At 46.8% G+C, this 143,297-nt stretch overlaps 2 protein-coding genes and 1 pseudogene across 3 annotated transcripts; 2 read left to right on the top strand and 1 right to left on the bottom strand.

Moving 5' to 3' along the window:
• The first annotated feature begins 1,376 nt into the window (after positions 1-1,376).
• Positions 1,377-31,285, top strand: Faxdc2 (fatty acid hydroxylase domain containing 2). Its single transcript, XM_052196923.1, has 9 exons — positions 1,377-1,656; positions 17,838-17,885; positions 18,327-18,427; positions 18,526-18,629; positions 22,199-22,320; positions 26,972-27,177; positions 27,559-27,664; positions 27,954-28,120; positions 29,937-31,285. The coding sequence occupies exons 1-9, from the start codon at positions 1,396-1,398 to the stop codon at positions 30,127-30,129; spliced, it is 1,308 nt and encodes a 435-aa protein (XP_052052883.1). The 5' UTR covers positions 1,377-1,395; the 3' UTR covers positions 30,130-31,285.
• LOC127693413 (14-3-3 protein theta-like) lies at positions 12,765-16,185 on the top strand (annotated as a pseudogene).
• A 3,025-nt stretch (positions 31,286-34,310) lies between the features above and the next one.
• Positions 34,311-82,138, bottom strand: Larp1 (La ribonucleoprotein 1, translational regulator). Of its 2 annotated transcripts, none has more exons than XM_052196921.1 (19): positions 81,475-82,138; positions 52,790-52,851; positions 52,513-52,578; positions 51,571-51,745; positions 50,927-51,022; positions 50,646-50,852; positions 50,384-50,546; positions 49,243-49,387; positions 45,758-45,932; positions 45,481-45,650; positions 43,469-43,861; positions 42,645-42,768; positions 42,342-42,547; positions 41,825-41,931; positions 40,619-40,770; positions 38,255-38,399; positions 36,664-36,773; positions 36,439-36,566; positions 34,311-35,235 (listed from the first exon to the last, which is right to left on the bottom strand). In XM_052196921.1, exons 1-19 carry the CDS (start codon positions 81,827-81,829, stop codon positions 35,029-35,031), a joined length of 3,186 nt encoding a protein of 1,061 aa, XP_052052881.1. In that variant the 5' UTR covers positions 81,830-82,138; the 3' UTR covers positions 34,311-35,028. The 2 variants fall into 2 exon arrangements, with proteins under 2 accessions (XP_052052881.1, XP_052052880.1); XM_052196920.1 differs by having other exon boundaries at positions 50,927-51,055.
• Between the last annotated feature and the right edge of the window lie 61,159 nt (positions 82,139-143,297).

Raw genomic sequence — 143,297 nt, forward strand, 5'->3', positions numbered from 1 at the left:
ACAGAGAGAGAGAGACACACGGTGTTTCTGAATATGTCATGACATTGTAGCACAGACCTTAAATCCCAGCCCTTGGGAGGCAGAGGCCAGAGGATCTCTGCAAGCCTTTGATCAGCCTGATCTACATAGCAAGTTCCAGACTAGCTAAGACTACAAGAGATGAGTGGGGGAGGGAGACCAGAGAAGCCTCAGGGCCCTTCCTCCAGCAATATAAGACTCATGAGTTTGTGGGAACTGAAGGGAAGTCCCAGAACACAGAATTTACTTCAACATAGAGCCTGTAACAAAGAGCATGGAATGGTCAGGTATTATAAATTGAGACTATGAAGTCACAGAACAGTCTCTCCCAGAGAGAGCTGAAGGGAGCCTTGATCCCTTCAGGCTGTGGGATCTGGCCTTTTAATGAGTGACCCTCCCGACCCCCATCCCACCCCACCCCCATCACAGAGTGGCAGGCATGTGTGACACATGCCAGTGATCCCAAAGTTCTCAGCCAGGTAGGAGGACCAGGAGTTCAAGGCCAGTTCTGACTTCTTTGTGAGTCTGAAGCCGGTACATGAGGCACTGTCTTAAGAAGAACACGCAAGGTGGCTGGGGAATCACTTAGGTTACAAGCATTTGCTGCTCTTGTACAAGACTCAATTCTGTTCCCAGCGTCCACATGGAGCAGCTCAAAACAACCTGTAAATCCAGTTCTGGGAATCAGATGCTCAGAATCTGTGGCCTCCTGAGGTAGCTGCAGTCAAGTGATGGACACACAGACACATAGACAGTAAATATAAAGAAAGTAGACATGGGCGCAGCAGCACCCACCTCTAATCCCAGCACTCAGGAGGCAGCGGGCAGGGTAGGTTCTGGGACAGCCTGGTCTACATTAGTTCCAAGACAGGCTGGTCTATACAGAGAGACCCTGTCTCAGATAACCCTAAAAATGGAAATTTAAAAATTTAAAGCCGGGCCGTGGTGGCGCACGCCTGTAATCCCAGCACTCTGGGAGGCAGAGGCAGGCGGATTTCTGAGTTCAAGGCCAGCCTGGTCTACAGAGTGAGTTCCAGGACAGCCAGGGCTACACAGAGAAACCCTATCTCGAAAAAACCAAATCCAAAAAAAAAAAAAAAAATTCATGCAGTATATTTAAAAAAAAAAAAAAAGAGAGAGTGTGAAGCGAGGGGAGAAGTGAAGGTAATCTGAGTCAGTCAGTCCTCTAGTCTTTTCATCAGCCTGAACTAACTGTGCCACTGGTTACCACCCACATCTTTTCTTCATCCAAGTTTCCTGTTTATTAACATTTTCTAAAATCAGAAAAGACAAAGGGAAAAAGAAAGTTCCAGGCCAGTGGAATCCGGACCCACACCCTGTTTCTCGGCTCTTGAGCTAACCTCTCTCACTCAGGACATGTCCTTCCAAAGGAAAGGCGTTCTGTTTCCAGCCCACACAGACCTAAACTTTTTCTCATCACGTGCCTGGTCAGAGCCAGTCGGCAGCCCTGTAATCCGATCACCAGCGCCAGCCTCCAGACCCACCCAAGCTGAGCCAGGTGACAACAGGGTTAACCTGCAGAGCTGTAGCTACGCAGCAGCCACAAAACCCAGAAACACCTTGGACTGGACCTGCGGCTTGGAGACAGGCACGCTTGGGAACAACCCCTCTGCAGAGGTGAGCAGGGCACTGTTGGGAGGGGCCTATTTAGGAAGGCCAGGATATATACAGAGAGGATATATACAGAAGTCCCCCTTGGCCACCAGCCTGTCCTAGCCCCTCCTCCACAGGTGAAGTGTGCCGGGACAGTTCCTACTTGTTCCTTAAGGAGCCAGCACCACCTGCCGGTGTCTGCACCTTCTGTCTCCTCCATAATGCTGCCTCTCTCCAAACTGATAGAGTTCTAATGAACTGGGTCCACTTCTAAAGCCCTTGGGCAGAACAGTTCCCAAAAGGAAAGTGAAACTGGGAGAGAGCGCTGAGAGGCAGCAGGCCCAGGACTGGGACGAACTGCTACTTTTCTGAGTCTCTCCTGGAAGGATGCAGAAGTGAGCTGTGACCTGGACAGTCAGATCAAAGCCCCTCAGGACAACATCCAGTGGCTTCAGGTGTCAGACCATCAGTGTGCCCAGTAGTCCTAGAAGGTCACCCACCAAAGCTAGCAGTGGAGAAGTGGTTTGCAGGGTAGCCCTAGAGGCCTTCAGTGCTTAAGCGGGCCAAGACAGGACACTGAGGCTTGTGAGCTGTCAGTTTTGCTCACAATTCCAGACAGATGTCTCTGGCTAGGGCAGCTAGATCAAGTCAATGTGATAAATAAATGCAAGAAGGGCGTGCTTCTGCCTTTACCAAGGGAGTCAATAGCAGGAAGGAAAGGCAGAGAAGTGTTCAGTCACAAGCTAGCTCTTGGAACATTCTGGAAGGAAAACAAAACACACAGTACTTATTTTCTTACTTTGGGACTCTGGATTTATTTATTAAGCAAATGCTTCCTGAATGTGGGCTACATGCCCAGCTTGTGTTTGGTGCTTTAATACCAACTGTAAACACAGCAGGTGTGCCCTGTGGATTTTTTTTTAAAAAATTGAACAAGTGATAGAACCCAGGGCCTTCCCTGTGCTAGGCCGCTAGGCCTGCACTTTCCTGTCAAGCTACACCCATCTGTCTTGTTTTAATTAACTTTTATTTTTTTAAGATTTACTTATTTATTACATATAAGTACACTGTAGCTGTATTCAGACACACCAGAAGAGGGCATCAGATCTCATTACAGATGGTTGTGAGCCACCATGTGGTTGTAGTGATTTGAACTCAGGACCTCTGGTAGAACAGTCAGTGCTCTTATCCACTGAGCCATCTCTTCAGCCCCTAACTTTCTTTCTTTACTTTCATCCTTTTCTTCCTTCCTTCCTTTCTTTGTTTCTTCTTTCCTTTGCTTTTCTTTCTTTTTCTTTCTTTTCTTTTCTTTTCTTTTCTTTTCTTTTCTTTTCTTTTCTTTTCTTTCTTATTTTGTCCAGACAGGTTTCTCTGTATAACCCTGGCTGTCCTAGAACTCACTTCATAGATAGACTGGCCTCAAACTTAGAAATCCCCCTGCCTCTGCCTCCCAAGTGCTGGGATTACAGGCATGTGCCACCACCGCCCGGCTCTGGCTCCGGCCCCTAACTTTAGGGCAAGCTTTTGCCAAGTTGTCCAAGAGGACTGTAAACTTGCGATCGTTCTGCTTTCAGCATCCAAAGTAGCTGGATTTCCAAAGGGCACAGCTACACCCAGCTGCCAGAGGCTCTTGAAGGATTGCAGCACTCTGAGGAAAGGTCCCTACCACCATGGGGAGTCTCACCTCCTGGGGCGCCCTCCATCTCATCCAGGATCAGTGTGAGCCACCATTCCATCAGCCTCTTCTCAAACCAGGGCCACCAATGCTCTTGTGAGCCTTCTGCAGAAGTACTCATCAGGGCTGCTGCTCCCGAGGCTGGCCACTGGTGGGCTCTTCTCCTAGGATACAAACAGCCTGTGCAGAGGCTAGGGCTGGGCAGAGTGTCGTGACAGTGGCTGACCCTCATTTCCCCGCTTGATTGAGGGCCAGGCCCGCAGAGTGACCACCAGACTTCATACAGTTGCCCCTAAATACAAAAGGCCTCTAAGCTTTTGAAAGCTGCCATGGTAGGAGATAGGTCACTTATTTTGTCTCGTAGGTGGTCACAGCCTAGAAGAATAGGACCTTGGGATATGATATGCATTTCTTTATCTGTGAGAAACCTGGCTTCTCACCCTTATATTCTGTCACCCATGAAAAGGGAACAGCGATGTGACTCTTGGGATTATACACTTTTGCTCAAAGCCAAAGGAACTAATCACTTCCTCCCCCACCCAACAATGCCATCATAGCTTCAGGTAACATCACTCATAGCACAACAGAAATGTACAGTTTCACTAAGAGCTTGAAACAAAATGTTAAGAAACCTAGCTTCCGCCAGAGGCCTCATAGAGTTTAGAGTGAGTCATCTAAAAACATTATTTCTGTATCAATGTGTATTAGCATGTATAGGTGTAGATATGCATGCATGCCTGCGTGCAGGTCACTGGGCACCAGAAGAGGGCATCATATCCCATTACATATGGTTGTGAGCCACCACGTGGTTGCTGGGAATTGAACTCAGAACCTCTGGAAGAGCAGTCAGTGCTCTTAACCACTGACCCATCTCTCTAGCCCTCTGTCTTATTATTCCTTTAAGACAAAGTAGCTGCTCTAACTGGAAGCCAGTCTAGCTACTAGTAAGCTCATAAATACCCATGTTTCTGTCTGCCACAGCAAAAAGCTTATTGGCCATGCCTGGATTTTCATGTGACTTCTGGGGATTTGAACTCAGGTCCTCTTGGTTAAGCAACAGGTCCTCTTCCCCACTGAACAGTCTTCCCCACCCTGAAGCAAGTCACCCCTGCTATCTGGGTCTGTCTCTTGAGTTACAAAACAGGCAGAACCAGAGGACCATGAGGATCGTGTTTTAGATTTGGGTTTTTTTGTTTGATGTTGATTTTTTTGTTTGTTTCTCTGAGAGGGTTTTGTGTGGGCCACACTGGCTTAAATTCATTAGGGTAAGGCTAGCTCTGAATTCCTCACTCTTCCTACCTCTCCCTGGCAAGTGTTGAGATGACAGCCCTAACTTATCACACACATCTTGTTTTTGTTTTGTAAGACAAGATGCCAGACCTGCCTCATCTGCAACATGCTGTATAGCCCAGGCTAGCTAGAAACTCTTCTGGTTCTCCCACATCAGCCTCCTCGTGCTGGGACTCCAGGCATGAAGCAATAAATACCAGGAAGATGGTTGAGACTGTTTTGTTTTTTTTTTTGTCCTTAAGAGTAAGTGATTAGGCCAGGTGTGCTAGCCCACACCTGTGATCCCAGCTTTCAGGATGCAAAGACAGAGCAAGCTGAATGTGGTTCTACTCACCGATGGCCTGGCATTGTAAATGGAGGGCAGAGGGGTTAGTACAAACTAAGTCAGGAGCTGGAGAGAGCAGCTCAGTGGGTCAGAGTGCTCGCTGCACTTGCAGAGGATTGGAGCTTTAGAGCGCCAGACAGCTCACAGCTGCTTTTAATTCCAGCTTCAGGGAATCCAATACCCTCTCCTGGCCTCCACAAACACTGCATTTACATATAAAAACTATGCACCCATACACATACACATGCATAAATAACTAAAAACAAAACTAGGGCTGGGCGGTGGTGGCTGTACAGCCAGGGCTGTATAGCCAGGGCTATACAGAGAAACCCTGTCTTGGAAAAAAAAAAAAAGAAGTAAAACTTCAAAGCGGCTCAGTTAGTAATGGTACTTGTGATCAAGCCTGAGAGCCTGAGTTTCATCCCCAGAGTCTACACGGTAGAAGACAGACTTGTTGAGGTTGCCTTCTGAACCCCACATGCGTGCTATGACCTGCACCCACAAATAAGCTGATTAAAATATAATAAAACATCTTAATATAAATGATACCTATCATATATGGACAATACACATACATAAGCCACAGTGAGGATAGACTACCAAACTAGAGCACTCTGTGGGCAGAATGGAAGATGTCTTGGGGCTCAGACTCGGGCAGAGAGAAGAGCAAGTGGTCCTAAGGTAAGCAGCAGATTTTATATCAGCCAGTGGGGATCTGAGCTGATACAGGCTGTCAGGATCTAGATCCTTTACTGAGATAGGTGACCTTTGGGGTAAGGATAAGGGAAGTCCCTGAATAAGTATGAGTTGTTCCTAGCAAACAAGGACCCCTTAAGAATCCTGCTTTTCTAGGGAACTGAAGCCTCCCTTTAGGCTGGTTTACTCACTGACAGTCCTTCTGTTTATCCAGCCAGAGACCTTCTGTTTAGTTCGATGTACTCGGCACTCTCTTTTGGGGAGGTGGGGAGTTGCACCTGACAGGATATAAAATAGACAGACATCTTCTACACAGAACACCCAGGAGCCTCGAATCTGAAAGAAAATCTGGAAAAATTGGTCCACAGAGAACCTCAATATGATACTGTCTCCACTCCACCCACCCTCAGCCTGTTCCTCTAGTCTACATTTAGATTTGTGGTTTGTTTTGTTTTGTTTTTGAGACATGGTTTCTCTGTGTAGCCCTGACTGTCCTGGAACTCACTCTGTAGACTAGGCTGGCCTCGAACTCAGAAATCTGCCTGCCTCTGCCTCCCAAGTGCTGGGATTAAAGGTGTGCGCCACCACCGCCCAGTGAAAGCTTGGTTTTTAGTGCAGATTGTTACGCCTTGTTTTCTCTTTCCCAATGTGTCCCTGATCTTAAATGCAACTCACTCTTCTGAACACTGTATCCTCCAGAAAGTTTTTATAAGATATTATTTTGTAAGATAGGAATAAGGAATGTCTTTCTTTCTTTAAATTTGAAGGATCTTGTATGTTCCAGACTGGCCTCAAGCCTGATATGCAGCTGCTGCTAACCTTGAAGGTCTTTTTTTGTTTTTTAGATGTGTTTTGGGCATGTGTGTCAGAGTGCGGGTGTGCATGAGAACAGCCTCTGGTGTAGATCTCATCTTCTGCCTTATCCAACACAGGGTCTCTCTTGTCACTCACAACTCTGTATATACTCCAGGCTAGCCAGCTCATGAGCTTCTGGGGACCCCAGTCCCTGCTTCTGGGGTTACAGCTGTGCACAGATTTGGTCTGTTGTACCTGGCTTTTACCCAGGTCCTCCTGCCTCTGTTTCCTGAGTGCAGGAATGCAGATATTTGCTACCACACCCAATTTATGCAACACAAGGGGTGGAAACCAGAGCTTCTGGCGCTGGTCCCTGGAACTGCATCTCCAGCCCTCATTTGCAACATTGCTCAGACAATGCTGACTGTATCAGGGAAGCATGCTGTTTGCTGGGGTGGCACACGTTAGTGCGTGGTTCGCAGGGAGCAGGCTGACCTCCCTTGGACCATCCAGTCTGGGGCACAGTCCTGCCTTCATGCCATCCTGTACTTTGTCAGAGAATCTGAGCACCAGATTCAAGTTCTGCCACTAAATCTCTGTCAAACTTGGACCGTCCCAGGGCCTCCTATTCGACCCCTAAGTCCATGTGACCTCCATGAAAAGAATTCAGATGATACACACCGACCTACAGAAGACAAAATTAACAGTAAATCAAGACACTCTGGAGGACAGAGTAGACTTGAACACTTTAAAGATAGACAATAGACAATGCCAGAGAGAACACTGTGCCAGTGGACAGCTTTAGGGGATGCTTTTACTATTTCCTCTTTCTCTCTCTCTCTTTTTGAAATATTTATTTATTTATTTAATGTATAAGAGTGTTCTATCTGGAGCCGGGCAGTGGTGGTGCACGCCTATAATCCCAGAAGTCTGGGAGGCAGAGGCAGGCAGATTTCTGAATTCGAGGCCAGCCTGGTCTACAGAGTGAGTTCCAGGACAGCCAGGGCTACACAGAGAAACCCTGTCTCAGGTTTAAAAAGAAGAAAAAAAGGGTTTTATCTGCATGTATACCTGCAGGCCAGAATAATGCATCAGAACTCACTATATATAGACTCTTGTGAGTCACCATGTGGTTGCTGGGAAGTGAACTCGAGACCTCTGGAAAAGGAGCTGGTGCTCTTTACTGCTGGGCCATCTCTCCAGCCCCTTATTCTATTTCTTAAAGTCCTTAGACAGGGCTTCTTCCAGGTGATTGACAGATTGGATTAACTCTTAAAGGAGGGAACAAGAATATTTGTTCCTTCCCAGGAAGCTGCTGGCTAGATGATAATGTTAGGATCTTTCTCTTTTATTAATCCATTTATTTAGTGTGTGTATGAAGGGGTGTGTGTGTGTGTGTGTGTGGTCAGAATTGGTTCTCTCTGTTCAGCTTGTTTTGAGGCAAGCTCTCTCTTTTCTGTTACTCAACTTCCTGCTAAGCTCCCGGCTCTGCCTGCATCTTACCTCCAATGCTGAGATTAAAGACTGGAGCCATTGCCGAGGCTTTCATCAAACTCAGGTTTGATCCTGCCCAACAAAAGCTGACCCACAGAGCTGTCGCCGAGGCCTCGCCTCAGGAGCTCTTAGGCAAGATCAAAAGCCTCTTCTCCATGCAGGGGCAAAGGTCAGAATCCTGCTGTTTCAGTTGGAATCCTCCCTGCAGACCTGTGCGATGCTGCTCTCTTACCAGCTAACCCCCCCCCCCACACACACACACACACATACACTGTAGCTGTCTTCAGACACACCAGAAGAGGGCATCAGATCCCATTACAGATGGTTGTGAGCCACCATGTGGTTGCTGGGATTTGAACTCAGGACCTCTGGAAGAGCAGTCAGTGCTCTGTATCTGCTGAACCATCTCTCCATACTGAGTTTTGAGACAGTGCTTCCCTACATAGCCCCAGCTGGCCTGGAACTCAAGAAATACTCATATGCTGTGGCCTCCTGAGTGTTGTGATTAAAGGCATGCACCACTACACTTAGCCCAATTTAAAAAAAAAATTTTTTTTTCTGAGACAGGGTTTCTCTGTGTAGCCCTAGCTATTCTAAACCTCGCTCTGTAGACCAGGCTAGCTTCAAACTCAGAGATCCTCCTGCCTCTGCTTCCTGAGTGCTGGGATAAAAGATGTGTGCCACCACCGCCAGTAAAAAAAAAAAAAATATTAAAAGTAGAGAAAAATAATTTACCCTTCAAGGAGGAAAGAAAAGAATATTTTTGGTGGTGCACTCCTTTAATCCCAGCACTCAGAAAACAGAGGCAGGAGGATCTTTGTGACTTCCAGGCCAGACAGAACTACATGGTTAGATCCTTTCTTTAAAAAAAAAAAATGGGTATAGAACTATCGTTTTAAATTTGTAAGTGTTATTTAGTTACCCTTGTCAAAATTACTATTTTATACTGAATTATTGGTGAACAGTGCGAGGACCAGGCAGGGAGGAGCTCAAGAAGAAAAATGCTTGGTATAAATACCATTAACAACACCTCATCTTCGGGGATCCTGGTACCTAATGACCATCTCCATTGACAGCTCATGGGTGTGTTGGCATAACTCAAAAACAAACAGCACCTGAGGAAACCTCTGCAGCTCTCAGGAAACCACAGGTCAACAAGTACACTACTACTTACATAGGCCCCGGACTTTCCCACACCGGAGGAAAGCCATCCCTTTGGCCTACAAGTGTGTGTGGGGCAAAGCCCGGGCAAGTTCCTCATCCCTTGATTTAAACAGGTCCTGGCTCTCACAGCTCAGCTCTGCCTCTTAAACGGCCATGGCCGTGACAGGCCCAGGGTTGGGGTCTCAGAGATCAACAGTACCCCAGAGAGCCGGCGGCTCCTATCTAACTGTAACTTAAATGCTGTGAGAACCTCTCCCCTGCTCCCTCTCTTGGCCCTTCCCCATACTGAGAACCTCGAGTCCCTCAATGGATGGTTTCGACTTTGTTGGATTCAGCCCCTGAGACGCCCTGGAGCTGGTTTCTGTGTGGGCTTATGTCACCAAACACAATGGCCTCCAGTCCCATCCATCTTTAGGACGTTTCTTGTCATTCTTGTATGACCAAGTTCTGTTCTATTAGGTACCTCAGTTCTGATTTGTCCACTCACTGTTGGTAAATTGTTATTTAGCTGTCCTTTCCTCCCTCTCTTCCTTGTGAGTGCAATAATGAAGATTAAATTCAGGGCCTCCTGAGCAGGGGAAACGCTCTATATCATCAAAAAGAGGTAAGCAACACCGCACACATCTTTTTATTTAAAAAAAAAAGTTTTTTTTTTCTAGACCAAAATCATTTTAACTCACAAATAAAACATCATACAGCTGGCTCAAGGAAGCCAAATACTTGGACAGCCCAACTCTACAAATCTCAGTGGACCCCGCAGTGGACAAGGCCTTCTATGGCCATGTAAGCAATAGAGCTGTTAGGGACCAGAGGGTTAGTTTAGGTTTACACTTCCACTACTACTAATCAGGTTCAAGGACTTAGCTCATCAGAACTTACTTACTTTTCTTTCGTCTTCTTTTTTTTGGGGGGGGGGGGGGAGGAGGTGAGACAGGGTTTTTCTGTGTAGCCCTGGCTGTCCTGGAACTCACTGTGTAGACCAGGCTGGCCTCAAACTCAGAAATCCACCTGCCTCTGCCTCCCAAGTGCTGCGATTAAAGGCATGCGCCACCACTGCCCGGCTGTACTTTCCATTTCTTTAGTTTGAATTTTTTCGTCAGGTTAGCCCTGCATTTGAAAGCCTACCCTGCCTCAGCACCCAGCTGAAACTGCAGAGTGCCCCCAGTTCTGAGCAGACTCCAGAAACTGATTTAAAACACACGAGAGCTTGCAGACTGCCGCTCTGCTAGCCAGGCGTCCTGGTGGGGAATGTCAGGCTTTCTGGGTACTGCATTGCCATCCCCGTCCCTGCCGTGGGGCCCCACGATGAGCCCGCAGCCTTATGACCGCAATGGCTGCCATCAGGCCAGACTGTCAGGGGAACCACCTGCGAAGAGCTTTGTTTTCTGCGTGTCGCCCTGAGAGTTCATCTGCTCAGCATCTAAATATTCTAAACTATCTAAAAGATGTACTCTGTGTGTGTGTGTGCACGTGCACACACAACCCCCTCCCCCAGCATATACTTATACACAAGTGCAGGTGTGTGCATGTGTGCACCCCTCAGGGATCACAAGGCATCAGATCCCTTGGAGCTGGAGTGACAGGTCTTTGTGGGAAAACTGGCTCCTTAAACACTAGGGTTTGTGATTCTGCCTTAAGTACTCTAACCACTGGGCCACCTCTCCAGCCCCCCACCTTTTAACTATTGGTTCTTCATCTTAAGGCAAGGTGTTGCGGTGTTGCTAAGCTATCCAAGGGGGTTTTAGGTAGCTGGGATTGCAGGTATGCAGTACTATATTGGCATTCACTCCACTTCTCAGGAATTGTAAGCAGGGATTCAGTGGCGGTGAAATTATAGATACCCCAGGGTTCGGACATCATTAAATACACCCATTGGCCAACCGTGGATCACCTTCCTACCTCTGAATTCCGAATTCTGGGATTAAGGGAACAGTCTCCACACCTGGTTGGCAACTTCTTTTCCTCTTTTAAGAAGTTCCATTTTTATTTTTTATTTTAAAAAAAAGCTGGGCGGTAGTGGCGCACGCCTTTAATCCCAGCACTTGGGAGGCAGAGACAGGTGTATTTCTGAGTTCAAGGCCAGACTGGTCTACAGAGTAAGTTCCAGGACTGCCAGGACCACACAGAGAAACCCTGTCTCAAAAAACAAACAAACAAACAAACAAACAAAAAAAAACCCATAAAATTTGCTGGGGCTGGAGAGATGGCTCAGTGGTTAAGAGCACTAACTGTTCTTCCACAGGTCCTGAGTTCAAATCCCAGCAACCACATGGTGGCTCACAACCATCTGTAATAAGAACTGACACCCTCTTCTGGTGTGTCTGAAGACAGTGACAGTGTACTTATATACAATAATAAATAAATTAAAAAATAAATAAATAAAATAAAATTTGCTGTTGCTCATCCTTCCCCCCCCCCTTCTTTCTCTTGTACCCCACAGCCTCCTTTCTGCCTGTTGTGCTCCCAGCTTCCCGTCCCATGTTCTCCTCTCTGGTTCCAGAGCCTGTGTGCCCACTCTCACATCCACACACACACACACATACATACGAGCATTAAAAGTTATGAGTGGCAGCTGAGAGAGAACTTGCAATTTTTGTCTGAGACTAGATTACCTCACAGTATGATCCTTTTTGAATTCATCCATTTTTCTGCAAACTTCCTAATTTCATTTTTTTTTTCTTTAGGGCTGAACAAAATTCCATCATGTATAGGTACCACATGTTCACAATACCGGGTCCTATGTATTGTGAATAGAGCAGCCGTGGACATGTGAGCATCTTATGGCAGAGTTTGGTGGTCTGAATGAGAATGGTCCCTATGGGCTCCCATATTTGAAAGCTAGGTCAACCGGTTAGTGGAACTGTTTGGGAAGGATTAGGAGGAGTGACCTTGTTGGAGTCACATGTCACAGAGGAGGGAGGGGAGGGGAACACAACCTGCAGATCAGAAGTGAGTGCCCAGCTACTTCTAGCACCATCCCTGCCTACCTTCTGCCACAATCCCTCCCATGGTCATCCTGAATATACCCCTCTGAAACTGTGAGCAAGCCCCCAATTAAATATTTTATTTTAAAAGTCGCCTTGGTCATGGTGTCTCTTCCCAATAGCAGAATACTAGCTAAGATATAGCATCTAGAGCCCTGAGGGGATGTGTCCCCCACCCCCACCCCCCAGAGACCGGACTAGCTCGCAGGCTACTTCCAAGGCTTAGTTTTGTTTGTTTGGTGGGATTAAAGGTGTGCATCAGCTGTGGGGCAAGGCCCATATTTAATCCGAGACACCTTCTGCAGATTTCCGTGATGCCTGGGTTAGTCTCAATCCCTCTGGGATGTGCTGAGACCCCCTTCACCAAGGTCTTTGCCAGCACTTGTTATCTTTCAGATAAGACATGCTTGTTAGATGTGGTACACACCCAGTCCCAGCACAGGAAAGGTGGAGGCAGAAGAATTCGGACTTCAAGGTCATCCTCAGTCACCATGAGAGACCAGCTGAGACTCCATGAGACCAGGTCTCAAAGAAAAAAAAAGAAAAGGGGCCACTCTTATAACGTGAAGTAAAACACTATAATTTGTTTATTGGTTCCAGTTTGAACCAGTAAAAGAAGTGTATTTATTCTTTTACAATTCCATACAGTGTCTTGGTTATACCCATCCACTAGTCCTCCATTTATCTTTCTGTTGGCAGTAGAGGGCTTTCTGTTGTTTTAAAAGATTTTACTTAGGTGTATCTGCGTGGGGATATGCGCGCATGTGTGTGTGTGTGTGTGTGTGTGTGTGTGTGTGTGTGTGTGTGTGCCTGAGGCTGCCAGATCCTTTGGAGCTGGAGCTAACAGCAGTTATGAATGATCCCTTGCTCTGAGCACCAGGAACCGAACTAGTCCTCTGCACAAGCAGCCTTTGCTTTTAATCACTGGGCTGTCTATCTCACCTACCTCTTTTGATACTCTTAAATTACATTTTATTCATTTGCTTATTTGATGTGGGGGAATGGAGAGAGAGGGAGAATGTGTGAGAGCATGCCCTGGTAGAGTTCCGAGACCAACTTTCTTTTAAAAAGATCTATTGATTTATTTTATGTATGTGAGTACACTGTCACTCTCTTAGACACTCCAGAAGAGGGCACTGGATCCCATTAAGGATGGTTGTGAGCCACCATGTGGTTGCTGGGAATTGAACTCAGAATCTCTGGGAAAGCAGTCAGTGCTCTTAACTGCTGAGCCACCTCTCCAGTCCCCTCACAGTTGTTTTTTAAAGATTTGTTTTTATTCTTAATTATCTGTTTGTGCCGGGCAGTGGTGGCACATGCCTGTAATCCCCGCACTCTAGGAGGCAGAGGCAGACGGATTTCTGAGTTCGAGGCCAGCCTGGTTTACAAAGTGAGTTCCAGGAGCCAGGGCTATACAGAGAAACCCTGTCTCGAAAAAACCAAAATCCAAAAAACAAAAAACAAATGAAAGATATTATCTGTTTATATGTGGGTATGCATGCACACAGGTATAGGAAGGGTCTGAAGAAAGCATTGGATCCCCTGGAGCTGGAGTTCCAGGCCCCTGTGAGCTGTCCACAAACACTCGGAACAGCTCAGCCATGTCTCCAGCCCAGTTTTTACGTTTTGAGACAGGATCTTACTGCTTTCAGGATGGCATGGGATTCACCATGGAGACCAGACTTGATACTGACCCTCAAGTGTCGGAGTAATGGGAACTCATCACTAGACTTCTAGCTTGGTTCTTTTGAAGTTGATTTTGGAAAGTGTGGGCTTATATGCATGAACTGAAAGTTTTCCTTCAGGTTCCTACCTCCAGAGTTTGCCACAGCCCCCTGACAAGTGAGTTCTTCACCAAAGCCTCTGGAAGGCCAAGGGCCACTACTCACAGGTGCGGATTAGATAGTGAAGATGCTGTCAGAAGCCTTTGACTTGAAAGGACGTTCCCTGTGTGGCCTTGGAAGCTTAAAGAACCCTCCAAAAAAAAAAAAAAATCCTAGCCTCTTCCCCATCCTGACTGTGTTGGTCACCTCACACCTAACAGACCCGAGAGAAAACCGTGAACCAGAGCTATGCTGTCAACAACCAACCGTTTGGCAGACATGTAGTCAGACACCAGACATCACCCCAAACTCACACCCTCACCCAACCCTGCCAACCTGAAGTGTTTGCTTGACATCTGGACAGCTGACTCCTCCACACAAGACATCCCGAACCTCCTTGGGGCTCACCTGCCACACTTTTTCAGATCCCTGGACAGCAAGAGTCCTGGTGGTTTGTGAAGGAAATGTCTCTGACCTTAAGGATGTGGTCCAAACCAAGGTAGAGTCACAAGGACTTCTCAAGTGAACAAAGAATTAAGAAAACAAACAAGCAAGCAGTGATTTCAAAGAAAATGCTTGACTCTTGCCACTGCCGCGGAGAACAGAAGGAGGGCTCCGGCTCCGGTTCCTTGCTCGTCCTTGCTCACCATGGAGACCGAGCTGATCCAGAAGGCCACGCTGGCCCAGCAGGCTGAGTGCTACGACACAGTCACCTGCACAAAAGCCATGACGGAGCAGGTACCATGCTGTCCAACGAGGAGCACAACCTGCTGTCAGCGGCCTGCAAGAACATGGTCGAGGGCTGCAGGGCCACCGGGAGGGTCATCTCCGGCATTGAGCAGAAGACCGACACCTCCGACAAGAAGCTGCAGCTAGGCGAGACTATCGGGAGAAAGTGGAGTCCGAGCTGTGGTCCATCTGCACCACGGTCCTGGAATAATAAGTTAATAAATTAATAGCCAATGCAAGTAATCCCAGAGAGTAAGGTCTTCTATCTGAAAATGAAGGGAGATTATTTCCAGCATCTTGCTGAAGTAGCTTGTGGTGATGATCGAAAATGAACGATAGAAAATTCCCAAGGAGCCACCAAGAGGCATTTGATACAAGCAAGGAAGAGATGCAGCCTACACATCCAACCCACCGGGGCAGCTCAGTTTCTCTGTACAGCCCTGGCTGTCCTGGAACTCACTCTGTAGACCAGGCTGGCCTCGAACTCAGAAATCCGCCTGCCTCTGCCTCCCAAATGCTGGGATCACCACCGTCTGGCAAGAAAAGCTTTTTATATCTCCATTCCTTATTCCACTTGGATTTCCTCTAGCAAGGAAGCCCATTCTTGTGTGGGATCAACTGTTTGTAGTCTTTGCACACTGCAGCTTTGGGAAAACCCCGTCCCTCAGTTTGTGTTGTCTCAGCTTCCTGGTGTGCAGTTACTGCTGTAGAAAAGCATCAATAGCTTCATTTCATATAAACACGAGTAACTTCCAGACACTTGTGCAGAGGACTGACAGCACATTTGGTATTTAAGTAATCTGGCTGGGCAGTGGTGGCGCATGCCTGTAATCCCAGCACTCAGGAGGCAGAAGCAGGTGGATTTCTGAGTTCGAAGCCAGCCTGGTCTACAGAGTGAGTTCCAGGACAGCCAGGGCTACACAGAGAAACCCTGTCTTGAAAAAAAAACAAAAACAAAAACAAAATTTTTTTTAATTTAAAAAATTAAATAAATAAATAAATAAAAGAAAATGCCAAGGTTCTGGAGGCTGAGTGCTCTTTGAGCATGAAACCCTGGGTTTGACTCACAACACTGGGAGATGAAAGCAGGAGGATCAGAGGTCAAAGTCAAGTTAAAGCCGGCTTGGGCTACTAAAACTCTACCTCAAAAGACAATGCTCACACACCCTCTGTAAGCCACAGACCAAGTCCCCAGTTCTGGAGTGTTCGCTACAGAGAGTCCCAGAGGCTTCCTTCCTGGTGGTATAGCTGTGACTCTGCCAGGTCCTACAAGCAGCTCCTTCATCCCTGCCTGGCACCTTCTCTGAAGCACTTCTCATGGAAGGAGCAGGGGACAAGGAGACCCAGCAGCCGACCCCACCCCAAGCATCTTCTGCCCTAAGCTTCACCACCTGCAACCCCAGCAGCAGCTGGGATCCAGATGCCTTGGGCTCTGGCCTACTGTGGGCTCATTCACAGTGAGTGTCACCTGCTTCCAATACGAAATGGCAGGCGTGCTCTCCTCTCTGCAGTCTCAGTGATCTGCGCGTGGGACAGAGCAGCGGCTTCTCAGCATCCATCAGGAGCAAGAGAAACTAAGCGTGATGTCTGAAAGAATACAGAAAGGGAAAAATGTGCTGGAGATGACTCGGCGCTTAAGAGCACTGACTGCTCTTCCAGAGGTCCCGAGTTCAATTCCCAGCAACCACATGGTGGCTCACAACCATCTGTAATGGGATCCAATACCCTCTTCTGGTGTGTCTGATAACAGCTACAGTGTACTCATATACATAAAATAAATAAAATCTTTAAAAAAGAGAGAGAAAAGAAAGAAAGAAAGAAAGAAAGAAAGAAAGAAAGAAAGAAAGAAAGAAAGAAAGAAAGAAAGAAGGGAAAGAAAGGAAAAGAAAGGGAAGGAAAGGAAAAGAAAGAAAAGACAAGGAAAGGAAAGACAAGGAAAGACAAAGAAAGGAAAAATCTGTAACTTAGTAGCACAAAGTCTTGTTAGAAGTTGGAACCTGGTCCTAGCTCTCCACTGTCTATCCTAAGGAGGTGACAAAAGTCTCCCTTTGCCTGACTAAGGAGGTTACAAAAGTCTCCCTTTGTCTATGCTCCTTCTGTTTGTCCTACCCTGGGCTAGGAGACCTGAACAGGGTGGGCTCTGGGTTAATGGTGGGCTGGTCTGCAGGTCTTATAAATCAGGCCATGCTGAGAGTGCATACCAGAGACAAGGAAAGAGAATTAAGAGAATGACTACCTAGTATTCAGTTATAGTTTGTGTGTGTGTGTGTGTCTGTGTGTGTGTGTGTGTATGTTTGTCCACAGCTGTGTCTTCACCAATGACTCTTCACCTTATTATTATGTACCTTGGTTGCCTCCTAATGTTGTAATAAAATAAAAAACTGAAGGCAGGCACCGCCAGGCCAGATTATCCACCTTAATCTTTGAGACAGGATCTCTCACTGAACCTGGAGTTTCTGACTGGAGTTAGCTAGACTGGGCGGCTCCCAACGAGCCCTGGGCATCCTTCTGTCTCTACCTCAGGACTGAATAATGGCCGTGAACCAGCATACCCGAATCCAAATAAAAAGGATAGAGTTTCTTCCTCCAAACTCCTTGTCTTCCTGACTCCTGGGTGCCGGGGGGTTACAGGCATCTGGGGATGGACCCCAGAAGCCTCCAGTCACTAAGCCACACCCCCTGTCCCCAAGTTGTATTTTCACAGTATCTGCCTGACCAGGGTGAGGTGACAGGCTCACTGTCCCTTAGAGTCAGGTGAGGCTAAGTCTCTTTCCACAGGCCCATTTAAGGTCCATCATAAAACAGGGTATCCAGTGGGACAGCCTAGGTGAATCAGGAAAGGCCTTGCAGCCCTGAGGGCCTTGCAGCATGGCCTATTGTCCTAAGTTGACACCTCCCTGAGAACTGTAGCGCCAAAAGCCATCGGAGGCTCTTGGGAACTGAACCTCTGTCCTCTGCAAGAGCAACCGATGCTTGCAATTGCTGAGCCATCGCTCCATCCCCAAATCAGTTCTGTATGAAGATCCGCCTTCAGCGTTGGGAGACCTCACACTCCTCTCTGCCTCTTTCCTCACACTTCCTTTCAACATTTCCCTAGCTATTTACTGCTAATTTGTTTCCCCAATATAAATTTTAGGATCAGTTTGTCTGGTGACAGCCTTGACTTCCTCCACTGTCCCCTCTTCAGCTGCCTGTGGTAAAGACTCTGAAACCTGTATTTTATCTTCCAGATGACCGGAGACATGCAAAGTCCAAGGGGCCATGAGAAGTCCAACCAGGTAAGCAGCTGCCATCCTACTGTGCTGGTTAGGGGTCCTGGGGCTCCATATTCTCCTGTTCCCTTTTGTTCCTTGAGACATGGTCTGTCTACATGGCCTTAGCTGAACTGGGACTCACTATGTAGAGCAGGCTAGCCTTCAACTCATCCCTTTGTCAAGAGGTCCAATCACACACACACACACACACACACACACACACACACACACACACACACACACGACACAGCTGTTAAAAGCCTTTCCTAGCCAGATCTGGGGAGCAACATTGCTTAACAGTTTTGTTGTGGTTGGGACAACCCTCTTCCCGCCCCCAGCCTAGAGTCTGGTTTTCATAAGCACACCAGGATAGAGCCAAGAACCTTGGTACGAAAGTGCCTTCCACAGACAGGGAAGGTCAGCAGCCTGCTCCCAGCAGGAGCCTGACTGGCCTGACATTCTCAGCTCCTACAGGAGGGACACATCTGGGGCTCCATGAGGAAGACAGCTCTCATCCTGGGCTCTGGGTTGCTCCTGTCAGTGGCCTTCTGGAACTCAGTCACATGGTAAGTGTGCTCCCTCAAGGCCTGGGCTGAGAGGCACAGCACAAGGGTGCATGGCTTCCCGGCCTTCTCCCAGAATCTTGAATGACTTTCCTTCCAAGGCATCTTCAAAGATTTTGGGGAGCTTCCGGCTACTTTTGGCAGACCCAGTGGGAGAAACTGCTGTCTACATTTGAAGGCAATGAGTGGATCCTGTTCATTGCAGGTGAGGTTCCAGCCAGAGGGCTGTGGTGAGTACCACATCTGTATGTCTGTTCTTTTACCATACTACTCTATTATTATTGTTGTTGTTATGATTGTTATTGTTACTATTATATTTATTTCATGTGCATGTGAAGGAAGCGCATGAGCTTGCCACGGCATTCATGTGGTGGTCTGAGGACAACACACAGGAGTCAGTTCTCCTCTTCCACCATGTGATCCTGGGAATTGAACTCGGGCTGCCAGGCTTGGCTGCAAGCACCTTTACCCGCTGCTCTATGCTATAAGCCCAATTTGCTCGTTTGTAGTTTTGTTTTTTTTAGACAGGGTCTCATTTTGTAGCCCTGGCTGTCCTGGAACTCAGAGATCCTCCTGCCTCTGCTTCCTGAGTGTTAGGATTATAGCACGCACCACTACTTACTCAACCTGTTATTTTTTTTTTTAAAGATTTATTTATTATTATATCTAAGTACACTGTAGCTGTCTTCAGACACACCAGAAGAGGGCATCAGATCTCATTACAGGTGGTTGTGAGGATTTGAACCACCATGTGGTTGCTGGGATTTGAACTCAGGACCTCTGGAAGAGCAGTCAGTGCTCTTAATCTCTAAGCCATCTCACCAGCCCCCTGTTATTTTTTTTTTTAAACCCAGGTTTTCATTGAGAACATATAGCCATCTTGCCACACGAGCAAGGGTTTAATATTTCAGTTTGCCAGGTCTGTTCTGTCATATGAAAGACTCCCATCTCCTACTAACAGTTAGGCGTCTTTAAATGTTTAAAGAAAACATTTGTATTTTCTTGTATTAAAAAAAAAAAATACTCCCGAGCCAGACAGCTTCCCAAGCTCTACAATGTCGCCATTTTCGCCAGGAGGCTAGGCACAAGAATCATCCTTCTTTAGCTCCCGGGCCGATACAACATCGAGACCAAGATGAAGAAGCAGTTTAGCCGCATGGGCCCTGGACTTTGGGTAAACACCCTATATTTCCCGAGAAAGCCTATCCAGGCTTTTACAGATGTATGTGATGCTTAATTTGAGATGTTAACTTGACTGGACTTTGGGAGATACCCAAAAAATACATTCAGATTTCAAACCAAAAAAAAAAAAAAAAAAAAAAAAAAAAACCTCCCAGCACTCTGGGAGTCAGAGGCAGGCGGATTTCTGAGTTCGAGGCCAGCCTGGTCTACAGAGTGAGTTCCAGGATAGCCAGAGCTATACAGAGAAAACCCTGTCTCGGGAAAAAAAATACTATTACCAAAGAGGACACATGGAGGGACCCATGGCTCCAGCCACATATGTGGCAGAGGATGGCCTTGTTGGACATCAGAGGGAGGAGTGGACCTTGGGCCAGTGTAGGGGAATGCCAGGGCAGGAAGATGGGAGTGGGTTGAGGAGCACCCTCATAGAGGCAGGGGGAGGAGGGAGGGGATATGGAGTTTCCAAAGGGAAGACCTGGAAAGAAGAAAACATTTGAAATATAAGTAAAGAAAATATCCAATAAAAGAAAAAAAAAAGTACTATTGATATGCTTTATGTGAACGTGTGCCTGAGTGTATGTTTGTGCTGAGAGGTCAGAAGAGGGTAAAACAATTTTCCCTGGAACTAGAGTTACAAATGGTTGTGAACCTCCATGTGGGGACTGGAAATCAACCCCAGATCTCTGGGAGAACAGGCAATGTTCTTAACCGTTGAGTCCTCTCTCTCTCTCTCTCTCTAGCCCTTAGGTTTTCGTGTGTGTGTGTGTGTGTGTGTGTGTGTGTGTGTGTGTGTTGTATTTTTATTTATTTACTTGGAGGCAGGGTTTCTGTGTAGCCTTGGCTGTTCTGGAACTTGCTCTATAGTCTAGGCTGACCTCAGAGATTTGCCTGCCTGTCTCCCAAGTTTGAAAGATGCAGTGTCAGCATTTCTATGAACAAACCTATGTGTACTTGTTTTGTGTCTGCTATTTCATTTCGGAGTCTACCCAACTGTCCTGCAGAATGGATCTCCCAGTGTCTTCCCACACTGGCCAAGTCCTTCTTGTACACCCCCACTACCACCGGGTACCCCGACCACGGACACCCTGCTTGATGAGGCAGGAAAGGTCTAGAGGAAGGGGACTGGGACCGAGGTCAGTGAAACAGTGGCCTTGTTCCTCAGAATTTTCTTTTTTTTTTTTCTTTTCTTTTTCTTTTTTTGGTTTTTTGGATTTGGTTTTTTTTCGAGACAGGGTTTCTCTGTATAGCCCTGGCTGTCCTGGAACTCACTCTGTAGACCAGCCTGGCCTCGAACTCAGAAATCCGCCTGCCTCTGCCTCCCAGAGTGCTGGGATTACAGGTGTGCGCCAGCACTGCCTGGCTGAGAATTTTCAATCCAGTAAGAGGTCACTGTGCAGTTAGTTACCACCGCAGTGTCCTTGGACGACTGCCATTGGTCAGTCAAGGACATGAGAAGTGGGATGTGATACAGAGAGCCAGATGAAGTGTCTTAGTCAGTATTTTCTTTTTAGTTGTTATTTATTATTGTGTGTGGTGTGGCTGGGGACATGCATATACCACATTTTGTGTGTGAGGTCAGCAGATGACTCTGCAGTACCTGCCCTCTGCACTTTTACATATTTTGTGGGGTGGGGCCAGCTCCTCAGCTTTATTTAGCAAGACCTGTACCCTCTGGGCCACCCTGCATGCTCTATTTGTCTTCTTCTGGGCATAGGGCTTCACGTATCCCAGGATGTTCAAGAACAGGCAATGTGGCTGAGGGTGACCACTGAGCACCTCTGCTCAGTATTTTCTTTTTTTGTCTTTTTTTTTTTTTTTTTCAAGACAGGGTTTCTCTGTATAGCCCTGCCTGTCTGGAACTCACTCTGTAGACCAGGCTGGTCTTGAACTCAGAAATCTGCCTGCCTCTGCCTCCCAAGTGCTGGGATTATAGGTGTGTGCCACTACGCCCAGCTCTGCTCAGTATTTTCTAAGAGCACAGACACTGGCAAGTGATAGACGGGGTGGTCAGGTGCCGTCAGCAGCCAAGTAGGAACACTTGTAGGGGGAAAGGGAAGTGTCATCATTACTTCTGCTGAGAGGTTACAGCAGCAACCTGTTATCCCAGCAGGTAGCTGAGGCAGGAGGATTGCTATTGAGTTTGGGGTCTATCTGGACTATTCAGTGAGATTCAAACTGGCCTGGGAGAGAGTGAGACCCTGTCTGAAAACAAGTCAAAAACTACCCAAAACCTCAGGTCTGGTGGTGGTACATACCTTTAATCCCAGGATTTCAAGGCAGCCTGGTCTACATAGCCAGTCAGGACTATACAGAGATCCCTCTCTCTCTCTCTCTCTCTCTCTCTCTCTCTCTCTCTCTCTCTCTCTCTCTCACACACACACACACACACACAGTGGGTAGAAGTAGGACAGAGACAGACAGATAGACAAGACAGAGCAAATACAGACACTTAGTGACTTGTCCAGGTTCCATGGCTAAGACTTGAGCAGTGAGTCACCAGGCAGGAGACAGATCCGCACACCTGTTCATTCCTTCCCAGTGAGACACCATGGAGGCTGGGGCTGTTCTAAGTCCCTCTGCTCTCTGCCTCAGGTGTTGTCCTCGTGCCGGGGCTGTGCTTCTGGGGTTTCAACGGCCTTCTACTGCTGGTGGACACAACGGGAAAGCCCACCTTCATCTCCCGCTACCGCATCCAACTTGGCAAGAATGAGCCGGTAAGTGTCACTGCATCTCTTAGTGCTAGGGACCAACGTCAGGGCAAGACAAAGACTTAACACTGAAGTGACCTGAGGTGACCTGAATCCAGAAGGTAAGAGAAGGGAGCTAGGCATATACTTGGTTGGTAGAGAGCTTGTCTATCCCAAAAGAAGCCCTGGGTTCCATCTCTAATGCACATGTGGGGGTGTACAGCTATAATCCAAGCACTCTGGAAGTGGAGGCAGAAGGATTAGAAGTTCAAGGTTACCCTTGGCTACACAGGAAGTTTGAATGTAGCCTGGGCTACATGCGACCCTGTCTAAAAGAAGGGGCCAGTCACCTTTAATCCCAGCACTTGGGAGGCAGAGGCAGGTAGATTTCTGAATTCGAGGCCAGCCTGGTCTACAAAGTGAGTTCCAGGACAGCCAGGGCTACACAGAGAAACCCTGTCTCAAAAAACCAAACAACCAAACAAACAAAACCAAAAAAAAAAAAAAAAAAAAAAAAAAAAGAAGGGCCAAATATGGTGACCAAGTAAGGGCAATTGCAGCCAAGCCGGAAGACCTGAGTTTGATCCCCAGAACCCACACAGCAGAAGGAGAGAACTGTATTTACTCTGATCTCCAGATGCACACACCAGGATATAAAGGTTCCTTCATACACACACACACACACACACACACACACACACACACGGGCTGGAAGGGAGAGAATAAAAAATAAAAGAAAAAAGAAATTAAAAGGCTACTCTGCCAGTGGCCAGTCTAGAACAATGTACTGGTCTTCTGATTCCCACTCCAGACTTCCCTACGACATACCAGGAAGAGAAATGACTGCCTCAGCCTGGACCTGACTATGTCAGGGATGGCAGCATGTTATAGCACTGACACCATGGATCTGAAACCAGACATCCCCTGTCCCAAAGGAGGCACCCCAATAGTGCCAGTGGTGGTACAGACTCTGAATGTAGTTAATTTTAGCAGATCTTTCTCTCTTTCTCCCTCTCCCTCCAAAAGACAGGGGTTAGGCTTGCCTCTGAACTCACAGAGATCCACCTGCCTCTGCTGCCTGAGTGCTGAGGTTAAAGGAGAAAAACATCCTTAGTCATCCAATGCAACCAGTAATGTGAGCTGTCAAGAGAACCACAGTAACACAGAAACCGTGCTAGCTTCTGAGCAGCCTTGAGTGCTGACTGTAGGGATTAAATCACCACAATGCAGCCTGAACTTGCCTTCCTGGTGCTCTGACAACCTGCAGAGACAACCTTCCCTTACACAACAGGCCAGAGGCCCAGTCTGAAAACAAGCTATTCTTCAGCCCCACCCAAACCCTGCCCAGACAATCAGCTCCTAACCCGCCCCGTGCCTGCATGAGTCACCTCTGCTCTCAAGGCTGTCTGCTTAGCCTGGCACCAAAGGCAGGATGGAAAAAAAAAAGGTGTCCTGATGGGAGTCCTCCGAAATGGTCCTCTCCGGAGATGACAGCCTCCAGGCAGTTGGGAAGGCTTCCTCCTGCTCACCCTAAAGGAACACAGACTGGAGGCCTTTTATCAGTATTTGGCCTGAAAGACCTTTTCATCTGCAGGCCCGCTGTCTCCAGAGCAGCCACCATTGACTAAACACTTTCATCTTCAAGGTTACACACTGTGATGATTGTCATGGCTCACCATCAGATGAGACTTTGCCATGGTCCCGAAGATAGACTAGAGAGGAGATAGACTAGAACCTCTTCTTTCTTTTCTCTCACCCCAAACAGGGTCTCTTTTAGCCCAGGCTGGGCTCCAACTTCCTATGTAGCTAAGGATGACCTTGAACTCCCAATCTTCCTTCTGCCTCCCACTGGGTTGGGGATCATACCCTTAGCTCCAAGGACACCAAGAAGGCACTCTACCTATGGAGCTATGTCCCAGCCCCACCCTGGAGCTCTCCAGCTCCAGAATACCGACAAATCCTCACCAGGCCACAGCTCTGAATATCATGTGTGACCTAGAAACCTTTCAGTAACTACGGAGCAGTAGGCTGTGCTGGGGTCTCTCCCAGAAGACAAGGTCTAGAGGTGACTGACCAGGTCAAGTTTTAACTTTCCAGGCCACAGAGGCAGAGCTTAGCCCATGTAACTTCAAGGCCAGAAACCTGAGCTTCAGATTGAGGACACGGAAGGATCCTGGGACCATCTGGTCCCTGGCTAGCTGGAGGACCTGCTGACTTCAGAAGGATCCCACCATCCCACTACAGTGGATGCTGATGTACGCCGGCATTCTTTGGACCCTAGCTCCCCACACAGCCACTGTCCCATCTCCTTGTCTGTGCACACCTCTCCTCTCGCTACACCTCCTGTCTGACCTGGCCTCTGCCGCACCAAGGAAATGAAAGCGAGACTCAACCCCGGCTCTCAGCGCTCCAGGTCTCACGCTCTTTCGTTCCTTTAGGTCTGGGTCTGTGCCTGCCACCTCTCCTGGCTCCTGTCCTTCCTACTCCAGGAAAAGGCCTCAGCTTCTTCATTCTTCCCTCTTTCTTATATCCTCTGTCTCCCACAGTACAGCTTTTCTTTGCAATATCACACAAATGCTCTAATTGTTGCATTCCAAAAAAAAAAAAAAAAAAAAAAAAAAACCAAACCAAACCAAAACCCAAACCTTGGCTGGGTGTGCTGGCACACACCTGGAATCCCAGCATTTGAAAGGGAGGCAGGGGGATTGATCAAAAGAACTGCAAGAGACTGTTTCTTTAGATGGGTATTTTGCTTGCATGTATGTCTGTATACAGAATATATGTAGTGCCCACAGAGTCATGTTTTTTTTTTTTTAATTTTTTTTTTTATTTTGGATTTGGTTTTTCTCAAGACAGGGTTTCTCTGTGTAGCCCTGGCTGTCCTGGAACTCACTCTGTAGACCAGGCTGGCCTCGAAATCAGAAATCCGCCTGCCTCTGCCTCCCAGAGTGCTGGGATTACAGGCGTGTGCCACCACCGCCCGGCCAGAGTCATGTCAAGTTTACAGTTGTGAGCTGAGAATCAACCTGGGTTCCCTGGGAAAAGCCAGTGTTCTTTACCATGTAGTCATCTCTCCAGCCCCAACCAGCCCTTGGCCCCACTTAACAGAGATACACACTACCACCAGCCATTAAACTCCCTTTTAAGGCAAGGCTCTCTGACAGAGCCATCTATGTAGTCTCTCAGAGAGAGCTGTCTATACTGAAGGATTCAGGGTTACTTCTGGATGAAGGATTCAGCAGGATGATGAGGCTTAAAGGTGGGGGGGTATAGGGGTTAGGTGAGTGTGGCTAGGCGGCATGGGGGAAGGTGTCCAGGCGGGCCCTTGCCTGGGCACCTCTGCCCCTGAGGGACCACACACACACAGACATGGTATAGAATAGAGTTTATTCAGAATAGGGGATGGGAGTTAGTGGTAGAGAGAGAGAGAGGTAGAGAGAGAGAGGGAGAGAGAGAGAGAGTGGAGGCCGGCCATGACCATGTGGAGGTGGGGGAAGAGCCCCAGGGGCAGAGAGGTGAGAGTATGTGGGAGAGCCGTGAGCAAAGAGAGAGAGGAGGAGCAAGTAGCCCCTCTTATAGTGGGCCAGATCTCTGGGGCGGGGCATACCTGGCTATTGCCAGGTAGGTGTGGGGTGGAGCTTAGACAAAACCCCAACATATACTGTCTCAGAGCCATCTATGCAGCTTCTTAAAATAGCCTGCCCTTGTTCTCTGCTGTCTTTTGTTTGTTTGTTTTTGAGACAGGGTTTCTCTCTGTCCTGGAACTCACTCTATAGACCAGGCTGGCCTCAAACTCAGAAATCCACTGACTCTGCCTCCCGAGTGCTGGGATTACAGGCGTACGTCACCACTGCCCAGCACGGCAATCTTTTTTCCAGACATTTAATAGTAAAGAAGTTTTAAACATACAGACGGAAATGTAGGAGAAATATATGAGACTCATCTACATACCATTTTGGATTCATCCTTTTAAGTACGCTATAATCTGTAACTTTTTCCTGCACTGTTCCAAGTTTGAGACCCTGGAGAAGTACTGCTGTTTCTAAGTGCAGTTCCCATAAGGCAGTTGCTTCCTTTCTGTTTCTGTAGACCATATGGCCTAATTTTCAGGCCATATATTCCTGGCAGGTATCTTGTAGCCACAAGGACACTTGGTGGAGGCTGCCAGCCCAAAAGTTGACAATCCAAAGAGACTATTTAGCCTTTCCTCCTGTCACAAGTTTGTCATCTGTTCAGCCTCACTGGATGGGCCCCAGTAGAGGAGCTGACGGAGGTGGAGGCTAGCCTGCCTATGCTGGCCTCGCCCTGCTTCTCCCCCCCCCTCCCCCGTAGAGACTTTATCCTCTTTGCAAGCCTAGGGCAGACCAGTCTGCTCTCAGGTCGCACAGACCTCTTCTGGAATCCTTTAAGACGACAGAGCTAATCATCACTGAATATCTTTCTGTGTTTAACTGGTATTTGTTTGTCCATGTAAAGCACTGTGGGCCAGGACTAGGCAGTGATGGACCCCAGCCCACAGAACCTATGCTCTGCTGAGGATGTTGCCAAGGACGGGACAGGGCTCTGTCAGCCCCAGACAGAGGACTACCCCAGTTACTCACAGAAACCCTCCCTGAGCAGGTCAGGTGGAAACCTATTTCTCACATGCCCCCTCCCTGTCCCTTCTGTCCTCTGGCAGGTAGACCCCGTGAAGCTGCGTCAGTCTATCCGCACAGTTATCTTCAACCAGAGCGCCATCTCTTTCCCCATGCTGGCCATCTATTATCCTTTCTTAAAGTGGAGGGGAGACCCCTGCTGTCGAGAGCTGCCTACCTTCCACTGGTTCCTGGTGGAGCTGGCCGTTTTCACCCTCGTGGAGGAAATCTTGTTCTACTACACACATCGGTGAGCCTCCTACATGCACACAGTCAGCCCCACCTTGGGACAGCACCCTGGTCAGCAAAGGCCACTGAACCGTGGTCTCTATTCTCAGGCCCCACCCAACAATTGCCAGAGACACAACTGATTAACTTGACACAATGCCCAGTGAAAAAGTATCTGTATGTATGGGAGAGTGGGTCAGTTCCCATCCACTTCCTGATAGTCCTTTCTGGGCATCAGTTTGCTTCGCCACTGGAGGCGAAGGCAATATTAAGCCAGCCTAATCATGAACACTGAGACTAGAGGAGGGCCAATACCTCAGATGGGGACCACATTCCCACCTTGGCCTGATCTGCTTGGGGTGGAGGGAAGAGAGGAGTTGACGGCTACCAATTCTCTTTCCAGGCTCTTTCACCACCCAAAGTTGTTCAAGAAAATTCACAAGAAACATCATGAATGGACAGCACCCATTGGTGTGGTCTCAATCTATGCCGACCCTATAGAACATGTGGTAAATACAGCCCCCGAAGCTCCAGAGGTAGAGGCTGGCATTTCCCTGCCCTGTTTATTTTCTTCTCCTCACTGAACAGCTGCCATCTGTCGGCTGTGCCAGGTGCCTAGCGTGCATTATCATATTCTCCCAACAACCTTTAACATGCTTTTTCTGCTTAAGAGGAAGGTGAAGCTAAGCCAGTGAGTCCCATTACAAACCAAGGTGGTCCCCCTGCAGCATCACGCAGGGAGGGCAGAGTGATCACCCAGCTGGGTACCTCCATCTCCTGGAATCCTTTCTCTTGCAGGTTTCCAACATGTTGCCAGTTATGGTGGGTCCTCTGGTAATGGGCTCTCATTTGTCCTCCATCACTGTGTGGTTTTCTTTGGCTCTCATCGTTAGCACGCTCACCCACTGTGGCTACCACCTGCCCTTCATGCCTTCGCCCGAGTTCCATGACTACCACCATCTCAAGTAAGCTACAGCACCCTTGCTCGAGTGTCTCAGGAATCTGACAGTGTGTCTGAATGTGTGCCTCCCCTGAATGCCAGCCAGGGGAGGCACCTGGCCACAGAAAGATACTGCCTAGACAGGGTCACCTTCATCTTTTCCTTTTTTCCTGACATCAGGTTCTTCCTGCAGTCAGGATTTTTAATCATTATTTGGGATCTGGACTTCCTGAATCTCGGGAGTCTTCAATCTTCTCCTCAGAACCCATGTGCATAAAAATCTGGCACACTGGTATCTTCAGGTTTTTTGGTTTTGGTTTTTCAAAGAGACAGGGTCTCTCTGAGAAGCCCTGGGTGTCTTGGAACTCACTCCATCTTCAGTTTTGAGACTGGGTTTCTCTATGTAGTTCTGGCTGTCCTGGCTGTCCTAAAACTTATGTAGACCCATTGGCCTCAAACTCAAGAGATCTGCCTGCCTCTGCCTCCTGCATGCTGGGATTAAATGTGCCACACCGCAACTGGCCTTCTCCCAGGCTTTCTGTGGGTCAACAAACTTAGAACACAGGTTCTTGGGTCCCATTCCATACTCACCAGTCGAAATACCTGTAGTCGAAATACACAGCCTGGGATCCTGCCTCTTAATGTCTTCCACGGTGTTCTGATGATACAGGGAGCCCCCTCAGCTTACCTGAGCAAGCCTAGGTCTGCATGAAGTTGTAACTCCTGCACACCAGAATTATACAGTAAAAGCAGGTAGGGAGGTCCCAGATAGTTTAGCAGTTGAAATGCTTGCTGCAGCTGTAGCAGGCCTTTAATCCCAGGACTCAGTAGGTGGGTGGACTCAGTGTGAGGTTAACCTGGTCTGGGAGAGTTCCAGGCGATCCAGGCCTATACCGTGAGATCTCAACACTCATATAAGTATCAGCCTTGCTGTGTGCTTACTGACAGCCCCAGCACAGAGGTCAGGAGGCAGGATAGCTGGTGCTTACTGGCTACTTACTTAGCCAAAAAGGTGAACTCCAGGTTCAGGAAGAAAGGAGTGTGGGAGTGGTGGGGGACATTGATGCTCCAGTCTCATCTCCCCCCCCCCTCTCTCTCTGTGTGTATGTGTGTGTGAGAGAGAGAGAGAGATCACACACACAAAAAGGGAGCTAGTAGGTATCTGCTTAGCATGTGCAAGGCCCAAGGCTCAATCCTCCAGTTCAAAAATGATTATACATAGTGGCTCACAATCTTAAACACTATCATTGGGGAAGCTGAAACAGAAGCAGTGTCAACAACCTTTTACATGCTGATTCTGCTCAAGAGGCGGGTGAAGCCAAGTGAGTGTGTCTCATTACAAACCTAGGCAGTCTCCCTGTAACATCATGCAGGGCAGAGTGAACACCCTGTTGGGTCCCAGCTGAGTTCAAAGCCAGCTACATGTAGTTTTAGTTCAGTTTGGTGAAACTGTCTTAAAAATACTAACAGTACTGGGCAGTGGTGGGGCATGCCTTTAATCCCAGGACTTGGGAGGCAGAGGCAGGTGGATCTCTTGTGAGTCTACAGAATCTCAGCCTGGTCTACAGAATGAGTTCCAGGACAGCCAGGACTACACAGAGAAACCCGGTCTCAAAAAACCAAAACAAACAAAAAACAAAACCAATCCCCCCAAACAAACAAAACCCACTAACAGCAACAACCCTAAACCACCATCAAATGGAGCCCTTCAAAGGAATACCCCAGGCTCTGCTGGTACAGCTGGGCAACACAGTGGTGCTACGTATGGGAAAGACGAGCGGAGAAGGGCGGCCCAGAGCTTTCCACCAGTGTTAGCTGGTTAATTTTCTTCCTTCCTTCAGGTTCAACCAGTGCTATGGGGTCCTGGGGGTGCTGGACCACCTGCATGGGACTGATGTCATGTTTAAGCAGACCAAGGCTTATGAGAGGCATGTTGTGCTGCTGGGCTTCACCCCGCTCTCAGAAAGCATCCCTGATCCTCCAAAGAAGACAAGGAGTGCACTTGGACCATCTGGCCTGTTCCCTCATCAGTAGACAGCCTGGGGCCCATGCTGCCCTTAACAATTTGCTTTCCTTGGACACCATACTCTAAAGCCACGATAGGACCCGGGCTTCCCTGGAATCATTTCTCATGTCACTTAGGACTTAGTGAAGAACTATTTAGGCTGGAGGCCTGCCAGGGGAGACAAATCACTGGGCCAAGATGAATTCCCCTAGTCTTCTGCTCCACTCCCCCATACAACTCCCCTGTGCTCTAGGCTTGCCTGTTGGACTGGCTCCAAAGCCAGGGTACCCTGGGATAGTCACAGGTCAGACGTGTTGGCGTGCTAGATGTGGTCCCCGCTTCCCACCAAGAAAGCTTGGTTTACTTTTGCCATCCAGACACAAGTTCCTTAGAAGGAACAATGACAAACTACAGCTTTTTATTATGACATGCACCCCAACACCTGTGACTTAAACCTGTGTGTAAAGTGGGCTCAGTCAGGTCCAGGGACTGTTCTTGTTAGGGCAGACCTAAGTCAGTTACTCTCTAACCCACACCAGTCTTCCACCCCAACAATGAGCCTCAGAAAATATAACCAAAGGGCAGGCCATGCTTTCCAGATGGTAAATAGGCTCAGGGAGTACTATAGCAGGACAGTTTCTCTAAGAAAACACTACCAGGCCCCACCCTGGCAGCACATGGTTAAGAATCCTGAGACCTTAAGAACTTGGCATCTAGGTTGGATCTGGGAGGCTGCCAACATTACCATTTGCTAAATTTTAGTCAAGGTTAGTCAAGAAAACCCTCCATTGTAGTTTATATAAAATAACAGCTGAGTACAGTAGTTTGCACTGTAGCCCCAACTGCTTGGGGTTTAGGTCCAGTTCAGAGTGGACAACAGTGCAAGACCTCAAGGTCTGATCAGACAGCTGGCAATTAAGCACCTTGCAGCCAGTCCCAGTCTCCCCTGACCGTGGTGACTTGTGCCCTTAGATTTCAGGTACTAACCTACCCCCAACCCCATCATCATCACTGGTTGGTAGCTATTCCCTTCTATATATGAACAGGAGAAATGCTATCTGCAGTAGTATCAAGTCAGAAAGTCATGGCCTGTCCCCATAAGGAGCTACTACTGGTGAATGCCTTAATGTCTCTCCACACAAGCATAGCAAAAGCAGCATGTAATAAAGCCTCCATTTAACTCTAGTGGAATGCATTGTCATCACTGTGCGTGCCCCCAACACTTGAGAACTAAAGCCACACAACTGAAGAGTTGTGCAGCTGCTCCTAATGACTCCTAGTGACTGAGATATGTGAGTTGATAGTGACCCCCTACCACCTGACAGTAAGAAACTAGAGTGTCAGGTCTTAAACACTCTGCATAAGGAATTCTTGCATATACTCCGGGGAGTGAAAACCCAACTGCACCCTTTCTCAAGCTTCACAGCACACAGGGTCAATGAGGAAGACTGGCCAAACACCCAAATGTACTAGCAGCACCAAGGGCCCTGTCTTAGGCAGATGCCTAGGAGCCAGAGGCAGCCTTAGGAGAATGTACTTTAGCTATGCTCACGTAGTGTAGACCCCTCCATCTGGGGACACACACCAGGTTTCTCTCTCACACCCAACAGCAGTGTCCCAGATGGGAGACCAGCCAGTGTTTTGCCTTTTCAAGTTTTTATTTTTATACATTTTTTTGTATTAAAAAGAAAAGCATAATAATTACCACCAATTACAAAGGACTAGAGCAGGACCAGAATAAAGAATGAATCACTTCAGCCTGGGAAGCAGACACTCTCAATAATATTAATGTTATAATACAAGCTCATTCAAGTATTTTACATTTTTTTTTTTGTCCTGTTGATGTGATATCCTAGCACATGGTAAAGACAATGTACGAGCGTAAGGTGGAACCTTCTCTGCAAAGCCCATGAGTTTTCCTTTCCTGTGAGAACTGGGCTCAAAGTTTTCTTCTGCCTGTGCCATCACCATGGCTGGAGGAGAGGGTGGGAGCTGGGGAGAACCTAGGGGCCCTTTAATAAGAGACTCTGGGGTCCCACTCAGGGGGACCCGGTAACCGGAGCCTCAGCACTCCCCACCGTTAGCCTTGTCTTCATGCCCTTTCCCTCACATCCAGACCTTCCAAGCAGCTTGCTTTCTTTTGTAAATGTCATCAAAAAGGAGTGGGAAGGAGCTACAGAACAAAAACATTGAACAACTTGACACGGGGCTCAGCACCTCTGTCTGAACCTGGGGTCCAGGCTGGAGCAGGGCCAGGCAGCCTTCTCTTCGGGTAGCAAATGTGCTCTGAGGCTCAGAGGGCAAACCACAGTCTGCCCCTGGTGCGGCCAGGTGATGAGCAGCCCTGCACAGGCAGAGGATGAAGGCCGTTCCATGTGGCAGGCTGTCTCTTAGGTCTTGGATCCCATGGGAAGATGGTGATGGGGAAGTGGCTTGCTCTGGTGGCCCCCCCGCCACTCCTGGCATACTTGTCACAGATACATCGGTCCTAAATTCAAGTGTCTTCAGAAGGTGAAGATGTAAACTACTCTGCAACATCAACTCTTAACATGTCACAAAAAATATACACACACACTCACACAGACACACTCACACAGACACACTCACTCCACCCCTCCTCAGCCTGTGTTGAGATGATAGCCTCGCCTTCCCACCCCAGAGGGGCTTCTTCCCTCAGAGGGTCTGGGAGGATCTGGGAGAGGATGGCAAACCTAGCCTGGAGAGTCTGGATGATGGAAACCACCTTCCCTGACACTGGGCCTCACGCCCTGAGGTTCTGTGGTGCTGGATATACAGTATAGGGCTGAGTGAGGAAAGGAGAAAGGGAAGGGAAGAAGGAGCCCACTGTTTGGTGAAGGTGCACCATAGGGCAGGTACCAAACTCAGGAGAAGGCCTCAGATCCCAGCAGCAGATCCTGTTCCCCTATTTGACTGAGACAAGTGAGTCACAGGAGCTGACAAGGGATTCCCACATTCTAAGCACCGGAGGTTAGAATGGGACAAGGCATGAGCTAAAAGTAACAAGGTACCCAAAACAGAGGGCAAGCTCTTGCTAGCCTGGGATGCTGTGTCCTAGTCCCAACTTTTGGGACAATAGAGGAACTTTGTGATGAGGAGGGTCACACAAGTTTCAGTTAACTGAGCAAAGAGACCACACTCCCTTTTGCAGCACAGGTCCCAGTGTGGGGTGAGCATGAGGTCTCCCCAGTCCTTCACCAACCCCCTCAACTCCTGGTATCAGCAGCCTCCAGCCACTCCTCTGGCATCTGAAGTGCAGCTCGGGCAGTCAGCGGCTTTTGAAGAGAAGTCAGGTATACTCTATGTCCACATATACCTTCCTGCCACGGGGCTTCACCAAATGGCAGGATTCCCCAGCCCTTGGTTCCTCTCACCCCTTGATCCCAGGCAGGGCCAATGAGAGGATGGGCAGAGATGGCTTGCAGGGGATGATGGTATTAAGATGGGAAGACCACACCAGACCCTTAGAGAATGGTATCTTTCTCTACCTCCTTGGTACAAACTTCCTTGAGGTCAAAGGTCTTTAAGGTTAGACACAGATTTAAGCTGTGGACATCAGTGGGTGTTCATCCCCTTGTTCTGGGTCGGGGAGATGTGCAGACTGAGGACAAGTGTGTACCAGGCAAGACCAATTCTGTTTACAACAGTTTGAAGCAAACTTGGCCTTGGGGTTCCGAGGGCAGGGTGGGGCAGGGCAGGGCGGGGCGGGGCGGGCCTGGTGAGATGACAGCAAGCAGAACAAGGACAGTGGCAGTGGCAACAGTGTGCAGACACAGGACATTGGCTTCAGACAATGCAACAGCAGGGTGTCCTGGGCGCAGCTCTGACAGAACTGCCCCAACTCTCCAGCCTCCAGGAAGGAGCCTGGTACATGCAACTCAGTCCCGAGAAGAATTCTCGTGGTCAGTCCAAGCCCAGGGACATTGGGCAGGTGGAGCTCTTCCGGAGGCTCGAGGAAAACAGGCATTTGGGCATTAGTTCAGGTTCCCGCTCCACAATAAGGCAACTTTTAAAAAAATATTATTTTCAAAAACAGAACAGAAGAAAAATTCCAAGGAGGGGGAAAAGACATCACTTTCTATGGATTAGGTGGGTTCTGGTTTTTTTGTCTTTTTTTTTTTTAGTGGTTGATTTTGTCTTTTTTTTCTTTCTTCTTTTTTTCTTTTTTTTTTCTTTTTTTTTTTTGTGTGTGTTTTTGTTTTTTTGTTTTTTTTTTTTTTTTCTGTTTTCCCAAGGATGGAAAGGCCAGAGAAAAAATAAAATGAATCATCTTTCAATAGTCTCTTCTGGTGTGAGCAGCATCTCTGGGGTGGGGTGAGGGGGCGAGAGGCTGAAGCTCCCTGACCCCACTGAGATCCTTTGGTTTCCTTCCCCCAGAGGTGGCAGAAGGGCATGTGGAACAGCAGGGACACGGTGATGGGTGATGGCAAACCCCAGGTGATCAAGGGGCTGGTGCTTCTGGGGCCCATGGGCACTGCCAGAGCTTTCTGGTGGGCTGCATAGTTGGCTTGAGGGGAGCGGGAAGAGGCAGGGGAGACAGGTCGGCATAACAGCCGCAGGAAGGGCTGAAGAGTGATTTTGGTAATCCAGACAAACTATCAATAATTTAAAACTTAATATATATATATGTATATATATATATATATATATAAAATCTCCCCCCTTTCCCTCCCCCCTTAGAAGTTATGGTGGAAGTCGTGGGGACAGGAGGGGAAGGGGTGCTTGGAGGCTCCTGCCCAGGAGTACCGCTAATAGCCCAAATGGTATACACTGCTACTTAGCACAGAGGCCCATCCCTAGTAACACCAGGCCTGCCCCTTCTCTTGTTCACTCTTCTGGGCCTGGGCACCCCCATGGATCCTCACCCACCCCACCCCTTCTATCCCAAACCCCAGGGGGCTTCTGGCCATTCACTTTCCCAAAGTCAGTGTGTCCGAGTGCTGGCTTGTCCGTTTGGCATCTTCTCGAGTGGCCTGGCCAGTAGGTGTCGTAGGGGGTTGGCTGATCCCAGTGGCAGGCCTGCTGGAAGACTGGGAAGGGCATCGCTTCCTGCCCTCTCCGCTGCCTCCTGCTACTACTGGGTGTCGCTTGTGGTTGCCTTCCTCGCCCATGGGGGGCTGTAACAGAGGAGTCACAAGTGGTCAGAGAACACTAGCCACACCACTTTCCAGAATCAATCAGAGGTCTCCTTTCCACCTCCAAATGTGGCCAATGGTTTGGTTTACGTCCTGTTCTTTAATGTGCACACTACCAGAAATAAGGAAACGGACCAAACATAATTTGTCAAAGGCTTCCTATATTTAGGTTTATATCCTAAAGATCAGGTTTTGATCCTATAAATTTTTGTCCCCTTCTACAAAGGGTCTCTTAAGAAAAGACCTGTGGTATGTGGTATGTGGAATGCAACATGGTACATGTATTGGCTCCACAGGGCCACATACACTAGAACTGTCTTATTCCAGCCTTCACCAGGCCCATGAGCCAATAATGAAGACTGTGATTGAGCTTGCCCTACTATCACCAAAGGCCACCAAAAGTACTTTCCATGTACCAAAATCCAGCCATTGGCCCGTAGCACACTCTCCTCCCCAAGAGTAAGAAAGAACAAGCGCAGTTTACCAATCTGTAAATTGATGACACTCTTACCACTAGGGCTGCAGAATGGCCAGAACAGTGTGCTCAGCAGTCTGGGCACCAGGAAGAGTTGTCGGTTCTAAATTAAGGACTACTGCTGCTACTTACACCTACCAACTCTCTGCTAAAAGTTCTGAAGAGCACAACCTGAGTATCAGAAACTGCTACATTATAAACTTTTGTTAAATGCCTTTCTGTCTTCTTTGGTGCTGGTCATCAACACCAGGGCCTTCAACAGGTTAAACATATGTACCTCACCACCGAGGTAAACTCCAGCACCAGACTTCTTGAAGGAAATTTCAGTTGAAGTACTTTGCACGGACACCAAAGGTGAGCCAATTAAGCTGCCTTTAAAGTCAGCCATTGACATACTCAGAAGCAATATCCAGACTCACCACAGGATGTCACTGTTCAGGCACTGCTCTAGACAATGGAGGACCGGACATTAATTTACAAATTTCTTTTCCCAGAAGGAACAAGTATATTTATCAGAGTAGCTGGTCCTGATCCTGACACAAACTAGCAGTAGTGGGCCTGGATAAGCAGGTGGGCTGCGACAAAAGGAGGGAAGCTGGGAACAACTCTAGTGAGCACCTGCTGCTGTCCACTGTCATGTGTATGTCACAGACAGGAGAGGGATGCTCTCTTTACAGGACAGTTAGGAGTCAGGAGAGACTTTCACTCACGTCCACTCGGAAGTCTTCTAGACGGCGGAATTTGCCGAGGTATTCTTGCAGTTTGGGGTCAATGTCCAAATTTTTGGCTTTGGAATATTTCAAGAAGGCCCAGAACTTCTCCAATCCATAAAGCTGGCCTGTTAAAAAACAGGTAGGTAGGCTATGACGAAGAGAGCGGTGGGATCTAACACAGTAAGACCCAGGAAAAGCCCTGCAGCTCTGACAGAATCTTACCAGCCTCATAGTCCTTCACGGTCTCCTCCTGGAAATCCTTGAATATGTCCAGCCGGAACTTCTTCTCTAGACCGTAACTGTAGTATCGAAAAAGGCACTCCAAACCGTACCTGTGGAGGGCAGGAAATGGTGAGGTTGGCACAGAGTACGTACCACTTGAATGGAGTGGGGAAGGTGGGTTGTGGCCTAGCAAAGAAACTCTGAAACAGTTAAGACAGTGAACGATCCTGGACTGGAAACATGGCAGGTCCACTGCAAAGTGGATAGCAGCAGTTATACCAGCCCTGAAGAGCTGTTTGGTCTGCAGGGTTCAGCCAATTCTGCCCACCTTGATCTGCTACACTCACACTGATTTGCTCTCTGTATCTAACTGCTGCTTTCTGCTCCCAAAGCATTAGAGTGGCCCTAACAAACCTTACAGTACATGAAGACAAAATCACCTCCCGTCTATCCAGGAAAACAAGCTCATTCCTATACCAGCTCTCTGACCCAGTTCATTTACCTTAGTCAGAAAGTTTACCAGTAAGAATATGATACTACAGAAACAACCAAAAATATTTGTATCTTACAGACACATAAAAGTATTCACAATTGGGATGGAGAGATGGCTCAGTAGTTAATGAGCACTGACTGCTCTTCCAGAGGTCCTGAGTTCAATTCCTAGCAACCACATGGTGGCTCACAACCACCTGTAATGGGGATACCATGCTTCCTCCTGGTGTGTCTGAAGACAGCAACAGTGTACTCATAAACAAACAAACAAACAAACAAGTAAATAAGTAAATAAATAAATCTTTTTTTTAAAAAGTATTGTTGGGCAGTGGTGGCGCATGCCTTTAATCCCAGCACTTGGGAGGTAGAGGCAGGTGGATTTCTGAGTTTGAGGCCAGCCTGGTCTACAAGGTAAGTTCTAGGACAGCCAGGACTACACAGAAAACCCCTCTTGAAAAACCAGAAAGTATTCACAATTAAACAAAATACAAAACTGTAAGTAACAGAGAAGTTGTTTAGAAAAAAAATCTAGAACTGTTGTTACAATAGGCTTATTACATTGTTAAAACAATTGGCCTTTAATCCCAACATTGGGAGGCAGAGGCAGGCAAATCTCTGAATTTCAAGGCAGCATGGTTTACAAGCAAGTTCCAGGACAGCCACACCTAACACTGAGAAACCCTGTCTTGGGGCAAGGGGAGAGGTTATTTGTCCCCTGGTAGTGTAAGTGGCAAATGCCTTTACTCCCAGTACTCAAAAAACCAGAGACAGACAGACCTAGGAATTTCGTGTCAGCCTGATCTACAGATTGAGTTCCAGGGCAACCAGGGCTACACAGAAAAATTCTGTTTGGGGGGTGGGTGGAGAGGAGAGGAAAATGACAGAGTCAAGAGCTTACCCTGTGTAGTAAGGCACCCCCACGCACCCCAAGGTAGATTTGCTGGTGGCATAAAGCACAATGAACAGAGCAAGGAGCAAAGAGGTAAAGAACAAGAAAACTGCCTGTAACAAACACACCCCAGAACCTTTTAAACTTAGTGTGAAATACCTTGCTCATCTAAACTTTCGATTTCAGCTCTGGAACCGCTGGTCCACTCACCTGTAGCCTTCTTTGGCATCTTCCAGTGCCAGTTGCTTGAACTCTTCATACATCTTTTTATTGAAGTGATCTCGGAGGAAGAAGGACCAAAAGCGGAAGAGGGTGTTCATCTCCTGAGACTGGCCAATGCCCAAGCGCTTCCGCTCTGATGGGAAAGACAAGGAGAGGGTCAGGCCAGGCTGCCCTAACCTCTAATCTGGCCATTTGTCTAGCTCTGAGTCTCACCTGCTATCACTTAATGAGCAGTGGTTCTCAACCTTCCTAATGCTGCAACTCTTTAAAACAGGTCATATTGTGGTAACCTCCTACCACAACATCATTTTTGTTGTTGCTGCTATTAATTGTAATGCAAATATCTGATAGAAAACTCCTAAAGGGGTAGAGATTCAAGGTTGAGAACTGCTGACTTAAAGGAACAGGCAGAACAAACAAGTCACTTTTTGCCAAATTAGTTAGTTTTAGCAAGTATAGTAGGTTAACACGTAAGCATAGACATAGGAGAGATGGCTCAGCAATTAAAAGCACTGGCTGCTCTTGCTGAAGACCCACCCACATGGCTTCCAGCACTCACATGGTGGCTGGCTCACAACTGTCTATAATTCTTGCTCAAAGAGATTCAACACCCTGTTTTGACCTCCAATGGCACCATGCATATACACGGCACATAAATAAACATGTGTGTAAAATACTCATATATTACAGCAGTTGGGGGATGGAGTCAGTAGTCCAAGGCCAGACTTGACTAACAGAAAGTTAAAGGCTACCCTGAACAATGTGCACAGGAGATCTGGAGCTTACCAGCCAGTTGGGGTAGTCAAAACTATGAGCTCCAGGTTCAAGTGAGACCCTGCCTCAAGAATATATTTAAGTCCTGACTCAAAATATATTTAATAAAAGAATCCCCCCCTCCCCAAACTCCTACTATAGAGTGCCAACTAAAAAAGATCTGAACAAACACCATGAGCAACACAGGTAAGGCCGAGCGGAACCAGGATGGCCTTGTGTAAGGAGAAAGCAAGTCTAGAGCATGTGGAGAAAATAAAGGCCCATGCTCAAGTTAGAGACTTTGGAGGTTTGAATGAGAATGGCCCCTAAACCCTCCTATGTTTGAATACTTGGGTCTCTAGTTAATGGAACTGTTTGGGGAGGATTAGGAAGCGTGACCTGTTGGAGGAAGGGTATCACTGGGCATGGACTCGGCTGCCCTCTCTGTGTTCTACCTGATGACAAGGATGTGAGCTCTCAGCTACCATGCATCCTGCCAGGGTCATGGATTCACCTTCTGAAACCACAAGCCCCCAGTAATCTCTTCTTTCTATAAGTCACTTTGATCACAGTGTCTTCTCACAGTAAGACGGAGACATAACACAGTGTCATCACAACAGAAAACTCCAACTTCTTCCAGAGTCTACCAACACTGCTCAAGTTTTGTATTGATTATGCTACACTCTCACCCACCCACCCACTCCCTCCCCTCCCAGAGTAAGGAATACTAGGCAGGTACCAGGCTACCAAGTGCTAACAGACTGACTGACCTGCATATCCTCATGACAACCTCCCTGAAATCCTACACCTTTAAGACATCTCATGTGACCAGATACTCTACATCCAAGGCTACCTTCTACTATCTGCCAGAACAAGGCCAGTAACCCATTTGCAACAAAGGGGCAGAGAATAAGCACTCAGGCTTCATAGGCGACAGAGCTTGCCACAGATTCTTTTCTTCCTACCACCTCTTCAAAAGAAAAGTTATTTAGATTCCAGAGCCACCACAGGCTAACCTGGACCCAAATCTTTTACCTAGAAAGCTCTACTTAGCCTCAGCCCAACCTGAAAATGTCTGGGATACATGCTTATCCTGGCCACAGCTGACCCAGCAATCTTGTGAGAAATTAGCACATATTGGCATTTCCTATACTGTTAGCTTTCTGTATTTAAAAACTATCTCATCTAGGTCTAACAGTAGTCCTTTTTTTAAAAAAGTACTATTTATGTATATGAGTACACTGTCCCTGTCTTCAGACACACCAGAAGAGGGCACCAGATTCCTTTACACATAGTTGTGAGTCACAATGTGGTTGTTAGAGATTGAACTCAGGACCACAGGAAGAGCAGTCAGTGCTCTTAAATGCTGAGCCAAATCCCCAGGCCCCACATTAGTAGTTCTTAAGTTTGAATTTCACCATGGAGCCAGGCTGGCCTGCAACCTAAGACCCTCCTACCCAGTTTCCAGAAATGTTGTGACTACAGCTGTGAGAACCAAGAAAAGCTGCCAAGTCAAGAAAAAGTCAACTGCTGCCTGCAATGCACCCTCCAGCCTTTATACTCTGGACCGACAGGTCCCTTTGCCGTCTGCTTACTTACCATTAAGGCAGCGCCTCCGATACTTGTGGTAGACATGTTGTGTGAAGCCATTTTCCTTGAGCAGCTCATGGGAAGGATGCTGGAACTTGGGCAGTGACTGCGGGGTACAGCCATAGCTGCCAACTGCAGGTGTTCCCTCTGAAGGACTGGAACTATGGAAGACAGATGAGTGATGGTGTGACCAGTCACAAATTTCCCACTCAGCCCCACTCTAAGGTTAGGAGAGGTTCCTCTGACCTACCAGCCAGGGTGCAGTCTGCACTGGCCCTAACCTATAGCCAACAGCTATGCAGTGACACCTTTGGAGAGTTCTAAGGACACTGAGGCTCACAGGACCTGGGCCAGTGGTCCAGGGGTGGCAGAGATCTAGCATTGCCAAAAGAAGTTCACAATATTAAAATGTCTTTAGTCAATCAGTATTTTTCTCAAATGTTACCTCTTTCTAATATCTGCCATCTTTGTGGGAAGCTGAGTACACAGACTGATGACTTCTAAACTGTGCCTTAAAGTAGATTTGACAAAATTAAGTTTAAAAAGTATCTGGGCCCTACACTGAGTAGTTGAGTCAGTGAATTATGGTGCCGGGGTCAGAACCCAGTCTTGGCAGATATGTAAGCACCACACGAGCATCTAAGTCCCGCAGGGTCTACCTACCATCCCTCTTTCTAGGCAGATAGTAAACAGGTTTGGAAAGGAAGTCATAGTTTCACCACCCAAGTAACCTCAAACTGGATTCTGTGTGGCTATGATAGCATATCTTTACAGCCAGGTATGGTAGCCCATGCTTTAAACCTCAGTACTAGAGAGACTAGTGAGCCAGGCTGTCTCCATAACCAAGCCCCAAGCCAGCCAAGGCTGTACAGTTAAAAACCTTTCGCAGGGCGTGGTGGCGAACGCCTGCAATCCCAGCACTTGGGAGGCAGAGGCAGGCAGATTTCTGAGTTCAAGGCCAACCTGGTCTGCAGAGTGAGTTCCAGGACAGCCAGGAACACACAGAGAAACCCTGTCTCGAAAAACAAAACAAAACAAACAAACAAACAAAAAACCAATTAAAATCCTTTCTAAAAATAAAAGAGAAAGAACAAAACACAAAAAGCTTCCAGTTCCCAGGCCTTGGGCCATGTGTCCCACACTGCTGTATGAATTTAGATTCAGCTGGTGAGTGCCATGTACCAACAGGCAGACTGAATGCCCTGGCCACAGTACCTAATAGAAGCTGTCCTGGGCCTGTGCTCCCGAGAATCCATCACCCAGCCCACATGACTTTCCAAGGGGGGGTTCGAGCTGTGCCTTGTCTTTCTTTTTCGAGGCATCTGTAAAAATGAAACCAGAACTTGTTATCTTACACATCTATTTTGTATTATCAAGCCACCCTTAGTATGTAAGTGGTACATCCCATTTTACAAAGGCATTTTTTTATTTTGGTACAACTAGAGGTTGAACACAAGGCTTTGTGCACTAGACAGGGCAATACCACTAATATTACACCCCCAACCTGACGAAGAATTTTCCGATTTTCTCACATGTGAGGCGGAGAAGCAGGAGGATGTGCCTGAGGTCTCTCATCTGGTCTGCACTCCTTCAGCCTCTGTAGGCCATGCCTATACTCAAGTCTACTTTATGAGCTCTCAGCCTAAGGATGCTGCCTGAGGGGATCCTGGCCCTTTGTTGGCTCAGACAAGGCAGTAACATATGCAAGACTCCACCCAGCTGACTACCTTACCTTGGCATCTAGGGTCCGTCCTTCTTTCACCACTGGGTAAAACCGTGATGTCTGACTAGAGTCTTTGAGCTGGGGGGTCCGGGGTGTGCGGGGGGTCCTGGCGTTTCGGTAGTTTGGAGATTCTGGGACAGTGGTTGGTAGAGAACGGGCAATGGTAGAAGGCTCGGGAGCACCAAACAGTTTGTTGGCCAGGGCATCAGTAGGAACTGCAGAGGTAGAGTAGGGTCAATGTGCAGGAAAATCTCTGGCTAGAGCTTAATATACCTCTCACCCACACTGGGCTGCAGGTGCCCACCCCCTCACCTTGTTGGAACCGAGGTGGCCCAGGAGGAACCTCCTGGTTAGGATCCACAGGGGGCTCAGGGGTCAGAGTGTCAAATTGCTCCCGACTAATCATGTTCACTTTCTTGAAGTTCTCAACTTCTTGCTGCAGATGTGAGGTAGTGGGAAGCTGTTAGTCAGCAAGATGCTCTGGCTGCTCAGGAATCAAGACCCGCAGGACACTGATGAGAAGAGCTTCCCCATCCACACACACAGGATTCTAGTCTCCACCACCATCTCTCAGCCCAGGGACTGATCTCAGTCAGTGCTGACCATGCTCCTCTTCCCTGGCAGGGGACCAGTTGGGCAACAGCCACCAAGGAACTTTCTGCAGACTGCCCATCCTGAGTTTTTTTTCCTACACTGCTGCTTGTTCGCTGTACAAGCTCATCTTTAGGCCCACCCAGCCCCAAATACAGCCACTCCAAAAACTGACAAGAAATGACTCCATAAGTGCTTCTTTTTTTCTCCATTTTCCACTAAGAATGGTTCCACTAAGAAAGGTTTAGATATTATCTAAATAGTCCAATTTTTATTTTATCTTCCACAAGGGTCTAGCCAACTGTGTGACAAACAGGAGTGGTTAGATAGGACAGTCAGTCACCCCACATGCTGTTTACACTGTATACATATACATTTCCTCTTGCCAATGTGGCAAGGTGACAATCAACAACCACTCCCCCATACATAAAGACAAAAGGCAATAGACAGAGGTACCTGCCCAGAGTCACATGGCAAATCAGCCTTCCTCTTCTCCATGTTACAAGAACCCTAGGCCCTCGTTCAAAGCTATGCTTGAGTCTCACCTTGATCTGTGAATACTCAGGCTCAAACTTCTCAGTCCATAGGTCTTGTTCATAGTAGAAGAGTCCATCATTAATGACCTTGGCCAGCTCAGCACTCATCTTGGCACGAGAAGTGTGATTGCCTGTGCGGTCCCCTCCAGGGTGCCGACGCATGTAAGGTGGCGTTTGAGTGACGATGAGGATCTTATTGACATCCCGGTCATCAATTTCATAGTCAGAGTCCTCATCAGACCAGGCAGTGAAGGTATTCTTCCGCCCATCCATCTGCTCCATTTCCTCATCAAACAGAAAGTCTAGTTCTTCTTGCTCATCCTGATCCTTAGACATCAGCTGCTGGGACGGAAGCTGCTGAGGCAGAGCAGTTGGGTGGGAAAACCTGGGTTCCTCTGACTTCTGAAACAGGGACAGACAACAAAGGGGAATGACCTGGGAATAACACATGAGGCCCTGGGCCAGGATTTCTAGTTGTCCAAGAGGCTCTTTGGCCTCTCAGTTCAAAAGCATCACAACTGTAACCCTGGTAACACCAGCAAATCATAGGTGTCCTCTCTGGACTCAGCTTCATGGAGAATTGCCCCAAAGAAAGTCCAGTTCCTTCATTCATAGTCACACACAATCAGTCACAAACAACAGTTTCTATTTATCTTCAGCTCACACACTGGCTGTTGGGGGTAGGCACAAAGCACAGCTCAGCTGAACTATCATCTGGCTACCCAACAACTTGGCACTCAGGAACTTCCAGGCACGCAGTCTTGCTACAGTATTTTCAGTACTCAGTACTTTCAGTACTCAAGCTGGGTTCCAGCCACAGTAGACACTCATCAGTCTGATGAGTGAGCACCTACCCAGTACCAACAGTGCCAGGCTCTGTGTGAACACCTGAATGAGCAAGACAGGACACAGAACTTAAGGAACTTCACAACTCAGCAGGAGAAAATGAACAGCAGCCATCTGTAGTATAGTTCAGCAAAGGAGGTCTAGGGAGCATACAGAATGGGTGCTGAGCCTACTGGAGTTGGGTATGGTTAGGAAAAACGTCCTAGAACAGGCCACTAAAAAATAAAGGCAAGAACAGAAAGTGGGCTAGGCAAAAAAAGATAGCACGTTCCAAAAGCATTTTTTTTCTTTTTTGAATTTTAGTAGTGACACACCAAATATGCCTGACACCAGAAGTATGTCTCCCACACAGTATCTATCCAAAAGGCAATTCTCTGATGGACCAGTCATATCCTACAGAAATGTTAAATCTTTTTTTTCTTTTAAGGTTCAAGATACACCATATAGGAGTAATGGGGCTACACCTGGCTCTCTCCCATCTTTCCTGAGCTTGCGCAATTGCATGCCTGGGCCTTGGAAGGTACTTGTCTCAATCACAACATTTCTCTTGGCTGAAGCCAAGAACAGAGAACATATTCTGGAAATAAGCACACGTGGGAAGGAAAGGAGATGGGAGAGCCAGCCATAGTGGCAAAACACATATAGAAGCACAGAATTATATAGAACATAAGCACCAAGGTCAGCTCTGAGGCAATTCTACAAGGCCCAGACCAAAGGTCTCTAAGGAGGGAGCTGAGGCTACAGAAGTAGAAGAAATTAATGTGGTGCCTAAAAAAGAGCCAGTGATTTTACTTTGAGGTCAAAGAACCTTAAGAGTAATGATCCCACCAGTAGTCAACAAACATACTCCTTCCCACTTTCTTCATCCTGAGACAGAAACTGACACCTTGCTATAATCATCACCAACTTCCCAAAGTCACTAGCCATCACTATAGGAAACTTGCACCCCTCTCCACTGCCTTTTTCTAAGGGCCCAGAGTCCTGGAAAAAGCCTGAAAAATCAAACACCTACAAAGCAAGAATCCTAGGCCATAGCCTCATGGCCTTATCCTGTGGAAAAGCCACAGATGAACTGAGTTGGGTATCCTGGGAATAGTTCCCAAAGAATAGAAACAGACTACATCAGTATTCCTACACCAGGACCACCTAGGTTTTCAGCTTGGACCCTCACCTACCTTGGGGCGTGCTGGTGAGGGCCGAGGCCTTTTCTTCACTTCAATCCAGCTCTCAGAATCCAGATCTGGGAGACTGGCAGACAGGCCCTTGGGAAGGGTCTTCAGGTTGCTGACTTCCTCTGTTTTGGTTGGCACTGGGGTGACTGCACGGGGAGAGCCGGGTGCCGACTCTGAAGGGAGAAAAAGAGGGGCCTCGTCATCCTAGTCCTTTCCTGGGCAGTCATGATGTGACTGTACACTGGAGGATAAGATATTCAGCCACCACTGGGACACCTACCTGTCTCCTTCTGGTAGTGCTGGCGGGGAACAAACTCTGGGCAGTTGAGAAGCTGAGAAAAGTCAGTTTGTGAATAATCCACTATTGGGGTGCCAGGCAGTGGCCACTTTTCAGGTTCTTCTCTCCTGCGGACTTTCTCCTCAACCATCTCTACCACCATGCTGTCCTTTAGAGCCTGCAGAGGAAGAGGAAGAAAAGAAATGAAGAGAACCACTTAGGACAGCCAGAGATCTGGAGACAATTAGGTCCTAGAGGCCAACAATAGTAGCAAATACCTGGTCACATCTTCCCTGACTGACAGGAACATAAAAGGTACAAACATGAAAACCAAAATTAAGCTTGCAAGTCAGCTTCCAGACATCTAGAGAACACTCACATAAAAATGTCCAAGATTTAGGCACATGGCTGTTCAGTGACAATAACTGTAACAGGAAAAGCACCTGCCATCACTCTGGCAATTTAAACCACAAGACAGGTATAAGGTATACGCCAGGGTAAAAAACAGTCCCTTTGATTTGAATTTTAAGAAAAACAAGAGAATTATTTAATACAATTGTTAATAGTCACAGCTAAATTATTATGGATTGTTATCTCTGGATACAAGAGTATAAAGTCCCATCTCGTCCCCCCTTCCTTCGAGACAGTGTTTCCCTATGCAGCCCCGGCTGTCTTAGAACTCACTTTGTAGACCAATGTGGCATCAGACTCAAGAGATCTGCCAACCATTTCTTTCTTTTTTGTTTTTTTCTTTTTGTTTGTTTTAGAGACAGGGTTTCTCTGTATAGCCCTAGCTATCTCCAACTCAGAAATCCACCCGCTTCTGCCTCCTAGGTGCTGGGATTAAAGGCCACCACTGCCCAAACAACCTTTTCTTCTCAAGTATTGGAAATAAATATAAGTACCATCATGCTCAGCTTAAAGATTTTCTATGTAAGCTCTAAAATCTTTTGAGAGAAAGAAGGAAAGGGAAAGCTCAACGTGTGATAACCCTGTCATTATGGCCAAGGGAAGAGGATCAGAGAGACTGCAGGCGGGAGTGCAGATTTACATCGACATAGGGTTATGCAGGTTCACCTTTGGATCAGCCACCCTACTTTCTAGAAATCTTTGCCAACAGAAAACTAAATACGCAAGGCCATCTGTAATAGACATATGTTGCTGGCATATTAGTAAAAACTGGAAGCAGTTAAGAGAGCTGGCTGCTCTACCAGAAGGTTCAGGTTCCATTTACAGAATCCACACTACCACACACACCATCTGTATCCCAGGGAAATTCACTGCCCTCTTCTGGCCTCTGCAGGCACTGCATACATATAGTTCACACACAAATATACAGACAACCCCCCCCACAACACTTACTTGTGTAAAGAACTAGAAACAACCATGATTCTATCTAAATGGTTGAAACATCATGGATGGTGTACTGTTCAACTTAAAAGAAGAATGGGAACATGCGTCTATTTTACATCGCTTTGCAGCTAGCTCCCAGATACATAAAATGAAACAGTAAAAGTGGTAGAATGCCTATGTGACGTATGGCTGTATTTAGCAAGAAAAGGAAGAATATAGGTAAAGGAGAATCAGTAAGAATTTATCTGGGAGGCAGAGGCAGGCAGATTTCTGACTTCAAGGCCAGTCTTGTCTATAGAGCTAGTTCCAGGAAAGCCAGGACTACTACATAGAAAAATACTGTCCCAAACAAACAAAAACCGTATGTGTGTGTGCACGTGTGCAGAAGGAAGGAAGGAAGGAAGGAAGGAAGGAAGGAAGGAAGGAAGGAAGGAAGGAAGGAAGGAAGGAAGGAAGGAAGGAAAGAAGGAAGGAAAGAAGGAAGGAAAGAAGGAAGGAAAGAAGGAAGGAAGGCTACAGAGTTGAGTCCAGAAGAGGTTGTCTCCTCCCTTTCCCACCTCCCCTTAGCCTCTGAGAGGGTATTCCCCCTCCCCCCAAATGACAGTTTTAATACTTATATACCATGCAGCAACTTTGAAACTATGTATTTTTTTCTACTTAAATTTTTCAAAAATTGAGAATTATGATTGATAGATTCCTCAAAACTTGGATCCAAAACAAACAAACAAACAAAAAGTAATACATATCAAGTTAAAGGCATAGTACCACAAAAAAACATTTTCATGACTTGGAGTGACATTCACCTGACTATGTAAATTACCAAAACAAAATCAAAAGTCAGTCTGCAGTGCTGCAAATGATGTTTACAGAGGCAGAACGCATATACTGAACATTAAAACAAATAAATTGGCAATTTGGGACATGAATTTAAAAAAAAAAAAAAAAGGAAGCCAAGCACAGGAATGGGAGGCGGAGACAGCGGGAGGATCCCGAGTGCCCCAGGCCAAGTATGAGCAAGTTCCACAAGTAGGGCTTCGAAGTAAAACTGTCTCTTAGCAGGGCGGTGGTGGCGCACGCCTGTAATCCTAGCACTCTGGGAGGCAGAGGCAGGCGGATTTCTGAGTTCGAGGCCAGCCTGGTCTACAAAGTGAGTTCCAGGACAGCCAGGGCTACACAGAGAAGCCCTGTCTCGAAAAAACCAAATCCAAAAAAAAAAAAAAAAAAAAAAAAAAAAAGGAAAAAGGAAAGAAAAAAAAAGAAAAGGAAAACTGTCACCTCCTGTTAGGTTTTATTTAACCTAGAAACAATAACTAACCAAGCAGGAACAGCAAACCAGTTCCTCAGAAGAGAAATTAATGTTTCTTTGAAGGCAGCCTATCTGGAGCAGGGTGCAAAGCAATTGTGATCCAATCCAGGGAAATCTATACCACTTATAACATACAATGCTAAAGAGAAAGTCACAGAGTGCACAGAGTCAAACCCATACACCTATCCTTCCTGCTCCACCTTGTTAACCGAACAACTGAGAAGCAAGTGTCTCCTCAAACTCTCCTCAAAAAAAATTTAGAGGACCGATATTTTGCAAGCTCTAAGGAAATTTGTCTGTGATAACTGCAGTAGTTTTTAATCTCAGGAGAGAGATGTCATATGCTACCCCAAAGAAGACACAAGCCATTTACAAAGCTCTGAATCTCATTATGTGCCTTTAAGTTATCCAAACTCAAGGTATGTGAAATGCCTCTGTCCCATGAGACAGGCAGACATGTGTATGTAGGATATACAAATCTGATCTGGACTCTAATAATGTTTGGCAGTAGTTGGAGAATCTGAAACTGGGTATCTGGTGATGCTATAAACCTTTCTATCTGTAGAAGTGATGCTGCTGCTGTAGGTACTGAAATTCTTGATTTTCTAGGAAGACCTAGAGGCATGAGGAAAAGCAGAAGAAAGAGTACACAGGCAGACTGGCTGTAGCTGACTCTTGCTGAAGCTGGTGCTTGTTGTAACATGGTGGCTGGCACCTTAGGACTCAGCAGAAGCAGTTAGTGGGAACTCTGTCAGTTTACCCATCAATCAACTCAGGACTCACAGTGAGGATTTTATTTTCCCACCATAACCCCCAGGAAGAGACATACCGCAAAGATGAGTGAAATGTCAGTGGTTAGGGCCTGTACACGGTGAAAGGAAGCAATAAGGGTGATGGGAAGGAAGCCATCAGCATCCATTTTCCGTCTCAGGAAGATGTCTCGCTGTAAATTGTCCACGCTGAAGTAGTATTCACTAAGGGGTAGGGAGGGGAAAAAGGCATCACTGAGGGGCTAGGGGCCCTCAGGCCCTATCCCTATCCACCCTGGCAACCTCACATCCCTGACTGATGTACAGCTTAAGGCAGCTGTTTTTCAACCTGTAGAACCTGTGGGTTATGACACCCTAGGGGTAGGGGTGTGTGTGTGTGTGTGTGTCCCTTACACAGGAGTCACCTAAGACTATTAACTAGAGAACATAGATATTTACATTATGATTCATAACCATAGAAAAACTAGTTATAAAGTAGCAACAAGAATAATTTTATGGTTGGAGGTCACCATAGCACAAGGAACTGTATTAAAGAGTCCCAGCAATAGAAAGTTTGAAAACCACTGGCTTAAAGGCTGAAAAAAAATGATGTACTGCTACTTTGAGTCAAATCACCCTTACAGCTACCACAGGTGAGCCCAATAAACTAATCCTCCTTTGGAACTCAGTTCCAACACTATTCTGTTACTAAAACACTAACCCTCTAACTACACTACCTGCTTCCTTATATGAGTTCTTCTCTGGTCTGTGAGCCAGCACTTTATTATGAATAAGAGTAAAATGTAACAGCTAGACAGAACCAAGTTTAACCCGGTGCTTTGTGACTTACTAGCCATGACTTCGTGTGAGTTACTGGCCTGTTTGTTCCCCTATAAAATAGGGACAGGAGATCCAGCTCATGCAGAAGTCATAGGATAAGATAAGAACAAGGCCTACAAACACTTGGAAGAGCCTGGCTACAGTGATGGCTAAAGGAGATGCTTGACAGTATTCACCATGCTACCGACGGGCTGCTTGCCTGTTAGGGGTAGTCTCTAATTTCTTCAACGTAAATGTGGTTTTACTCTGAAATGAACAGAATTCTATGAAAGTAGAGAAAGACATCTTTCACAGCTTCAATGGGGCTACTACAATGGTCATGCATTAGACCCTGCTCTGGGCCCCATTCCAGCATGGCCCCAGAAAAGCTTGCACACTCACATCTGGCGCTTGATATAATCCTTGAGCAGCTCCTGGTCCACATTGTAAATCTCAGTGCTGCTGACATTGTCAAAGTAGTAAGTGATGTTGTTCATATACTTGGGGGTGCGGGGCCCCTCTGTACCATCAAACTTTCGGTAGCCAAACTGGTAGTCAAAGTGGGCTACAGGAGACACGGGCACAATTAGAGAGAGAAGAATCTCGCTTACTACCCATGCCGCACTCCCTTGGACATCCCAGAGCCCAAAGGGGCCTCACGTACTTCGAGTGCCACCCCGTCCACGGCCCCGTCCACGACCACGCCCCCGTCCACGGCCACGGAAGGAAGCCCGCGCCCCACCAGCCCCATCACTCTTCACACTCGATGTCTCATCCTGGTCGTGCCAGGCAGGCTCCGGTTTGGTCTCTGGTTGCCAGGCTGGGGTGGGTGGGGCCACAGATACAGGCATGTAGGTAGTAGGTTCAGATCCTATAGTAAGAAGGAACACAAGGTCAATCCTGAGAGTAACCTCATCCAGACCCTCCACAGCAAACAGTGCATACCTTTGATCTCCCCTCGGATAGCAGGGCTATGTCTTGGTTCCTGTGGGCGAGTGGGACGTGAGGCCAATTTCTCTCTGGGTACTTCAGGCTTCATGTCTATGTGCAACGGAACCCACTTGTGTTTGTTCCCTGAGAGACGGCATAAGCATGTCAGAGAGGCATGGCAGGCCCCTAAGACATGGCTTTTTCCTTCCCCCCAAATTCTGGCTCAACTACCTATCTTTTTGGTTGTTTACATTTCTAACATACGGAGGCCAGCGGCTCTAGGTGTAAGACTCACTTTCCAGAGCCCTGAATAAAGACTAACTTTCCAGGCTCCCTTAACACACATGCCACATCATTGCCTGTGACAGTGTTGTGAGGCTATTCTAGGTGGAGAGAGGCTGCTGTGCTGAATGAGTTAAGAGTTGCCACCTCAAGCATAGCCTACAGACACAGAATAGGTCTGAGAGAAAGCAATCAGGCCTGTATCATTTCAGCAGGTTTTAGAAACTCTTAGAGCAATATAAAAGCCCGCTGAAGAGAAGATGCACTAAGGCTGAGCGCTCAGCTGCACCTGGCTTGCAGATCTTTCAGCAGCTCAGACTTATGTCATTTCCAAGTTCTGAAAGGCACACCTCCCAGGTTCTGCCCAAGTCACTTACCTTTCTTCTTCTGCCCGCCTCGCTGGCAGTCCTCATCCCCATTCTTTTCCTCCCCCGATTCATCCGACTTTGTTTTGGGGCTCTCCTTACTATCACCTCCATCTCCTTTCTCCTGCTCCTTCATGTCCTTCTTGGGTGGCAGCTTACGGGCAGGCTGAGGCTTGTGGGACTGTGGCTACAGGAGGCAAAGACACATGCAGTCACTGGGAAGGTATGAGGGCAGGCTACACTAGATATATCCTAAAGCCTACCTTTCACACTCAGACCATACCACACAACAAGACCATACCAGCCATGAAGGAGAACAACTGATTTCTCTAGCTACCCAAAGCTGTGGGACGGAAAAGATGTTGGCCTGTCTATACCATCTTTCCACAAGGGACCTACTGAGGTGGTCGCTAGCTCAGAACAAAAGTGCTGAGAGGAACAGAACTGAAAGAGTCTCTTCTGTTCGGGTCTAAGGGAGCTAAACACACTTCCCCAAACTGGAGTCAGTGCCTCAACTAATACCTCTTATTTCAATTACTCATTGAAAACTTGGCACAGTAAAAGAAAAATATGGGCTTTGGAAAACTGTAACATAGCTATTTCCTAAACCCACTGAGCCACCACTGAAAGGCAAAAAAGAACAGTGCCTGGCACCGCTGAAACCAGGCAAAGGCTCACACAATGGTAATTCCTAATCATTTCATTGCCGTCCATCTTATAACTAGTCTTCATTTATTCAGAATCGAAGGGGGTTGATGTCCTATGTTACACAGGATGGCCTTGAACTCTTGGACTGAGTGTAATCAATCATCCTTTATCCTTCTTTTGAGTAGCTGGGACTTCAGAAGTATACTATTGTGCCCACCAACTACTCCTCAAAAATTTAGAAAGGTGAGGTTTATGGCTCTTGGACAAATAAAGTACCTGAACCTACCAACCCCTCCTCACACTCACCTGCACACTTTTGTGGGCTATCTCTCCAGGTGTAGGCCAGTTGATTGCATCTCCAAAGTCACCAACCTGCAAGGTATAGTCTATGAAGGCCTCAGGGTTACTCTGCCTGCCATTTTGCTCCACACCCAAGCTCTAGTTCCTTTTAGAGATTGGGGCCACATCAGTGTACACTCAAGCACCCTGTACCCATAAGGGGCTTCCATGCTCTTTATAGAAGGGCCAGAAGTGCTTACTAGAACAAGAATCACCCACAGGAGACATTCCCTCTGATCCTTACCTTGCTGCCCTTACGCTGTTTAGGAGCAGCTGCCCTCACCACCTTGGCTGGAGCAGAAGGCTCTGTGGGAACAAAGAGAAAGATTCAGCGGTTCAGAGCCTATACCACTATCATGCCCACACCACCATGCACCTACAGGTTCCCAGAGGAGCCACAGCAGAAAGGGCAACAATATGAGCTGACAGGCCAGCCGCCAAGATGTCCAACTCTGAGAATCTAAGTCTGTGTTTTTTATGAGATACTAACTGAGGCTCAAAGCCCATAATCAAATCTTCACTGTAACTCAGGGCTCCAAATCTATAGGCAAAATCTATAAGGAAAGGAAATCAAGCCTTCTATACACTTCTGCAAGCCCAAAGAAAAAGAAGCTAAAGATATACAAATGGACAAGTCCCGGGCTATATATACCAAGGCCTGCTTTGTCCTTGCAGACTTGTAGTTGAACCAACAACTACTTTCTCTGTTCCAATGTGACTCTAGAGCGCCATCTTTTTGGGCAGCATCTCACAGTGCAACCCTGACTAGCTTGAACTTGTCATGCAGATCAGATTGCTGAACTCAGAGATCTCCTCCCAAAACATATTTTGCTTCCCAAGCATGCCACCATACCTGGACAGTTTCATCTTTTAAATTTAACCCCAATAATACAAGTGAGACAAGAGCTATATACAATTTCAGCTCCAACAGTACTGAAATCACCAAATTTAAATCCATCCACTTTCACAATAGCCATTAGAATATAATGGTCTTTGATTATGTGAAGACACAATGGAAGATGACTTCACCTGTTTTCTATAGTACAGAGAAACATGTATACAGTCATGCATACAAAAGATGGAGAAGGCATTTTAAGGAACACAGCATGCCAAGTCTTTTCTAAAAGAAGTAGCTTTGGTTAGTTTGCTCCTGATGAGATTCTGAACCAAGAGTATCTTCTTGTCCCTCCCTCCTCTAGAGATTCACAGGAAGAAACACATCCTGAAATTCTGCTCACCCACTTGAGCTCTTACCTCCCTCCTCTACCATGCCATGTCAGGAAGTGCCCCAGCCTCCAAGCACAGAAAACTACCTGGTTGGCCTCACAAGGTTTTTCATCAGATCATGTCCTTTAATGAGAAGAAAGTGTCCTTGCCTAACTCCTAACTGTGAAACCAATGCATTCCTGGCTTCTGGCCTGTTACTGGAGTCACTGCCCCCTACCTAATAGAGGACATAGGCCTTCTGAAAGCTGGAGTTGTTGAGCCCAGCCTACAGCACCCTCCAATACTGAGCAGAAAACTAGAAAATCTCAGTTTCAAGAAAACCACTGTCCTTTGACTCCAGGTTGACCCAAGTAAGACACCGAACATATAATAGTTCCCTGACTGGTCTAAATAAAGATCTTCACCTGAGCCAGGTATAGTGGTAGATGCCTTTAATGCCAGCACTCAGGTGGCAGAGACAAAGGAACTCTAGAAATCTGGGGACAGCCTAATCTACAAAGCAAGTTCCCGGACAGCCAGGGATACATAGACCATCTTACAAAAAAAAAAAAAATAAATAAAAAGATCTTCATCCAAATCATCCCAGGGCCAGGGTAGTGCTCACCTGAGCTATAACTGGAGTTATTTCTTCAGGTTCTCAACAGCACTGATACATGCTAGCAGGAAAGCAAGTCCCAGGGCTAGTGACAAAGTTTATAACAGGAACTCCATGCACAAGGACTGGAAGTGAGACAGGCTGCTCTGATTCCCACAGGCATGTCATGGTGTTCCTCCTCAGTGGCCCCCAATGAATAAATACATGTAATAAAGCCTTTTAAAGCGATTTTCCCAAACATTTTTAAGGAAGTCTTGCTCTGTAGCCTAAAGCAGCCTCAAAGTTCTAGCAATTCCCCTGCCACAGCCTACCAAGTGCTAGAATTCCAGGTGTGTACCTCACTGGTCAGTTTCTTTTAAAAACTCTCAAAACTGAACAGTACTGACTGGGATCACCCTGAGATCTTAACAGAACATACATGGTCATGGACTGCAAGTTCTGTCTCTGAGCATCTACCTGAAGAGGGAGCAGAGTGGCTTGTCTAGGTCACACAGAACAGTCTTATATAGTTTGTTAGAAAGTTCCATCCCAGGCTGGAGAGATGGCTCAGCGGTTAAGAGCGCTGACTGCTCTTCTGAAGGTTCTGAGTTCAAATCCCAGCAACCACATGGTGGCTCACAACCATCTGTAACAAGATCTGATGCCCTCTTCTGGAGTGTCTGAAGACAGCTATAGTGTACTTAGATATAATAAATAAATAAATCTTTTTAAAAAAAAAAGTTCCATCCCAGAGGGCTCTCTACTAAGAACTATGGTGTCCCATTATTTTTCCCTGCTCCTTACTAGAGCCTCACACCGCCAAGGCAGCAGGACCCTAAAGTCCATCCTGTACCAACCCAAGCCAGCCCTCTAAACCTGCTTTACCTGCCACCACTCACCCAAGCCAAGCGCTCAGGACACACCACTGTCACTTATATAAGAAAACAGTTCTAACCCCACTGTTTGCAGGCAGGGGACTCCAGCTATACAAGGAAAGGATTTTCTAGAAATAGTTAGGAACTAGAAGGCTTCATTCTCTTGTAAGAAACTCCATGGGTTCCCCGACATCCACTGGCAGTAGAAAAAGGTCCCTTCTTATTGTAATTTAGGGCCCTTCTCTGTTTTTTCCAATCAGACACCCCAGTCTGGGCTTTTAGGGTCAGTATGACATGGCACACCCGGGCTCTAGGATGGCTTCCTCCTCCATGAAGATTAGAGGCTACCAGGTACCTAGAAGAGGATAAATTATCTTCTGTCTCAGAGGACCGGGTCTAGCTAAGGACTAAGTCAACACTGTGTGTTCAGATGGCTCAGTGGATAAAGATGCTCACTACCACACCTGACACCTCAGTTAACAACCCCCCCCAAAAAACCCCATGGTTGTTTTATTTTTATTTATTTATTTTTGGGGGGGTGTGCAGCCCTGGTCCAGCCTGGCCTTGAACTCAAGAGATGACCCATATGACAGAAGAGAACTGATTCCTGCAACTAACCTCCAGATGTATGCTATACACACACAGGAAATAAAGTAAGGGGGCCGAGGAGATGGCTAAGAGGTTAATAAGCCTTGGCTGCTCTTCCAGAGGTCCTGAGTTCAATTCCCAGCAACCACATGGTGGCTCACAGCCATCTGTAATGGGATCTGATGCCCTCTTCTGGTGTGTATGAAGACAGCAACAGTGTACTCATACATAAAATAAATCTTTTTTTTTTTTGAGACAGGGTTTCTCTGGCTGGAACTCACTCTGTAGACCAGGCTGTTCCAACTTAGAAATCCTCCTGCCTCTGCCTCCCAGAGTGCTGGGATTATAGGCGTGCACCACAAAATAAATCTGAAGGAAGGAAGGAAGGAAGGAAGGAAGGAAGGAAGGAAGGGAGGGAGGGAGGGAGGGAGGGAGGGAGGGAGGGAAAGAAAGGAAAGGAAAGGAAAGGAAAGGAAAGGAAAGGAAAGGAAAGGAAAGGAAAGGAAAGGAAAGGAAAGGAAAGGAAAGGAAAGGAAAGGAAAGGAAAAGGAAAGGAAAGGAAAAGGAAAGGAAAAGGAAAGGAAAAGGAAAGGAAAAGGAAAGGAAAAGGAAAGGAAAGGAAAGGAAAGAAATAAAGTAAGGAGCTAGAGAGATGACTCAGTGATTAAGAGCACCAGTTACTCTTCCAGGACCCAAGTTCAATTCCCAACACCCACATAGAGGCTCAAAAACAAATACCTAACTGTCTCTAACTCCAGGAAATCCAATGCCTTCTTCTGGTCTCCATGGACACTGAACAGACACGGTGCACAGAAATTCATACAGGCAAAACATTCATAAACATAAAATAAACAGTAAGGATTAAGATGGGCATGGTGGCACATGCCTTTAATCCCAGCACTCAGGAGGCAGAAGAAGAAAAAGAAATCTGATCTCTGTTGATTTCAAGGCCAGCCTGGTGAGTTCTAGGACATCCAGGCTGTTAGAAACCCTGTCTGGGAGGCAGAGGCAAGCAGATTTCTGAGTTTGAGGCCAGCCTGATCTACAGAGTGAGTTCCAGAAAAGCCAGGGTTATACAGAGAAACCCTGTCTCCGAGAGAAAAAAAAAAAAAGGTTATCCTTAACCACCATGTAACAGTGGGAATGAATGAAGCTAGGGACCATGAAGGTCTAATGGCAATGGCCTTGAGTGCCAGTAACCAGCCCTCCATTCTCCGTCAAGTCCTCCATCACACACTTTGCCCCAGAAAGGCTCCTCAGCCAGATTTTGGACTAGAGCATAGGGTTCTACCTTACCCCACCCAGCCCAGACCTCTGATTATGGAAAGGCAGTAAATCTAAAGGAAGGGAGTGACATACCTGTGCCTCTCCCTCCCAAGCCAGCCTAGGTAGAGTCAAAGTCAAAACCTAAAGATAGACAAGTTTGTTTTTGTCCCATCCCTACAAACCTAAGCAACTCCCCAACAAGTTTCTCTACAGGGTAAATAGAATGTGCAATTAGCTTCCATACCTATGTGGCTTTGGCCTTCTTCTACCCTGTCCCTCCCAGTCAGTCCCCAGGTCTGCAGATAAAACACAGGAGGGGCTGTGGGCAGAAGGAGGTGGGCTTCAGAAGGTCAGACTGTCTTTGAAACCCTGCAGAAAAGAAGCTGCAGGCCAACATCCAGTTTGTGGTACAGTGCATCAATCAGTCCTCTGGCAGAGGGCAGGCCAGAAAGCAGTCACATGATGTCTGCCAAGCCAGCCAAGCCCAAAAAACTATCTTTAGCTTGTGGTGACCCATGCATTCAGTGTTCCCACTCCTCCTGCCCAAACAGGGACCATGCAGCCCAACCAGTGGTGGCTATGGCCACCCTGACAGCTAGTGCCAGTCCCTGAAGTCCTACCCAAGAGCTGATTAATGATAAAAGGTTGAAACCCAGCTCCCTGATCGGCCTTTTCTGAAGAGCACACTGGACTCTAGTCAAATCAGCAACTATCACCTTCAGCTGACTTATGCAAAGGCTAAGTATCTTCTAATGAGACACCACCGATTCCCTTCCAAAGTAAGTTACCAGCTACCTTCTAGTTCCCAGCAAACAGAAAGAAGAAACTTCCTCCACACAAAATATATGCTAAAGCAAAGTTGCTGATCCTTCCTTCACTATAGTAAAGTCTCAGTGAGGTCTCCTCAGGAGCCCACTCCTTCACCACTGCCCACAAAAAGACAGACACTAGAAAGCAATTCTAGACCAAGTTTTAACTCAGTCTGTGGTGTCCGGGATGCAAGGGCCCACCGACACCTGAAGTGCCTGCATCTGAAACCATCTCTGTCGGGCAGGATGGACCATTATCATTATCAGCTCATACACCCTACAAGTGTCAAACTCAAAAAAGTGGGTTTCATTATGATGACAGTTAACTGACAAGGAAACCAAAGCTCAAAGAAAGAAGCTCACTCAAGTAGCAGGAAGCAGAGGTAGGACTAAAATAAACCCAGATAGATGGTCTCTACCCAGCACATTCTGCCTCACAAGCAGGCCATGGGTCTTAGAGAGGAACTGCTAAGGACCCTACAAATGCAGGTCCCCAGCATCTAGGATTACAGTCTTTGTGTCAAAAGTTCACTGTAAATACCTACCAAACAGGGTACTTCTCAGCTCTCTGGGATAGGGTCAAGTGCCCCTTCACACTGCAACCATGCAGCCAGGCCACACAGTTGGCCTCTCACAACAATCTAAGCACCGGGGCCAGTTATGGCAAAGTGTTCAGTAGGTAAAACAGCTCAACAATCTCCCAAGCCATAGGCTTTGGTGTAAAGTCCACAAGACAGTACTATACACCACCACCAAGCCTGAAGTGTTTCCCCTTGCCCCAACACTGGCTTATTGTTGTTGTAAGAGCAATACATGCTGATACTGGTTTAGCTAAGTCACTGTTTATTGGAGGGATCTTTGAGGTCCCAGTTCAAGTAGCTCAGGTTGGCCTGAATTCTCACTGGCCAACTGTTCAAAGATGCCTTTGAGGTACTGCACACTACGCTTTCCACAGATATGGAAGGGCTGCTTGGAGTGAACTGCCTCCACCTCCCAATTACGGATGAGTGTCACCTGTTAAATTTCATTCTTTTTGGGGAGAGGGGACAGGGTGTGGTGGGGAAAGACAGGGTCTCACTATGTAGTCCTGGCTGGTCTGTAATTCACAGAGATCCACTTCATGAGTTCTGGGATAAAGACAAAGGCATGCATCACTATTCTTACCTTCAAATTTCATTCCTGAAAACACTTTCATGAGCTATATTCCTGTGGCTTCCTAGGTCACTTCCAAGCCCATCCGGTTTCACAGACAAAAGGGTGCTTGCTCTGCTGCAAGCTAGATTCCACTGTCACTGTCCCCAGTATGATGCTACCCTAACTAATAGAGATGATTTCTGTTTGGTGATGACCAACTGCTTAGAGCACTAAAACTTTTCTTAATCATTGAAACAGAGTCTAAGAAATCTAGGTGGGGGCTACAGAGATCAATGGCTGCAGCCTGGTGGTGGTGACCCACTTTAATCCCAGCACTCGGGATTATAGAGGCAAGGGAACTCTCTGCGGGCAGTCTGGTCTACAAAGTGAGTTCAGGAACACTCAAGACTACACAGAGAAACCCTATCTCAAAGAATGATCGAACAAAAAAAATGCATGGCATGGCACATACATACATGTAGGCAAAACCTTCATACTTATGAATAAAAAGTAAGGGGGGGAGGAGCCCAGGTTGGTGTCAATTCTCCCTGCTTCAGCCTCTGCATGTGCGAACCACCTGAAGCTGCCCAAAATCTCAGGCAGTTGACAGATGGGAGAGGCTTCTGTTCTGACTCTCCAAGAAATGACTTTTTACTGTCCCATTACTGGAGTGGGTACACTGACACCTGACCCAACCTGTCCAACTAGAACTGAAGAGGAAAATGAAAATATTCATTGCATCCTGAAGAGTTTGCAGCTTGTGAACAACCTGGCCGTGAATGGCTGTTGAGGTAGTACTTAAGACATGAAGTAGCACCTTCCCAGTGTAGAGCTCTTTCCTACATTGGGAAAACCAACACTATCCCCAGGAAGCTGTGTGCACCCATTCCCACTCACAGGGTAGGGGAGCAGCAGCCTCACAAGATGGGAGCTAGAATGCTTGAATGGAGAAAGCAACGCTGGCTCCTAGAGGCCACCTGTTCAAAGATGCCTTTGAGGTACACTATCCCTTCTGCAGATGTAGAAGGGCTTCCTGGAATGAATCCGCAGGAAAGCAGGAAGCTCACAAGTCTGAGGCCAACCTGAGCTACCACAAGTCTAGAGCTAGCTTCAGCTACAGTGAAACCCTGACTCCAAAAAAAAAAAAAAAAAAAGTGGAGGAGGGGATCTGACTCCCATCCCAAACCAATCCCACCAACCATGTACTGGGTTAAAGGCACGGACTTTAATACCTGTCTTTGAATGTGCTAACCAACAGCCACCATTAACACACAAGAACTGGGAAGGTAGGTCAGAACTGCCCCATACATCTCATGTAGTCACAACATGGCAAGCTTTAAGTGAGCATATCATCAACGATTGGTAAACTCAAGGCACACGAGGCAGGCAGGCACTTGAGACTGCATGATATTCACTCATACGACTGTTATTGTGAAATAAACTCAGGGAGGCACAGCAGCTCTTTTTCATATCTTTGAGCAATTCTCAAATCTTTCAGGACCCAAAAGGAGGGAAATGGGAAAAGTGTGGCTGGCAGATAGCACAGTGAGGTTACTCCCAGTTAAATCTGAATGTAGGATAGGCACTGAAAATTGTTAACTTATGTTCTATACAACACTCAGGACAAACCTAAATTACTCATAAAATTCAGTTATCTGAAGCCCAAGCTTAACTAGTATTCTATGTTATTTGCTAAACCTGGCTTCCATGGGGGGTGTGGGGTGGGGGTGTTCAGGAGGTGAGGACCTCCTGTCCAAACTCAAAAGTGGTTGGACACCTGGCAAGAACACTCACTACCGCAAGGGTGGGTGGTGGCCTACAGTCCTTCCAGGCTTCTCTCTCTACGGTATTTACTTTACACATTATCTCAAAAGCAGTCATCTGTCTGCCTTTGAAACTAGACTAAAGACCTTGGCCGAGTTTCAAGAATTACCATCTGAGTTTTATCAGCATGTAGATTCTTCATTTTACTCTCTAGAACTTTCTGCTCAGAATGGTTGAAACAAGACTCTACTGGGCATAGTGGTGTGTACCTAAAATCCCAACATTTGAGAGGCAGAGGCAGGCAGATATCTGAGTTCCAGGATAGTCAGAGCTACATAATGAGAACCTGTCTCAAAAAACAAACAGAAGGGCTGGAGAGATGGCTTAGCAGTTAAGAGCACTGACTGCTCCTCCAGAGGTCCTGAGTTCAATCCCTAGCAGCCACATGGTGGCTCACAACCATCTGTAAGAGGATCCCATGCCCTCTTCTGGTGTGTCTGAAGACAGCTACAGTGTATTCCTATAAAGATAAATCTTAAAAAAGAAAAAAAAAAGAGAGAAGAAAAAGGGGGGGCCCCGGCGGGATGGGGGGTTGGGGGGGGGGTGCATGCCTGTAATCCCAGCACTCTGGGAGGCAGAGGCAGGAGGATTTCTTGAGTTTGAGGCCAGCCTGGTCTACAGAGTGAGTTCCAGGACAGTCAGGGATATACAGAGAAACCCTGTCTCGATCTCGAAAAAAACCAAAACCCACCCCCCCCCAAAAAAAGGAAAGAAAGAAAAAGGGAAGCAGCAGCATTGGGTAATATGATGCTGTCACCTATACTGATCAAGCAGTGCCAAAGTGGGTAATTCTAAGGTAGTCTAGTACATGACTTGACACTTACTTTTGGCTTTAAACCAAAGGATTAATTTGGCAGAGGTTAACCAGAACTACAGTTTGACATTTTAAAATCAGGGCTTCTCAAGCCAGGAGCTAATAAAGCTAGATCCCTACTCTAGTATTTCTTTTTAGTTTACATTACTGGTATTCTATATTATCTGCTAAACCTGGCTTCCACGAGGGGTCAGGAGGTAAGGATCACTGCCTCCTGTCTATTAGAAGCTCTGTATATTAAGAGCTTCTACAATTACTAGTAATAAGATGGTGGAGCTGTGCACCTGGTTATAGTGGCACACACCTTTAATCCCAGCACTTGGGAGGGAGGCAGACGGTTCTCCTAATTGAGGCCAGACTGTTCCAGGACAGCCAGAGGTACACAGATAGACTCTGTCTCAAAAAAAAAAAAAAAAAGAAAAAGAAAAAGAAAACAAAACTATGGTGGCACTGTTACAGAAACAGACCCTCCCAACTTTGACAATTAGATTCCAGAACAAAGACCAGTGTGAAAAAGCTCTTGACATTTGTGGAAATATGACCACTGAGATACAAAGTGCCATGGCATTTCTGTGACCTAAGGATCAAATACAGGTAAGGACAGGTTCTTTCCAGACCTCAAAAAATTCACCTAGGGAGGTAGGCAGTGCGGGAATCTCCAGTTGTAATAAATTCCCTTCCACAGAGAAAGGGCCTGGTCTCCAGGGCTGCTAGGGGCTTACACTCTTAAGAGAGTAAGTTTAATGACAGGAGCATAGAGTCAAGGAAGAATTAACAACCAGTCTGTACTTCAGCCCCTGGAATAAAGAATGGTGCGGTAGAGAAGCCAGAGCCTTCTGGACCTGAAGGTTGTGAGAGACTTAGGTCACAGGGAGTAAATCTGGGCCAGGTTTGAGGTTTAGCTTCATATCAACCTCCCAATGGTGGCTGTCCAATGAAAATGAAAGCTCAGGGCTGGAAAGATAGCTCAGTGATTAAGAGCACTGACTGCTCTTCCAGAGGGTTCTGATGCCCTCTTCTGGTGTGTCTGAAGACAGTTACAGTGTCCTCATATACATAAAAGTAAATAAATAAGGGGAGAGGGAGAATGAAAGCTCTAAAAAGTCACTGTCCATCTGTATCATCCTTAGAGCTACTGTTTCCACCTTCTCTTCCCTCAAAATCTGCTGTTCGCCTACTCAATGCCCATGTCTGAGTCCCTTAAAATAAAGGCTTTCACTGTTCACTAAGCACTTACTCCAGAAAAAATCAGGCCTCCTGGAGTAAGCCTTTATGCAGTACCTTTACAATCCACACAGTAAAAGACCCTATTTTAGAAGAGGTTCAAAGCTAAAGCCAAAGAGCACATAGTAGGAAAGCATATGACTCCAAAGATCTGAAAACACGAGCAACAAAGGCAATAAATGCCATCGTTTTATTTATTTTTAATATCTCCAAAGAACTTCACGCTCAAGCCCGGAGGTGTTTTGTTGTCACTGTTTATTTATCTGCTTTGAGACAGTCTCTCAATGCAGCCCTGACTATCCTGGGACATACTGTGTAGACCAGGATGACTTGAACTCCCAGAGATCCTCTTGCCTCTGACTTCTAAATGCTGAGATTGAAGTGTGTACCACAACACCTTGCTATGCCTTCAAGTCTTACAGAAAATGAAGCCACTCACCAGAAATTCAGCTCTCTGAAATTATGTCATCTATAGGAGGAAGGGTTTGTGGTTAGAGGGCAAGACACTGTCAAAACCCGTTATCCCAAAGGGATAACAAACTAAACAGCAAGGTCTTGGGTTCAAGTAAAAACTAAGTTCCTAGATAATTTTTCCTCCAGAAGCAAAATTGAGACACAGATAGTGCAGTGCAGGAAGCTGAAGAGCACGAAATGTCAAAAAAGGAGGCAGGAAATGGGAAGGTTTAAAAAAAAAAAAAAAAAAGGCCCTGGGAGAATTGAATGGGGGATGTTACCTTTCCTTACCCTTAATGATCAGGGTACTTCCTCACCTACCACCACTACATCTCTCTCACTAGAATAAGCTGCTGACTTTCCAGACTTGTCTCAGTAGTGAACTAGACCATAGACGTGGCTCATCTCTCACCCAAAACTCCTTAGGCTCTAGGCTGAGTTTGCCAGCAAACTGTTTTTGAGATCCCAGGCCTTTAATGCATAAAGGCTCCTGCCAATCGTGAACTGGAAGTCCCCAGTTCAGCATTAGATTTTTATCTTTAGCCTACCTGTGACTGGCTCAAGCTACTGCCTGGTACTGCTCTAAAGAATCTCAGGCTCAAAAAAGTCTGGGGTCTATGTCTGTCATAGGGAGAAAGGCAGCAGCTGCCAATGTGAGTACTTACAACTACAGTCAGCAATGAATGAGCAGTGCTCTCCTCTGAAGTATTTGAGCATATGATGTGCTGGGTACTGTGAAAAGGTAACTGGCCACAATTAGGAACTGGTATGAGCTGACAAAGCTGACAATGGGATCAGTGCTGTCTCCATCCAAGGACCACTCTGCCCTACAAGACTTAAAGCTCTAGGCTTGGGTCCTTCCCAAGAGATAAAAAGCCAGAAAGAACAAATGCAGAAACCCAAGTCAAAGGGGCTGGAGAGATGGCTCAGCGGTTAAGAGCACCGACTGCTCTTCTGAAGGTCCTGAGTTCAAATCCCAGCAACCACATGGTGGTTCACAACCATCTGTAATGAGATCAGATGCCCTCTTCTGGTGCGTCTGAGGACAGCTACAGCGTACTTACATATAATAAATAAATAAATGAATAAATAAATAAATAAATAAATAACCCAAGTCAAGGACTCTGTAGACCTAAATAGTGGTTGACAAGCTGCTTGGTACTGGTTTGTCCTAGATAACCTGTCCCAGCCACCAGCAAGACAAAGTAGCTGGTAGGCCACTGCAGGAGCTCCAGGGAAAGCAAAGCATGCCAACTCTTGATCCCTGGGTACAGTGAGAGGTTTGGTTTCTTTAAAAATGTATTAGCCACACGCCTGTAATCCCAGCACTCTGGGAGGCAGAGGCAGGCAGATTTCTGAGTTCAAGGCCAGCCTGGTCTACAGAGTGAGTTCCAGGACAGCCAGGGCTATACAGAGAAACCCTGTCTCAAAAAAACCAAATCCAGGGCTGGAGAGATGGCTCAGCGGGTAAGAGCACCGACTGTTCTTCCGAAGGTCATGAGTTCAAATCCCAGCATCCACATGATGGCTCACAACCATCCGTAAAGAGATCTGACACCTTATTCTGGTGTCTGAAGACAGCTACAGTGTACTTATATATAATAAATAAATAAAAATTTAAAAAAAAAAAAAAAAAAAAAAAAAAAAAAAAAAAAACCAAATCCAAAAACATCCAAAAAAAAACAAAAAAAAAAAAAAAAAAAAACACCAAAAAAACAAAAAAAAGTATTTATTTATATGGGTGCACTTACTCTAGCTGTCTTCAGCCACCCCAGAAGAGGGCATCAGATCATTACAGATGGCTGTGAGCCACCATGTGGTTGCTGGGGATTGGGTGCTTCTAACCTCTGAGCCATCTCTCCAGCCTGAGGTTTGGTTTCTTAAAAAACCCAGTTAAGTGAATATGTTTTTGTTTTAATTCCAGGTGTGGGCCATGGAGCTGCTTCAGTTTATCCACAGGCATTAGCTATGACTGTATCATGCTCTATGGAGGGCATGATTTTTGCCAGTCGTACATAGGTTAATTCTGGAGGCTCTGAAGAAGGTACAAATGTGAGAGCTATAGGAAGGCTTGTGGCAGCTGCTACTATCCCCTGCTGTTGCATTTGCTATTGCTGGATTGATGGACTGCTGATTTGCTGGATATTCTGACAATGAAGACTGGACTTGTCCCAAGGAACCTGGAGGAGCCTAATCAGCAGGTAGTTTACAGAGGTCTATACTCCTTTTCTCCCCCTACTCTTCTTTCTCTCCTACCTAGTGTTGAGGGGTTGGAAGAAATGAGGGTAGAATAAGGGTTAGAGAGGTAGAGATGTAAGAACCCAACAAATAGCAAAAAAGCATGCAAACACCTGTTGATTCTTCCCAGCTTGCAGACTTGGTTCACAGTGGCAGATATGATGGTGATAACCAAAAATGAGCTTGAGTCAAGTCTGGAGACGCACAGGTGGCCTTTTGCCGCCCTCCACTGATTTCTTCTATAGTGACTTCCAAAGCCAAAGTAGGCTGTGGGAACTCTAAGAAGGCAGCAGGTCTGTATGGAAGAACACTGGTACTGCAAAGTAGCAAAGATAAGAGGTGTGCCTACTGCCAGGCTTCTCTCAGCCAGGTCAGGGTCATGTGCCCATGTGAATTCTGACTCTGTGACCTCTCACTGAGCTCAAGGAGCCAAAAAGGCAATGAAGAGTGAGAGCCACAGGTGTGTGTACTTCCCTACAAGCACTGACTAGATAGAGTTCTGCCTTTCTTCTCCCAAGCCTGCTGGAAGCTAGAGAACTTCCCTCATTCGTGCTAAGCAAGCACTCTACCAACTGAGTAATATTTCCAGCCCACTATATTGTATTTCTAACAGGCAGTACTGGTTTAGAAAAAGATGTAATCCTCTTAGTGCTTACTAGTACTCATGGTGGTTGGTGGGACACAATGTCAAGGTTTTCCTTTTGCTAGAATCTATTTGGACATTTCTGATGAGTTGTTATTGCCTGACTAATTTTAAAAAGATTTTCCACTTCAAAAAGCTAAAAGGTCCAGTACATAATTGTTGGTGGCCCAAAGAACATAATAAAACCTGGAGAGCCAGTCCATCCTTCCTACTCTTCAGACCAGGTCCCAAGGTCCCTCCTTCTAGCACATCTGCATGGCCCTAACGTGTAACTACAAAGAACAGCTCTTGGGGAAGAAGGGCTAAGTCTCCGTGGCAGGATCCAAAGTTCCCGAGGCTTGGCTCATACCCACTAGTCCTATGCCCAGAGAGACCACCCTGCCAAAGGGGAAGTGGGGCCTCCAGGCTGAAGCTTGAAGGTTAGTTTAGGTCCCTTCCTTCCAGAAACAGCTTAAGTTTTGTAGGAAGTTTAGTCTGGAAGAACACAGGCTAGGCAACAACAGGTATGTCACTGTCTCTGGAGTCATGTGTGAAAGGCAAACCTCAGCTACTCACTAACTACTGTGCAATGTTCCTTAGGTTAATTTCTGAATCTCTTAGAGCTTCATTTTCTTGTAAGGATCAAATTCAGAACTATGGTAAAACTGAATGGAGATAACAAATGGGATGTGGATGGGGGCTCAGAATTCTGGACTGATAAGCATTCAAGAAGTAAGGATACTCCAACTCTGACCAGAATTTCTAGTCAACCTTGTCACTCATAAAGCAGATCTAATGAACTAAGATCTGACGGAGGCACAAAAGCTTGGCTTCATCTGTACACAACACCCACTAAGAATGAGAAAAGGCCAAAGTCAGAACTGGTGTTTCTGTGCTTTCATCTCAGCCTGCTCTGGGCCCACTGATGAAAAAAGTCTTATCTAGCAGGTCAAATCCCACAGCAAGGTCCAGCATGGTGGCAAATGCCTTTAATCACAGTACCTGGGAGGCCCGAGTTCCAAGTCAGTCTGGCCTGCAGAGTGAGTTCCACAACAAGCAGGGCTGCATTTTAACACTTAACAACAACCCACAGCAGTCTCTGTCCTGAGAGGAACAGAAAACTACTAAGACCGAAAGTCACTGGGCTGGATAGGTGCCTCCACAGTTAATTGTTCTTCCAAAGGACTGGAGTTTGAGACCTGAATTAGATCCCTCGAATTCATGTCAGGTGGCCTCTGCAGGAATACATACTCCATTTAAAATAAATAATTTTAAGGGGGGTCATAATCATCCCATACCATGTCCAGGACTTGCTGACACACACTCTCTTTCTCTCTCTGCCCTGTCACTGCTGGTATCCTATGCTGCCCATCCACTTCTTAGTCCACCTCCACCCAGCAAGGGCATGAGAACAGCAAGCCAAAGTAGAGAGATACCAACCAGCTCAAGAAATCTAGAACCAAAGAAACCACTGTCCCTTTTGTCTGACTGGCATGGCACCACTAAATCAGCTCCTAGGCACTTGAGATATGAAAAAGAAGTAAAAGACAGCAGTCCACAGGGAAACAGTGAGTTGGTTCAAAAAAAAAAAAATCAGAAGGGGGGGGGAACAAAGAAAGAAAAGCAGGAGGTTGACTGACAATTTAACCATCATATGACAAGTGAGCATCACATCACAACATCCCTCTGATAAAAGTCACTCTCATAATAAATAGCTCTGAAAAGGAAGGCTAGAGGACAGACTCCACCTTCCTGCTGCCTACACAGTGCTCTATATCCCTCAAGCCCAAAGCACAGAGCTTTGCTGGGACCCGACCAGGACCCTCATCCCCACCCCCATCCCCACCCCCACCCCCACCCCCACCCGCCACTCAGTCAAGATACTGGTGTAGTTGAAGCCAAAGGCTGCAACCACAGACCTTCTGCAGGAAAGAGCCTGCAGATGGGTTAAAGGGCACTTTCCCAGAAGTACCATCAGATGAACAGAGAATGTGGATTGGAGCTTTTCTAGAATCATTTAAATGGAAAAAAAATTTTTGAGGCCAACCAGATCCTAACTATGAAAAAGACACCAAGAATCTAGGTAGGCAGACACTCTACAACCCAAACATGACCAGAAAACAGGCTGCATCACCTTTCCTGCCTCAATCCTTCTCTGGAGCTTGACTTGACAGCACATACCTGAGGAGAGAGGATCACAGATTCTAAGTCAGACTGGGTTACCCAGAGTTCCATGGCAGTCTAGGTTATACAACTACATCCTATCTTAAACAAAAAGCAGGAGGAAGATTAAAAATCAATTCCTGCTTGGCACAGTGGCACTTGCTTCTAATTCCTAATGGCAGCATTCAGGTGAGAGGCAGAGAGTGTTCAAGGTCGTCATCATCAGATACATGGAGAGTTTGGGGGTAGCCTGAGTTATATGAGATTCTACCTCCATCTTTAAATCCTCTTTGGGACTGAAGGGCCAAATGAACACTTTAGTAAATGTTTCTGGTCAATTCCATGGCTCTTAGTCTTTTGTTCCTTTTTTTTCCTACCCCTTGCTGTTTCTTTTTCGATTAAGATCCATTTTATTTGGGCCAGGCAGTGAGGGCCAAATTCCAGCACTGGGAAGGCAGAAGCAGGTGGTTCTGATTTCAAGGCCAGCCTGGGTTATATAGATGAGTTCCAGGACAGCCAGAGGTACATAGAGAAACTGTCTCAAAACAAAACAACAACAACAACAACAACAAACAAACAAAACAAACCTGGGCTGGAGAGCACTAACTGCTCTTCCTAGAGGTCCTGAGTTCAAATACCAGAAACCACATGGTGGCTCACAACCATCTATATCTTCTGGTGTGTCCGAAGACAGCTACGGTATACTAAAATAATTCTTTAAAAAAAAAAAACAAGAAAAATAGAAATGACATATTTCATTTTAAATTATGTGTTCACATTTGGGCATGTATGCTGAGTGCAGTGCCCTCAGAGGCTAAGAGGGCATTAGATACCCTGGAGCTAAAGTTACAAAGATCATGAACCAGCCTACGTGGGTGCAAGAAACACATCTGGGGTCCTCTGCAAGAGCAGCAAGTGCTATTAAGTGGTTGAACCTTCTCTTCCAGCCCCACACATTTCCTAATTTGCAGGTATAAACTTGCAAATTACATTCTGCTTTGACAGAAGGCAAAAGGAAAATTTTCTGTTGAAATCTCACTTGAATACCATGATTCAAGTCCTGTTTTAGATCAAACAAAACAAACAAAACTTTTAACCCTTACTTAATCTTGTAATTTTGGCTCAATCCTTTTCTGGGACATTTTTTTTTTTGTTACTAAGTATCAAAATGGGGGAAAGAAGGGAAGCAGGGAATCAATGTCCTTCAAGTAGCTCCTTCTTGTCTTGTACTGATCTGCCTGAGTTTCCTGCAGGCCTTTCTGCTTCCACCTTGCTCCCCACCCAACACTCTCTACAGCCCTGAGGACTCTCAAAGCATGTGCTATAGTATCACTGCTCTCCAGCTTCCACAGCAGAGTGCAGAGTCCCCTGTAAATCTGAGCCCTCCTCATCTACACAGGCCCTCTCTGTCCTTGGAGGATCCTGACTGCACTCTGGCTAGAATGATCACTCCGATCATGCCAACACCTTAACAACCCCTGACCAATACTTCCCTATGAAAATTGATTCCAGGCCAGGCAGTTGGTGGCACATGCCTTTAGTCCCAGCACTTGGGAGGCAGAGGCAGGCAGATTTCTGAGTTTGAAGCCAGCCTGGTCTTCAGAGTGAGTTCCAGGACAGCTAGGACCACACAGAGAAACCCTGTCTCGAAAAACCAAAAAACAGTAACAAAATCTTAAGGAAATTGATTCCAGAGTAGCTGGGATAACTGGACTGTACCCCACACCCTCAAGATGGCTGATTCTTTGAGCTGCTGTTTTGGGAGGTGATGTTAAGCAGGAAACGATAATTGGTAGTTCACTGCTTCCCTGTGGGAATGTAAACAATAAAGCCAGGCCTCTCTGTATAGTGCACAGCAGAATTCCCAGGGCCTAACTCTTAGTAGGCTGTTTAAACTGATGGGAGCGAAGCAGTTCCTGTCACAGGAAGGTTAGGTTCAAGCCATAGGACCTGTTTGAACACTGGAATACTAGTGAGTCTCTTAGGTCTGCCTCTGTTTTACTAAGTTGACTAACTCTTGGACCTCAGCTTCTACCAGCCCTAGGTTCACATTCAGGTCAAAAGAGGATTTCTAATGAATGACCAAATTGAACTAGACACAGGATATAGGAATCCTCCCAAGTGCCTATCACTGTCTGCTGCAGAGTACTCACCATCTAGGGCAGTCCATCTTACCTGAACACAAACCAGAAGCCTAAATCACATATACCTAAGACCATATACCTAAGAGTCCCACTGCCTTAGTGTAGCTCTGAGGAAAAGCTGGTCTGATCTGAATAGGAGTCTCTGAATGAGATCTCAACCATCAGGGTCTTAACTTCTGAATCAATTGATATAGTGAACTTAGTCCTAATGGGAAAGTCTTAAAAAGACCTTGTGACTCAACCACTTCCATTCACAGGAAGCAGGAAAGGAAGTGGGGAAATTCAGTTAAGTTGCCCAAGTCTTTCAATGAGACGCACAGCTGAGGCTAGCAGCTAATCTTTCAATCTCCCTACCTCATTTCTTATCCTCCCTGCTACAGGGAGCATGGACAGCAGTGCTGGGAGGAGCCTCTGTCCAGAGAAATTTTCCAAAGAGCCCTGGCTCTTTTCCCTAAACAACATGATCACACTGCAGGATCTTTCCTCTTTCCACTGTGATAGTTAACACCTGTATAGTCCTTCTCACACCTACATGATAACAGGGGTAACAAGGGGCTTTAACAGACTGAAACCAATGATGATATATATATATATATATACATACATATATACACCCAGTCCACAGGAGGGGACAGAAAAGGAAAGGCTACCCAGAGCCTAAGAGAACAATTTCCTTGGCAAGTTCATCCTTGGCTTTGCTCCAGGGCCTCAGGCCACAAGGCTCTTCCTTGGCTCATACCTTCCTTTTTATGATGAAGGCTAGTATCTGGACCCACAGACCTCATGCTAGGAGGAAGACTAGTGAAGGACACAAACTCAAGGCCTGCAGGGTCTAGCAGTGGGGTGCAAGTAGACAACTACTGGCCAGTAGTCCAGACCATGTCCCTTACCCAGAATCACGTGCAATTCAGCATAGCTTTATACATTGTCTTTTTATTTAAGAGCAAAGTTGGATAGCCCTAAGCTTAGATAGACAAACGGACAGAGATATAGTCAGTTATATAGACTTTTTTCTGAGGGTGGGGGGTGTCTTTTGAGAACATAGTCCTGGCTGTCTTAGAGTTAACTGTGTACACCAAGCTAGCCTCAATCTCAAAGAAATCCGCCTGCCTCAGCCTCCCAGATGTCAGGATTACAGGCAGTCCTGTGTGTCACCATACCTAACCTCATTTTCCCAATTTTAAAATACAGATGGTTCCTCCTTTAAAGTGTTCTTAAAGCAAATAAATTGAAAACTGTCAGGAGGCAAAACTGAGCATGAAATATAGACACAGGCAGACACTTTTTGACTTTTTTCTTTTTAACACAGAATTTCAAAAGTCCTGGCTGGCCTGGAACACCCTTTGTAGACCATGCTTATTCCAAACTCTGTAACAGAGATACATCCACCTGCCATTGCTGTCCAGACTTTGTTTTATTTGTTTGTTTGTTTGTTTGTTTTTGGTGTGGCTTATAGCCCCTCCTAGCCTGGTTCATGCTATAGTATCTCAGGCTGGCCTCAAGCTCATGATAATCCTTCTACCTCCATTCTGGATCTAAGATTTGCACCACCACACCATCACACTTCTGGCCTCTTTTAGAGAAAAGACCCACCATAGCAAATTTATCTTGCGCCCTACTTAATTTAATGGTAGGGGAGACACTGACAACTAATAGAGCCTAGAAATTTTCTGAATCAAAGGTTTATTCAGGAAATCACCACCTAACTATTCAATAGTTATTGGGCAAAAACAAAAAACAAAAAACAAACAAAAAAAAAAAAACTGAGCACCTGCCACATTCACTTGGAGACACTGTTCAAAGTTACCAACTGACCAAGTCAAAATCCACTAATGCTCCCCCGACACCTACACCAAAACTTAAGCATAAGATCGCTGAGATGATAGAACTTAACTCCAAAACAAGACTATGCTATTAATGCCAACTGACCTTTTTCTCATACATAGGAAAGGAGATCTCGCCGTGTGCAACATCTGAAGCTGTAGAAAGAAACCAAAGCACTAAGTGGACAATATTACCACAAAGAACCCAGATTCATCTACCACTAAAAATTCCAAGAGCCACAATTTGGGGGCAGGGAAAGGAGGCATGAGATGGCTCAGCAGGTAAAGGAGAATTGACTTCAATCCCTGAGACACACATAGTAGAAAACACCAACTTGTGTAAGTTGTCCTCTGACCTCAAAACACAGGCAATCGGGCAGGTAAGGACACATGCACACACCCCACCTCCATTTGGGCTTCTTACAAGGTTCTTAAGTTCACCTCTATGATAAGCCAGCAGAGGGCAGGATCAGGAGGAAAACCAGAAGAAAGATGTGACAGGAACTATACCTTCCTTTCTATGCACAGGTCCAAATTCTAGGTATCAAGTGATAGAAGATGCTGGGCCATGAGGAAGAATGGCTTCAACAATATCCTCTGTTAAGCAAAATAAAAGGCCAAATTCAAGGCCTCAAGAGTAACCCAGTTTCTGGGCCAGGCTCCTGCAAAGCTCTCACAGCTAAACTCCCCTTCACCTACTGGTCCTAGTAGGTGAGTGCCATGGTTTGAATACAATGTCCCCTACAGACAATGCACAATTTTAGGAAATGTTAGGAATGCTTTAGGAAGTGGAGACTGAGCTGGAAATCCAGTCACCTATTTCACCATATTCACCAGTCACTCTTCATTCCCAGGAGGTGGCAGTCTCTTCCTAGTCTCTCTTACTCTACAGAGGCCTCCTGTCCTGTGTTCACTCTATCTCACACCAAAGTAACTCAGTCTCAAGACTGAACCCTCTGAAACCTGGAGCCCAAGCACCTCCCATCTAAGTTGTTTTGCAACTGAAGGGCCCTGCAAAGGAGGATTCTATCTTTGAAACCCCTTCCAATTTTAGTAATTCCCATTCTCTTAAAAGAGAAAGAAGAAAACCAAACACCAGGGCACAACTACCTATATAGAGCTGACAACTAGGTTCTGGGCTGAAACAAAGCCTATCTCGTTGGGCCAGCCTGTCAGGAAGACACTCAGCAGACTCTGTGTTCCTGAGCACAGGTGTCAATTCAGTTGTATTCAGACATGTAGAAAACTGCACCCGGGAACTGTCCAAGGACTGTGCTGCAAAATGGCTGGGAAGCAGTATAACATGTGGGGCTGGCTCCTTTTTGTAATCTGGGAATTGTAGTCCAAAGGATCAGACATGAAACCCAAACCATTTATCTTTAAGTAAAAGTTCTGCTAAGGTCATCTTGTAAAAGGAAAAATCTGCCCACATCTCTTTTCACTTAAAATCCCCTAAGGCTGCCCATGGACTTCTGCTAAAATTGGGACTTGGCACTCCTATGAAGCAAGCCTGCCCACCTTTTTAGTTGGCTATACTCCAACCACAGGGAATTCAGTTCCTTGAGCCCCACCCTGCTGCTCTCAACCAAAAATGAAGTGGTCACTGGCTTTGTTCAGCAACCTCATTGATCCTTCCCATGTCAGCTCAGCCCTGTTCGCCAGCAACTCTGAGCTGAACTGCACCACACATGCTCTTCCCAAGTGGTGCTTTTTTTCACACCGAACTTTAGGTACGTCCTCATATCTACTATAGTATCTTCAACATCTCACACATAGCAAACCCACAAAGCACACCACCCATCTACCTGCTCATCAGTATGTGTTCACTGAGCTGCCACTACAACCTGTCAACCTTGACTGTAGTGCTAGGGACAGCTTAACCAAAGAGACAAAGCTAAAAAAGATAAAGCAGGGTCAGAGGAAAGGGGTGCAATCCAGGACCAGGGTTTCTAGACTGTGCAGGGTGGTCGGGGAAGGCCTCACCATAACATCAATTCAGAGGAAGAGTACCAAAGGCCCAAAGCAAAAGCATACCAGACACACTACAGTCACTACTGGAAAGGAAGAAAAGTGGTAATCTAGTGCATGACAGGTAGAGGACTCAGCTCAGGAAGCCTTAGGACTCCTCAGGCTAAGGACTCTTGTTCTGAAATGCCAGAGGGTTCTGAGCAGGAGTTAACAGGAGTCAGTAAAGCTGCTGGGACAACAGCTGGGGTGCGTTCTAGTATAGACACCCAGTGTAAAGAAATGTCTAAGCCAGGCGTGGTGGCGCACGCCTGTAATCCCAGCACTTGGGAGGCAGAGGCAGGCGGATTTCTGAGTTCGAGGCCAGCCTGGTCTACAAAGTGAGTTCCAGGACAGCCAGGTCTACAGAGAAACCCTGTCTTGAAAAAAACAAAACCAAAACCTGAACAACAACAACAAAAAAGACAAATTTTAAAAACTATACATTCTGGCTACTGTAGGATGATGCACCGATCTCTTTCTCCTCTCTCCCTCCTCTCCCCCACCCCAGTCAACAGCAATTCACAAAGTACCCCAGACTAAGATGAAGATGACTTACACACACACACACACACCACCAGCTTTATATAATTCACCAGGAAGGCCCTTCCCCACACCTAGAGCTCAGTCAGTCCAAAGACTAAACTAAATGTCAAAGGTGGCACATCAAGAAAGAATGTCCGTATTATTTCGTGGAAACCCTCAAAGAGACACCTCAGGTCATCCACCACAGGAAGCTAACCATCTCAAAACTCACCAGACCCAGACTCATGGCTACTCATTCCCATTTAGGAAAGGCAAAAAATACCTCCCCCACCTCCCAACCCCCCCACCCCCCGCAAGACAATCACCTCAGACTACACAAATCTAGATATGGAATGAATCTTCCAGCTGTTAGTCAATTAATCCTGTGTGAGATGCTGTGCCACCAACCAGATCTTCAGAACTCTGGCAGCACTGCATGAGTCCTAACTACATGAAGAATGAATGGAGAGGTCAGGCAAGCTAGGAAGGAAGGCAGAGAAAACAGGGAAAACATACTGGGCCCAGGTTCTAATTTAAATTTCTTTAGCTTTCTCCCACTTCATTAGCTGTTATCAAAACCTCAGACCTAGAAGGTTAAAGTCACCCTCTCTCCTGGCTACTTCCCTGTGATCACTCTGGACCAGCCAACAGAGGTCTGTGAGCCTGGATTGAAACCCTCCCAGAGCTCCAACACCTAATTACCCCTCTGATCTCCTCTTGGATTTTGTGAACAGGGGCACTCCCATCTGCCAAGCTCTCCATTTTTAAAAGGGCTTTGTGGTTTGGGGCACTGCTTCTTCTCTCTCTGCTAGTTTCCCAGATGCTGAGTAACAGCGGAAAATGCTGACTCTGGCTTGGGACCCACTTCAGACCTAGAGGGGTCAGTAAAGACTCAGTGTCTCAGGAGGTTCAAAATTCAAGAGAGCTTGTGACTATCCCATCCCCAAGAGCCAGAGTCACCTCCCCTCCCCTGAAAAAGAATCCTAACTGTGCCTTCTTCTGAAGAAAAAGTGACATGAACTAAGGTGAGGAAAGCCTTAAGCTTCACTTACTCAAGCTGCACTAGCAGTTCTTAGTGCCTGTTTGCAATAACATAACAACCAACAAACTCAAAACAAGTGGATGACCATATACTCTTAACAGGATAACTTCCTAATAGAACCTAAAATGATCAAATCTCATTTATCACCAAAAGGACTTGTCTGGGAGTCTGTCTGCTTGAGACTAGATCTCATCCTAGCCCAAACTGACTCTTTCAGCCTCAGTTTCTCTGTAATGGGAGCACAAGACATGAGCCACCATATCCTGCTTCAAAACACTTCATGGTCCATTTTGTTCAAATGAAGATCCAGGCAAGATTCATTACCATGGACTAGACTTCAACCTTTTCATCTTTAACACTCCCCTTTTAAAAGTCTGGTTCTTTACTAATAAAAAAAAATTGTTGTACAGAATTTTTCATTAAAACACTGGAAGGTCAGTAGGCCACACACACATTTAATTCCAGTACTTAGGACGGGGACTTCAAGGTCATCCTTTCTCAATGCATTGTGGGTGGGAGGTATTTCACAAGTCCTGTCATGAGCTTCCTCTGACCATACAATAAGACCAGTCACCCCCCACATGACCCCCAAGCCACCAGCCTCAGTAAATGAAACCAAGGGTTTCTCTCCAGCCGTTACAGGGCCTAGAGTCAAAATAGGAATTCCCAATCACACAGGTAGATTTGAAGACACCAACTTAAAGTTCCACTTTAATTTTGCTTTGGTGAGTAAAGTGGGCTTGGGGTTCTAACAGGGAGAACAATCTTAACAATAATTCCCTGCAAATGAAGAAATAAGTCAGAAAGACAACTACATATAAGTGGGATTGAGTGAAGTTAGGACACAACAACTATTTATCACATTAAGTAATACTACTTTTTATTTCCGTGTGTATGGTCAAAGTACAACTTGCAGGTATCAACCACATGGGTCCTGAGGATCTAGCTCAGATCTTCAGGGTTAGAAGGTGCCAGGTGCTGTCATCTGCTGAGCCATTTCACTGGCCTCACAAAAATTTTAAACAGTGTTTACTACCGGCAATATTTATGGGCTCCTACTGTGTCTGACACACGTAATAAGAATTTTGTAAACATTTACCACCTTCAATTCTCACAACACTCCAAAACTATTACCATTATCCTTCTTTAGAGGAGTAAATTAATAGTGGCTCAGAGAGGTACACAATTCCAAGATTACCCAACAACTTAGAAACTTAGCTAGGGACCAAAAGTGCAAACCCAGTTTCCAGACCCAGAACTTTGAAGACCTAATGACGCTGAGAAGCCCTAGTGATGACCAACTACGATAGCAGCAGGAACAGAACAGGGTCCCAGGACACCATCAGTTAGCTGGGTTTGCAAACCGACTGCAATCATCAGCTCTATCTCAAAGAGACTCACACAAACAGAAATGAAGCACTAAGTCTCCGATTCTATCCCCGGCACATGCACAATCTTCCCTCAATCTACTCAGTGAGAGACAGATACACAACAAACTCACACAGGCCATGTATGTGAGCTCTTGTGAGTGCTCCCCAGGGTCTTGGAGAGATGCACATTAACTAAAGCTTACTTAAGGCAAATTAAAAGTTGATTTGGTAGGCATAGTAACTAATGCATATAATCCTAACTCACAAAAGGCTGAGGCAGGATTATTGCCAGAAATTCAAAGGTCTGTCTGAACTACACAGTGAGTTCAAGGTAATGCTGTGCTAGAGTGAAACCCTAAAAAAAAAAAAAAAAAAAAAAAATCTGTCGCTGGAGTAATGGCTCAGTGGTTAGTAAGAGCACTGGCTGCTCTTCCAGAGGACCCAGATTCAATCCCCAGCTCCCACACACCATCTTACAACTGCCTATAACTCCAGTTCCAGAGAATCAATCTGAACCCCCTCACACAGACACAAATATATGCAAAGCACCAATGTACATAAAGATAATTATTTTTCAATTGCTTTTAAAAAAATGCATCATTGCTGAAAATGAATGGTGGGCATGCCTCTATTCTCAGCTTCAGACAGCAGAAGCAGGTAGGACTCACCACTATACCACATTCCCAGGCAAAAGCAGTCATTTCATCCAGGCAATGACAGTACCTTTTGATCCCAGCACTCAGGAAGGCAGGGTGGGTCTCTTGAGTTCAAGGCCAGCCTGATCTACAAAGTGAGTTCCAAGAGCCTGGGCTACACAAAGAACCCACACACACACACTTGAAAACACAAAAACAAACACAAAAACCAGGTAGTCATTTCTTTGAGTGACTGACCTACGGTTAAGGCTGTTAATGTCGCACACCTTTAATCCCAGCACTCTGGGAAGCAGAGGTAAGCAGATCTCTGAGTTCCAGGCCAGCTTGGTCTACAGAGTTCCAGGGCTGTTACTCTGGGAGAAAGGGGAAGGGGGGAGGGTGTTAATACCAAGAGTTGGTAAAATGGCTTAGTAGGTTTAAAAAACAAAACAAAAGGACTTGCTACCTAGCATGACAGACAACCTGAATTCAGTTCTCTGGACCCGTGTATGTGTGATGGAAGGAGAGAACAGACTCTTGTAAAATATCCTGACAGAGCTCGGCAGTGTTAACGCACACCTTTACACCTTTGATCCCAGCACTGGAGAGGCAGAAACAAGTGGATCTCTGAACTCAAGGCCCGTGATCTATAGAGTTCTAAGGCAGGCAGGGCTGCTACCCAGAAGAAGACAACGACGACAACTGTCCATCTGTCTATGCACCGTGAATATGCTTTCCATCCATGGCCAATCAAAAGAAAATTTTGTGTGAAGTTTTACTATAAGGGTGAATAAAGGGGTTTGTTTTTTAAAGGAGTCTGAGCTCTGGATCATCCTTCTGCCACGACCACCCTTCAGCTGGGATCATAGGTGTGAACCACCACACCCAGTTCAAAGGTCAACTTTAAAGCAAACTACTTCTAGTGGGGGTTCTAAGCTATACACAAAAAACAAAAGATGTGCATTTTCCGCCTTCTTTTCACGTCTTAAAAAAAAGAGCTACATAAAAGTTACTGAAGGTCCCATAATCTAAGCACTGAACCAGCAGTTCTTAAGCTATTTCACAGGGTTCACCAGAGACCACCAGGAAACATATTTACATTATGATTCACTGCAGTAGCAAAGTTACAGTAATGAAATAGCAACAAAAATAATTTTCTGGCTGGGGGTGTGGTTGTCACCAGGACATGAGGAAACTGTATTTACAGGGTCACAGCATTAGGAAGGTTGAGAACCACTGCTATCACAGGGAGGTTCACCACTACCCTATCCTGAGAGGCATGCACATCCTAAACTAATCTGTTGTAAAAATGGGGAAGGTGAGACTCAGCTAACAAGAGATAGATAACAGGTACACACTGACCCCAAAACCTGTCCATCTCTTCCCACTCGGGCACTCAAAATTGAGAGGGGGTGTGGCTGGAATAAGGGAAAAGAATGTAAATAATAGTTAGGGAGGATGTCCAAAAGGACAAATCCCAAAACTTAAAACCATAAACCTAAAACCAGGGGGGGGAGGAGGACCTGGGAAGAATGAATGCAGTAGGGACATAATGTATGTATGAAGAAAAGAACAAAACTCGGAATGAAAGATACACACGGGGTGGGGTGGGGGATTTAAAACCAGGTATGGGGAAGGCAGAGGCAGGAGAATCAGGAATTTAGGACCAGCCATGATTAAATTCCAAGCCATGTCAGGCTACACTAAGACCATGCCCTCACTTCCCCCCCTCCCCAATACAAACCTAGGACTTGGAGACTTAAACAAGATAGAAAACGCCACATGGAAGGGAAGAGAGGACAAAACATACTTTATTACTAGTTACTGCTTGTGTCCCTTAAAAACTAAAACACCAGCATCTAAGCCAAAAGAAGGCTAAAAATAGGCACTTGCAGCCAAGCTTTAGAAAGTTTAGCTTGCTTATGAGACACTCATTTCTGTACACTCCCAAAAACATATGCATCACAGAACATAAAAATCCCAAGACCACACAACCACTCCAGTGGTGTCACATTTAAAGATGTCCAGACTGCAAACAAAATCAGAGCTGAACAGGGACCTACAAATGCCTTTGGCTGAGGAGATAAGGCCACCACCTAACCTTACCAGACAGGCAACTCAATCACAGAACTCACTTTTAAAAAGCACCCAGGTCTTAACAAGCTTAAACTCAGAAGCTACTGGATTAATTCTGGCAAGTCTGTCAAAAAAACTACTCCAAAGATTCTAAACCAACTGGTAGTCACTCTTATTTTAAGATTACAAAAACAAACACTGGAACAGAACAGATATACCATACCTAGAATGTGTGCTTTGGTCTCTTAAATTGAGTTTGGCTTTATCCTGAGGAAAAGTTGAGATGCCAGCCAAACCGTCTTCTTCCCACGATCAATAACTCCAATGACGCAAGCTATCAAGGGCCCCTGGCTTTACACAAAATGCCAGCTCAGGCACCCAATCCTGCCTGATGTCACAGCTGATTTAAAACCCACAAGGCAGGTTCACCAGTAGCTAAGCCCGGCGAACTGAGCGAACAGCCTCATTTAAACTTCTGAGGAGCGCGGCTCGAGAGGATGATTATACCTCTGAATTTAAAGAGGGGCAGGACCAAAGAGCGTCTTAAAGTTGATTCCCCCACTCTGTGGGTGGAAAGCGAGGATATGAAAGAAAATGGAGGTTTCAGTACTGCCCCTTGCATAAGAGGATTCGGGAAGGAAGGAGAAGAGGGAAACTCTGGTACTACAGCACCCCCTCCACGTGCCCTCTTCATTATGAAGCAACCCTAAGAGAAATCGAAAGGGCAACCAACGTGTTGGTTTCCCCAGGGTTAGGCCTACACTTTCCTGCACTCTGGAACCTGAAAGCGGCTAGCTCCGACTTCCTGGGTGCCCAGTTTAGGTTAGGCAACCACACCGAAGCTCCAAAGAGAGTTTTTCTTTTTCCTTTTTTTAAAGTTAAAGTACCAGGACTCCGACGGTCAAACTCAAGGGCCATGCTCACTACGAGACGCCTGGGAGTACCCAGGCGGAGGCTGTCCCCGAGTGGTGCGCCACTAGATGCCCACGCCGATCGCGCCGGGCTAGGATTCCCTAGCCACCTCCCGCCCGGACTCAGCGGGGGAGGGGAGCCCCGCGCGCAGCTCAGGCCGCCGAGCGCTGCCGCTGCGAACAGTCCTGGCACAGCGCATGGCGCCCAACTGTCACCCGCCCGCCCCGCACCGGCGCGGCCACTCCCTCGCCGCCACACACGCCCCTCGCGTCGCCGCGGGCCGCCACCGGCTCCGGGGCACGCAGGGGCCCGCGCTCCCCACGCCTCACCCGGCTCCCCGAAGCGCAAAGTTGTAAAGTTCAAAGCCAGGCCCCGCTCGGAGTCGTGACACATGTTCACTGAACACGCACTCACGAGGAGCCGACACGCAGAGGGAACACAGGGCATACCGAGCGGCCCCGCCCGGCACAGTCCCGCAAGCTAGGCCCGAGGCATGCCGTTGCCACCAACCGCTGCGGCCCCGGCAGCCCCGCTGGGGGAAACGCCCGCGTCACTGCGCGGGCCAGTGCCGCGCCGCGCAGACCCACCTGGAGGCGGCTGTCCGTTCACCGCAGCCGACGACGGCGCGTGCTTCGTCCACGGGTTCACCTTGGGCGGCGGTGCCTCCACGAAGTCACGCCGGCCGCCGTCCTCGCCGTCGCTCCCCGCTGGGGCTTCCGCAGCTGCGGGCGGCCGCGGGCTCTCGCGCTCCGCGCCGTCGCGGCCAGGCCTGGCGCAGGCGGGCCGCGGCCTGCGGACGCCGCCGTCGGGCTCACCGCCGCCGTCGCCCGGGCCCGACTCGGCCTGGGCGTCGGGCGCCGGCTTCTTCCTCGCCAGGCCGTGCTCGTCGGCCTGCAGCAGCGCGGCGCCCGCCGGCAGCAGCGGCTCCACTTGAGTGGCCATCTGCGCGGAGGGGCCGGGCGCGCCGCGGGCCCCGCTCGAGGCCGCTGGCGGGGCGCTGGGGCCCGGGCCGCGCGGACGCGGGGCGGCACGGAAGGGCGGACGCTGAGCGGCGCGCCGGGCAGAGGGCTCCGGCGCGCCTAGCCGGCCTGGCGGACCTCGGTCCGCGGCCTGCGTCCCCCCGCCCCCGGCCCGGGGCGGCTCGGGGGGCTGCAGTGGTGCGGACGGCCAGGGGGGGAGCGGCGCAGAGAGGCAAGCCAGACCACGCGATCCGCGGCGGGCGGCGGGCGGGCGCGCGCCTCGCGACGCGGCGCGCGAGGGGCGGGGACGGCGCGGCGGCGGGCGCGCGCGCGCAGGGCGGAAGGTCCCGCCCCGGCCCCGCCCCCGGCGGCCATTCCGGTGGCACGGCGAGCAAACGGGGACGAGCACGTGCCTGATGCAACTTCGGAGGGCGGGGGTGGGGGAGGAGCCTTAAAGGGCCAGCGCCCAGAACGGCCGCAGGTGGAGCACATGGGACCTGGCCACGCGGCCAACCGGGCCTGCTAAAGCTGTTGACAAGGGTTTAAGAGCTCCGGGTACTGGTCTTTTAATATGTCAGCCCTGACTTGGCTAATGATGCAAGAGGGTTCTTTGCCTCCCCCCCTGTGCGTGGCTTCTGGCCCCACTCCGGTGACCTTGGCCCAGCTGCAGCCTGGCCAGGACACTGGTAATGGGTCCAAGGGAGTTCCTACCCCATAGGGGCAGCGAGCGCCTCGGAAAAAGAACAGAATTCCCAGTAGTACCCACGCTATACAGGCCCTCGAAACCCAGTGTTTTATAGTCAGGAAATGGCTTTTCTTTCAAGTTGCTTAGTTTTTTTCTAAAGAATTGTTTAGGGTGGAGTTGAACTGACAATTAAGAGACTCAGAAAGCTCTGAGATTTTTATCTTAACCCTGACCCCATTGCAGTTTGGGTTATCTGCAGTAGTCAGGTCCACTTCCTGAGTCACCATTTCTCTATTGTAAAATGAAGGAACCATTTATGCCAGACGGTTTCAAATTTCACTGTCATTGGGTTCAATAAATATTTACTGACTTTATGCTCTGGGGGCCTGCAAAGTTCTTAGAAAGGTCTGCTAATAAACCAGGCTAACAGGCACCTGTTATGTCCTCCCGGAATTTACACTGTAAGGTGGGGGAAGGCACAGTAAACAAGAGAAACAAATACTATCCAGTAGTCACTACACTGTCATGAAGTAGACAAGATTGGCTTTTTGTTTGGTTAATTTGGTTTTTGTTTGGTTGGGTTTTTTGGTTTTGTTTGGTTGGGGGTTTTTTGGTTTTGTTTTTTGGTTTTGTTTTTTTTGGGGGGGGGTGGATTTTCAAGCTGAGTTTTGTTTGTTTGTTTTTTGTTTTTCTGTGTAGCTCTGGACTCTGGCTGTCCTAGAACTCTCTCTTTATAGACCAGGAGACCAGACTTGCTTCAGACACACACAGATCCACCTGCCTCTGTCTCCCAAGTGCTGGGATTAAAGTCATATGCCACTTACTAATTGGACATAAAGGGAAGATATATCCTTATACAACTTGTAGGCATAGCAAGGCTTTAGGTAGCATATAACTAGCTGGCTCATCTACCCAGCTCTCAGTGTCAGTGCCTACAAAAATGGCCAGGCCCTGCTGCCTGGCAACTGGGGTCTGGGCCCTGTCCTGGGCCAAAGAGGTGGGGGAACTCAAATAGACCCTGTAGACTTATCCTCAACTGGAGATACTCAAACCTGGGAAGGTAAACTGAATAATTATTTCATCTTTTTGTTTTGAAGATGAGGACACTGAAGCTCAGAGAAGTAAGGCTCCTTATCTAAGGTCACAAGGGTAGTCCATGGCAGCACCAAATCCAACAGCTTTTCAAATAATGGAGGGCTGGTGCTGATGGGGCCCACCCTTCATCCTAGCACTCTGGAAGCAGAGGAAGGAGAATCTCTGGGTTTGAGGCCAGCCTAGTCTACAGAGTGAGTTCCAGGACAGTCAAGGAGAAACCCTGTCTTGAAACAATTATCATCATAGGGCTAGAGAGAGGGTTCAGTGGTTAAGACCACTGGCTGCTCTTCCAAAGGACCTAAGTTTGGTTCCCAGCACCCATAAGATGGCTCACAACCATCTCTAACTATAGTCCCAAGGAATCTGCCATCTTCCTTGGGCACTGGGCACATATGTGGTGAACAACCATACTAGAAGGTACAGCACTCAGACACAAAATAAAATAGAATCTTTAGAAAATGATAACAGGGCTCAGAGGTTAAGAGCACTGTCTGCTCTTGCAAAGGTCCTGAGTTCAATTCCCAGCAACAATATGGTGGCTCACAACCATCTGTAATGGGGTCTGGTGCCCTCCTCTGGCCTGCAGGTATACATGCAGGCAGAATGCTGTATAACAAATACATACATACATACATACATAAATCTTTTTTAAAAAATGATAACGAAGGTCAAGAAAGGTGTGGTAGCACATGCCTATAATGCTGAGGCAGGAGAATTGGAGAGAGTCTGAAGCTAGGCTGAACTACAGAGTAAGTACCAGGTCAGCTGGAACTAAATAGCAAGACCTTATCTCAAAATAAAAATTAAAATACAGAAGGCTAGTACTGTAACTGGGCTTCCCGTGGAGCACCACAGAAAAGGAAGGCTGGAGAAAGGAGTCGGGTTGTAACACAGGGGCTGGAGCTGGAATCTTGATTCAGACCTCCCCTCCTCCAGGACTAAAGATTGAATGTAGGTCTTTTCTTGCATGTAAGCACATGCTGTACCACGACACCACTGAGTGATCCAGGCTAATGAGTCCAGTGATATTTATTTTATTTGCAGTGTTAAGGATCAAACTCAAGGCCTTGCACTTTCCAGGCTCAGTGCTTGACTACTGAGCCCACATCCCCAGCCCAGACTTCTGGTTTCTGACATACTACAACATTTTGAACACAGGCATTTTTTTTTCTCTAAATACTAGACAGGATCAAAAATTAATATAGATTTTTTTTTTTGAGCCAAGCACGGAGTACTTGCCTATAACTTTAACATTACGGTTGTGAAGCCAGGGAAATCAGAAATTCAAGCAAAAGCACACAGAGGGTCTAAATACCTTTATGTAGTTAAATAAGTATGTTTGCTCCTGGTGCTGAGACTTTCCTGCACTGAGGCAGAGTTGGGAATGAAGACCAGGGAACTAGGAGACTGTCTGATAACCCAAGCCCCTACCCTGGAGCTGTGGAAGCCTTCAGGTGGCCCCTTAGCTCAGGACCATTACTCTGTCTTATTTGAGGGCGAGGACGAGTGCAGAAAGAGCTACCATGCCTTAGGTCACAGCACACTTGCTCATATAAGAGCGTTGCTTTTATTATTTGATAGTTTTTTTGTTTTGTTTTGTTTTGTTTTGTGTTTTTTTGAGACACGGTTTCTCTGTATAGCCTTGGCCGTCCTGGAAATCATTCTATAAGCCAGGCTGGCCTCAAACTCAGAGATCTGCCTGCCTCTGTTTCCTGAGTGCTGGGATTAAAAGTGTGTGTTGTTTGATAGATTTTTTAAATAGATTGTTGATGTATATAATTGTCTTGTCTGTATGTTAATGTATGTGCTGTGTATATTCTAGTACCACGGGGGCCAGAAGAGTATGTCAGGTCCCCTGGAATTGGAGTTGCAGATGATTCTAAGCCACTGTGTGCATGCCAGGAACTGAGCCTAGGTCCTCTGAAAGAGCAAGTGCTGACCTGTCCGTCTCTCCAGTCCCAACCATAAACTTATAATCCTCCTGCCTCTGTTTCCCAGGTCCTAGGATTACAGGCATGAAGCACTTCTGCACCTGGCCTTGAACACACGGTTTTATCCCTCTGTGAGTTTAATTTTCCAAAGGACCTTGGGTTTCTGGAAGAAATTGTGCTGGGCTACTCACTTCCTCTGGTTGCTCTTGGGTACAGTACTGCCTATGCCAACATGGGGGTGGGTAAGATGGGGAGAGACCTTGGCCAGAACAAACAATGCCAGCTGGGGTGCATTTTCCAGCCCCAAAGACTCACAGGCTCTCTGGCACCCGCTGTGCAATGACTTCAGCTTCTGGGAAGAGAGGCTAAGCTGAGATCGCCTCTGCTACCTGTCATGTGAAGGGAGGCAAGGAAGACACTGTTGTCATCGCACCTAACCCTGGGGCAACCATTTTCTATCAAATAGGACAATGATACACCCCAGTTACACATGAAAGAGGCCCAGAGTTAGGGTAAGATGGATGGCAGTAGAGACGGGTTAACAGAAGGTGCGGCTTTCCACACTCCTGCCCCTGATTCTGCACCTGGCACCAGCCTACCTGCACCTCATCAATTCACCTCAAGCAAACTCTTTTCCATCCTGCCTTCCACAGTGGCCTCAGAACAGGTTTCATGTATCTCAGGCTAGCCTCGAACTCACAACAAAATTGAAAAGTGACCTTGAATTTCTATTCCCTCTTCTACCCATTGAATACCAGGATTATAGTGAGTCAGCACCATAACCAGACAACACTTCATACAGTGATAGGGACTGAACTCTGAGCTTCTTACAAGCTAGGCAAGTACACTACCAAGTAAGCTACACTGGCAACCTGTGCTTACCTCCTGGTGGGACTCCAGCTGGCCAGCCCACTGTGTGAGCCTCAGCACATAGCCTCAGGCTGCTCTGATGGGCTTTGGCAGGTCCCACCTCTGCTCAGAAGCTTGGTGCTCTTCCCAGCACAGCCTGGTCCTTGCTTCCCTATCCTGTTGTTGTTCTTGCCCCTCCCTCTCTACCTTCCAGCCACAGCAAACCATATGGAGCCAACAAGGAGAAGCAAAAGATAGGTCAAAGAGAGTCCATCACACCTGATTAGAAAGGCTCTAATCAGGGCTGGAGAGATGGCTCAGAGGTTAAGAGCACTGACTGCTCTTCCAGAGGTCCTGAGTTCAATTCCCAGCAACCACATGGTAGCTCACAACCATCTGTGATGGGATCTGATGCTCTCCTCTGGTAAGTCTGAAGACAGCTCATAGACATAAAATAAACAGAAAGGCTCTAATCAAAAAACAAAAAAACGAAGGGAGGAAGGGAAGAGAGAGAAAAAAAATATGTTGGCAAGAATGTGGGGAAAAAGGACCTGCCGAAGGAGTAAAGTTGTCAGTTGGTGGTTCCTGCAAACAAAAACATAAAATGGAACTATGATTATGATCTAGCGATGACACTCCTGGAATGTATCAGGAAATGATATGTCCACAGACAAAAGGGATGAATGCATACCCTTTGTCCATTACAACACTGTTTATAATTTATCAGCCATTTAAACAAATTATTTTTCACCATCAGCAGGTGAAAGCATGAGCAAAATGTGTGGGGCCACAACGGGACAATGCCTCAAAAAGAAGAAACACCACACCAGGCGGTGGTGGCACACACCTTAAATCCCAGCACTGGAGGGAGGCAGAGGCAGGTGAATCTCTTGAATTAGGTAGACCAGCCTGGTCTACAGAGTGAGTTCCAGGGCAGCCTGGGCTACACAGAAGGGGAGGGAGGAGACTCCATTTGCATAACAATGATGAGAATGGGGCAGGTGAGAAGGTCTGGGGGTGAAGAAGCTTGCCAATCCCAGATCCCACAGTAGAAAGGAAGAAAGAAAGAACAGACTCCGTGAAAGTAGTTCCCGGACATCCTCTCCTGTGTACCACAGCATGTCCATCTACACACGCACTCACTGAAGAAAGGAAGTGAAATAAAAACAAAACTTAGAAAATGATGGATACAGGAAAGTACTAAAGGAAAAGACAATCTAAAGGACACTGTAGATTATTAGGGACGGGGAAGGGATCTCAGGGGCAGGAAAGGGAGAAAGATGGGTGGACCTAATATGGATTAGACATATGCTCACCATGGGCCCTGTTCATTTGTACAATCCTCATGATAATAATAATGATGAGGAAGAGGAGGAGAAGTAGCAGCTAGGGAGATGGCTCAGAAGGTAAAGGTGCTTGCCTGCAAGACTGATGACCTAAGTTCAGTCCTGGGAACTGATTGCGGTTGCAATCCTACAAGTTGTCCCCTGGCCTCCATCTGCACCCAGTGGCACCTTCAAGAGAATGCATTCACAGGAAAAAAATATGTAAATGTAATTTTAAAAACAGAAACCATAGCAAATTTGGAAAGATAAAAAACACTGGGCTATTCATAGTAACACATATTAACTGAATATCTACAATGTACCAGGCACTTCTAAACCCCAGAAATAAAAGTACAATCCACACCTATCTTACATCAAGAAGTTTCCCATGCTCTCCCATTTGGGTCCCACTTCACCCCATATGACAGGGCTGATTCTCTGTGTAGCCCTGGCTGTCCTGGAACTCACTCTGTAGACCAGGCTGGCCTCAAACTCAGAGATCCTCCTGTCTCTGCCTCCAGAGTGCTGGAATTAAAGGTGTGTACCACCACCACCACCAGGCAAAGATTCATTTTTATTGTTTTGTAATTCTCTGTATATGTGTGTGTGTGTATGTGTGTGTGTACATTAGTGCACATACAATGGCGTCAGACCCACCCTCACCCCATGCCTGGCCAAAGCTGTAGTCATTATAAGGAGTTGTGAGACACCTGACATGAGTATTGGGAACTAGTCGTGGGTCTTCTGTGAGAACAGAACATTCCCTTAACAGCTGAGCTATGTCTCTAGTGCAGATCCCTTCTCTTGAGCGCTGTGATCACAGGAGTGTGGCACTAGGCCTGGCTCTAGCCTCAACTTTTGCTCTTGCCCATTTCCTAGTTACAGGGCCTCAGTAGTCCCTTTGCTTCCCCCAAGTTTTAGTGTTTTCAGAAATAAACTGGAAAGAAAAGAAAAAGCTGTGTGTGTGTGGTAGTGCATGCTCTAAATCCAAGCCCCTGACAGGCAGAGGCAGGCAGATCTCTACGGGTTTATTTCCATCATGAGTTAGGGACACTATTTCGAAATAAAATGAAACTAATCCCTTGATAGGATTCTTTCGGCCTCTGAAAAGATTAAATGAACCACTATTTAGTTTCCTAGTTCCCCTTGTCTCCCTCTGCCTCTGTTTTCTTGATGGTAAACATTTGATAATTGCATCTACCTGGATAGTTACCACAAAAATCAAATGAGTAAAAGAATGGGAAGGCTTGGAATAGTGTGTGAATGTCCAGTCAACGCCCACTGGTCCTGGCCTCACAGGCAGGTCTTGTTTGGCACACACAGTGGTATGTCACCCAGGACCTAACATATGCTCCACACATGTTCTGCCACCCCGCTGCACATCAGTCACATAACATTTTCATTTTAGAAATAATTTTGTAATAAAATTTTTTAAAGTCTTTTTTTTTTTAATTACATTTACCAGGGCTACATAGATGACTCAGCAGTTAAAAGCCCTTACTGTCCATGCCGAGGATCTCAGTTTGGTTCCCAGCACTCAATTTGTGTGACTTAGAACCACTTATAACTCCAGCTCCAGGGGATCCAAAGTCCCCTTCAACTTTCTTGCATACCTGTATGCATGTGGTATATATTCACACAGATAGACACGTATGCATAAATAAAAATAAATCTTAAAAAAGAAAATGAGGGGGCTGGAGAGATGGCTCAGCGGTTAAGAGCACTAACTGCTCTTCCGAAGGTCCTGAGTTCAAATCCCAGCAACCACATGGCGGCTCACAACCATCCGTAATGAGATCCGACACCCTCTTCTAGTGTATCTGAAGACAGCTACAGTGTACTTACATATAATAAATAAATTTAAAAAAATAAAATGAATTACATCATTTGTGTGTGTGTGTGTGTGTGGCTATGTTCATCACACTGCATGTGTGGAGGATAAGAAGGCAGTCTGCAGGACTTTCTTCTTCCATCATGTGGATCCCGGGGATCAAATTCAAGTCATGAGGCTTATCAGCAAGCATCTTTAACCTGCTGAGCCTTTTGCCAACCCATTTTTTTTTAATTAAATTTAAATACGGATCAATAGGTGTAGCACACAGTAGTGACCCTTTGGTCTTGCTCTCTGATGTTACTCCAGCCCACTGCCCTCATTCAGATCCTGGCTGACAGCATGCTTTTAGTCATGAGGTGCAAGTAAGTCTTTGGAGACTAAGGTGGGGGAGGTGAGGACTCCAGGAGACCGAAACAGGGAACAGGCAGGCTGGGAAGCCATCCTGAAAGCAGCTGGCCTTGGAGAGAATTTGGAACTGTGGAGATTTGTTCTAATTCGAAGGGAGTCCAGGAAAGGGGCCTCCAGACCTTGGAAAACCTGAGGGTGTCTCAGAGCTTCCCTGACACGGCTTCCTAGACCTTTGTGTTGATAGCGGTGAGGAAAGATGTGAACTGCCCTATCTTAGGCGAGCTCTGCCATCCAAGAGGTTCAGTCAACGGACACGTTAAGGGTCAGTTTGTGGACAGGCTGAGTGATTGTCATCTTCCTTCTCAAGAGTGTCAGCATGGCAGGGTGAGGCTGTGAGGGTGTGCTGTCACAACCCCAAGTATGATGTCCTACATCAGTAACAGTAACAGGATAAAGGGCTGACATCTATTCTGACACTGTGAGCCAGAGGCTGGGAAAGGACATTTTAATAACGCAGAATATGGAGAATCATGAAGATATAGTTCATCAGTGGAGAAACTTAGGGTGAACCCTGGGAAATGGTTTACTTGCCTAGCACGCTCCAATCCCTGGGTTAACGCCTCAGTACTACAAAATACATAAATTAATTACATAAAAATGTTAAATGAGTGTATTGCTGGAGGAGGTCCCAGGACCTTTAATATCAGTGGCAGCTCCTTAAGCAGTGACTGTAGCATTCCCTAAAGCCATGAGCCACAGAACAGGTTTCCTACGTGTTCCCCAAACCTGCATGGGAACCACTGGCTCAGGTCCACACCCAGCCTTCCCCCTGGCAGAGAGCTCTGTGTTTCCCCTTTGTTCCTGTTGCTGCTTCCACTGAAATCTAAAAAAAAAAAAAAAGTTCCTTTTCTTCATCTGAACTTCAACTTACATGTTCTAGAAGTGTCTTCCTTTCCTAGCTGTCATCTTCTAAAAGATGTATTTATTAGATGTGGGTACAGTTATGCCTGTGTGTGTGTCTGTGTACCACATGGGTACCTGATGTCTGAGAAGTTAGAAAGGTATGGGATTGCCCAGAACTGAAGTAACAGAAGATTGTATAAACCACCATGTGGATGCCGGACACTGAACCCAGATCCTCTGGAAGAACAGCCAGTGTGCTCTTAACTGCTGAGCCAACCAGCAATCCCTTTTTTGTTTTTTGTTTGTTTGTTTTTGTTTTTTGAGACAGGGTTTCTCTGTGTAGCCCTGGCTGTCCTTGAACTCACTCTGTAAACCTGGCTGGCCTCAAACTTATTGAAATCCCATTTGATATCCTCTCTACCTTTTTTAAAAACTTGGAATCACACCTAACCTGTACTAGACTGCCACTAAGTTACATACCTGCTCTTTATTTTATTTATTTCATTTTTTTTAAACCTTTATTATTTATTTCACGGTGTGTGTCTGTGTGTGTGTGTGTGTGTGTGTGTGTGTGTGTGTGTGTACGCATGCATCTGCTGTGTTGCCAGTGTGGAAGCAGAGGCTGGCCTGCATGGCTTTGTGCTCCCCTCCCTTTACATGGTTTTTGAACCCAAGTCCTCAGGGTTGGTGGCAACTATCTTGCAGGCCCTGTATAGCAGTTTCTGGGGAAATCTTACTCCTGGGGCATCAGATCACTCAGGGAACATGGGGTTAAGTAATATTTAGCATGCCTCTGGTGTAGAGTCCAGCCCTTTTCCATTCATGGCAGTGGCCTTTGATCCCAGGAAGGGGAGGAGAGCTTGTGGTGAGCTGCAGGCCACCTGAGAGCCTGCGCCTGTGACCTGCATGAGGTCACACAGCTTGCACATTCCTGGGAACTTGGATCTCTATGTCCACCCCAGATACAGGGAGGAAGAAGAAACTGCCAGTGAAAGTGAGTGGCCTAATTCCCACTTGGGTAAAGTCCACAGAGACCTGCTTACAAAAGCACAGTGAAGTCAGGCTCATTTGCATGGGTGGCTGAGATTGGTATACCATTGTTTTCTCTTTTGCCTGCTCCCCCTCCTCTTCCCCTCCATCCCTCTTCCCCTCCTCCCTTTCCCCTCCTCCCTTTCCCTTCCTCCTTCTCCTGCTCCTCCTTCCTTCTCCCTCTCCCTTTTCTAACTTCAGTTTCTTCCTCTTCTTCTGTTCTGTTTTTTGGTCACAGGGATCATCCTATCTAACCCTGGCTAGTTTTGAATTCACGGTGATCCCCCTGCCTCAGTCTCCCAAACGCACAGATTGTATGTCTTGAAAAAAAAAGCCCCCCCGACAGTTTCCTGTTACAAGAAGTGACTCCGGGCTGTGGGCTTCGAAACACAAGCCTCTAATCCTGGCACTTAAAAGGTGGAGGCAGGAAGGTCAGATCATCTTCAACATCATCTACCCATCAAGTTTGAGACCACCCTGGGCTACACCAGACCTTGCTTCCAAACAAACAATTATAACAAGCAGATCGAGGCTTATCCCACCAGTGAAGCTCCAGGAGGCTTCCCCCAGCTTGCTCTCACTCCCTGTCCCCTTACTATCCTATCCACCCTGCAAGTCTCAGTTTAAACAGCCCCTCTCAGGCAGATCTCCTCAGAATGGCTTGGCCAGTAGGTATACTACTTGTTCTTCATAGCTAAATCACAATGCAACTTCGTGTGACTTCCTGTCGTGGACTCTGCTGCTACGGTTGTTCTATGCATCCCTTAGCAACCCAAGTACCAAGCTGGGTAAAGGTAGGTTCTCAGTATTTACTGAATAAATGCCATGTGGCCTCGTGTCTCTGGACCTCTGCACCTCCTTATGTGAAATGACATGGCTGAAGTACCTGTCGCTCAGAGGACAGGACTCTCTGCTGTGTCTCTGAGATGAAAACCTGGACCTCAGGCCCAGAAACAATGGAGATGCGCTGCATTTCAGAAGCAAGGCCTCGGTACCCTGTCTTTTACCATCCTGCCTGTCACCTGTCTCCCTACCACTACCCCGTTCACTGAACCCAGTGCCAAAGAGCAAAGAGAGTTCAGATGGGTTGGACTGGGAAAGCCCAGGGCATAGGGACTTGTCTGTCAATCCTCAATTGAAAGGCTGGAATCTTTTGTCTAGTTGTTGTTGTTGTTGTTGGTGGTGGTGGTGGTAGTGGTGGTGAGACAGGAGCTTACTTTGTAACTAGCTTGGAACTCACTATGTTGACCAGGCTACCCATGAACTCACAGAGTGCTGGGATCAAAGGTATGTGCCACCACATCCAGCTAAGGCTAAAATATTGAAATGACATCATCAAATCCTGCCATCTCTAGGTCAGAAGGGACCTTTGGGTCATTTGGTCTGTTTCTCTGCCTTAAACCTAACTGCCTCTAAGCATTCTTGACTCCATACCAAGTGCACAAACGTGTGCCTCGTTGCCTATGTCATCTGCCATCTGCTTTCTTTGGAAAGGTTTTTCATCAGTGCTCTGGTGTGCAGAGAGGCAGGGCAGTGTAGGAGTGAAGGCGCAAGGCCTAGGTGGACAGCCTGGCTGTCTGGGTAGAATTCCAACCATGCGGGCTGACATACTGTGTAAGCTGGAGCCTGTGGGAAGACATTAGAACTCTCTGTGTCTCTGCTTTCTGTCTGTGAAACAGAGAAAATGGTATTGGAACACTAAGCAGTGTTTACGCACAGAAGGAATGTCTCCCCTGTTAGATGCTCTCTGTTGAACACTGCCTTTGTTTCTAAGGTCCTTGAATTCACATGCTTTCTGGGTTGGTTGGTTGGTTGGTTGGTTGGCTAATTGGAAAGTGGAACCTAGCCCCCCAAAAAACCAGGACTGGGGTTTGGACGTTGGGATGGGGGCACCCCAGCTGTATGCACCTTCACTTCCTTTTTCAGGGCTTCAAGATCTCATCTGAACATAGCAGAGCGAGGGCAAACCTGTCTCTGCTTCCTGCACAAAGCCAGTGAGAAGATCTAATGCAAAATGGACAGGAACACACACACACACACACACACACACACACGCAAGGGCTGCCTCACCTTCAAGGAGAATCCCTAGCTCTGTGAGCACATCACACTAGTTTTAGACAGGAAAATCACTGATCTGGGCCTGCCAGGTGGCTCAGCAAGTAAGAAGGTCCTTCCCACCAAGCCAGAGGACCAGAATTTGATCTCCCTGGGACCCACATCAAGGAAGGAGAGAGCCGAGTTCCACCAGATCTACTCTTCCCTCCACCAGTGAGCCGAGGCTGAGGGGTGGCACACAGGAATGCCCAGCCCACCTCCGATAAATAAATAAGTGCAATTTTGTTTCTGTCTTAATTAAAAAAAAAAAAAAGGTAAACTCAACCTATTTGGCAAGTCATATGTTTGTGGAAGATGCTGGGAACGAAAAGCTAATCCCCTAAGAATATTCATTCATGTCAGTACTTTGACCAAAAGGCAAAAACAACAAGAAGAGTTTGCCTGGTGTTTGTTTCTGCTTTGAAAGAAAGTTTCACTATGTAGTTTGGCAGTCTGAATTTCACTATGCAGATCGGGAACTGTCCTTGAACTCATAGAGATCCTTCAGTCTCTGCCTTCCTAATGCAGGATTAGAGGTGTGCATCTCCTCTACCCACTTTTGCTCATAAGCCTTTAGGTGCCCACCTGCAGAGAATAGGTCTTGGTTTGGCTCCTGTTTGCCATTTTTTGCTTATTGGCATTTTTTTTTCTTTCAGGAATCTCATGGAAGGATCCAAGTAAGGTACATTCACCCTGCAATTGTCAGGAGGATGCATGTCCTGCAGGAGGATGCATGTCCTGCAGGAGGATGCACGTCCTGCAGTCATTTCAGGGTCTCATGGCCACTGTTCAATTCCTGTCCTGTTTTCATGTGAACCCACAACTGGAAAAGCCCCTGCTATTTGCCTTTAAATTGAAGATTACTTTTTTTAAGGCTAATTTTTGGGCCTAGAGAGAGATGACTTGGCAATTAAGAGCACTGGTTGCTCTTCCAGAGGACCTGGGTTTGATTCTCAGAACATACAATGGCAGCTCACAGCCCTCTGTAACTCTAGTTCCAGGAGCTATGATACAGTTTTCTTGTCAGAACTGGTATCAGAAATGCACAGGGTGCACAGACATCTACCCATGCAGACCTAACACCATACACATAAAAATAAAATAAATGAGATACTGGATCCCATCCCCAGCGTCCCATAAACCAGGCATGGTGGTTCACACCTGTAATTTCAGCACTTAGGAAGTTGTAGCAAGGGTTCAAAAGTTTGCCAGGCAGTGGTGGCGCATGCCTTTAACCCCAGCACTTGGGAGGCAGAGGCAGGCAGATTTCTGAGTTTGAGGTCAGCCTGGTCTACGGAGTGAGTTCCAGGATATCCAGGCCTACATAGAGAAACCCTGTCTGGGAAAAAAAAAGTGTTCAGAAGTTCAATGCCAGCCTGGGCTATATGAGACTCCCTCCCTTCCTTTTTTTTCTTTCTTTCTTTCTTTGTGTGTGTGTGTGTGTGTGTGTGTGTGTGTGCTTTTCAAGATAGAGTTTCTCATGGGGAAGTGCACCTTTAATTCCAGCACTGAGGAGACAGAGACAGGTGAGTTCAAGATCAACCTGGTCTACACAGAGCATTCCAGGAAAACCAGGTTTACAAAAACTGCCTCAAAACAAAACAAAACAACAACAACAACAACAAGGTTTTTTGGTGTAGCCCAGGCTGTCCTGAAGCTCACTCTATAGATCAGGCTGGCCTCAAACTCAGATCGCCTTACTCTGCCTTGTTTTGTTTGGGGTGTTTTTTCGAGACAGGGTTTGGAGACGGGATAGCCCTGGCTGTCCTGGAACTCACTCTATAGACCAGGTGCTGGGATTACAGGCTACTCTGTCTTTTGAATGCTAGGATTAAAAACCTGTGAGCTAGCTGAGACTGTTTCAAAAACAACATTTAAGTGCTCTTTTTTCAGTGAAAGCAGTTGGTTACAATGTAGCCTCATTTGTAAGATCAAGTCTTTGTCATCTTTTTTCTGTTCTTATGCTTGTAAGTGGTCTTCTCTGGAATACCTCAGAAGGTATGGCTTTGTTCATCTGTGTTCTTTTCTGGACAAAAGTATCTTGGTACTTTATCGAAACAGCTACAAAACTTTATCCCAGCCCAGCCTGTCTCAATAATCTACAAACTTGAATAAACAGAATTCACATTTTTGAGGTTTCAGTTTGTACTTAATTCAAAATATATTGCTAAGGATTCATGTTAAGATTATAATAGTGTTATATAAAGCCAAATAGTGTTTTGTGCCTTTAATCCCAGCACTCAAGAGGCAGAGGCAGGTAGATCTCTGTGAGACCAAGTTGGTCTACATAATGAGTGCTAATATAGCCAGAGCTACATGGTGAAACCCTGTCACAAAACAAAACAAGATTGTAGTGGTATGTGCTAGTAGCCTGACAACCTGTATTCCAGCCCTAGGACCCACATAGTGAAAGTAAAGAATTAACTCCTGCAAGTTCTCCTTTGGCCTCAACTCCTGGGCCATGGCTACTAATAACAAATAAAATTTTATTTATTTATTTATTTTTGAGACAGGGTTTCTCTGTATAGCCTTGGCTGTCCTGGAACTCACTCCGTAGACCAGGCTGGCCTCGAACTCAGAAATCCGCCTGCCTCTGCCTCCCAGAGTGCTGGGATTACAGGCGTGCACCCACCATAGCCTGGCTTATTTTTTATTTTATTGTGTATAATTTGTGAGCTGCCATGTGGGTGCTGAGAACGGAATACTGGTCCTCTGCAAGAGTAGCAAGTGCTCTTAACGACTGAGCCATCTCCCCAGCCCCCTAAAATTAATTTTTAAGAGTGATTATTAAAAAAATGTATTTCCCTATGTAGGATAAGACTATTGTACTTAACTATTCTTGAATCAGCTCATATGATAATTGTTTGAGGTAAGTACCACTACTCGTCTTTTATCATTTGAGGGGTTTCCGGGGGACAATTCAGTGGGTAAAGTGCCTGCTGTGCAAGTCTAAGACCCTGAGTTCCGGTCCCCAGCACCCAGGGAAAAAGCCAGGCCTGGCCTTGCTTGTTTTTAACTGCAGTGCTGGAGTAGGGTAGGGTGGAGACCAGAGGACCCCGGGATCCCAGCCAAATCCAACGCCATGAGCTCCCAGATCACTGAAAGACCCTGCCTCAAAAAAAGTAACATGGAAAGCAACCCAGGAAACACAGGACCTCAACCACTGGCCTCCATCCACATGCACACACATGTGCACCCCTACACATGAGCACATGTTTTCATTCATGCGTGTGTGTGTGTGTGTGTGTGTGTGTGTGTGTGTGTGCGCGCACACAGAGCACAAAATTTGCTAACATTTGGAAATGTGATCTTCTTCCCAGAGGAATGTGTGGAATGTTTGACCCTTGGCTGGAGGTGGTGGTTGATTGGCTGGTAGAAACTGGTGTGCCTTTGAAAGTTATGCCGGTTCCTGTCCTTTCCTCTGTCTTTGTTTCCTGCTAGCCAGGGGGTGAGTAGCCTCTCTCTTTTCCAGTTTCTTTCTTTGTTTCTTTCTTTGTTTCTTTCTTTGTTTCTTTCTTTCTTTCTTTGTTTCTTTGTTTCTTTCTTTCTTTCTTTCTTTCTTTCTTTCTTTCTTTCTTTCTTTCTTTTTTTCTTCAAGATTTATTTATTTATCATATATAAGTACACTGTAGCTGTCTCCAGACATCCCAAAAGATCTCATTACAGATGGTTGTGAGCCACCATGTGGTTGCTGGGATTTGAACTCAGAACCTTCGGAAGAACAGTCAGTGCTCTCAACAGCTGAGCCATCTCTCCAGCCCTCTGTCTCAGTTTCTGCTTCTACAATGCTGTGCCTTTGCATGGGCCTAAATCATTGGAGGTGAGGTCTAAGGGGTTGGAGGCTCTGAAACTGTGGGCCTACTTCCAGAACTCCTCTCTTAAGTTGTCCTTTGCCTTGTGTCAGTCACAGCTCGGGGAAGTCAGCTCATGTAGAGCCCATCCTGCGGATAAGGAGAGGGACGATGAAAAGCCTGCATAAAGCCACTTACAAACATCACAGGCATGATCAAAGCCACAGCAAGCACGCCCCGGAACCTGTGCTAGTGACAGTCTGGCAGGGCCACTCTACCAACACTGTGCGTGGCTTTACCTGTCTTCACCTGTCTTCTTGGTCATGTATCCCTTCAATAGTCACAGATCCATGGTTCATGTAAATACACAGTGTATATATTATACTGATCAAGAAATAAGCCAAGGCCACTTTCTCCTGAAATCAGTCTCTCTCTCTCTCTCTCTCTCTCTCTCTCTTCCCTATCTTCTTCCTCCTCCTCCACCTCTGCCACCTCCTCTTCCACCTCTTCCCCCTCTTCCTCCTCCTCTTCTTCTTAGAAAAAAGTCACCTGCAGGAGTTTAGTTTATTTTTAAATTGCATTTATTTCTTTGTTGGTTTGGTTCTGGGCAGGGTGCTGTCAGAGGACAACCCCTTTACCTGATGAGTCATCTTGCCACTCCCTTCCCCCTCCTTCTTTTTGAGATAGTGTCTTACTCTACTATAGGCTGGCTATAATAGTCCAGGCTGGCCTTAAACACATACAATCCTCCTGCCTCAGCCTCCAGAAGGTTAGAATCACAGGTTTGAGCCACCCTACCTCTTCTATTCAGAAATCTTTTTTTTTTTTTTTAAAGAAGATTTATTTATTTATGTAAGTGTACACTGTAGCTGTTCTTCAGACATCCCAGAAGAGGGCTTTAGATCTCATTAAGGATGGTTGTGAGCCACCATGTGGTTGCTGGGATTTGAACTCAGGACCTTCGGAAGAGCAGTCAGTGCTCTTAACCACTAAGCCATCTCTCCAGCCCCCTATTCAGAAATCTTAAAATGCATAACACTTTAAGTGGACTCAGACAGAACCCGGGGGTGCGAGCATGCAGGGGAAGCCGAAATTCTGAACTGTGAGACTGTGCCCAGGAGACTCGTGTCCTCTGCTTCTTCTGGCCACCACACCCCGTGTCTATACCTGTCAACCAGGACCAGCTTCAAGCTAAGGGTAGAGCAATATGCAGTCAGGGAAGGCTGTCAAGTATGGTAATTACGACATATAATTTATCTCAAAAGAATGATTTGGGGTATGTAATTAATACTTTGTTCACAGACATTTCTTTCTCTCAGGAGCTCTGAGAGATGGGAAGAATATTTAAATATTTATCACATGCTCTGCTGGAGACAGTCTATGGTTTCAGTAGATAATTAAAATTACTCCCCCTTTGGAATTCAGACTTGCCTTCGGGATAAGTCTGATGGCCACCAGACACAGGAGTAGGTCTCAGCCTGGGCATTCTGAGCAGGGGGCTGTCTGGGAAGGACTACACTCCGAGCATGGGGATGTCTGTGAAGGACCTCAAAGTGCAGTTCATCAAAGAAAGATGAACATCAAATAAATACAATGCCAACTTCAAATCCCCACTGGTGTTAGGAATCTACCCCTGCAATCTTTCCCCTGGGTCCTGGACTTCTCTCAAGCATCTCTTGTTTTGCCTTCTGTTTTTTACGGGATGACATGTAGCCCAGGCCGACCTTCAGGTCACTATCTAGGCTTTCAACCTTTTAATCTTTTAAATTTTAATTTGATTTAATTTGGTTTTGAGACAGGATCTCATTACCTTGTCCTGGCTGGCTTAGAACCTTCTATATAGGCCAGGCTGGCTTCATACTCAAAGAGATCTACCTGCCTGTCTTCTAGATGGTGGTATTAAAGGCATGGAGCAGCAAGCTTGACTCTTTGAATATTTTTTTAAGATTCGCTTTTTATTTTTGGTTTTTTGATTTTTTTTTTTTTTGTTTTTTTCTGAGACAGGGTTTCTCTATATAGCCCTGGCTGTCCTGGAATTCACTCTTATAGACCAGGCTGGCCTCGAACTCAGAAATCCGCCTGCCTCTGCCTCCCAGAGTGCTGGGATTACAGGCGTGTGCCACCACCGGCCGGCTCGCTTTTTATTTTTAATCATATGTATGTACATAAGTATGGTCATATCAATGCGGGGCCCAGAGACCAGAGACATCAAATCCCCTGGAAACAGAGTTACAGATGGCTGTGAGAACTGAACATAGGGCCTTGTAAGAGCAAAACAGGTCAACCTTACTTTGAATTTCTAATCCTCCTGCCTCCCCACCTCCTGAGTTCTGGGATTAAAGGGATACTCTACCCTCTCCTCAGGAAGAGATTAAAAATCTCATGGATTTACCATGGATAGACCACTACCCACCAACCCTATCAAATCCTATTTGTTATCCAGGACCTTCATCCACTTTCATCCTTGGAACAGGACAGAAGCATGCCTTTCAGACAGGCAACTTCCCCTGAGGAAAATCACATGACCATATTACAAAGCAAAACAAGCCCAACCTTTGGATCTCTCTCTCTCTCTCTCTCTCTCAGACAGGGTCTAGATATGTAGACCTGAGCTCACAAAAATCTGCTTGCCTCTCCTCTTGAATGTTGGGATTTAAAGTGAGCATCACCCACAGTACTCTGGGCGTCTCCCCCACCTCCACCCCTTAATCCCTTTTTTCAGATTTCAGAAGAGCACTATATTCCTCTCATGTGAGCCCCTTGGAAACATTTTCTGAAAGACAGCTTGTTGTTTAGACACTTTCAACATCCGTTTTCAAGGCAAAAATGGAGACCTCAATCTGAGGTCTCCATTGTTACTTTTAAGAAAATGGAGTTTCTATGGGTAGGAGTAGTGCACACCTTTAATCTGGGTTTGAGTCCAGCCTGATCTACAGAGTGAGTTCCAAAACAGCCAGAGCTATAGCAGAGAAACCTTGTCTCCAAAGAAACAAAACTAAACTAAAACTAAACAAACAAAAATAAGAAAAGAAAAGCTGGGCGTTCGTGGTGCATGCCTGTAATCCCAGCACTCTGGGAGGCAGAGGCAGGCAGATCTCTGAGTTCCAGGACAGCCTGGTCTATAGAGTGAGTTCCAGGACAGCCAGGGCTATACAGAGAAGCCCTGCCTTGAGAAAAAAAAAACAAAAAACAAAAAACAAAAAAATGGGTAGAAGAGAGGGATTGTTTTGAGAGAGCCTTTATAAGCGAGATACTAAGTTACTGCAGAAACACAGCTTGTATAGGAGTGTACGAAAGAGATGCAACGGATAAAGACGTGGCTCCGGGAGTCAAATGCTTGCCTAGCATGAAGCCTTGGGTTCAGTCCTCTATTACCACTTGAACCAGACCCCTGTAATTCAGCATTCAGAATGTGTAGGAGGATCAGACGTTCAGGTCATTCTGAAATACATAGTGAGTTCCAAGCCAGCCCGAGCTATATATTGCCTTACCTAAAAAATTTAAAATAAGCTGATCTTGGATGTACACACCTTTAACCCCAGAATTCAGGGGACAGGCAGATCTCTGTGAGGACAAGGTCTAAATTGAGAGGTCAAGGTAAGCCAAAGCTATATAGTAATACATTATTATTGTTGTTATTATTATTGTTGTTGTTGTTGATTGTTATTATTATTAATTGTTAATATTATTATTTAAAAATAAACCATTGGCCGACTGCACATGCTGGTTCTACTTCAGCTGCTTGAAGGGAGGTGGCATTTGAGTAAGGCTCAGGAGATGAATAGGATTAAATGTTTCTTTTGATTATAAGAATAATACAAAGCTATGACACAATTATTGGGAGACACAGAATGTCAAGAGGAAAAGTCACTTCTGTTTTCTTTATCTGTCAACCATATCAATATGTTCTTTCTTCATTTGGTGTCTTCCTTTTTTTCTTTGTTTCTTTGTTTCTTTCTTCCTTTCTTTCTTTCTTCCCCAAGACATAGTTTTGCTGCATATCTGTAGCTGTCCTGGAACGCATAAACCAGGCTGGCCTCAGACTCACAGAGATTTACCTGCCTCTGCCTCCTGAGTGCTGGGATCGAAGGCGTGTGCCACCCCCGCCCAGCGTCATCTGGTATCTTTCATTCCAAGAACAGACATATGCTGTCGATTTTCTTTTATCATTCTTTCACACAATGCACCACCATGCCCAGCGATTTTTTTTTTAAAGATCTTAATGTATCATGACAATCAGTGACCCATAGCCCAGTAATTCTGCTACTGGGAATAGCCAAGAGAAATATGCACATGTTCACTGAGAGGCACTTGTGAACAGGAAGGAGTTTTAGTAACAGAAAGGACTTCCTGGTTATACCATCTAGCCATGTGAGCAGCTGCCCTAAACCCATGCCCTACAGAACAGGTACCTTCTCTAGTGCCAGCTTTGCAAGGCACTGTGACCAGCAGCAGCTGGTGGACAACATGGCCATTTTCCCATAAGTCCCTCCAAAGTGTGGTGGTGCAGCTATGTCTCAGACAAGTCATCTCCCTGGCACCTGAGTGGGCACAGTTGTAGCAACTTCCAAGAGATGCTTTCCTCCAGGTTCCACTGGCCTGGCAGGATGCCATGGCAGCCCCTCTGCCCCTTAAGGGAAGCACAGGCAGGAGCTAGTCAGAAGAATCTAGATGCCTGTTCTGGGGTCTGACTCTTTGAGAGATTCCAGCACTACGGGTGGTAGCTGAAATTCCTGTGTTCTTCGAGGTTCTCTTGACTTGGTGTTGGCCAACTCTTCATTGTTCCAACCATGCTGCAACTGATTTCTTTTGCTTTTTGTTTTAAAGAGTTCTTTCTCTTTTTAAGTCTGTGTATATGTGTGGGTGTGTGAATGATAGTGCCCGTGGAAGCCAGAGGGATCCCTGGAGCTGGAGTTAAAGGTTCAACTAACCACTAAACCATCTCTCCAGGCCACTTTTAATTTTTTTTTGTTGCAATTATTTGTTTGTTTGAGATGTATTTGTGTGCCAAGACATTCAGTTGAAGGTCACAGGACAACTTGCAAGAGTCAATTCTTTCCATACACCACATGGGTTCCAGGGATTGAACTCAGGTTGTCCGACTTTGTAGCAAGCCCTTTTAAAGACTTGCTGAGGCATCTAGACAGACCTATTTGTTGTTGAGACAAGACATTATGTAGCCCAGGCTAGCCTCTAGTTCACTATGCTACAAGGAGGGCTTGAACCTCTGACCCTCTGGCCTCTACCTCCTAAGTGCTGGAATCACAGGCGCATACCACCACATCCAGATATTTATGTCAGACTTTCCTTCCTTAAAGTATTATGTGCTGTCTCTCTCCAAGTCAAACCCAGATAAATGGGTCTGAATATCTACTATTTTGTGATGAACTGTGCTGGGCCTTTTCCAACATTTCCAGCAGAATAGGCTCAACTTGGTTACCTTGAAATTGAGTTCCTAAAGGGGGACTATTGCTATGATAAATCACCATGAGCGAGGCACCTAATAGAAGAAGAAGGGTTTTATTTGGGCTTGTGGGTCCAGAGGGATAGGAGTCAATCACCATCACAGAGAAGCGATGACACAGCAGGCAGGAGGCTGCTGCAGCATCAGCTGAGGGCTCCTCTCGAAGTCCCGCCCCCCACCCAACCCCCCCAGTGACGTACTTCCCCCAGCAAGGCCACACCTTCTACACAAACAGCACCACCAAGAATTCAAATGCCTGAAACTACAGGTGACGTGACTTTGGAACCACCACAGGAACCATGAAAATATAAGGTGGCCTGAAGCCAAAGCTCAGATGTAAAAAAAAAAAACAAAAAACAAAAACAAAAACCACTTTCAGTTGGGCTTGGCGGGTCACACCTGAAATCTCTGCACTCAGGAGGCTGAAACAGGAGGATCACAAATTCAAGGGAGGCCTGTCCATCCGGGTTTCAGACAGTAGCCCCAACTGTTTCATAATAAGACACCATAACGTCACTTCAACTAGGGTGTGTTGTTCAGCGTAAGCTACAGGGCCAACTAGGATCTATGCAGAAGAAAAATAGATCCCCCCTTGTCTGCCGGAGCCGCTCCTAATTTATTGTAGCAGCAGAATGCTTTTGCAACGTGATCTTGACTCTAGTCCAGAGCCACAAAGTTCAAGTGCGTACATGGAGCAGGAAAGGAGATTCTGGAATCCAGTGTTCCCTTCTCCAGCGAGTCTCAGCCGAGAACTGTCGAACCCGGGCCTCATTATCCTCCCACTGCCTCCTGGCCTCCACTGTTCCCCAGAAGCTCTAACTGTCCAGAACGCCCGACCCCGCAGCCTTAGAGGTTCTGCCCCGCCTTTGTGTTACATCACACTGCACACTGTGTTACCCAGCACACTGAGGTCCTTCCTTACTTTCCTTTTTATTTATCCTATTTGGGGTTCAGAGTGATTCTTAATGATTAACCATCATCAAATATTGCCTCTAGCTGGGCGTGGGAGATGATCATTGATGCACTTGGGGTGCCAAAGCAGAAGGATTGTGAGTTCAAGGCCAGAGTGGGATATATAGTGAAGTCCTGACTCAAAAAACTAAAACCTGTTTGTTTCTTCCTTTTTTTCCCCTCTTTAGTTTAATCTCCTGATTTTCTGTTCAGTCTCCCTGTGGGTTCAATAAGATACATTAGATCCCCCCGCCCCCTTTTGTTTGTTCTTTTCTTTGTTTTGTTTGTTTTTGAGACAGGGGTTCTCTGTGCAGCTCTGGCTGTCCTGGAACTTGCTCTGTAGACCAGGCTGGGACTAGAATTCCCAGAGATCTGCCTGCCTCTGCCTCCTCAGTGCTAGGACTGAAGGTGTGTAATAATACCACCTGGCCTTTTATTTATTTATTTATTTATTTGTGATTTATTTTTATTTGCATAGGTGTTTTAGCTGAATGTGTCTATATGAGGGTGTAGGATTCCTTGGAACTAGAGTTACAGACAGGTGTCAACTTCCTGTCTGTCCAGATTCCTATAGAATCTGGAACTCTCTCTGTAGACAAGGCCTGGTCTTGAACTTAGAGATCCTGCCTCAGCCTCCTCAATACTGGGATTAAAGGCATTTGCACCACCACTCCCCAGCTGCAGCCAGCACTCTTTATTTATTTATTTATTTGGTTTTTGGATTTGTTTTTTTCGAGACAGGGTTTCTCTGTATAGCCCTGGCTGTCCTGGAACTCACTCTGTAGACCAGGCTGGCCTCGAACTTGGAAATCCGCCTGCCTCTGCCTCTGCCTCCCAGAGTGCTGGGATTACAGGCGTGTGCCACCACCTCCTGGCTTTAAAACTCATTTATTTTTATTTTGTGTATATTATTTTGACTGCATGTATGTCTGTGTAAGGGTGTTGGACACCCTGAAACAGGAGTTGCAGACAGTTGTGAGCTGCCATGTGGGTACTGGGAATTGAACCTGGGTCCCCTGGAAGAACAGCCAGTGCTCTTAACTGCTGAGCCTTCTCTCCAGCCCCTCTCCCTCCCTTTTTTGAGGCAGGGTCTTGCATAGCCCGGCCTGGCCTATAACTCACTAAGCTGTAGCTGAGGTTGGTCTTGAGCTCCTGATATCCCTGCTTCCTCCTTGCCTCTCTCTCTCCAAGTTCCGGGAATGCAGGAGCATGCGCACATTAGATTCTTCCTACCGATGTCCAGGTCTTTAATGCAATGTAATCTTTAGCACTGTTTTTTGGCTTGTTTGTTTTGGTAGTTATCATGTGTGGCTCTTTTTGGTTTTTTTAGTTTCAACTTTAAAATTTAGTATGGGTGTTTCCCCTGCTTGTGTGTCCTTGGACCACATGTATGCCTGGTGCCCAGGAGGATGACAATAGGGTACTGGATCTCCTGGAATCTTTTTTTTTTTTTTTTTTTTTTTGAGACAGGGTTTCTCTGTGTAGCCCTGGCTGTCCTGGAACTCACTCTGTAGACCAGGCTGGCCTCGAACTCAGAAATCCGCCTGCCTCTGCCTCCTAAGTGCTGGGATTACAGGCATGTACCACCACTGCCCGGCTCTCCCGGAATCTTAATGCTCTTAATGCTTAAGTGCTCTTAATGACTGAGCCATCTCTTCAGGCCCCCTCTCTGAGACAGGGTCTTCTTCTTTGCTCAGGCTAGCCTCTAACCTCCACCTCTGCTTCGCTTGTACTGGAATTACAGACCTAAACCTCCATCCTTGATCTCTTCTGTAGCCCTCTAATACCTTCCTGAAAGCGAAAGGATTTGTGGGTTTGCCCTTATTTTGTACTCTGAGAGGGGGGAGGGGGACCTGCCTGACTCCTTCCTATCTAAAGGTCTTCAAAAGTTGATACTTTGTAAACTTCTTTCACTCTTATCTGCAGTTGTAGACAGAAGGAAGTCCTTCGCTAGTTCTAGACAAACAACCCTGAGAAGACTGGCCGAGAGTCCCCCTAAGCAGACCCACTAAGAAACTGGTGGTGGTCTGATTGGGTGTGATGGTGCAGGCCTGTAGTTAGCCCAGCATGAGATCAGAGGTGAAGGCTGGAAGACACGATTTCCTGTTCCTTTTCTGCTTCTTATGGAGTTCAAAGCCTGTGTCAGCTGAGCACGTTAACACGTGCCTTTAGTATCTGTACCAAAGAGACAGGAAAAGTGCATCTCTGTGAGTTGGAAGCCAGCCCAGTCTACTCAACAAATTCTAGGCCAGCTAGGGTTTACATAGTGAGGCCCTATCTCAAAACAAACAGACAGCTGGGCGGTGGTGGTGCACGCCTTTAATCCCGGCACTCGGGAGGCAGAGATAGGCTGATCTCTATAAATTCAATGCCAGCTTGGTCTACAGAGTGAGTTCCAGGACCGAGAATCCTTGTCTCAAACAACAACGACAAACCAATCAAACAAACAAACAAACCGAAAGCAAAGGTTCCCGCACCAGGCGAACCTGAGTTGACAGATCTGTTCTGACACCGACTGACTGTAAGTACCAAAAGCTGCAGATCCCTCCTCTGGTGGAGGAGAAATAAGAGAACCTATCCAGATAACAGCGACTGGGTCGAAAGGGAGGCAGCCTGTATAAAGTGCTTGGCAAAGGAATTGAATTGCATGTAGGGGTTACTGCTTCCGAAGGATTAACATGGTAAACAAAGTCTTTACTGCAGTTTGCTCCCTGCAGTGTGGAGGCCGCCCACCCGGAGTGAGATCTCATTACCTTGTAATTCTGTAAAGATTCCTGTTCCCTTCAGGAATAGCTCAAGAGACCTTGGCCAGTGTAAAGGCAGCAGTATCAGAACTCTTCAAAGCTAGTCTGGGCTACAGGATATCTAGTCTCAAAAAAATAAAAAAAAAATAAAGTAACATAAAATACCAGCTCCAGTGGTAGCCCTCTCAGGGCTGGTGGGCAGGTATGGGGTAGTGCTGACTGTTTAGGAATCTTCTTCCGGCTTTCCTGCCTGCATCCCTCCTGCTGAAGGCCTTGCTATAGCCGGGAAGGAGGAAGGCACTAGTGGCTCCAGGGAGCTTCCCTGACCATCAAGTTTCCTTCTGATGGTCTCCAGTCAAGTCCATGGAGTTGGGGAGTTTAACCCAGATTCCAGAGAAATCCAGCTTTGCACTTGCATCTAAATCTTTTTTTTCCTTCCCAAGACAGGGTTTTCCAGTGTAACCCAGGCTGGCTTTGAACTCTCAACACCAAGATTAAAGGAGTGTGCCACCATACCCAGTGCATCTAAATCTCTTTATAAAAACTTCTCTAAACCAGATGGTGGTGGCGCACGCCTGTAATCCCAGCACTTGGGAGGCAGAGGCAGTCAGATTTCTGAGTTCGAGGCCAGCATGGTCTACAGAGTGAGTTCTAGGGCAGCCAGGGCTATACAGAGAAACCCTGTCTCAAAAAAACCAAACCAAACAAAACAAAACTTTAGATTTTTCAATTTTATTTTATGTGTATGAGTGTTTTGCCTGAAGGTGTGTGCACCACATACATGCCTGGTGCCCTTGGTGATCAGAAGAGGGCAGCCTGTTCCCATGAGCCACCACGTGGGTGCTGGGAACTGAACCCATGTCATCTGCAAGAGCAGACAGTAGATGCCATGGTGCCTGTGTAGGTGTCAGTCCTCTCCGTCCACCTTGCGGGACCTGAGGATGGAGCTTCGGTCCTCCTCTCTAGCAGCAAACATCCTTACTGACTGGGTCTTCTTCCCCCGAGCTCCTAAATCGTGCTTATTTTTGATATTCATTCTTTTAGATTGCCTGGTCTAACCTTGAACTCCGATCTTCCGGCATCCTGGAGTTACTCAGGCACCATAGCCATTTTATGCAATGCTGGGGATCAAACCCAGAACTGCATACAGTCTACCAACTGCCTCCGCAGGCCTATACTTAAACTACATTTTACTTATTTTGTATGCATATGCATTATGCTCTGCAATGCTAAAGCCATACATGTGGTCAGAGGGACAACTTACAAGAATTGGTTCTCTCCTTTCAATATGTAGGTTCCAGGAACTGAACTCAGCGTGTTAGGCTTGGCCGCAATCACCTTTACCCACTAAACCATCTTACCAGCCCTTTCGGTCTCATTGCTATTTGCTTTACAGACAAGCCAATGCTGGCCTTGACCTTGCGATCTTCCTGCTTTAGCTGAGCAACTGTTGGGATTTGGGTATGGGCGAACAGGCCCAACTTCCAGCCTTCTTCCTCATGGTGACTACTGTTCGGATGTCATATGAGGCCTGGAAGAGACTTTCCAGACAGACTGAGCCTCCAGTGGCTCCCCAGGTTCCCCGGACATCATGTTGGGACGATACTATATCCCAGCAGACTTATGACAGGTCACTGTTCCCCAGCTAGACCCTAAGGTTAAGGTGCCGAACATCCCTGGTGAGACCCAGAATTCACAGTGTACAGCATCACTGCATGAACTCTCTGTGAATTAGTCAGTCCCAGATCCAACTGTCCGTTTCCTGGTAGGAGTCCAGAAGGCAATCAGATGTCAATTCTAGACCAGATGGCCTCTGCTTCACCTCTGGCCTTAGGCAAGTCACTCTCTAGCTCTAGGCGCCACTATTCCTCTCAGAAACTTCTACGCAAAGGCAGCTCCAAGAGGCCAACTCTGACATTCTAGGAATTAGAGGTTCTATGACTCCAGAGCTACTTAGCTGCCCTCTGTGCCTCCTGGCCTGGTTCCAAACAGCGTGGAGCGTGGAAGGCTCTCCCCAGCTCTGAGAGCTGTGGGCTGGTCTCTATCTATTGACTGGGGATGATGGCAGGGGCTGGTAACCCTGCAATCCCAGGATATGGAAGATGGAGGCAGAAGGATCAGCTCAAAACAAAAATAAAACAAAAAGAGGGCTCGGGATGCAGCTCAGCTGGCAGAGCACTCGCCAAACACTTGCAAAAGCCCTTGGTTCTGTCCCCAGGACTTCATAACCTGGATGTTGTGGTGTATCGCACTGAGGCAAGGGAGTCAGGAGTTCAAGGGCATCCTCAGCTACTAATGGAACTGCCAGCTAGCATGAGCTATGCTGGGACTTAATCTCAAAACCAACAACCAGCCAAGACTCTATCTGCCTCAATGGGCAGATTCACCTCTGATCCGTCCCTTCCCAACAAAAATTCCCAGAATCCGTCCTAAAGCCTTCCCACCAGCTTCTGGTGGGGGATATTCTGGAACCATCCCTCTGCTCCTAGCTCCCTGGAGTCCCATCATTGTCCTGGGTAATGGAGAAGGCACAGAGGACAAGACAAAAGGTGTCCAAAGCTCTGTGAAGGCCTGCGTTCACTCAGGCACACATCTGTGCTGGGAAGAGGGATTTAGGAAGACTGGAGGCAGAGCAATGCAGGCTGACCTAATGACCTAAATCCAATCCCAAGACCCACACGGTGCAAGGAGCTAACTGGCTCCTGCAAGTTGTGCTCTGATTTCGTAACACACACCATGGCACATGTGTGCCCAAAATAAATAAGTAGACAAATAAAATTTAAAAAGAGATGGAGGAGCTAGGCGGTGGTGATGCATGCCTGTAATTCCAGCACTCTGGGAGGCAGAAGCAGGTGGATTTCTGAGTTTGAGGCCAGCCTGGTCTACAGAGTGAGTTCCAGGACAGCCAGGGCTATACAGAGAAACCTTGTCTCGAAAAAACCAAATCCAAAAAACAAAACAAACAAAAGAACTAGAGGAGGGTGCTATCAGAGATGTAGCTGGTCTGATGATGTATTAATATTAACAGCAAGGCGGAGGTATCGGGAGGTCTGGCGGCTAGCTTCTATGGGGTAGATGTCAGGCTGAATGACTGACACCGCTATAAGTCAGGCATTTGATGGCATGGTAGTGACAGCACCCTTTCTTTATGTCACCTCAGCACCGAGTGTTATCATCTGTTTCGCCGAGAAGCTTGGAGGCAGAGCCAGAAACATGAGTTTAAATCTCAGCTCACTGACTCTTTCCTCTGAACTTGACTGTGACAGACTGTTTTACTGATATGGACACTGTCTGGGGCATGAGGAAGTTGTGCTCCCTGATGCTTACACTGTCTCTTCCTGGACCAGTCTGGCCACCAGTTGGAAGCAGGGGAACCCCCTTTGCTCCTGTGGCCTCGGCTTTGTTTTATGTCATATAAATGGGGAGGGCAGGCCCAGGAAAGGAGTTTGTTTCCTTTGTTTTGAGACAGGGTCCCACTTGGTATAAGGTGGCCTTGACCCTGCTCCTTCATCCAAAGTGTTTGAATCACCAGCCTGGGTCACCAAGCCTGTTTTATTTTATGCTGGAAACAGGGCGAATAGACTTCATCAGCTTGCCAGAAGTGTCTATTGCATTGGTAGAGTTAAAGACCTCTGTCTTGGGACTTCTCTTCCTAAAAAGGGGAGCTGGGGAAACTGATGAAGGCAGCCAAAAGAGGGTATTTAGGGCTTGGGTCCCCTGAGGCCCCTCTGCTCCAGTGTGCACTCTCAGGCCAAAGAAAATGACTCAGGAAACTGGGACAGGAGCAAAGGGATTCCAAGAAGTGGAGCAGAAGCCGATGCACCCGGCTGGCACATCTCAGTCTGATGGCACAGAACTGGATTCCTTACTCTATCTCAGCCAGGTTTCCCAGGGCTCCTGGGGCCCAGGCTGGCTTCCAGCATCTCTCTACTCAATCTTAATTTTCTTCTCTAAGACACTGTAGTAGGAGGAAGGATGACTTCAAGGTCGAGCATGGTCCTGCCTCTGGGTCTACTCTGCCCGGCTCGCCAATGGACTTCAGACACACCCTCTCCCCTTCTCAAGCCAATTTCCATACACGTCTAATGAGATACCAGACGGATTTAAAGACACATTTTTGGCATATACACTGTTATCCTTCCTGGCCATATCTGCAGTAGACATCGCTAATAATTCTCAGTGCCTGATCAGTCCACACTCATCTGAAGCTTTGGAAGGTTTTTTGTTGTTGTTGTTTTTTTAACCACTGCTGACTAACCTGTCAGAAATGGCAAATAGAGGGCTTGAGAGATGTCTCAGCAGTTAGGAGCATTTGTTACCCAGTCATGGGGACCCGAGTTCAGATCCCAGGACCCTCACACAAGGCAGATCTTCTGTGCATGCCCAGGACTCCAGCGCCTAACAGGGAGCACACGGGAGGAATGCTCAGGCTGGCTGGTTTCCAGTCTAGTTGATAGAATACAAGCCCCAGGGTCAGGGAGAGACTGCCCTACACACACACACACACACACACACACAACACACACACACACACACACACACACACACACACACGCGCGCGCGCGCACCAGCACAGGAACATATACCCACATAGGCACAGACACATAGGTAAACATTTTTAAAGTTTTGGGCATTTTTTTTTCTTGTTTTTGTTTTTGTTTTTTAAAGAAAGGACAGCCAGGCAGTGGTGACACATGCCTTTAATCCCAGCACTTGGGAGGCAGAGGCAGGCGGATTTCTGAGTTTGAGGCCAGCCTGGTCTACAGAGTGAGTTCCAGGACAGCCAGGGCTACACAGAGAAACCCTGTCTCGGAAAAAAAAAAAAAAAAAAACCCACCCACCCCCTAAAAAAGAAAGGACAGTGGAAATTACTTGTTATTCCTAGATAATCTAAATCTTAGATTCCACCCACATTTCCAATTCTGACACTGTAGATCTCTACAGATCTGATCTCAGGGGATGGTGAGGGGGCGCAGTAGACAAGGTGATTGCTGCCAAGTCTGATGCCCTAAGTTCAACTCCTCAAATAAATGTGGCAGGAGTAAAGTGACTCTTGCAAGTTGTCCTCTGACATGTGTACCCCAACTCACACGTGTACCCCATTCATCAAACACACAGTAATAACAATAAATAAAAATTTAAAAAGAGATCAAATTGGGGCTGGGGAGATGGTTCAGTGGTGAAGAGCACTGACTGCTCTTCCAGAGGTCCTGGGTCCAATTCCCAGCACTAACATTGTAGCTTACAACTATCTGAAACACCAAGAGCTGACGCCCTCACAAAAAAAAAAAAAAGTGCAGGCAAAACACCAATGTACATAAAATAAAAATAAAATAAATTATTAGAAAAAAGAGATCACATCTAGAACCCAAGTATTATATTAGATAGATGTAAAGAACTATATAGATGGCTATCTCTGGTGTGCATGCGTGTGTGTGTGTGTGTGTGTGTGTAGCAGGGTACACAGAAAAATGAGAATGCTCTCTGCTAGCCTGTACATTTTCTCTCAAGTACCCTACAGCAAACTCAGGTGAGAGCAGGGACCCAGGATGTGAATGGTGGGAGAGCCCTTCCTGGGTGGTGTGGTAGGGATATGAGGAGGCAGTGGAAGCCAGCCTCTCTGGTCAGCGAGATGGGAATCAGTGTTGCACAGGTCCCTTCCTGTCCTCAGGAGACCCACACCACAAGGACCCTTAGGCAAGCAGCACAGCAAAGACAACAGAAAATGAATACTAGCTGAGCACTGGCATGGAGAGGCCTCAAAGGCAACTCTAGAGAGTTATTTCAGAGGGCAACTAGCCCAGGCCAGAGGTAGCATCACCGCCCAGCTGACATTACGGCCAGCTCATCCAGTCAGCACTGTGTCGGGGCTCTAGAAGGCAAATGAGGTGCAGAGTGTCATGTAGCGGCTGGGTCACCACAGACCCCAAGGTGGAGGTCTAAGGAGAAAGTGGACAGTGGACGGGGCACCCTACATAAAAATCACCAGACAGATGGTACACCACATGAGAAGGTGAGTGGGGCCGCGGGCATGGTGGAGCTGGAGGGAGGCTAGAGGTCACCTGCTCTATTTAAAATAGCAGCTAGGCAGGGGTGGCACATGCCTTTAATCCCAGCACTTGGGAGGCAGAGGCAGGCAGATGGATCTTTGGGTTTGAGGTGAGCCTGGTTTACAGATGAGTTCAGGACAGCCAAGGCTACACAGAGAAATCCTGTCTAGAAAACAAAAACAAAAGCAAAAAAAAAAAAAAAAAAAAAAACCCAAACAAGCAAGCAAACAAAAAAACAGTTAACGGGCTGAGAAGATGGCTCAGTGGATAAAGCACTTACAATTCAGGCTGAGGACCTGAGTCAGAATCCCAAGAACTCAGGGAAAGCAGGTCCAACAGCACAACTGCAACCCAGTGCTCCTAAGTGGGGGTAACAGCACACATCTGCAATCCAGTGCTCCCAAGCAGGCACAACAGCACACACCTGCAATCCAGTGCTCCTAAGCAGGTGTAACAGCACACATCTGCAATCCAGTGCTCCCAAGCAGACACAACAGCACACATCTGCAATCCAGTACTCCCAAGCAGGCACAACAGCACACATCTGTAATCCAGTGCTCCCAAGCAGGCACAACACCACACATCTGCAATCCAGTACTCCCAAGCAGGCACAACAGCACACATCTGCAATCCAGTGCTCCTAAGGAGAGGTGGGAGGTAGGGCCAGAAACTCTCTGGAAGCCAGTAGACAAGCCACGGTGGTATACACAGTGACTAAACAAAGAAATAGTGTCTCTAACAAAGTGGAAGACAAGGAGGATACTGGAGGTTATCCTCCGATCTCCACTCTTGCACATTTACACAAGAGTATGTATATAAAGACACGTGATGGACATACATTATACACACAGAAATACAGTAGATCTCTTCAGAGTGGTGGCTGGCTGAGAAGAATGCAGATGCATATGGAGGGTCACCCATTGCTTCAGGGGGTTTTTTGGGGGGGAGGTCGTGGGTTTTTTTGTTTTGTTTTTGTTGTTGTTGTTTGTTTTCTGAGACAGGGTTTCTCTGTGCAGCCCTGACTGTCCTGGAACTCACTCTGTAGACCAGGCTGGCCTCGAACTCAGAAATCTGCCTACATCTGCCTCCCAAGTGCTGGGATTACAGGCGCGCGCCACCACCGCCCGGCTTCATTTGTTTTTTAAAACAGGGTTTCTCTGTGTAACAGCCCCAGATATTCTGGCTTTCAGATTTTTCATAATTTCAGATGAAATTATGCCGGCCATGGTGATGCATACCTGTGATCCCATACTTGGGAGGGAGAGACAGATAGATGGATCACCGTGAGTTCAAAACCAGCCTGATGTACAAAGTGAGTTCCAGGACAGCCAGGGAGTTAAATAGAGAAACTGTCCCAATTTAAAAAAAAAAAAAGAAATAGAAGTTAGGGTTGGTGATGTGTGCCTATAATCTTAGTCCAACACACACACACACAAACACACACACAAGAGAGGAAGGAAGACAGATTGCTTTTATTTTATATGTATGACCGTTTTGCCTGTATGCAAGTCTATATGCGATGAAGGCCAGAGAAGGGACTTGATCTCCTGGAACTGGAATTAGAGATTGTTGTTAGCTGTTATGTGGGTGTTGAGAATTGAACCTAGGTCCTCTGGAGGAACAGCCAGTGCTCTTAACTACTGAGTCATCTCTTCCCCTCAGAAATCCTTTACTCTTTGTATGAAAATTTTAAAAAGCCGGGGCGATGGTGGCACATGCCTGTAATCCCAGCACACTGGGAGGCAGAGGCAGGCAGATTTCTGAGTTTGAGGCCAGCCTGGTCTACAGAGTGAGTTCCAGGACAGCCAGGGCTATACAGAGAAACCCTGTTTCAAAAAAAACAAAAAACAAAAAACAAAAAACAAAAAACAAAAAACAAAAAAAAAAAAAAAGAAAGAAAAGAAAAGAAAGAAAGAAAGAAAGAAAAGAAAAGAAAAGAAAAAGAAAAAGAAAAAAAAAGAAAACTTTAAAAATTAATAAAACAGCCGGGCAGTGGTGGCGCATGCCTGTAATCCCAGCACTTGGGAGGCAGAGGCAGGCGGATTTCTGAGTTCAAGGCCAGCCTGGTCTACAGAGTGAGTTCCAGGACAGCCAGGGCTACACAGAAAAACCCTGTCTCGAAAAAACAACAACAACAACAACAACAACAACAAAAATTAACAAAACAAAAATAACTTGGAATCTATGTTTTCTTTGTGATGGAACAGTCTCATTTTATTTTATTTTTCTAAAGATTTATTTATTTATCATATGTAAGTACACTGTAGCTGCCTTCAGACACCCAGAAGAGGGCATCAGATCTCATTACGGATGTTTGTTAGCCACCATGTGGGTGCTGGGATTTGAACTCAGGACCCTCAGAAGAGCAGACAAGCTTGATGTTACATTGCAAGAGCCTGTCTCCAGACAAAGGTTCGGCCACTCCTTGAGCCTTAGTGTTACGACACAATGAACAGGTACTATTCTGAGTCCCACGCTATGAACAATGGTTAGCCCGGCAGGTGCCAGTTAACCCAGCCAAGCCTGAAGAGAGCCTTCCAGCCTCCCAGAGTGGGGAGCCCCATTCCCCACAGCACTTCAAGTTTAAACTCTCTATATAGTTGAAAATGACTTCAATTTCCCGTTCTCCTGCTCCTACCTCCGCAGTGCTGGGATTATGTGTGCACCACCACATCCAGTTTATTCGACAGTAGGGGATGAACCCAGAGCTTTGTGTACACACTGTACCAAGTGTTTTCAAGTTTTGGTTGCTCAATGCACCTGGAACTCTAACCCCAATACCTACTGCACTCAAACACATACACACACACACACACACACCAGAGCTCTGCACCCCTTTGGGAGAATTATTGAGATGCCAAGGCTGGGGTTACCAAGGAAAGCTGTTTGAAAGCTTTCCCTAGGGTGCAACTTAGCAGTGTTGCTTAGAAGATAGGTCTGCCCTGGAGCAGGGGACTGGCAAGCATGATTCTTCAGGGGCCAGGGAATGTTCCACTAGAAGTTCATTTGCTCCTGGGTGTTGGTGCAGCCCCCTGTGCCTGGAAGCTGCCCTAGCTTTCAATCAGTCCAGTGCCACAGCTTGGCCTCACACACCTTGAGACTCATGGGGAAGAGCAGGGGGGAGAGGCTAGGCAACTGAGTTCAAAAGACTGAACAGACGGACTTTTCTTTTTTTCTTTTTCTTTTTTTAAAGATTTATTTATTTTATGTAAGTATACTGTAGCTGTCTTCAGACACACAGAAGAGGGCGTCAGATCTCATTACAGATGGTTGTGAGCCACCATGTGGTTGCTGGGATTTGAACTCAGGACCTTAGGAATAGCATTCAGTGCTCTTAACTCCTGAGCCATCTCTCCAGCCCAGACGGGCTTTTCTTGTTGTTCGCTTTCTTTTTCTTTTTTCTCTTCTTTTCTTTTTTCTTTTATATATATATATATATATATATATATATATATATATATATATATATATATATATATATATATGTATGTATATATATATATTTTTTTGAGACAGGGTCTCAACCTAGGCTGGCCTTGAACTCCTGACCCTTCTGCCTCTGTTTACTATGTACAGGCATGTATAACCAACACAATTATTATTAATCATAGATAATATTTATTACAAGGCTACATAGCAAGAGCCTGTCTCCAAACAAACAAAATTTTTGCTATATTACAAAGGCTATGTTTTATAAAACTGTCATTGCCTGATTTCATTGATTCTTTGCTCTTTTTTTTTTTTTTTTTTTTTTTTTTTTTGGTTTTTTTGGATTTGGTTTTTCTGAGACAGGGTTTCTCTGTGTAGCCCTGGCTGTCCTGGAACTCACTCTGTAGACCAGGCTGGCCTTGAACTCAGAGATCTGCCTGCCTCTGCCTCCTAGAGTGCTGGGATTACAGGTGTGTGCCACCACCGCCCGGTTTCATTTTTTTTTTAAGATTTATTTATTATTATATGTAAATACACTGTAGCTGTCTTTAGACACTTCAGAAGGAGTCAGATCTTGTTATTGATGGTTGTGAGCCACCATGTGGTTGCTGGGAATTGAACTCAGGACCCCTGGAAGAATAGTCAGTGCTCTTAGCTGCTAAGCCATCTCGCCAGCTCCCTGTCTTGGTGCCTTTTTATTTTTTATTTATTTATTTATTTATTTATTTATTTATTTATTTATTTATGGTTTTTCGAGACAGTTTCTCTGTGTAGTCCTGGCTGTCCTGGAACTCACTCTGTAGACCAGGCTAGCCTCGAACTCAGAAATCCACCTGCCTCTGCCTCCCAAGTACTGGGATTAAAGGCGTGCGCTACCACCACCAGGCCTTGGTGCCTTTTTAAAAGACTTATTTCACTTTTAGTTGTGTGTGTCTGTGTAAGAGGCCAGAAAGGGGCACCGGATTCCCTGGAGCTGGAGTTACAGGTGGTGGTGCACCATCTGACAAGGGTGCTCAGAACTGACTGCTGAACTCTCTCCAGCTCCTGCCTTGCTATGTTTTCTTTTCTTTTGTTTGTTTGAGGCAGGTGTTTCACTGTGTAGCCCTGGCTGGCCTGGTACTCACTATATAGATCAGACTGGCTTTTGAACTCACAGAGATCTGCTTGCTTTCGCTAGGACTAAAGGCATGTGTTTGATCCCTAAAATGCATTTTTATCTTTACGTTCGTGCAGCTTAGCCAACCACATAATATACTGTTTTATTTCGCTCTAATAATCCTGGTGAAAAAGCATTGCCCAGTCACAGTTCCCACATGTAGCTGGACAGCTGAGGCTCAGCGTACTTGGGTGGCTTGTCTGGGGTCACGGAGCCAGGGAATGCAGAGGTAAAAAGGCAGCCCTGTCCTGAAATCCCAAGTCCACTTGCTGAGGGCACCTTGAGCCCCTGACCAGCAGCACGGTGACCATGATGTCACCTGCCATCAACAGGTGACAGGCCACACTTCAGCATAGATTGGAGGGAGACCTCACCTCATCCATTCAGGGCTCCCTGTGCAGAGATTGGATGAAGTGGATGTGGAGTCCTGTGGAATGTTTTACACCCATATAAAAGGCTTTCAGACCCAGCCTCCCGCCTCGAAGGATGAACCCTGAACCCCACCGGGATCTGAGACAGCATCATTTGATTTCAACCCTGTATGCGCTGCATCTAGGGGGTTCCTGTCCATGGCCTCTGTTCTGAAATCTCTTCACAGTGCTCTTTCCCTAATTTCACAAGATCGAGTACAAATCAAATACTGGCTCTTGATAATGTCTTTACTTTCGGCTTTTGCATCAGCTCAGTGGTAGATTCCCACTGGCCAAAAACTACATACCGACCACGACAATTGCTGTGGAATTGTCAAGCAACCACAGCTCATGATGTGAGAAGTACAAGTTGGCAGGGAAGATGTTCAAAACAAGGTGCAACAGAGGAAAACTGCAAAGGGTGCCTGGACTCCTCTCCCAGGTCGGGGGGGGGGGGGGGAAGGGGGATGGAGGCTCAGAGAGTGGACTGACTGACTCAATGCACGGTAGCAGCTAGAGGTAGCACCCTGGCTCTCTGCCGGGACAGGGATCACCCACCAACCCTGTGGTCCTGAGACTCACAAGGCCTAGGGGTCTGGACTCACCAGAGCTGCTGAAGTGGGCCAGGCCAGGGAAATGGCTTCTCCACGTCACCTGTGAACTCCTTCCCTGGGGCAGCTGCCAAGGCCACTCAGCTTTTCCTTCCTGGGAGGTGGCCAGGGCTTGGCATGAGAGCCTCCTGGGAAACCAGCTCTGGGTGAAGTGGGAACAGCTGTCAGCAGTGCCTGGGCCCTAGGGTTACGGTGGAGTCACAGTGCGTGACTCCTGGATCCCACAGGTACCCTCTAGCATAGCTGGTGCTCACCAGCTGGCATATCGCTTTTGCTGCCAGCGGCCGGTTGCCTTTAAGAGAGCCGCCTCAGCTCATTGGCTGATGGGGCTCCTCCAGCTCTTCACCTGAGCAGGTGAGAGACGCCAGGCTGCGGGCTGAGCCTGGACGCCAGAGAGTAAACAACAGACTCTGCCCTCCCCACAGCGTTCCTTCTTCACCTCCTAACCCCACAAGGGAACAACCTGTGGGAAGGAGTTGGCGAGAGGCCACACAGTCGGGCATGGCCATCTGTGTCTGTAATTCCAGCACTGAGGAGGTGAAGACAAGAGGGTCTGCAATCCAAGGTCGTCTTCTTCAAGGTCTTCTTCCTTATATAGGGAGTTGAAGGCTAGGTTTGGTCAAATGAGATCTCTTAAGAAAACAAACAAACAAACAAACAAACAAACAAACAAAACCAGAAAGCTGGACTGGTAGCTCAGTGATAGAACATTTGCCCAACATACACAAAGCTTTGGATTTGATCTCCACTAATCCCCCAAAGGGGGGGGGGTGTAAATGTACGTTATCTTCACGGAGCAAGTGCCTACCTACAGTCTCAGCACTTGGAAGCAGGAGGAAAACCACAAATGAGTTCCTAGGCAGCCTGGGATACGTAGAGCATGTCTCTGGCTCAAACACACACACACCCATACATACAAACACACAAACTCCTTATTCCACACACACAGGCAAGTGGTGCCATGTACCACATACAGACAGCTTATATACACACAAACATCTACTTCCATACAAACGCAAACACCCTGCCCACATACCACATACAAACACATCTCACTTCACACACACACACACACTCACACATAAAACATGCCCCCCACAATCACACCCATAAGAACCCCTTGCTCCCTACACACACACACACACACACACACACACACATACACCCGTACCTGCTGCACAAACATGAAGACCTGAGGTCAAATCCCTAGAACCCACATAAAAGTCTAGACACCGTGGTACATGCGTCTAACTCAGCACAGGGGTGCAGGGACAGTTCGATCCTGGGAACTTGCTGGCCAGTCAGCTCAGTTCAACCAGCAAGCGCCAGACTGGCTTTAGACCTGCTTCCATCAGCAAGCCGGAGGTGCGGTTGAGATGCTCCTGAGGATAGCCTTGATCCCTGTGCTCCGGCAAGCGCCCCTCCCGAATATGCCTGCACCTCCGACAGACAGACAAATACACAAATACAATGAAGTGAAAACACAGTAGGAGGCAAGGGAGCTTTCCACCTTGCAGGGTGCTAGGGAGGAAGGTAAACAGTATTGGGCAGAATATGGCTGTTCGCCTGGTCCCCCAGCCTTGGGCTTCTGAAACGGTGCCCCTGAATCACATCCCCTCACTGACTGCAAGGCCTTGGCAAGTCACTTCAGACCTTCTCTATTGCTGGTCAAGCACTCTAGCAATGGATCTCTGTGCCTGGTGGGTGGTTAGTGTGGTGAGTCGGAGGGGTGTGAGGCTGTGATTATAGATTAGGGCTCTGGGCTGAAGGTGCAAGTGAACTCTGGGCCTCAACGTCTCTCCCTAGCACAAAGACAAAGGAGGGATGGAGGGACTGCAGGAGGGAGACCTCCACAATCCAGCCACCTCTCAGAACCATTTCCCTGTGCGTTAAAGGGAAGTTGAGCTCAGAGCGATGGCACGTGCCTTTCATCCTAGCACTTGAGAGTCAGAGGCAGTCCTATCTCTGAAATCCAGGCCAGCCTGGTCTACTTAAGAGAATTTCAGAACAGTTAGACCCTTCATAGTGAGTTCCTATCTCAAAAGACAGACAAAAGCGGGTAGGGAGTGGAGGGTGGGCATGGGACTGTGCACTGTCAAATCACAAATCTGACTTGGTAGCTTCCATCTTTAATTTTAGCACTGGTAAGTAGAGTTTCCAGCCAGGGCTACATAGTAAGATCCTGGGGAAAGAAGGCGGGGGATGGGAGAGGGAGAGGGAGAGAGGGAGGGAGGCGGAAGGGGGAGAGGGAGGCGGAGGGAGAGGTGGATCCCTAGGTCAGCACTGGTGAATTCTAAGTTCTTCCTACTTTTGCTTTCAGAGGCCATTTTTTGCCTTTAGCCAGGCACTACTGGCGTACACATTTAATGCCAGTGCTTGAGAGGCAGATGCCTGCATATCTCCAAGTTCAAACCCAGACTGGTCTAAAAGGCAAGTCCGGGACACCCAGGACAACACAGAGAAACTCTGCCTGGAAAAAAAAAATAAAGCTGTAGGATTCATCGCCAAGTTTCAATTATTGTTGGGCCCCAGGGCCTCCCCCAGGCTAGGTAAATTCTCTAAGGCTGAGCCACACCTGGGCCTCTGGATGCAGAAGCTTCCTTTTGCATTAGAAAGCAAAGCCCTAGCTAGCCAGATTCCATCTTCCAGGCTTTGGCAAGCCCTTAGCACCTCCCAGCACAGACTGTTAGCTCTAAGCACATTTTTCCACTACAGAGGACTGCCTGGGAAGAAGGAAATTGCTGTTTCTGTCCTTGCTGCAGAAAACTACAATGTGTGATACAATCAAGGAAGCTGGAATAGTCACGTCAAAGTAGACACACTCATTGGTGAGTCAAGAGATCTGAGTACCAGCAAGGAAAGTTACTATGACTGGCTGGAAGATATCAGACTCACCTTTTGTCCACAATTTTCTAAATAAACACAGCTTTATTCACTTTCCAAGAATGCCAATGGCCCTAAAAAACAAAACAAAAACCAAAATAAAGTAAAATACCCAACAGTGAAGGACTATGACTTTTCTCTTGAAAAGGCCTGTCACGTCTAACTACTAAAGGCAGTTATCTTAGCAAAGGTGAATATGTCACAGGAAGTGCCATTTAAACAGACCCTTTGGTATGTGCTTGAGTAAGAGATGAAAATATTTTTACTGGAATTTCTAGTTCTCTCTTTTTAGAAAAAAAAAAAAAAAACATTTATTATGTGTGTAGATGCTATGGCATCCATGTGGGGGTCTAAGGACAATCTGAAGGCATTGATTCTCTCCTTCCACCATTCCTGGAGAATGTACTGAGGTTGCCAGGTTAGGCGGCAGGTATCTTTACCCACTGAACCATCTTGAAGGCTCAGGGTCTCCTTATGTAGCCCTGACTATATTGGCACTCTTTATGTAGACTAGATCAACCCCGAAGTCACAGAGATCTACCTGCTTCTGACTTCCAGGTGCCAGGATCAGAGGCACGTGTTACCGCACCTGAAAGATTTATTTAGCTTTAATCAAGTGTGAGTATGCATGTGTGTACAGGTGCCCAAGGCCCAAGGCGTCAGATCTCCCTGGGGGGATGTTACTGGAAGTTGAGAGCTACCTGATGTGGGCGCTAGAGAGTCTTCTGGAAAGGCAATATGTGTTCTTAACCTCTGGGCCATCTCTCCAGCCCCCTTCGTTCTAATCGTTATTATGAGTAGTTAAGATATATTTATACCGTTTCATTCACACTTACTTAACTGCTAACATTTGCTCACTCTTACAAGTCTCAGTTAGGGGAAGGGTGGGGGTGGGGTTCCCCACTGCTGAGAGAATAAATAACTACAACTTCTGAGTGCAGTTTGGGTGTTGTGACCCAAAACCTTAGTGTCTGGATTTTGTTAAATGAAACCTGTGTAGGCTGCTCGCTTGAAGGTACTGGCAGGGGAGCACAGCTACTTGTATACTTTTAACCAAAGATCATCCAGGGAATCTTGGAGAAGCTTATTGTCCCCATCCACAGATCCAGGAGGGAGGACCGCAGGACTAGCCAGCCAGATCAGCAGAATCAATCCTGTGCACACACATGGGGTGGCACACATGAAAGCCGGATCGCTGTCACGTCCAAAGCCACTGTTCTGGACTAGCTGCTGTACCGGAACAGCAGGCTTAAAAAATCAATATGGAGGGGCTGGAGAGATGGCTCAGTGGTTAAGAGCACTGACTGCTCTTCCTGAGGTCCTGAGTTCAATTCCCCAGCAACCACATGGTGGTTCACAACCATCTGTAATGAGACCTGATGCTTGTCTATAGACCGCTACAGTGAACTCATATATATATATATATATATATATATATATATATATATATATGTGTGTGTGTGTGTGTGTGTGTGTGTGTATGTATATGTATGTATGTATGTATATGTATACATACATAAAATAAATACATCTTTAAAAAAATCAATCTGGAGAGATAGAGGTGGCTAAGGGTGCATGCTGCTTTTGTAGTGGACCAGAGTTTGGCTCCTAGGACCCAAGCTGAACAGCTCACAACCTCCTGTTTCTTCCTTCCAAGAAGTTCTGGTATTACAGCTTTGTAACATCATACTTGTTTCACGTAATGGGGAAGATGAAACCCAAGGCTTTGTCCATGGTAGGCAGCCTTTGTGCGGTGGTTTGAATAGCATGGTTCCCACAGATCCCATATGTAAATCTGTGATGGTTAGGGAGTGCAGATACTAGAGCAGGATTAGCAGGCGCGGCCTTGTGGGAGAAAGTACATCACTGGGGGTGGGCTTTGAGGTTTTAAAAGCTCAAGTTCAAGGCTGTGAGATGGCTCAGCGGTTAGGAGCACTGACTGCTCTGTGGTGGCTCACAGCCATCTGTAATGAGAAACAGACAAACAAACAAACAAAACTATGGGCAGGAGCCATCAGAGCAAGAGGGAGAGGAGAAGGGGAAAAACCAACCAAACAAAAAGACCAACCCTAGCCAGGCCACAGGTCTTTCCCTTCCTACTTACTGCCTGAAGATCTAGCTGTAGCTCCTCCTCCAGCGACATGTCTGCCTGCACGCTGCCATGCTTCCTTCCGGCCGTGATCACAATGGATTGAACCCCTGAGCTGTCAGCCAGCCCCAATGAAATGCTTTCCATTTTTTTGTTGTTGTTTTATTTTGTTTTGTTTTGTTTTGTTTTTTGGTTTTTTGGATTTGGTTCTCACTCTGTAGACCAGGCTGGCCTCGAACTCAGAAATCCACCTGCCTCTGCCTCCCAGAGTGCTGAGATTACAGGCGTGCGCCACCACTGCCCAGCAAAATGCTTTTCTTTAGAAGAGTTGTCTTGGTCGTGGTGTCTCTTCACAGTGATAGAACACTGACTAAGACATCTTGGTTTTGTTTTGTTTTTATTTTAATTTTAATTTTTTAGTTTAGAATAGAGTTTACTTAGAGCATGGGGAGGGGAGTTAAGAGGGTAGTAGAGGCAGAAAAAGGCAGAGAGAAGGAGAGGGTAGAGAAGTAGAGGCCGGCCATGACCACATGGAGAGAGGGGGGAGGGCAAGTGGGGAAGGGAGGAGCCCAAGAGGGCAAGAGAGAAGCTAAGAGAGGAAGAGAGGCAAGAGCGACATTTTGTTTTATAAGAGAAGAGTGAGCCAAGTCTATAGGAAATCTCTCAGTACGTTTAAGCAGAAGTTTGTTTAGTGAAGCAAGCCTTGTAAGTGGAGATTGGATTGAGCCTGGAGAGAGCTCTCAGTAGTTAAGCACCAAATGATCTTCCAGAGGATCTGGGTTCGATTCCCAGTACCCACAAAATGACACACAACCATCTATAACTGCAGCTCTAGGGTTTCTGATGCACTCTTCTGGTCTCCCCCGGGACTGCCTGCATGTGGGGCACATTCATACCCAAGCCAGGAGAATGTTTATTATGTACATTAAAAAAAAAAAAAAAACATGGGGCTGGAGAGATGGCTCAGTGGTTAAGAGCATCGACTGCTCTCCAGAAGGTCCTGAGTTCAAATCCCAGCAACCACATGGTGGCTCACAACCATCCATAACAAGATCTGACACCCTCTTCTGGTGTGTCTGAAGACAGCTACAGTGTACTCACATAAACAAACAAAAATAAAGGAACCAAAAATATAAAAACAAAACAAATGTTTAAAAAAAAAAAACATTTTCTTACTTATCTTAGCTTATCGTTCTTACTTATCTTACTTAAGAGTGCTCTGTCTGCATGTACACCTGCAAGCCAGAAGAGGGCACCAGATCCCATTACAGATGGTTGTGAGCCACCATGTGGTTGCTGGGAACTGAGCTCAGGACCTCTGGGAGAACAGTCCGTGCTCTTAACCGCTGAGCTGAGACATCTTTCCAGCCCAACACTCTGTCTTTTTTTTTTTTTTTTTTTTTTTGGATTTTTTTTGTTTTGTTTTGTTTTTTGTTTTTTCGAGACAGGATTTCTCTGTGTAGCTGTCCTGGAACTCACTTTGTAGACCAGGCTGGCCCCGAACTCAGAAATCCACCTGCCTCTGCCTCCCAGAGTGCTGGGATTACAGGCGTGCACCACCACCGCCCGGCTACCAACACTCTGTCTTAATAAAATAAATAAATGCAGAGCCCTTGGCACTGTAGGAAACCCTGTCTCGAAAAAACAAAAAACAAAACAAAACAAAAAAATCCAAAAAAAAAAAAAAAGACAGAGTGTTGGGCTGGAAAGAGAACTACTGTAGGGAACAGCAAGCTAAACTCAGGACAGACAGAAGGATGGGGAAACACATTCATTTTCCCTGGCAGACAATAAAAGGAGGGGCTGGGTAGGGGTGTGTGCCCTGAGATCACAGGGGTGACCACAGTGGGGGTGTTCCTTCAGGCTGGGAGCTGCTCAGGGTGTGCACAGCTGCTCCTGGTTAAGCCAGATGTGTTAACAGATAAGGCTTTATTTCAGAGGCACAATGCCAGGTAAGCAAGCTCTCAAAAGTACAACAGAAACCATTCTTGATACCTATCGGTAAGGAATTAGATGTGAGGGACCCCAGAAAACTGCAGCTGTGTCTTGGTCACACCATCTGTGAGTAAGGGGGTTGCCCCTCCCCCACTGCCACTACATGAAAAGCTAAAGCACCAGGATGTTTTCTGAACATTTTAGTTAATGAAGGGTCTGCAACCTCAAGAGGACTGGTTCATTAGCATACGATTTAAATTGTATATTTGACCTCCATTTTGGGTTTTCTAGCTGATTTCAGGAATACCCAAAAGGGATGTCAAGTCTACCATGCAAAAAGAGTCACCCAACAAATAGGCCACCCGCCTCATAAATATTCATCATCATCATCATCGTTGCCCACTGCAGTCTTTCCCTCTCTCTAATCCGAGCATTAGTTCAATTCTCAGCAACCACATGGTGTCTCACAACCATCTGTAATGAGATCAGACGCCCTCTTCTGGGGTGTCTGAGGACAGCTACAGTGTACTTACAAATAATAAATAAATCTTAAAAAAACAAAAAAGAGCCGGACAGTGGTGGCTCATGCCTTTAATCCCAGCACTTGGGAGCAGAGGCAGGTGGATTTCTGAGTTTGAGGCCAGCCTGGTCTACAGAGTGAGTTCCAGGACAGCCAGGGCTACACAGAGAAACCCTGTCTTGAAAAACCAAAAACAAACAATAACAACAACAACAACAAAAAAAAAAAAAAAAACAAAAGAGAGAGAGAGAGAGAGAGTGTGTGTGTGTGTGCGTGTGTGTGTGCGTGCGCGTGTCTCATTCTATATCCCAGACTTCCCTGGGAGTCTGTAGCTCAGGTTGAGCTCAAATTCATGGCAATTCTTCTGCCTCAGCTTCTCAAAACCCAGGATCACGGACAAGTGTGTGTCATCATAGTTGGCTCAAGAACCTAATTTATTTATTGTTTATTTATGTATGTGTATATGTGTGAGTGCCTGCAGAGGCCAGAAGAGGACATCGGTTCCCCGGGAGCTGGAGTTACAGGCAATTGTGAGCCTCCTGATGTGGGTGTTGGGTACCGAGCAAGTCTCTTGAAAGAACAGGAAGCCATCTCTCCAGCCTCAAGTGCTTTATTTAAAATGCAGTTTCCATCAGGACTCCTGGGGGAATATCTGTAATCCTATGTACTCTACAGGCAGAGGCACAGTTTAAGGCCCGCCTGGGGCTACATCGGGTCTGGAGTTCCAGACAGGGAGACAAAATGAGACCCTGTCTCAAAATGCAAACTACCAGGCTGGGGATATAGTTGGGTGGCAAAGGGCCAACCCGGCATGTTTTAGGCATCTGGCTCTGAATTTGATTCCCCAGCACCGCTTGTACTGGAGTAGAGAAGGCAGACTGGCCTGCGATCCCAGACACTCCAAAACTAGACACTGGAGAAACGGAGTTTCAAGCTCGCCAGCTCAAGGCCACCTCATCACCACCTACACTGGCCCTTATTTTAGAGGAAAAAAGCAAGCCAGCAACCAAACAAACAAACAAACAAAGTCACATTGCCCTTCTTTCGGACAAGCTCATCTAGTAAAGCACCTGCTGCTAAGCCCAACAACCTGGCACCATCCCCAGAATGACCCACACGGTAGGAGCAGAGAACCAGATATTATACAATAAATAAATAAATGCATTGTTTTCAAAGTTGAAGATTGAACCTAGGTCCCACGCTTACAGGGCATAACTCCACTACTGAGCTGTATTTCTTTCTTTCGTCTTCTTCTTCTTCTTCTTCTTTTTTTTTTTTTTTTTGATTTTTGGGTTTTTTCGAGACAGGGTTTCTCTGTATAGCTCTGGCTGTCCTGGAACTCACTCTTTAGACCAGGCTGGCCTTGAACTCAGAAATCTGCCTGCCTCTGCCTCCCAGAGTGCTGGGATTACAGGCGTGCGCCACCACTGCCCGGCCTGAGCTGTATTTCTAATTTCAGAATCAAGATTGCATTTTTGTTTTTACCCATATGGGTACTTTGCCTGCAGGCATGTCTGTGTATGTTGTTTTGCACCCTGAGACGGGGTTTCTCTGTGTAACCCTGGGTGTCCTGAAACTTGCTCTGTAGACCAGGCTGGCCATAAACTCGGGAGTCTGGGTATTTCTCAACTGCTGGGTTCCCTTGGATGACAAAGAAGTCATTGGATCCCCTGGGACTGGAGTTATAGAGAGTTGGGTTTGCCATGTGGGTGCTGGGAACTGAACTCAAGCCGTCTAGAAGAGCAGAAGGTGCACTAAACCACCGAGCCATCCTCCCTGCACCAGAGTCAGTATTTGGAATGAGCTCTTTCCTCTCTGATAACTTGTTGGCATCCACTGACGTGTTCTGCAGGTGAGGTTATTCCCATGGAGCCCCAGTAATTTGTTCTTTGTTTGTCTTTCTTCTTTGAGATTGGGTCTTGTGTAGTCCAGGCTGGCCTCAAACTCACTATGCAGCCGATGACCACGAACTCCTGAACCGCCTGCTTCTATCTCCCAAGAGCTAGGATGACAGGGACCACTACATCCCAGTCTGGAGATGAGCAGTCAGAAGAACCCACTTAATGGGAAGACCCAGATGGCAATGAGGTCTCCAGGGCCCCTTTCCATGTAAGCACCCTGCCTTCCTCCCCTCACTTTACAACCCCACACTTCTCTCCTCTGGAAGAAATTGCCTGTGCGACTCCCTCCTTCCAAAGAGGGCCCAGTCAGCGAGCTCAGGAATTATTCATTGAATTCTCAGGTTTCTTATTAGTACAGTAATGGGTTCTTGGGAGTGTGGAGTCAGCACGCCAGGGGAATTCACCCAGGCTTTGGAAGAGCAGCAGAGGCAAAGCAGGTTTCTGTCAATTGCTTCTTTCTTTCTGAGCACCCTTCTCTCTCTCTCTCTCTCTCTCTCTCTCTCTCTCCCTCTCTCTCATTTTTCAAAACAGGATTTCTCCTCTGTAGCCCTGGCTGTCCTGGTACTCTCTAGACCAGGCTGGTCTCAAACTCAGAGACCTCTGCTTCCCAAATCCTAGGACTAAAGGTGTGTGCCACCACTGCTCCTCATAACTCTCTTAAGCCTGTATTAAAATATCTTTACTGACTTCCAGGTCCGCGTAAAAAATTATTTCCCCCCACAAACAGGTGACACCAGTAAATGTCAGTTAAAATGTGTGTATGCACGCACAGTAGCTGATCCTTAGCACAGCGGCTAGATTAGTCAGACTCATAGATGGTATATGTAAGCCAGCCGTGGCACACGCCTGTGGCTTGGCATTTGCAAGGTAGAGACAAGACCTTTGTAAGTTCTGAAACAGCCTGGCCTGTCTGTAGATGGGGTTCTAGGCCAGTCAGTGCTACAAAGCAAGACTCAATGTCAAATAGAACAAGAAGGGGGCAGGCTGAAAGGGCTCAACTTTAATCCTGACACTCAGGAGACAAAGATGGGCAGGTGCCTATGAGTTCACAATCAGCTGGGTCTACATAATGAGACTTTGTCTCAAAAAAAAAAGGGGGGCGGTGGAGGTGAGGGCTGGAGAATAAAAAGTCTGTGACTGTGCACTTTGAGGGGTGTGTAGAGATAGGAGGCTCACAGGTACAGCCAGTCTAGGCTATATGGCAAGTTCAAGATCAGCCAGGCTTCAGGAATTCCTGATCTAAATCAATCAATCAATCAATCAAATTATGTATAAATTATTGCATATATTATAATTAATGTTATCCCCTTTATCCCCAGGGCCTCATGCTCTGGATTCCTAGTGGCTACACAAATATTAGTATACACAGAGGTACTGTGAGTCAGTATTGACTTGATTTCACTAATACAACATCTGTACCTGTGGGCCCATTGAGATGGTAAAGAAAGGTGGTTGTTGCCAAGACTGATGACCTGAGTTTGATCGCTGGAATGATCATGGTAGGGGAGAGGGGACTCCTACAAGATGTCCTCTGATCTCCATCCTGGAGCCCTGACACATACACACATACCTGTACACACACACACACACACACACCATCATCATCATCATCATCACTATCATCACACACTAATAAATAGGGCTGGCCAGACGGTTCAGTGGGTAAAAATGCTTGTTTTACAAGCATGAGGACCTGTATTCAGTTCTTTTTTTTTTTTTTTTTTTTTTGGTTTTTGGATTTGGTTTTTGTCGAGACAGGGTTTCTCTGTGTAGTCCCGGCTGTCCTGGAACTCACTCTGTAGACCAGGCTGGCCTTGAACTCAGAAATCCGCCTGCCTCTGCCTCCCAGAGTGCTGGGATTACAGGTGTGCGCCACCACCGCCCGGCCCTGCATTCAGTTCTTGGAACCCACATGGCTAAAGCAGAGAATCAACTCCCCAAAAGTTGTGTTCCACATTTTTGGGGACACTTTTTGGGCACTGTGGTATGAACATGGCCGCACTCAACATATATATTCAAAACAAATAATTTTAAAAGTAATAATAATAATATAGTTAAAAACAAACAACTCGGGGCTGGAGAGGTGGCTCAGCAGTTAAAAGCTGAGCTCTTCCAGAGGTCCTGAGTTCAATTCCCAGCAACTACATGGTGGCTCACAACCATCTGTACTGAGACCTGCTGCCCTCTTCTGGTGTGTCTGAAGACAGCTACAATGTACTCACATATATAATAAATAAATGAATCTTTAAAAAAAATAAACAACTCTCAGTTCAGTTCAGTTCAGTCTTATTCTCCGAAGCATTGTGTTTCCAGTTAACAGGTTAGGACAGGCAGAGGGTGAGCTTGGCTGGCTATTCGCGCCAGGACCCACTCTGCGTCAGAGGTCAGAGTCCAGGAGCCCAGAGCCTCACCACTCTAGGCAAAGGATGCCTTTGGACAACCTCAGCATTTGAAGGCTGGAAACAAGCCCAGCCCACCACCTCGGGCACGTGCTCCTTCCAAGATGAGAAGGGTTCCACGGCCAAAGCCAAGTGGAACAGCCAGCGAAGCCAGATCAACGGTCAGTGTACCCACCTGCCTGTCTCAGCCCTGACGCCATCACTACTCTAGGGGAAAGTATGGGGCCTCCCCCTGTTCAGGCGCTCAGTAGTCCCCTGCCCTCTTCTAGAAATACATCTGAAACTGTTCTGTCCTCTAGGGTGTCCTCTAGGGTTTTTTTTTTTTTTTTTTGTGTGTGTGTGTGTTTGTTTGTTTGTTTTGTTGTTGTTTTTTCAGACAGGGTTTCTCTGTGTAGCCCTGGCTGTTCCGGAACTCACTCTGTAGACCAGGCTGGTCTCGAACTCAGAAATCCTCCTGCCTCTGCCTCCCAAGAACTGGGATTAAAGGCGTGCGCCACCACTGCCCAGCTTCTGTCCTCTAGGTTAATTATGGAGCCAAACTATTTCACAATTGGGGTTCACTGCAACCCCCTCATCAATTTCTGCCATCCATTTTTGTCTGAATTTGTGTAGGAATGGAGGCAGCCCGGCATGATGGCACACTCCTATAATTCCGCCACTTGGGGCGAAAGTCGGAGATCAGGAATTCAAACTCATTTTCTGCTATGTGGTGAGTCGGAGGTCAACCTGAGACACTGTGAGATCCTGGCTGAACACTCCCCCACCCCCACCCCAGGGGGTGGGGAGCGAAACTAAAATCCAGGCTATCTTTATTGGAATTGGGAGTGTAATTTTCGCTACTAAATATATGTTGTTTTAATACTGGCATCTGTTCACACCATATGGGGCAAAGATGAGGTACGGGGCCATTTGTGTCCATGAGCTGCCTGTCCTGGACAGCCGCTCACTCTTGTAGATCCATCCTGCGTAGGAGACCTTCCAGAGAACGTATTCCGTAGCAGGGGCGAGCCGGGATGATGGCCAGCCCCAGGACAATGCTTTGACTGAGCCCCCGCTGAATTTCTGATGCTCTGCTAGCTGCTCTCTGGAGCTAGAGAGCGATGACTCAGCCCGAGCCGCGGGGCAGGACTGGGGAGGGCGGAATGGAGGACCGGAGGACCTAAATCTCCAGAGGGCACAGGGAGCAGGGGGAGGAAGGCCAATGGGACTCCTCCTAGGTCAGGAAGCTGAGGGTGTTTGTAGGTAGGGCGACGTAGAGAGCCAGACGCGGCTGTAGGAGTGCTGGGTACCACGCCTCATCTACATTCATCCGCATCTCCGCCGCGTGCGCGCGCCGCCGGTGGCCACGCCTTTGTCAGGGTGGATTGTGATAATCGTCCTCTGCGGAGGCCTGGGTAGCCCGGCCTGAGCCCGAGTCTAGAGAAGGGTGGGCCCTAGCCCACCACCCTAGGGCGCGCCGGCCGAGACGGTTTACCCTGCGCACCACAGATGGGAACTGAAAGCAAAACGGATCTGTCTCCTGGCTGAATCTGGAAGGCACTGGCAAAGTTTTCACAGCAATTTTCTGTAATATAGATGAATGAGTTTGAGAACAGCCTGGTCTACACAGAGCCAGGCTAGCTAGAGACTGCCTCAAAATGAAATATAAATTAGGAAAATTAAAAACAAACAAACAAAACCCTTAAGGCCAGGTGTTACAGTGCAAACTTCAGTAGGGACAGCTTGTGCTACAGGGCAGGGGTAGGGGATTGCTGGGAATTTGAGGCCAGGTTGGGCTACATTGTAATATGCGTTAAAAAAAAAATAACAAAAAGATGAAATGTATCTAGGAAACATAGCATTTTGTGAGTCTAGTTATTGATTTATTTGGGGGTGTTTTCCAGACAAGTTTTCTTTGTGTAGTTGTGGCTGTCTTTGAACTCACAGAGATCTGCCTTCTGTCTCTCAAGTATTGGTATTAAAGGCATGGGTCACCACCCCGCAAACCATCATCATCATCATGCGTGTTTTGTCTGCATGTATGTATATGTATCCCTTGTATGTGTGGTGCCTGCAGAGGTCAGAAGAAAGCACCAAATTCTGCTGAGCTGGAGTTACAGATGGTTGTGAACTACTATATGGGTGCTGGGAATTGAACCCTGGTCCTCTGGAAGACCAGCCAGTGCTCTTACCCGCTGAGTCATCTCTCCAGCCCCTTATTTATTTAAGACAGGGTCTTATGTTTTTATATCTTCTTGGCTTGGGGCTTTCACTTTGTAGCTGAAGAAGACCTTGACTTTTAATACTCTAGTCTCCACTCCAGTGCTGGGATTACAGGTGTTTGTTTGTTTGTTGTTTGTTTTTGAGTTTGTGTAGCTCTGGCTTTCCTGGAACTGTCTCGGTAGACCAGGCTGGCCTTGAACTGAGATTTGCTCGCCACTTTCCCCGAGTGCTGGGATTAAAGGTGTGCACCACCATGCAGCGGCGTCACAGGCTTGATGCCAGCTTGCTTCCTTCTTGGCTTATTTTGGCATTCTTTTGTGGAGGATGAGGACACAGGCCCTCCCAACGTTTGAGGAGCAGGAAGGTACACATGCCTGCCCAAAGCACTCAGCAGACATACGTCAACCTCATAGCTGTTACTAAGGGGAGGCCGGAGGCTCATGGGATACATCAATAACAAGCAGTGGGATCCACAGGCCCCTTGCCCCTCTCCTCTGCTTCCACAGTAGGCCAGATCATTGAACTGGGAATGGAACTCAGGTCTTCATGCAGTCTCCCTAGCTTTTGGTATGGAGATCTACCTATGTTTGAATGTAATTTACTTCTCAGAGTGTTCTACCAGAGTTACTTCCCCAGTTCCTAGGCCAATTTCTCTGAGTCCCTCATGCCAGAAAACTCACCGTGAGACACTTTGAACACAGTTCCACACTTTCATAATCATTCTTGGACTCACAGCGGATTCCTGTGGTCAGCACTTGAGCCTGCTGAAATCTCTGGCCCAAAGCTGTGGACTCAGTTATAAATGGTTTTCTTGGCTCAGTGGGGAAAAAAATTAAGAAGAAGGGCTGGAGCGTTGGACCAAAGTAATTCCATTTTTATACTGTAGGATTTGTGCTTATGTGATTGCATATTTAAGATGGAGTCTCTCTCTCTCTCCAGCCCTGGGTGTCCTGGAGTTCTCCATGGAGACCTGGCTGGCCTTGAACTCAGATATCCTCCTGCCTCTGCCTCCCAAGTGCTAGGATCTAAAGAAGTTTGTCACCATGCCCAGCATGATTTCATTTTTATAAATAAAACATCCTGGTTGGGTGTGGAGGTCCATGACTTCAATTCCAACATGTAGGAGGCAGAGGCAGGCGGATCTCTTGGTTCACATAGTGAGTTTGTGGCCAACAGGGCTCTCTGATGAGACTCTGTGAAAAAGAAAGAGTGAGTGCTTGAATGGAGTTGGTTGTGGCACTGAATGCCTGTGATCCCTGTGCGCCAGAGCCTAAGGCAAGAGAGGTTAATGGCCAACCTGGCCTAAGCACCAGGACTCTGCCTTAACAACAACAACAACAACAACAATAACAACAATGAAACCTGGGCAGTGGTGGCCCATGGCAGGACAACTCCGAGAGACACTGTCTCCAAAAACAAACAAAAACAAAAAAACAACACAGAACAAAACAAAACAAAGCAAAATTTGGTGTGTGTGTGTGTGTGTGTTTATAGATAAGTTCTTGGAGCTGAACCTAAGGGCCCTCCTGAGCTGCCTCAGCCTTTCCAAGTCATGAGGACAAATAGGCACACAGCCAAAAGACGCCCGGCCAAATGTCAGAGAGGTGTGTCAAGCAGTTGATGAAGAGGAGTCATTTATTTGTCTAGATTTGGTGATTTTTATGGTGTCGGTAGGCTTGCTGATTACCACACATGGTGGTTTCTACTTACATTCCTCACCCCACCAAATCCTTGCCACACTGTAGCTTCTAGGCATTATTTCCATTCTATTTCACAGACCCTGAGGGTTCCCACACTGGAAAGAGCACATAAGATGTGACAGTACAAAGCTACAGATATGGACAGTGACACACCTGGCTCTCCTGACCTGGCCTTTCAGAGTTGCCCAGCCTGCTTCGCATAAGGCCTCAGGAAAAAGTCTGGAAGAGATAGCTTTTACTTGGGAACTAAAGTACTGATGACCTTATACAAGGGATCAGTGATTTTTTTTTTAAATTGTATCATTGTGTGTGTATATGCATGGTGCATGTGTGCGGGTGCATGTGCCAAGATGTACAAGTAGAGGTCAGAGGTTAACTTTTTTGTTTGTTTGTTTTGTTTTTTGGATTTGTTTTTTTTTTCCGAAACAGGGTTTCTCTGTATAGCCCTGGCTGTCCTGGAGCTCACTCTGTAGACCAGGCTGGCCTCGAACTCAGAAATCCGCCTGTCTCTACCTCCCAGAGTGCTGGGATTACAGAGGTTAACTTTTGTAGAGTTTGTGCTCCCCATGTTTACGTGGGTCCTGGGGGATCAAATTCAGATCACCAGGCTTGTGAGACAAGCATCTTTACCCTTTGAGCTGTCTTTCTGGCCTGGTCTGGGTTTTAAGCCCAGTGGCCAGGTTGGTCTGGAACTGGGGACTCTCTTGTCAGCAGCCTGCAGATAGTGAGCCACACACTATCAGAAATTGATGCTGATCTGCTCTACCTCTTCCAGGAAGCCTCCCTGGAGTACTGTGGGGGGGGGGGCACCTTGGTCTCTTCTTATTTGAGTTCAGTGAATTCATGCCCCAGTTCCAGTTTTAATTTTTCTTTTCTTCTCCTTCTCCTTCTCCTTCTCCTTCTCCTCCTCCTCCTCCTCCTCCTCCTCCTCCTCCTCCTCCTCCTCCTCCTCCTCCTCCTCCTCCTCCTCCTCCTCCTCCTCCTTCTCCTTCTCCTTCTTCTTCTTTTTTTGGTTTTTTGGAGACAGGGTCTCTCTGTTTAGCCCTGGCTGTCCTGGAACTCATACTGTAGACCAGGCTGGCCTTGAACTCAAAAATCCACCTGCCTCTGCCTCCCAGAGTGCTGGGATTACAGGCGTGCGCCGCCTCCGCCGCCTCCGCCGCCTCCGCCACCACCACTGCCACCACCACTACCACCACCACTGCCACCACCACTACCACCACCGCCACCACCACCCGGCAGCTGTACAGTTCTGTGATTACCTTTTCAGACAGCTTTGAGTTCTTCTGGTGAAGGAGGAAGCCCTGTTCCTTCCCCTTGGTCGCTAAGCTCCGTGCTTCGCCCGATCATCGCAGAAGGCACAAATCACAGCAGCAAGGCTCTCTTTAGGTAGTTGTAACAGCCCCCACCCACCGTTTCCTGCTTCTTCCGGCACCTGCCTCCACAACCTGCTCTTCCTTAACCCTGAATGACCAGAAGTCAGAACATGTCATCACGCCCTGTGCGAGAGAGCCCTGTAGTGGTTCTTCCACATTCTTAAAATACAGACAAAAATCCTCTCAGGCATCCCAGGCTCACTTGCTCTTCCTCCCAAGGATACTCTTCCTCACACGAAGGCTTGTTCATCCTTTTCATCTTGAGACCGCATCTCTTCTTTGGAGAGGACGTCTCTGAACACCTGACAGCACCCATTTAAATGAAGGACCCAGAGAGAACACGTTCTGTTCCCTCTTATAGCAGGCTGAGAAATTGTATCAGCCTGAGTCCCAGAACCAGAAATGATTTGGTGGAAACTCACATTTTTCAGGTGTGATTATGTGAAGACTGTTTTGGACTCAGAAAACACCCTGCATACAAGTCACACCAGTTCCTAGGCAGAGGCCGATGTGACACGCATGGGGGTGGGAGGGGGCTCGTGGGGGAGGCAAGGTGAGTGGGGTAGAGGCCAAGGGAGGCTTGGAGTCAGTCACCAGCATGTAATATTGTACTGGTGTCACTGTAAGGAAAGCTTTTGGTCTCAAAAAACCAAAAAAAAAAAAAAGAAGAAGAAGAAGAAGAAAGAAAAAAGATTTATAGTCAGAGGTTTCTTTTTGTTTTTGTTTTTGTTTTTTTGGTTTTTGGAGACAGGGTTTCTCTGTGTAGCCCTGGCTGACCTAGAAGTTTTGTTTTTTTTCTGAGACAAGGTTTTTCTGTATTGTCCTGGCAGTACAGGGCTACACCCTGTAGCCTTGACACTGGGCTACACCCTGACTCAAGAAAATAAACAAACAAGCAAAACCATAAAGAAACCAAACAAACTCTTCTCTACCATACCTAGGATCAGTCATGTCCTCATTTTCATTCAATAAAATGTTGGTGATAGTGGTGGTGGTGGTCGGGTGGGGGTGGTGAGAAATTGAACTTAAAAAGAAACTGTGAACTGCCGGGCAGTGGTGGTTCACACCTTCAATCCCAGCACTTGAGAGGCAGAGGCTGGAAGATCTCCGAGTTTGAGGCCAGCCAGGTCTACAGAGTGAGTTCCAGGACAGCCAGGGCTACACAGAGAAATCCTGTCTCTTAAATACCAAACAAATAAAAATAGAAATAGAAATAAAAGAAACTGTAAACTATTGGTCCTATAACACTGCAAGAAACAGCTTCCCCTCAAGTCACCTGCTGCAGGAAGACTCCAGTGATATTTTAGACAAGGCTGAAAGACACACAGGGTCAGAAGCAGTGGGCGGGAGTTGGAGTGTCAAGAGAATGAATGTTTGGCAGCTCCCTGAAGCAGGGGCTACAGAGATGCAACTCTTTTCAAAATGTGTTTTACTATGCTGCTGTGGAACAGTTTCCTCAGAGTTTAAAACATTCCTTTCTCTGGAAGCCCCTTAAGCAGGAAGGTAAACAATTTAGAAAAGCTTCAGGAAGTCCCTGAAACTGGCCAGATTTACTAGGCCTCTCCCCTGCCAGAGTAAACAAGTCCCCCTTAGACAAGCAAAGCTGCAAAGACTCAGCCTGGAAGCAGCAGAAACCAGCCGAGAACGGCCTGGAAGGCCTTAGACCATCTTAAGCACCAGGAACAGCCACTCTTTGGCCGGTTAAGCTGCCTGCAGCCTGTGCAGTGAGCTCTAAGTTTTCAGCTTTTGTGAGCTGTCGCCCATGCTGGGGTGGGCTGTGGTGATACAACTCTCTTCAGGTCATTTCTGCTCCTGGAAGTAACCCCAACAAAATTCATTGGTTCACCAAGTTGGACTTCAGTGGTACCAGTACTTTGGGTCTGTCATGGGCTCCCTTCTGGGGTGAGTAGATGTGTGTTGTGCCTCCTCAGGAAAAGTGTTGTCACACAACATGTGCTTTTCTTTTCCTTTTGTTTTTCAAGATAGGATTTCTCTGTGCAGTCTTAGCTGTCCTGGAACTTGCTCTGTAGACCAGGCTGACCTTAAATGCATAGAACCTCATGCCTCTGCCTCACTAGTGCAGGGATTAAAGTGAGTGCCACCACTGCCCAGTATGAAGAGTGCTCTCAAGATAGGTACATTTTATTGGTAATTAATTAATTGATTGATTAATAATATGTAAGTACCCCGTAGCTATCTTCAGACACTCCAGAAGAGGGAGTCAGATCTTGTTACTGATGGTTGTGAGCCACCATGTGGTTGCTGGGATTTTTGCTGAGACATCTCTCCCGATAAGTAAGGGTTTTTTTTTTTTTTTTTTTTTTTTTTTTTTTGAGACAGGGTTTCTCTGTGTAGCCCTGGCTGTCCTGGAACTCCCTCTGTAGACCAGGCTGGCCTCGAACTCAGAAATCTGCCTGCTTCTGCCTCTCAGAGTGCTGGGATTAAAGGCATGCACCACCACCGCCTTTACATTACATTTTATTGTATGTGAATTATATACTGCAAAACTGCTAATTAGTAAAACACATGATGGCTCATCCACATAGGAACAGTGGAGCTGACAAAAGGAATGAGTTATCCGGACAAGCCTACTGTTCTAGCACTAGGGAGACAGAGACAGGAGGATCAGGAGTTCAAGGTCACTCTTGGCTACATAGTGGAGGCCAGCCTGGGCTACAGAGATATTGTCTTAACAAAAGAAACAAACAAATAAACAGCAAGCAGGGGCTGGAAAGATGGCTCAGCAGTTCAGAGGCCTAAAGGCTTCAGTGCCCCAGCACCCAGGCCAGGCAGCTCACAATCTCCTGGCATCGGCTTGGGGGGTGGGGATCTGTTCTGGCCTCCTTAGGTACCTTAACTCACATATACACCCTGCCCCCAAACACACACATTATTAAAAATTCAGCAAATCTTAAGAAAACAATAACAACAAAAAAAATGGGAAGAGACCAGGCTCCATCTGTAGGCCCCAGTAAAGAGAAGAACCAGTGAGCAGGGTTAGGTCATTAGGTTTCCCTTCACTTGTTTGGTTTTTTTTTTTTTTTTTTCTTGGCAAGGTTTCAAGGATGGCCATGGCCATGATCCTCCTGCCTCTGCTTCCCAAGTGCTAGGATTATAGGGCTGTCCCTGCATGCCTGGCTTATGTACGCAATGTCAGTGATTGGTCCAGGGCCAATGCATGCTAGGCAAGCAGTCTACCAACTGACCTACGTCCCCAGACTTGACTTTTTAATCTTAATAAATTAATACTAATATCAATTAATTAATATCGGGGCTGGAGAGGTGGCTCAGCAGTTAAGAGCACTGACTGCTCTTCCAAAGGTCCTGAGTTCAGATCTCAGCAACCATATGGTGGCTCACAACCATCCGTAATGAAATCTGACTGACACCCTCTTCTTGTGTGTCTGAAGACAGCTACAGTGTACTAAGATATAATAAATAAATAAATCTTTTAAGAAACATTAATTAATCTTAAGACAAAGGTATCACAACGTAGACCAAGCTAGTCATGAACTCATGAGAGAATCACCTGCTTCTGCCTTCCAGGTACTGTGATTAAACATGTGCCACCCCACTAGGCTTTAATTTAATGTAATTATTTTAAAAGATTTATTTATTCATTTATTATATGGGCCTGTGAGTGGAGGTCAGAGGACAACTTACAGGAGTTCTCTCCTACTGTGGGTTCCAGGGACAGAACTCAGTTTATCAGCGGGCACCTCTACTCACAGAATCATGTCCTCTACCCCACCCCCAGCCCCCACCCCTGCCTGCCTGGCCCCGCCCCCATCCCCCTTGAGACAAGGTCTCCCTAGCCCTGGCTACCTTGGATCTCACTATGTAGACCAGGCTGGCCTTGAACTCACTGAGATCTTCCTGCTTCAGCTTTTCTAGTTCAGAGATTAAAGGGCACAGCGTGCTGTCACTCCTTTCCCCTGGCCCTGCTGTTAACTAAAACGAGTTTTAAAGTATCTTTACTTTATGTGTCTATGTACCATTTGTCTACCTGGTGCATGCTTACCAGAAGAGGATGTCCGTCACCCTGGAAACAGAGCTACAGATGGCTGAGGGCTGCAGCCCTCGGTGCCAGGAATCCAACCTGGGTCCTCTGGAAGGCCGGCCGGCCGTTGCTTGTAACTGCTGAGCCAACTTTCCAGCCTCTCTATTTTTAATTAAAAACAAACAAATGACCACATTAAGTTGTTAAAAATTAAGGTTAGTTGTCAAATGCCTGCAGCTGCATTGATGTTTCCTGGGCTCTGGCCGGGCTGGGGGTTCCGGCCCACCGAGGGCCTGGGGGATATTATTGTGTTTATTTTTATCTTATTTTTATCAGTATCCCTGGCAGGACTGGAGGGTCTGAGAGATAAGCACTGTGCCTCCTGCCCTCTGAGATGTCACATGACTAACTAGGACCTGCAGCACGCTCAGCCTCCACACTGTGTTGAATTATATAGCCCCAGTTCAGTAAATATCTCACAATGTTCATCTGAGAGTAGAAAGATCCAGGAAGTGGCTTCTAGCCGGGCCACAGGATCCTGTCTGGAAGGCAGCTCTTGAGGTTAATTCACTTTCTGAAGTGTGTGCATCTAGTTTGTTCTCAGAGGGCAATTCAGAGTCTTCATGCATGCATGCTTATGTGTGTGTGTGTGTGTGTGTGTGTGGTGTGCACGTGTGCGTGCCTGTGCATCTGAGTAGCAAAAGCTGTGCTCTGTCCAAGGCCCACAGCCCTTTCTTCCTGATCTTCTAAGCAGTGCTGCATGCCTTCCAGGAGCCCCAAACCCATAGAGGCCCCCAGGCCAGCTGCTACATATCAGACCATAGCAGTCCGTGCATCTGGTCCACCCCAGGAGGGTGGGCCAGGTCCCAAGAGTCAGGCTCCAAGGTCCCACAGATAACAGGAGGCGGAGGCCGTGGATGGGATCTGTGAAAGATCTAGAATCTAGGGTCTGCAGTAGCGAGATGGGGCTATTGGAGGTGGGAGTGTCCCTATCCCACAAGAGGAAAACCTGGGTCTGTGAGCCCTCATCTGTCTGCTGTGTGGTCTGGGAACAGGTCAACCCCTCTCAGGTCCTCAACTTCCTCTTAGATTTCCTGGTTGTAGCCTGTTTCTCTTTCTCCTTTAAATACCCACATATTTACATATATAAATACAAAGATTAAATTTACATATATTTGTTTATTTTTGTTTGTTTGTTTGTTTGGTTGGTTTTTCGATATACAGTTTCTCTGTGTAATCCTGGCTGTCCTGGAACTCACTCTGTAGACCAAGCTGGTCTCGAACTCAGAAATCCACCTGCCTCTGCTGCCTCCTGAGTGCTGGGATTAAAGGTGTGCGCCACCAATGCCCAACTTATTTTTAATTTTATGTTCATAAGTGTTTGGCCTGCATGTGTATCTGTGTGAAGATGTCAGAAGTTCTGGAACTGGAGTTACAAACAGGTATGAGCTGCCGTGTGGATGCTGGAATTTGAACCTGTCTCCTCTGGAAGAACGGCCAGGGCTCTCAACCCCTAAGCCCCAACTGGTTCTCTTAAAGGAAGGAGGCAGGGTCCAGAAACCATTCTGACCATCTCTGATGCCTAGGTGTCCCTGGCTCCTGGCTCCACAGCAGATGTACTGAGACAACACGTTTGTACCCTCTGGACCCCAAATGTCTCCATGCACAGCTGCCTGGGCCCTGCAAGGTCTGGACAGAAGGCCCCCTGGGCTTCTTTACACATTGAAAGGTCCAAGGCCCCAGTCTGGGAGGGTCAGAGTAGGTGAGAATCTGTAACTGTTTTCAGTCACATAACTGCACTCAGAGGAGGGGCAATAGCCGCTGGAAATGGTGGGGTGTGGATGCTGCTTCAGGGCCTTTGACCTCTACTTAGAAGGTTTGCTTCTCTTCATAAGGTAGCCTCCCGGCCAATGAGCTAGACTTCCTGACTTCCCCATTCAGTGTGACCCATAACTTTAGTCCTCTCTCCCTATCCCTCCCTTCCCACTCCCCCTCCACTCCTTTTTCTTTAGAGACTGTGGCAAGGCCTAGGCTGGCCTTGAACTCACTGCATTGTCTCTGGTTGTCCTGGAATTAGTTAGCTAATTAATTAAAAAAATTTTGAGATAGAGTCTTTCTATGTATCCTTAGTTGTCCTGAACTGGCTCTGTAGATCAGGCTGGCCTCAAACTCACAGAGATCTGCCAGTCTCTGTCTCCCAAGTGCTAAGATTAAAGGTAAGCGCCACCACTACCCGACACTGAGAATTTATTATGTAGCAGAAGTTTTGTCTGCTTCTGCCTCTGGAGTGCTGGGATTATAGGTACAGGTTACTATACCTCATTCATGTTATGTGTTGCTGGGATAGAACCCAGGGCCTTCTAGGTGCTAAGCAGGAACTCTGCCAATTGAGCTACATCTCCAGCCATTGTTTTTGTAAGAGAGGGTCTTGCTATGTAGACCTAGCTAGCCTGGAACACACTACATAGGCTCTATCCCTACTGGAGCTGGTGTGACAGGCTAGAGCCACCACACCCATCTGCTACTTCCTACTCATTGGTAATTACCTCTGAGGTCTCCGCTTTCCTTATCTGTAGAATGGGAAAGCATAGCTCATGCTTGAGTGGGTGTGGCAGGGAGCGCCAGTGTCAGGTGGGGTGGAGGTGGCCTCATTTCTAGGAATAGCTTCTGGTCTGGAAATCCCCCACTCTAGTACAAGGATACTTTACATGCTCTCCAGTTGGGTGTCATGGGGGAGGGGCTGGGAATTCCACCTATCCTCCCCTACAAGTTTCTTTGTCTCCATGCCTTCCACCTTCCACCGCCACCCCCACAGACTCTAGTCCTCTCTCTGCTGAGGCCACATCTCAAAACACAAGTACTTCTTATGTGTTGAAAGCCTAAAGCAACATGAGAGGCATTTGCTCTGGCTGTGGTCATGGGACCCTCACACCAGGACCTCCAACAGGGACACCTGCTCAGCACCGATACCCCAACAGGAGGGGGGGATAGCAGAAGACCTCCTTTCTCTCCTGGCTTTGAGTGCTGGCCTGCAGAGGCGGAGCCAAGCTTCATTTGATAGACAGCTCCAGCCAGGTGGAAGCGGATCGCACTTGCGCTCGCAATCCTAGCCCTCCCTTGTGCTTTTGCTTTTTTACCCTTAAGGACCTTACTTACCATTTTCTTTTCAGAATTAATATCACCACAGAGATGGCCCAGTGGGTAAAAGGGCTTGTCACACAGGCCTGACAACCTTGAGTTCGGTCCCTGGGACCCACACGTGGAAGGAGAGAATAGCCTTCACAGAAGCCATCCTCTGGCCTCTATCCTCCTGTACATAAAAGTAAAAATAGATAGATTGATTAAATTATTTTGCTTTTTCAAGACAAGGTTTCTCTTCATAGCCCTGGCTGTCCTGAAACTTGCTGTGTAGACTGGGTCTCTTGAACACCGAGATCCTCCTGCCTCTGTCTTCTGAGTGTTGGCATTAAAGGCATGCACCACCACTGCCCCTGCAATAAATGTAGTTTGAAAACAAGTATTTCTTCATCTTCAGGTTGGATGTGTTCACACTAAATCTCCCGTCATCTTTTTTTTCTTATTAAACTGCTTTTTCTTATTGTCTACCCTTTTCATTTTTTGTAATAAGATTTACTTATTCTTTTATGTGCACGGGTGTTTGCCTGTGTGTATGCGTGTGCACCGTGACTGTGCCTGGTGCCCTCGGAGGTCAGAAGAGGGTGTAGAATTCCCTGGAACTGGAGATAG

This window comes from Apodemus sylvaticus, chromosome 10 (assembly GCF_947179515.1).
Source record: "Apodemus sylvaticus chromosome 10, mApoSyl1.1, whole genome shotgun sequence".
Lineage (NCBI taxonomy): Eukaryota > Metazoa > Chordata > Mammalia > Rodentia > Muridae > Apodemus > Apodemus sylvaticus.

What these genes read in the sequence shown, in the direction of transcription:
- Larp1 (XM_052196920.1), bottom strand. Translation starts at nt 81,829, where the DNA reads ATGGCCACTCAAGTGGAGCCGCTGCTGCCGGCGGGCGCCGCGCTGCTG. An exon ending in GCCACCTCGGTTCCAACAAG is followed by an intron (nt 42,548 to 42,644) that starts GTGAGGGGGTGG and finishes CTACCTCTGCAG; the next exon opens with TTCCTACTGATGCCCTGGCC. An exon ending in GATGCCAAAGAAGGCTACAG is followed by an intron (nt 36,774 to 38,254) that starts GTGAGTGGACCA and finishes TGCCCTCCACAG; the next exon opens with GTACGGTTTGGAGTGCCTTT.
- Faxdc2 (XM_052196923.1), top strand. Translation starts at nt 1,396, where the DNA reads ATGTCCTTCCAAAGGAAAGGCGTTCTGTTTCCAGCCCACACAGACCTA. An exon ending in GGAACAACCCCTCTGCAGAG is followed by an intron (nt 1,657 to 17,837) that starts GTGAGCAGGGCA and finishes TTTATCTTCCAG; the next exon opens with ATGACCGGAGACATGCAAAG. An exon ending in AACTTGGCAAGAATGAGCCG is followed by an intron (nt 22,321 to 26,971) that starts GTAAGTGTCACT and finishes GTCCTCTGGCAG; the next exon opens with GTAGACCCCGTGAAGCTGCG.